This window comes from Coptis chinensis, chromosome 3 (assembly GCF_015680905.1).
Source record: "Coptis chinensis isolate HL-2020 chromosome 3, ASM1568090v1, whole genome shotgun sequence".
Classification (NCBI taxonomy): Eukaryota; Viridiplantae; Streptophyta; class Magnoliopsida; order Ranunculales; family Ranunculaceae; genus Coptis; species Coptis chinensis.
The window spans coordinates 78,558,772-78,702,950 of NC_141458.1; the positions used below are offsets into that span (position 1 = coordinate 78,558,772).

Here is a 144,179-nt window from a genome sequence, read left to right on the forward strand (position 1 = left end):
TGATGGGGAAAACGATACCAATCGATCCTCACTAAGGACTCTAAACTCCAATCGAAAAATCAAAGTTTTCACTACAACCAACAACCACAAACCTAAGCTATGGAATTAATTAACTATCTATATAACAAAGAAGGAAGTGTGGGGATCGTAGGGCCTCTATCCTCTCTAACAGTCTAACCCTATTTTCTGGGCTTATGACGTGGACGAATGTGGGGTTATCTGGTGGTATGTTGTTTTAATGATCTCAAACAGGCTCATAGGATCCCCTATTTTGTTTTCTTCTCCAAACAAACCCCCTATTTTGTTTTCTTCTCTAAACACCGCCGTCATCGCTCCTCGCCTTCGATCTGTGTCGTACGACATGGGCAAATACTAGTCACAAACAAGCAATAACAATCTAAAGTAACTTACCACAATGAGACACAAGATATATCGTGGTTCGGCTAATGATGCCTACTCCCACAAAAGCAAATCCTTTTATAAGTGTGGGAAGAAAGATTACAATCACTCTTATCAAGTCTCTCCAAACTTACTAGATCGCTTTTAACTAATATCTCCTTACAAACTCTGTCTCTTTGTAAGAGTTTTTTTCTCAATTTTGGTTAGTTGCTCTCAAAATTGCTTTTCTATATTGTATATCTTGTATGACTTATGGGTAAACAACCTTACCTTCATATATATATATATATATATATATATATATATATATATATATATATAAGATTATGAAGTTTCGGTGTGAAACAAAATTCTAAATCAACTCGGTTTGTCTGTTGAAAACTAGACTCCTAATTGTGCACCAACTCGGTTTGTTTGTTGAAAACCAGACTTCTAACTGTGCGCGGCATGGGGGCGTGTGCCCCTTGTATAAACTCAACCAGGTCGTACCAACGCATGGTGAGGGACCCCAACACTAATCAAGTACCCAAGCTTATTAGTCCATTTTAACGTGTTACTTTGCCAAAAAATTTTTTTTGTCTTTTTTTGTTTATATTCTTAAAGGTTATGTGAGGGGACTACAAAATATTATTTCTATGTGACTTTGTCACTGATTAGCTTCCTTACGACATATTTGTATGTTTCATTTTCAATAGAAAACTATGCTTGCTGCAAAACAGATGAAGGAGCAACAATGATAGGACTAGTAGATTGGAGAAGTTTCTCAAACTCAGGAAGGGGGCTGCGTGTTGCTTGTTGAATGCCTTTAGGTATTAAGGTATGAATTCCTTTAATTCTTTAGTTACTTTATTTTTGTTTTATAATCTGTGGATGTGTCTACCATGGGATTGCTTTATGATATATTCTTTGTCTAGTGGTATACATGCTTGTGTGTTTCAAAATAAATGTGTGACTAGATATGTTGGATCCTACATCTTGAGTTCTTAACCTTGAATTTTGATCATCTCATAGTTATTAACAACTTAAGTTTTCAAGTTATATGTACTGCCCTTCCAACATATATCTACTACTGTTGGTTTTCATTCCTAAGGTGAGTAATCGTCTTAACTCTACTTTTATATTATTTGAACATGTCTAAGATCAGATTGATTGTGTGGTGTGGTTGTTGAATTTAAATTGATTGCAAAGTGTTAAGGATGAACTGGAAATTTTATGTTTCTGCCTCCTACTTTGATATTACATATAAAATTTAATGTTTGATATTTTTAATTGAATCCAACTTTGAATGGAATTTCAAGGAGTCCTTTATTCAACTCTGAAAGCCCCAACTCATTTGGATGTGTGGGGATAAAGTTATGGTTTCGACAACTTAGGTCGTCAGAGTTTTCTAACTGCAGAAAACAGTTTCAGTGCACTGGATTGGGGTAATTGTTTCATATGGTTAAGTGTTGATTTAGGCTTTCATTAAAACATGAAAATGTAGGTTTTAGGAGTCTTCTTTCCATAAAAATTGGCCTCGTAGCATTCCAAGGCCGGTAGAGAAAGATATGACGTCTAGAACTTTGGATGACAGAAAACAGTGTGTTAGAAAGCAGCTTATGCACACTGTGTTCGAACACAGTTTTTACATATTTAGAATGAGGTTGAGAATTTTTTGTAAAACATAAGAAAGTAAGTTCTATGTGTTAGCTTTTCAACGCAAAAAGGCTCGTTGCTTTTGGATACCTGTGGAAAGAGTTGTGCAAGTTGGAAAATAGTAGGAGTTCCATATCAACACATAGAATTCAGAACTAAAATTTGGTATGTTTTGGTTGATGATTGTCATGGTAAAAAGTAAAGACTAGTAGGCTTTGGTCATATGGGTTGGAGTTCCACAAGCTTTATTTTTAAAGTACTACGACTGAAACATTAATATTGTGTGCATTACTGGTACTGGAGCCATTGCATATACTTGCAAATTGCTACGTGCATTAGTTAATTACTTCATGCATCATTCTAATTGGCATGGCCTTCTATACATTTTTGTTGTTGTTGTTGTTGTTGTTGTTGTTGTTGTTGTTATACTTCATCTCTTCTTTATTGTAAGCAACTATTGTCCGTTTATTGTCTAGGCAACCAATAGTTTCATTGCGTCCATCTCTACAAAATCGTGAGTTGCGAAGGATTGGTGGTACAGTTTTACCTTCGGAGGATTGCTTGGTGATCACGAGGGGATACTTCAATTTGTTGAGTTGTTCGGTGTTAGAGGAGAGACCTTTGATACCTTGAAGTGGCTTATATAGTTTTGTGGCTTAAAGTCCTTACTGATCATGTAGTTCGAATTTCTTTTTTGAGCTCTTTTAAAGACTTGTTTGTAAGTATGAAATGTAAATTTTTTTCTTTGGCTTACCTACTTTGTTCCATTTAATTTGTATATGCACACTTCATATTAGTTAAATGATTATCAGGTACAACATACACGTACAATGAATAACAACGAGAACTACAATTATTGGCGACCCTGCATTTCCATAGCACCCTAACTACAACATACAAGCACAATAAATATATAAGAGGTTTAAACAATCTGTTTCGGCCACCACAAATATGGTCCAATAAGATCCCAATTCAATACAAACTCACACTCATAGCCCACGCTCAGAACCAGCTTACTTACCTACCTACAATAAAGCCTATGCTCAAAGCTCAAAAAGCCTATGCTCAGAGCCCATGCTCAAACTCTACTTACAACAATGTGTCTTCACTTGGACAAGGAAGTCATTTGACCAATTCAAACAACTTCCACAACTTTGTCCACCTTCAAGTTTGTTCGCAAAACTTCCATCAACTTCATATCGTGTAATGGTTCTCTAGCAAGTTCTCGAACTTCATCCCATGATTGGAATATTGGAGAACGAGGAAGTAACTATCACCAATCCTACATATAAAATCTAACCTTCCTCAATCTCCAGAACTACGCAATGGGGACTTGATCCCAATCAATATCTTTGAGTACATAGGCAACTACAAAACCGAAGTCTAGTCTTAACTCTCCCCAACAAACATCTCATTCGCAATCTCATCCGAACAAGATCACTTCCGACCCAACTAATGTGTTTTGGCAAATATTGTCGAAACACAATCAAAAGCCTATATTTTTTGCAAACATAGCATGCTCATTTATGAATTCTTTCATTGGTAGAATGCATCAATCGAATCTCCATAATTTGAATAAATGTTAACTTCAGTTTTCTAGAGAGGATGCAACCATAACACCCTCAACTCAAAAGTTCAACTCATCTACAACGCAGGAGATTGGAATTTGGTGAAGTCAGGAGAATGGCTATAATTTTTAAATCTTAAATATTTTAAAAGCACAAAAAATGAAAAAATGAAATATTTGTTGTGGAAAATTTTGATAATCAAACAACAACAAATTGTTGTAAATCACGGTAAATGATATTTGCCACAGTATCATCAAACAGTTGCAAATTTAAATTTTCCACAAATTATTTGCAATTGTCACTTGGCAAATTTTCCATTGGCAAATGGTGACAAAATTTGCATTCACCACAGCTCCTATCAAACCTAAAGCCTAAAAAATTGTAATTGCAAAATTTGCAATTGATGAAAGCATTATGCATTGTAAGAAAAATGCCAAAACTTAGTTTGCTACATCTTAAGATTCTAAAAAAAGCTAGATATATAGCTAGCTAGTCCGTTTTAATTAAAAGTTTGGTCTATCCATAGGGCCGTCCCTGGGCCTATGCTACCTAAGTCCTTGCATAGGGTCCCCAAATGTTTGCTAAATCTAAAGGCCTCGTTTGCCACTTAAACCCATTACTGTGTCAACTTAAAAGTTGATTTAGCCCACCAAAAAAAAAGTCCACTTGCACAAAAGTCCGATTCAATGTAAAGGAAAACAAAACCCAATTATCCTTCTGCGTATTATCTTCCCTCTTTTTTGGCTTTGTTTTTCGCCTTTCTAAATTCATAAAGGGTTTTTTCATCCGATATTTGATATTTGATATTTCCATTTTTTTTATATAATCCAAATCAATCCTTTCTTTTTTAAGTTCCCATGTGCTTTAGTTTGGGATTATTTAATATGAACAAGGCATGGTTCGTTACTTCGTTGGTGCTTTCACTGCTTTTTTTAACTAGTAGGAGGGATTATTTAATTTCTCCTGTTGTTTTTTCAATTGGATATTAAATTATTTGAATAGGTTATCTTTTATCATTCATCAAGTTTCAAGTAGACAAGCGCCAAGCCACTTTAACTAAAAAAGATGTATCAGACTATCAGGTTGTTGTTTTTCTTAGAATTTTTCGAAAGGCGGGGACTAGAGCGTATCCATCTGGTAATGAAAAAAGGAAAAAGAAACAAAGAATGGAAGCATTGGCTCAATCTCAAGCAGGAGCTATAAAAAAATTCTTTACGACTACGAAACAAGCAGATAGTTCAAATGCAAATCCTGTTAACGATATACATGAGAATGACAATATCAATGGAGAAGAGTAAATGATGAACAAATGCTTGAGGAACATCAAAGGTTGGTACATAAAGAACAAATTAATGAAAGGCATGAAGAGTTGATAAATGAGGAACGAATTAATGAAAGGTTTGAAGAATTGGTAAATAAGGAACCGGTTAATGAAGAATTGGATAATGTGGAATCTGAAAATGTGGTGATTGAAGAACATGCACAAGCCAATAATGATTATGAAGGACTGGTGAATTATTATGATCTAGGAAATTGGAATAAGATTGACCAAAATTTAAAAGACTTACTTGTACAAAAGGGTCCAGTAAGAGATCATAGTCGTAATTTTCCTAGAAAATCTGAAAAGAGGCGATTTTCTTCCTCTTATTACACTCGACATTTAGAGAATGGGGAGAAGCAAGATAGAAGTTGGCTCGTCTATTCACATGCTTTAGACAAGGTATATTGCTTTTGCTGTAAATTGTTCAAGCAAAATGGAAAGTCTACTCTATTAATTGATGAAGGATATGACAATTGGAGAAATCTTACAACAAGGCTTAAACAACATGAGCACAAAAGACGACTTAAATATTAGATTGAATTGGTGGATCGACTAGACAAGAATGAAACTATTGATAAACATCTTCAGGATCAGATTTCAAAAGAAAGAGAACATTGGAGGGAATTTTTACAGAGGGTACTTGTTGTTGTGAAAACTCTTGCTAAGAATAATTTGTCATTTCGCGGGAAACATGAGAAGATTTATGAAGAGAACAATGGATTTTTTTTTAGTATAATTGAAATGATGGGTAAATTTGATCCGATTATCCAGAAACACTTCCAACATATCCAAAAGCATGAAATTAATCATCATTATCTTGGTCACAAGATTCAAAATTAAATGAATTGATAGAAATGTTGGCAGGTGAGGTTAAAGGTGCGATAGTGAAGAAAATCCAAGATGCAAAGTATTTCTCAGTCATCCTTGATTATACACCTGATACAAGTCATGAAGAACAAATGTCTCTTATTGTATGGTGTGTGAATGTTTCAACAAGTCCAATGAGGGTGGAAGAATATTTTTTAGAATTTTGGAAAGTGGATGACACATCGGGTTTGAGACTTTTTAATAAACTGAAAGATATGCTAGATATTATTGAACTCGACATTGGTAATATTAGAGGCCAAGGTTATGATAATGGATCCAATATGAAAGGGAAACACAAATGTGTACAAAATAGATTGCTCAAAGTTGCTCCTAGAGCATTCTATACTCCATGTGGTTGTCACACACTTAATCTTGCTCTATGTGATATGGCGAACTCTTGTCCAAAAGTTGTATCTTTTTTCGGAGTGGTGCAATGTATATATTCGGCGTTTTCTTCATCTACAAAGTGGTGGAAAGTTGTTAAAGATAAAGTTCAAGGTAGTCTTACTCTTAAGACATTGGCACCAACACGTATGGAAAGCCGTTTGGACAGTGTTGCAACGATAAAAGAGCAGGCTCCACAGATTCGAGATGCTTTACTTCACTTGGTTGATACTAGTGATGATCCAAAGACAAAGAGTGATGCTGAGTCTTTAGCAACACACGAGCTGGAATTTTTTTGAATTCTTGGTTGGCATGATTATTTAGTATAATGTATTGTTATAGGTTAACTCTGTTAGCAAACTCTTGCAAAAGGAAGACATGCACATGGATGTAGCTATAAAGAATTTGGAAGGGATCATTTCATATTTTGAGAGGTATAAAGTAACTGGATTTGATGAGGCTATGGTGGAGGCTAAGGAGATCGCGACTACCATGCATATTGAACCTGTTTTTCGTGAAAAACGTATCATTCGTAGAAAGAGATAGTTTGATGAAAATGCTACTGAAGAACTGCCACAATCTGCTGAAGAGTTGTTCAGAGTCCACTACTTTATATATATAGTTGACCAAGCTCTTTCTTCATTAAGGAGTCGATTTGAAGAATTTCAAAAATTTGAAGGAACTTTTGGGTTTTTGTATGATTTGGAGAAGTACGTTGAAGTCTGCAAATAATACTAGTTTAAAAGCTTCTTGTGAGAACCTTGAAAAGTATTTGAAGCACGACACAATATTTGATATTGATGGGAGGGAGTTATTTTCTGAACTACATATATTGAGAGAAGATTTGCTAGAAAGCATAAAGAAGGCGGTTGATGTGTTAGATCATTTGAAGTTAACAGCTAGTTGTTTTCCAAATGCATGGATTTCTTACAGAATATTAGTAACCATATCAGTTACAGTTGCATCTGGAGAAAGAAGTTTTTCAAAGTTGAAATTGATAAAATCTTACCTTCGGTCAAGTATGTCACAAGAAAGATTGAATGGGTTAGCTATGTTGTCCATTGAGAAGGAATTGGTGGAGAAAATTGACTATGCAAGCGTAATTAGTGATTTCGCAAGTAAAAATGCTTCAAGATCTATTTTTGATCAATAGTAGTTTATTAGTGTACCTTTCTTTTTAAGTTTTATTGTGTTAAGAGTACTCTGTGATGCTTGGTCCATGTCCTCCATATCCCTTTGGACAGTCAGAAGTGATTTGGTAAGAAAAAAATATTTTGCGAGTTTTGTTGTTATTTTTTTTTTATTAATATATAGGCCCCATTTTCGGGAGCTTCCATAGGGCCCCTTGAAACCCAAGGTCGGCCCTGTCTATCCATATGTTATTTATTTCATAACAATTCAAAAATGACAGCCACCATTGTCTTTTTAGTTATGTTGTTATGTTGTGGAGTGATATAATATGTCGCCAGTGGTTTGCGTTTGGACCTACAACTCACATGTAACACACGTTAATACGAATAAGAATGACTTGACGGTTGTTAAGTAACGGCAAGAAAAAATACACTATTAGAGCATCTCTAGGTGGTAGTATCACCTGTCAAAATCTTCAAATTTGAAGAAATAATTTGGAATTTTCCGGAATTCCAACTCTAGATGGTAGTAAATTCGGTCGTATAACCTGTTCGTTCGTATTCTTGTTCGCAAATTTGGCAATTTGGACACGGATGCGGATGCAGAGCGACATTGGTAATGTCGCGTGCCATTGCAAATGTCGCCCAATTTTTTTTTTGACTTTGACCATCACCCCGCGCCAGTGCTATTGTGGCACGCCACTACTAATGTCGTGCGCCATTGCCAATGTCGCATGCTCCAATGGGAAAAAAATGGCTGGAATTCTACATCCATATATCTACACTCATCTCCTTCTCCATTTTACATAAACTCATCTCAAACATTCTTATAAAAAAACTCAACCATTTCACATCAATCCTTAACAAACAGCACATACACATTGCCAAAAAATGGATCATGAAGTGTATGAGATTTTTCCCCTTCAATCTTCATATTCATCGTCGTCTTCTTCTTCATCTTCTTCAGTGAAAGACTCGGCAGATAGTCTTGATGAAGAATTTTTTAATGCCATTCCCCTTATGAAGCACCATTTGGCTATACTTGCACAAGCACAAGTACATGCTCCGAAGGCACCGCATGGTGGTTCAAAGAAGGGTCGAAAAGTGAAACATAGAAACTATGCTTTGACTTTGGAAATCTTGAAGGCCAACTACTTCGTCGATCGTCCTATTTTTCCGAAAGAGGATTTCAAACGGCGCTTTCGTATGAAAAAATATTTATTCATTCACATCTTCAATGATATTAAGACTCATTTTAAGTACTTTCAGCCTAAATTTAACAATGTTGGTAAACCTGGAATAGATCCTCTGATCAAGGTGGCTGCAGCTTTGCGTATTCTTGGTTATGGTACGGTGGCTGATCAAATTGACGATCAATTATACATTTATGAGCAAAGTGGAAACCAGGCGTTGAGGCATTTCTGTGATGCAATTATCAAATTGTACGGCTCAATCTACTTGCGAAGGCCAAATATTGCAGATATAGAATGCTTGCTTTCACATTCTGCCATATGTGGATGGCCGGGTATGTTGGGAAGCATTGATTATATGCATTAGGAATGACATAATTGTCAAACTGGATGGCAAGGTGCTTATAGTGGTCGTTATGAAAAACCATCTGTTATTCTCGAAGCTGTTGCAACCGAAGACCTGTGGATATGACATTCTTTCTTTGGGATGCCAGGGTCACACAATGACATCAACGTGTTGGACAACTCGCCGGTATTTGAGCACGTGATCAATGGTACTTCTCCACCTGTTTATTTTGATGTAAATCAACATAGCTATAATATGAGTTATTATTTAGCCGATGATATCTATCCTGACTATGCGGCATTTATACAAACAATTTCAAACCCTAATGCTCTAAAGACGAAGTGGTTCGCAACAATGCAAGAAGTTGAAAGGAAAGATATTGAAAGAGCTTTTGGGGTTTTGCAATCTAAATTTGAGATTTTGGCAAAATCTTGCAAATTATGGCATGTGGAGACAATGAGTACTGTTATGAGATCGAGCATGTATTATATTGCACAATATGATAATTGGAGCTAAGCATAAAAATTATGAAATGAGGAGGTACATTCCTGATCCAGAAGGGCAACCATATATCCCACCTACTCGAGAACACTATATTGAGGGGACTCTACGTGTTCAATCAAAGACTATGCATGATAGACTTAAAAATGACCTTTTCGAGCATCTATGGAGCATTAGGGGTGACCGATGTTGATTGTTGTAATTTAATTTAATTTAGTAGATGTATATTTATTCTTAATCATTAATAAACAATGTTAATCAATTTCTATTTTATTATATATATATTTTAATTTAAACTAACATATATTTATATAAAATAAAAGTTTATTCATATTAAAAAAAACATATTACGTTACATAGTCATAGAAAATAAAATGATTAACCACTCTTAACCTTTTCCATTATAGCACCCAACCACTCACATTTTCCACACACTAAACACTTCAATAGATGAAGATCTTTTCCTTCAAGGTTCGCAAAATTTTTCAGCTCTCTAACACCATCACAACCATTTAGGCGTGGTATCTGTGCATAGGGGCAATACCTATACCAATTATCATCCTTGCCACAACACGTGCATATCAATAAACTATCTCCATATATTTATATTCCATACCAGGACATATATCATACATGCATTTCAAAAATCTTACTTTTTCAGCATCTTCATTACAACTTCTATGTATGATCATATAACCTTGGCAATGTGGTGCTTTAGGACACCTTGCATTCAGATATTTGCATGATAACGCTAGGTGTTTTCTTGAGGTGCAAATTTGGCACCTCTCTTGATCGAGTGTATCAAAATAACATGGTTGTTGAGTTGATTCGCCAATATCGGTATGTTGGCTAGTTTTCTGCAATGATGAAGAAGAAGCCATGTAAAATGAAATGGTTGTAGAGATAGTTTTGGAGTATTGGGTGAGAATGAAGCAATTTGTGAAATTCCCGACTTTCTACTCGATAGCACGCGACATTAGTAATGGCGCGTGTGGTGGGCTCTACAATCAATTTTGTGGTCGATATTTGCGACCACTTAGAGTTGATCAAAATTTGCGTCTGGATTCTCCAAATTTCTTCTTCAAATTTGAAGAGTATACTACCACCACCTAGAGATGCTATTAGTGCGGTTTTATAACCAACCCAAGATTAGTGCAAGTTGCTGTACATTCACACCACCATCTTTGTTAACATCCTAAAGTTACACAGTCATATAAGAGTCTATCTAGATTCTGTGTCTTTGTGCTGGTGCAAAGAATACAATGGTTTCATCAGGAAAACAATCCTCGTTGTCTTCTCAGGAAAAAGTCTCGGCTAGTTACAAGTCTGCTCAGTCTTTGTCCGTGGAAAAAGAGGTCTCACATAATATTGGTATATCCACTACATCGTGCGTCCAGCAAAATGAAAATGACTCAAGTTGTATTGGCGGCATGCTGAAGGAGGGCAGAAGCAGTGAGTTGTGTCTATCATCTGAGGAAGAACAGGTGCTTAAGCTAATTGAAGAGAAGTACATATCAGTACAGCGAACACAATTCAACTGCCAATCCCTTTTGATAGTTATCAAGAAAATCTTTTGCTACTGCGTGAATTCGGTACGTACGTTGTCACAATACCTGTGTATACTATATTCATTAACATGTCAAATTACATATCAATCACGATTATTTAGATGTTGGAACTTGGAAGTTTTGTTTCATATGTGGATAGGTATTAGTTAAAAAATGGTTATTGGAGGGAAAAAACTAATACTTTACTTTTGAATGTAGATTTTCGAATAAATATTTGTTTGAAATGATACCACTTACTTGATTGTAACCTTCATTTTAAGTATTCTGTGACCGAACTGGTTTATCATTAGTTTTCTCTGCCATTCAAGGAACGCTGATCTTAGGGCATTGGATAGACGGGACCTAAGATCCAATAAATCAAACCTGCTTTGATTATAGGAAATAAGATAGAAACGATTATTACAAATATTCTGATATGCCTGATGGTATCTAGATCGATTGAGTCTCATATATAGAATGTTTTTCCGAAAATTTGAAGAAACTCTTGTGTTGTATCACTATCAGCACAAAAACTCCTGAAACTACAAGGCTTCGCCCATTCAATAGTATTTGAAATAATGTTCTACTGCTGTTCTAGTGCTCTACCTTCGGTAGATTACTGCTCCGTCCATGTATTTGTCCGAGGTTGCATATGCTTTAATTCTTAGTAATTTTGGTATGGAACAACGTACCCAGCAACTAGCAAGAATAACCAGCGCCCTGTTTGATCTTGTTAAAAACTATTCAAGCAGGAGAATGTTCAAGTTTGCAGGCATACCTACTACTCTACTCGAGTGTCAGATTCATACTAATGCAGTGGAGTATATATATATATATATATATATATATATATATATTAGCTTAAAGGAAATCCACTTTCCACAATCATCTGGTTCAAAATCTTTTGTTCTTGGTGTTTTGAGAATATGTACAATATGATGCATATATGCACATTCTTCATGCCTTAGGGTAAAGTTCATATTAGATATGAATGGATTGGAGATGTATATCGAAAGTTGCAAACTAATCTCTCTCTTCATAAACTGTCATGTATTTTAATTTCATCGCTCAGTCCCTAGAGGTGTTGAATGAAAAAGCTTCGCAAGAATTAGACAACGATTGCTCTACCAAGCAGCCACTTGATTTGCAAGAGGACATTTGTGATGTCATCCGTCGTCTCATTAGGCTGGTAAGTACAAATCTACTAATTTATAGTAGTCATTTATTGTGCTTAGGGTATTCGAACTCTGTTGTGAATAGGATAATGCGGAAACAACGTTACCCACAACAAATAGATCAATCCTACACAAGGATCGATCCTTCTGAGTAGACAAGACTTCAACACCCTCCAAGTACTATCCCAACGCTTCTCATTAACAATTTAACAAGCATATAAAGTAAAGCTAATAATGCAAAAGAGAACCAACAACAAGACAAGGATATACCGTGGTTCGACAATTTGCCTACGTTCACACTGGCGAGTTCCAAACTTTACTAGATGTCCAGAGTAACATATTATAAGAGCTCTCAATTCAGTCACAAAGAATGAACACTCAACTCACTAATAAGTCAAATTCGTGCTGAAATATGGTGGAGCGCGACTCGCGCCCATGTGAAGGCAAAAGGGAGCGCAGGTGCCCTGAAGAGCCTGGAAGTCAACCAAGGCATGGCGACCAGCCCATGTCAAGCAAAAAGGGAAGTTTTGTGCTCTATATGAAAAAGCAAAATCATCCTTTTTCTCTACATTCTCCACCTCGGTGAGGTTTTAACACATAAAACCGAGCCGAACACATCCAACAAGGAAAACTCGCAGTCAACTACCCCGAAGGGCCATGCCCACAAAGGGCCACCCACAAAGAGTGTCTTGCTCACAAAGAGCCACCCACAAAGACTGTCATGCTCACGAAGAGCCACCCACAAAGAGTGTCTTGCTCACGAAGAGCCACCCATAGAGAGTCATGCCCACGAAGAGCACGTCATGCCCACAAAAAGCTATTTTCATAGAGAGTCATGCTCACAAAGAGCAATCACGCCCACAAAGGGCCATGCCTACAAAAGGCATCAATCAACAATGCATGAGCCTCCACCATTTGTGGAGTACCTCCAACCAATGTTGGAACTCAACTCCATAGAGAACTTTCTACAACCCAAAGCCCTTTTGCCCTTAGGCAATGAAACAAATTCCCAAGTACAAAAATTGTCACGAGCCTCCACCATTTTTTGCATATCCACTGACTAATCTCTGTAATGAGCATCTTTAACAGCTTCCTTGAAGCTATTTGGCTCATCATCTTCAATATTCAGTGCTTAGGCAACCGAGTCCGGTTGACCATAATGTTTCACTGGCTTATCATGCCCATACTTCATAACTTGTTTCACATTTCTCTTTGGCTTTGATCTAGCCAAAGCTTGCTGCTCAGGTTGTTGAGACTCTACTTCTTGTTGAATAGTTCTTTCACTAAGAACCTCACTCTCTTTAGCATCCTCAGACACTTCTATCTCAATTACTTGAGATTCTATAGAATCACCACTATTTTCAGTCTTCTCCGGCCTGCTAAAATGTAGCACTGAAGCCTCATCAAAGGTAACCTCATTGCTAACCAGGAACTTGTGGTTCTCTAGACACCACAATCCGTATCTCTTTTCTCCTTTTACATAGCCCAAGAATATTGTTTTCTTAGCTTTAGAATCAAGCTTACTATCCTTCATGTGGTAGTAAGTACTAGATCCAAACACGCGCAAAGTACCATAATAAGCTGGTTTCCCTGTCCACACCTCATAAGGTGTCTTGCAGTCTATCGCCGGAACTGGTGATCTATTATACAAGTAGAACGCCATGGCCACTGCATTTGCCCAGAACTCTTTGCCAAGATTGGCATTGGAAAGCAAACACCTAGCTTTCTCAAGCAACGTCGCGATTCATTTCTCTCGCTAACCCATTCTATCAAGGGCGCGCCCCATCATCGTCCGATTGTCCGCAACTCCCCTCATTGCGTACAAAACTCTTGGAAAGGCCTGTAGGTATACTCAGTACCATTGTCAGACTGTAGAGTCTTCACCTTCCTATCTGTGCGATTCTCAACCTTTGCCTTCCACTTCTTAAATGTCTCGAAAACTTCATTCTTGGACTTCAAGATATATACCCACACATAGTGTGTATAATCATCGATGAAAGAGACATAATACCGGTTACCTCCCTTAGAAGTCACTCTAGAAGGTCCCCAAACATCCGTATGCACATAATCCAGGATGCCTCTCGTCTTATGCTTGCGTACCGAACTTGACTCTGCACTGCTTGCCATAAACACAATGCTCGCAGAATTCCATACTTGGCTTCTCTAAGTCTTTTAGTAGCCCTCGCTTGCACAACTCAGATAATCCATTTTGGCTCATATGCCCAAGGCGCATATGCCACAATTTTGTGCACTCAGAATCATCACTACATGTACCCACTGCTACATCGCCTATTACTGTACTACCCAACAAAGTATACAAGTTTCCATGTCTTTGACCCTTCATAATGACTAAAGAGCCACTAAGGATCTTTAGGACTCCACCATTTCCCACAAACTTGTGATCTTTGGAATCCAAGGTACCAAGAGAAATGAGGTTCTTCTTTAACTCGGGAACATGCCTCACATCGGTTAAAGTCCTTACCACACCGTCATGCATCTTGACTCGAACAGTTCCAATCCCAAACGTCTTACAAGCAACGTCATTGCCCATCAAAACGGAACCTCCACTCAAGTTCTCATAGGTAGCAAACTACTTCCTATTTGGACATATGTGGTAGGAACACCCGGAATCAAGAATCCATGTATCGGTCATGTGGTCGTCTTGTGTAGACACCGAAAGACTTACATCATCCCCATCGAAGCCAGAAGCAAGACTTGCTTCACTAACTTCCTCATTCTCAAACTTACCACTCATCTTGTTACTCTTTTTCGGCCTAGATAAATCACATAGATAATGCCCCTTTTCCTTGCAATTGTAGCACCGTACATGTTTTAAAGGTTTCTTCGAACTATCCTTCCACTTGCTTGTGGAAGTCATCTCATTCGACATCACCCTCGCCATCTTTTCTTTTGCTTATTTATCAAACTTCTCTACTTTAAATCTAGTATTTGACATCTTGGGAGCCTATTTTTCAAGTCACACACAATAACCCAAAAAAAAAAAATCTCACTCAGAAATTTTATCGAACACCTTGTCTACACAAATTTCGAGCAATATAGTTCTTTACCAAAACTCAAAATCCTAGGTCGTAAACTTCGCTCTGATACCAATTGTTGTGAATAGGACAATGTGGGAACAACGTTACCCACAACAAATAGATCAATCCTATACAAGGATCGATCATTCTGAGTAGACAAGACTTCAACACCCTCCAAGTACTATCCCAACGCTTCTCATTAACAATTTAACAAGCATATAAAGTAAAGATAATAATGCAAAAGAGAACCAACCACAAGACAAGGATATATCGTGGTTCGGCAATTTGCCTACGTCCACACTGGCGAGTTCCAAGCTTTACTAGATGTCCAGAGTAACATATTACAAGAGCTCTCAATTCAGTCACAAAGAATGAATACTCAACTCACTAATAATTTCTCTCTTACAATCTCTCTCTCTCTCTTTCTTTTTGGTTATGTTAGGTTTCTACAGAAAAAACCTATATTTATACTATTTCAGATAACTTCCGAAATAAGTCAAATTAAATCTTGAAATATAGTGGAGTAGCGACCGCCCATGTGAAGGCAAAGGGAGCCTTGAGGTGCTTGTTGAAGAGCCTGGAAGTCAACCAAAGCATGAGCGCGACCCGCGCCCATGTCAAGGCAAAAGGGAGCGCAGGGTGCGCCCTATATGGAAAAAAGCTAAAATCACCCTTTTTCTCTACAAACTCAGACCTGGAAACTAATTTGGGACCGAAGCCAAGACATGGAAGATTTAACTATTACAATGTTACTCCATTTATCATAAACAACGCGAAACAAAATTTCAAAGAGCGCAGAGGTGACAGTCATCATGGGTTATCTCAACAACAGTCTTTCGATGTACTGGACGATGACAGATCGAATGGGCAAACTTTTGCTTAACCCTGGGGTAACTAGTGATAAACCCAAGTCCTTACTCATTAAGTGATTTTGGCCGAACAAGGGAAATGCAATACATGAAAGTAACTAAGCAAATGGGCATATCTCAATCCTTTAGTCCCTCTCAGAACCAGAATTTTGTATCTTACAAACCAATCTAATTAAGGTTGTATCTAACTGGACAAATGGGCAGATAAGGTGCACAAATGCTCGTGACATGGAAGAGCATGAAATTTCCTTTGATGTGTTCGATGCGGTATTGAATTACACATGGGATGCCAAACTAGTATTGATTATGGCGGCATTTGCCAAGAGCTATGGCGAATTTTACCTCACCATGGTACAGAGGGCACATGAAAATTCACTCTCACAGTTGTTGTGCACAGTGAAGCGGCGTTCTCTGCCACAAACAAAGGAGGCTCTATGCTCATGTTTAAAGCCACTTTCCACTTTAGTCGAGAAGTTGCTCGAAGTAGCTATCTCAGTCATACAGTTTAAAAAGAATATGGACGAAAGCAAAGTCAAAGATGCAGAGCAAAAGGATACGAAGGCGCTTCATATGGTCAGTTATCGAATCATCAAAACTGTGGTCTTTTGACATGTTCGTCATCCATGCATAGAAATGGATACTAAGTAAGCTCCTCCTTCCTTTTTCTTGATTCTTCACCCCCCTCCTTGTGAACTAAGGCGTGGTAATCTAGATTGTAATACACATTTGCAATATGACCTTCATTAGTAAGAAATTATCTTACCGAGCAAAATAAAAGTCATAGCTAATTTCCCAGCATAGTATTACAGAGTAAACACAAGATGTTACTATTTCAAACTATGCACTGTGATTATATGACATGTTCTAAGAAACCAATTGATAATTACAGGTATACTATTTCAGACACTCAGATCAAACAACAAGAGTGTTTTTTGAAGGAATTGCTTGATTCTCATAAGTATATAACTGAGTGCATGGGAAACATCTGTGAGAAAATATTGAACTGCGAATATCATTGGTTTTTCTTGGGACACTACAATGAAGCTATGATGATTTTATCACGGAAAATCACATTATAGTTGCTAGCTAGATTTAAGCCTGTCATTCATACATTTGTTGGAAATTTTGATGCAGCCACTAAAGCGGTCAAGACTTTCTTCGAAGCTGAATATCAAGATATCCACGAGTTAGTTATCAAATTATTTTCAGAAGAAAAGGCACTTAATGGAGGAAAGGTTTGATACATGTACTCTCTTTAGATTATTTTATATATGCTCAAAGCTTTTCTGACTTCAAAACGCTTGTAAGCATTATGCCTAGACTCACGTGGTTAAATCATCACTCAGTAATTAACGCTATAGCAACTAGCAAGCACACGTGTTGGAATCTCTTGTGTATTTCTAAATACGAGTGTGTGTGTGTGCAAAGTGGAGGAGATAAACAAATAGTGTTCTCTCCACTTTAGTGCATGATAGATAGTCCCACATTGGTTATCCACCACATCGGGTCGGGTTCAGGCTTGGGCTTGGGCTTACTGTTGTGGGTAGTGGTTTGACCAATTGCCTAAAATTGTTTTGCTTTTTTCGAAAGCGACAAGAAGTTTTGGTGTTCTATTAGGAGTTGGTCTTTCTTCCTTATTTGTTTAGGAGACCGACCTAACCTCTATAAATAGGACTGTGAGTCCATAGAGGGGATAGACTTTAACAGATCGAAAACTCATTTCAGAGAAACATAAACTATAACCTATCCTATTCTTCTTCTTTTCTTCTTGTAGCCGCCAGAGAGAGAGTTATATTGCTGTTCTAGAGGGTAGTTTGTTCTAGTGCAAAGTCAGGCTGCTGTTAACCATTGAATCCTGTGAGGAAGACGCCACTGTTGCCTTTCTACACCATTGGAAGGGTGAAATCTTTCCTTAGGATGACTAGCTAATTCGCCTTGGTTATTACCTGTTAATTTCGTCATACGTCCTTGTTCATTGTTCCTTCGTTTCTCTTTTTATTTGCGTGTTGATACAACTATTCTAACAATCTTAAGAAAAGAATTTTGTAGTAGAACAAAGGAGAGTGCTTTAATACGGCAATCTAAAGATAAGTCTTTTACTTTGAGTTATTGTTTGTGTTATTGGATTATGACTTTAGAAATTTTCTAATAATTTTGTTTTTGTTAGGGAAACCAATTAAAAATTGAATATTTATTGATCTTTTATGGTTTATCAAACCCTATATGGTTGTAGACCTTTCTCCTACGTTTGTGGGAGTAAAATATGAGATTTCTATCAAGAAAAATGTCAAAGTTAGTCTTTTTGACAGTTGCGTCACTCGTTACGGAAACTGCGATAATTTTCAGCTCAGAGCTTGGTTTTGCAATCTGCTTCTTGTGTTGGATAGCTGATTCAAAGAGCTTTCTAGTGGTATAAGGCTTGATACCCAATTCGTCCTGAGTTGGTTAAGAATTACAGTTCTTTTGAACTATTTTTCTAGAAGGAGGAAAATATGGTGATCCGGTTTTTCAATCGGTTAGGTATCGTATTCTTTCACTCTTTGCAATTCTTCTGGTTGGATTATATGGTGATATTCTTGCCTTGAGTTGCATGCTAGTTTTATTAGGAGGAAAATCCTTAAGTTTAAATTTCTTTAATAACCTAGTCAACAAATTATACATGTTTATCACTAAAATATTAATTGGTTTGACTAGAAGTAGTTTGATATTATTATTTTTTTGTACATATGTAGATGTATGTAGATGGTCTAAGAGAGACCTTAAGATATTTAATATCAATCACACTCAAATCTTGGATAGTAATTATAATGTATTCAATGCATAATTGCTTACCTCTATTGAGTGTACATGTTGTTAGACAATGGTTATAATTGTACTATTGTGAAAATACATGTTAGATGAAGTAACTTGTAGCTTATATCCAATATAGCATATATTAAAGTTGTATATATAGCATGCTAGTTTTGGATATTAATCATCGTGGATTTACTTTGAACTTGATGATAGTTTATTGGTAAATTTTTTTAGCTGAACATATTAATGGGTTGAGCCATTAGATGTTGTGGTAGTACTTGAGGTATTGTTAATAGGGTATCCTATCTTGCTTGAGCTCATGTAAAAAGAGGAGGTGAATTCCTCAGTTGTTTTGCATATTCAGTGGCTAGATTTGCTTAAATATCGTATACTTTTTGTTGTGAGGGGTACAGTTAAAGTTTACTTTTCCTGAACCTATGATATGATATTAACCATGTTTGGCATGAATGCATTATTTAACATAGGCATGAAGTTTAACCATGTCATATATTATTAAGTAATGAGCATCGTTGTCTACGAAAGGAAACAATATGGGAAATAATCAATATCCTCCTAAACCTAATTTAGCCAAGGAGATGTAAGGTTATGGATTGTCTTCTTAGACAATATCCTCTAGTGACTATTTTAGACAAGGAGATGTAACACTTGTGGATTGTCTTATTAGGCATTATCCTCCTATGACTATGAATAAATAGCCAAGGTGATGTACAAGTGTGTGGATTGTCTCTCTATGTAAGTTGGAATGTTGAATGATGAAAAGAAGAATGATAATGATATTATCTTGGGTAAAACCTTTTTCATCTAATTCTTCTATTCTTTAAAATTCATTTGAATCACTTGTGGATTTCCTTTCATATAAATAGCATGAACATAATATGACTATATTTAATATGATCCATAATCATAGACTTGAGTAAAGTATATTCTTGTCATAAGAGTGCATGCATATTATTGTTGTTGTTTCTTTTAGTGTTTGTAGCTGTATAATGTGTTTTGCATGTAAGTTTGATTAGGTTGAGTAACCATTGAACTGTGGGGGGTGGTGACCCATATGCATGACACTGTTTTACCATAGTTCTTCTCACAAGATAATTAGAAAGACACTGAACTACAAAGTATGAAAAGGTCTTGGGTCTATCCAAAAATGTTTCAAAATGTGGGGGGTGTCTTGCCAATGCTATTGTGAATGAATCTAAAAGAAATATTTTTGAGACCTAGAACTATCTAGTAGATGTTCATTGGTGAAACTCATAATAGTGATATTTGTTTTAGTTGTCATGCGTGATAACAATCTTGTAGATACCACACTATTATTGAATGTCTTATATGCTAATTTTATTTGAGGATGTGCTTTCTATGAAATTGGCATAGAGTGGTTGGATGTTCATAATGAACTACATAAGAGGATCCTATAATTTATGAAGAAGAAATTTAGAAGACTATCAGTGAGTATATCCACCATTCACGATGATAATGTTTATATGTTTCTTGAGGAAGATTCATTAACCTATAAGGAAATTGTCTGTCTATGAGAAGTGTCCTTTTTGAAGGATACAACTCTTATAAACTGGACTCTTGATTTATTGGGGGATTTATAGGTTGAATTGGATCTTCAAGAGAAAACTAAAACATGATAGTTGTATTGCAAAATACAAGGCTAATAATAATAGCCAAGGGGTTTCACTCAGAGACAAGATTTATACTACTTTAGAACCTTGCTCATGTAACTAGAATTTCTTCTTCAGAATTCTAAAGACTCTAGTTGAGTAGTTGTGAAAAACTACAATACCAAGTAGTACCAGGTGATGAGCTTAAGGTATACAATTTAGTTAAATCTTTGTATGAGTTGATTCAAGCGCCTATAAATGGCATGAGCAATTCAACAACATATTGGTGACGTATGGATGTCAAAGTACCGTTGTTAATAAAGATGTGTCCTTTCTTTAGAGTAAAGCAAGACATATGTGTTAATCTCTCTTTGTTTAGATGATTTAATATCATGAGTGCTAGCATTGAGAATGTGTATGAGATAGAGAAATTCCTATTTGAAACACATAATAGACCATCATTGAAAATGATAGTTCATTATGTTGTTAAACTCATTTCTGTAACTGCTATATTCAGTTGTCCAAATGTTGACGTTTGAATATGGTTGATGCCTACAGCGTACCTTAAACCAGACCGGCCGGATGGTCTAGGGGAATTTCGGGCACTACAGAATTGAATGACTGGAGAATATAGGAATTATAACTCATATTGGTCTTATTATATTATTTTAGCACGTAGTAGAAATATTTTTCATTGAAAAGTATGGGTATTATGATAGTAAGCATGCGTTAACACTTTTTGTGGCAAATATCCATCTTATGAAAAATAATCTACTTGTGTTTTCTCATACCAAATATGTTAATATCATTGGTAGCCTATTGTACTTGATGAATTATATATGTGAGACATGACATTGCCTACATTAATGGCATACTGAGTTGATAACCCATTGTTCTTATAAGAAACATTGGATGATATTGTCAGTTTATCCAAGTACTATAGCGGAGCTATTGATTATGGACTTATATTTAGTAGATTTCCATCATTGTTGGAAGGGTAATGTGTTATAAACTGGATCCAGTAATGTTTATGTGTTTACCCTTGGTGGAAATTAAGTGTCTTGGATATTATCCAAGCTAATCATCTTATAAAAGGCATGTGATAATGTTGAGTGGGTTAGCAACCTCTTAGCAAATCTTCCCATTGGCTCTAAACAACCTCATGATGTGTCTATGCTTTGCAACTGTCTCATTGCAATAGCTAAGACATAAATAAATATGTGCAATGGGAAATGTATATACATAAGTTTGAGATATAACTTAATCAAGCAGCTGCTAGAGATTATGTTAGGTCGGACTTAGTTTGGCCACATGTCTAACCGTACCACTTATTTGGAGGCAAGTGGTTATACGTCGAGGGGGATGGGACTTATGCCCATATATAGGGCGACACTGACGGCAACCCTACCTATGTGATTGGCGATCCCATGAAGTAGGTTCAAAAGGAAAAACAGGTCACTTCGTTGTCCTACAGTATTATCGTCATATTTATTTATGAGACGTCCCACCCTATGACGAGATGGTACTATAGTATACTTTGTATAACTAGAATTGCAATGAGTAAGGATGAGTTATTTTACTCTTATTGGAATCCATAATCCATTTTATAATGAGATAGTGTATTTTAACTGCAATGTACACTTGATGGATATCCACCTACGTGAATGTAGAACTGGGTCGGTTCTTATGAGTATACGGGCAAGTACTCTAGAGCATTCATGGAACACGTGCAAAAGAAAAGGGCCAAAAAGCTAACAACACCATGAGAACAAACATATAATGAAAGAGCAATGTGGGTGCATGTGATCTATTTTACTATAAGGGAATGTTGGTTCAAAGATTTTTTAATCCACCACTTTCACGTATTATAAGACATGTTACCCTATGACTGGTTCAAGCCCGTAAAGCACCAGTATCTTATGCATTATTTTTTCGATTCTCTCTGGCATTTAGTTAACCCTTTTCTTTTGTAATATCCTATTCCAAAATAGTGGGGAAGTATTAGTATTTTGAAATAGTGGGGAATTGTTGGAATCTCTTGTGTATTTCTAAATACTAGTGTGTGTGTGCAAAGTAGAGGAGATGAACAAATAGTGTTCTCTCCACTTTAGTGCATAATAGATAGTCCCACATTGGTTATCCACCACATCGGGTCGGGTTCAGGCTTGGGCTTGGGCTTTTGGTTGTGGGTAGTGGTTTGACCAATTGCCTAAACTTGTTTTGCTTTTTTCTTGAGCAGCAAGTTTTGGTGTTCTATTAGGAGTTGGTCTTTCTTCCTTATCTGTTTAGGAGACCGACCTAACCTCTATAAACAGGACTGTGAGTCCATAGAGGGGATAGACTTTAACAGATCAAAAACTCATCTCAGAGAAACATAAACTATAACCTATCCTATTCTTCTTCTCTTCTTCCTGTAGCCGCCAGAGAGAGTTATATTGCTGTTCTAGAGGGTAGTCTGTTCTAGTGCAAAGTCAGGCTGCTGTTAACCATTGAACCCTATGAGGAAGATGCCCTTTTTGTTGCCTTTCTCGCACCATTGGAAGGGGTGAAATCTTTCCTTAAGACTGACCTAATCCGCGCCTTTGTTATTTATTACTATTAATTCGTCCTTCGTCCTTGTCTCATCATTCCTTACGTTTCTACTTTAGTTGCTGTGTTGATACAACTATTCTAACAACATGGACCTAATGTTCCACAACCTTGGTGCTTCAGGTAAGTTTAGAGGAGCTAAAAGGAAAATCAGTTGCTTTCCTTTGCACTGAATGGAACACCAGTACAGAGAAACTACAATATCTCATGGAAACCTATGCAGAAATTCATCAACAGAAAGAATTTAAAATCGTTTGGATTCTAATGGTGGACTCTTCTTTTCAATGGACTGACGTAGAGGAACAATCATTTAGTAAGGTGGCTAGCTCAATGCCTTGGAATTGGTGTCATCCTTCAATAGTGAAAAAGGCATTTTCTAACTACATTGTAGAAGAGTGGCACTACAAGAAAGAGTCGACTATGGTGATGCTAAATAAACAAGGAAAGGTAATCTCGACTGATGCACTTCCAATGGTAGACAAATGGGGTGCTTCAGCTTTCCCTTTCTCAAAAGACATGGAAATGACCATCAGTAAGAGCTGGACGATGGAGAGTATGGTCAAGAACGTGACGACTTTTCAATCAAATTGGGCATGTACACAAGTTTCACCTTTTCCATTGATAATAAATTAATCATATACACTTTTCACAGTGTGAATATAACTTTATTTAATTTAATTTTGTTTTTGTTTTAAATAATCAATGTGAGTACACATTTTATGTATGGTAATTGTTATGCAGCAAAGCGAAATTGTGTGCCTGTATGGAGGGGATGATCTTGATAAGGTAAAGTGTTTCTTTAAAGCGGTAGGATCCATTAACGGTACAAACGGAAGCCAAATCAATGCCATTTACGTTGGAACAAATGGTGGAGATGAAAACTTGGAAAACTTGCAACGCATTGTGTCTACTGTGGAAGAAATGAAAGGTACATGTTTGAGTGGGACTACAATGTCCTCATTTTGGAACCGCTTAGATATTGTATCCAAGTCCAGGACAGAACTATGTGAAGAGCCAATTGTAGATACTGCGACAGAGGACTTAGAAACTTTATTGGCCTATAACACAGAGGCACTGTGGACTATAATGATTTACAAAGGATCCACAGATTTCATCAAGATAAGTGGCTCACAGTTAACTCGTGGTTTCAGTGGTTCAAATGAAACCAATGTTCTGCTAGAAACAACAAACGAGTTATTGAAAGCATACATTCAAGATTCAAAGGGAAAGAAAATCAGTTCTCATTTCGAATCGATAGTTCTGCCACTTATCGACGGAGCAGAGTTGACGAAGATGACCTGCCCTATTTGTGTGCATACCATGAAAAGATCTATATCAACAGAGTCCAAACAACTAATTTATACATGCGGAAGGAGATGAGAATCATAGCAAATTTAAAGCATGGCTTTAGATCGTGGCAAACCCGGCCTTTCCAGTGTGACCCAGCTGAGCAGGTAGTATTTATTGTTAGTTTGGGATGTTCTGTTTGTGGTTTATGTGTTGTTGTACTACATAATTTGCTATTCTCTACCTTTGTTTTTCAATAAGGTCCGAATGAATAAAACTTGGTGTTGATTATAAACAGTACTCCTTGCCTATAGATGTACTGTTTGCCTCAACATGTAAAATTCTACAGGTGAAGTTTATTAGAATATGAGGGCGTGCGCCCCTTGTTTGCTCTTGGTTTGAGGGCGTGCGCCCCCTCCCTATACGTAGTTGACATAGGTAAAGTCTCACGTTTCTATAAGTGTGGACTATAAGTCAAACTCATCCGTATCTAGTAGTTTCTATTCTCATGTTTTAGATTACTTCACACCTCAATCTTTATCAATTAACCAATCTCTGTTCTTCTTCTTGGTATCTCTCCATCTCTCAATGTGACAGCTCTCATAGCATCACTACTAATATGGAATTTAACATGGTATCGGAGCATTAGGTTCAAATCAAAGTTTAGTGGTATGCTAGGAGATGAATCTCTCAAAATCAATTCTTTTTCAATTTAAAATATTCAATTCAATTTTCAATATTTCTCACAAGAAGAAGTTCTTATGTTTCGAATTATAGGTTGTGTTCATATGTATGAAAAAGTTCGTTTCTACTGATGTTCGTTGATCTAATCTTCTCTTTCTCTGTTGGAGATTTTCTTTTCCGGCGAGCAGATCTGGTGATATTTTCATTGATTCTATTCTTATATTCTAGGGTTACTATTCACGGTAATGTTCACCTTTACTGTTGACAGTATTATTCATCGTATTGTCTACATTACTATTCACAAGTACTATTCATTGTAATGTTCACCGGTACTGTTCATCGCACTGTTCACTGGTACTGTTCACAAAATTCAACCGGCTAGTTTTTATCCGAGGGCGTGCACCCCTTCCCAAAGGCAAATCAGAGGGCACGCACCCCCACACTTCAGGCATTCAGGTCCAGTTTTCCGTATTCTTCAATAGTTTCTCCTCGTCTCAACTAATATGATATTGTTGAATTCCTGATTATTGGTTGGTTGATAAGTTCTTTCATTTGTCAAGGTTTGACTCCCTTTAATGTCATATGGTTATGAGTTCTATAGTGTTTCACCTAGGGGTGGAACTTGGGTTGGGTTAGCCCAAACCCGATGGACTAAAACTCGACTTTTGTTGGTCCTGGGCTAACATGTCAAGTCCGTGGTCTGGGTTTGGTTTTGTAAAATAAAAACCTAACTCGATTTTGGAATATCAAATAACAGAAAAACCCGAGCCCGTGTGCATATATGTACGTATATCTTTCAATCTTTCTATTCTTATAAAAAATAAGGTTGAGAATATCTATTTTAGAGAGAATAATATAATCAACAAGGTTAGCTTCCCTTCCATACAATCAAATATTTTTTTATTTCATTAGAAGATTTCAATTTTGGTGTTTTTTGCCTTCTAATTACAAAAAAAAACCCGAAAAGTCTGACCAACCCAACATAATCCGACCCAATCCAAATTGGTCATGCTAGGGCTTGGGCTGAAAATTTAAGGATCGGATAGGACTTGGTCCCGGGCTCGGGTTGAAGCATTTGAAACTCGGGTTGGGCTAGGGTTATGCCTCAACCCGCCCGAGTTCCACCCTTAGTTTCACCGGCTTTATGTTTTAGCCTTCTTATTGAGGAGCTTATTATATGTTCCTGTCGTTAATGGTTCAGCTTTTCAAGTTTTGATTCCTTTTATGCTGCAGTTGTGCCCAGTACTCAGGTGTTTCATTTATTCTTACTATATCTTGTTGAGCTCTTTGGCTGAAAAGCACGAGATTTCTATTAATCTCTCATGTTGCAGTCACATCATCACTGCACTACGTCTTCATCAAACAGGTGTTATGTTTTTAGTTTGTGCTTGTGGTACAACTTCAGTATTCAGGTTAGGCCATTGCCTATACCGACAGTGCTTCAACTAAAGACAATTCTCTACGAACGGGGGAGTTGTATTCTTATATTTTCTTTCTGCAATTCAAGCTGTAATTTGCATAGTTTGCGGCATTACAACTTGAGGGGGAGTATTAAAATATGAGGGAGTGCACCCCTTGTTTGCTATTGGTTTGAGGGCGTGCGCCCCCTATACGTAGTTGACATATATAAAGTCCCACGTTTTTATAAGTGTGGACTATAAGTCAAACTCATCAGTATATAGTAGTTTATATTTTCATGTTTTGGGTTACTTCACACCCAAGGTAGGTTAGTATAAATATGTAACTCTGGGTAGAGAACAAGAACTCTCTAACCCTAATCAATCTTTAACCAACTCAATCTCTATCAATTAATCAATCTTTGTCTTTCTTCTTGGTATCTCTCCATCTCTCAATGTCACAATTCTCCTAGCATCACTTATAACATGGAATTTAACAAAGTTGCCTATTTTGAAGGCCATGGTATCCGCAATGGTGGCTAAATCTGATTAAAAAAAGGGTATTCACACGAAAGATATTCTTGGATTGTTTTTTGCATGAAAAGTAAGGAATTTTATTAGAAAGATCGAAAAAGAATGTTACGGAGTTTGCGCATTGAGGTGAGCATTTTAACTATTTGAAACATTTAATTTGCACAAACCTATAGTAAGTTTAGATAGGAGCTTCAACTCTAGTAACAAAATCGGGTCTAGAATCACTCTGACTACTCCTTTGTTGAATGTTGAAGCTTTCTTCGTAGTTGAGTCAGCTCCAAAGTTGGCTTCCCTCCAAGTATGAGTGATCCGCCAATTTTGAATTGTGTCCTTGATCCTGCACCACCTTGCTTTCATTTCCCATGTAACTTTATCTGCATTGAAAATAGGATACCATACACCTAACAATAAAAATAGTGGAAAATATAGTTCAATTGTCTGCTGCAACACTATTCAATTCCCTGAACCTCATGCGCAAATCTCACAGGAAATTTTACAGTGAAAATTTAGGGGATGTGGTTAATTGCAATTAGCTAGCATATGGTGTTTGCTATTAAGGTACACTTTGCTTGTGAGTGTTAGGGATCTATCCCAACCAACACAACGAATTTAGAATCTAGAAAACTCAGAAGAAAAACAAAGAAGAGGAACACATAGATATACATGGTTAGGCAATTGCCTTAATCCACAAGCGCACCAAAATTCACTATTATCAAGAAGTAGTTACAAATACTAATATATCTCTCTCAATCAATCTCACACAAAACACTCAGAAAATAGCTCACCTAATTTGTAATCTATGCTCTCAAGTTTCTCTCTAATGTGTGATGATAAAACTCTAAGGATGGGGTCCTATTTATAGACTCCCATCGAATACAAGTCCTAAAGCAAAAGGGAAACTAAAATTGATTGAGATAAGTATCATGTGTAGTAGTTGGTTATGATAACTAACTCCACTTATAGAGTCCTAGTACATAACAAACTCCATGAACTAATGGTTATCAAAACCAAAACCGAATTGGATAAGGCTTCATGTGCTGGCAGTTGCAATCAGACTCTAATAACATAACAATCTCCCACTTGGAGACTGATAAACAAAGTAACTGTACTCCTTGTATAACTGGTGCATCATGGTGTGCTTCAACAACGATCCTCAAGCTAGAAGATCAACCGGAGCTGAACAGAGCTTCAGTTTCTCAATAGTCACTGGTTTAGTCAACATATCAGCTGGGTTCTGACTTCCTTGAATCTTCTCAAGTACTATTACTTCATCTTTTAGAAGCGACCTGATGAAATGGTAGAGTATATCAATATGCTTAGTCCTCGAATGGAATGCTGAATTCTTCGCTAGATGTATTGCACTTTGACTGTCACAATGCAACACATTTTCTTCTTGTATCAAACCTAACTCTTCCAGCAAGCCTTGGAGCCATATCATCTCTTTGCTAGCCTCAGTGACTGCAACATACTCTGCTTCTGTAGTAGACAAAGCAACTATCTTCTATAATTGTGAAACCCAACTAACAACTGTTGCACCCATAGTAAATACAAAACCAGTGGTGCTCCTCCTGCGATCAGTATCTCCTGCAAAGTCTGCATCAACATAACCTTGCAGTCTTATATCACCTCTGTGATAACACAAACAGACATTAGTAGTGCCTTTCAAGTAGTGCAGTATCCACTTAATTGCCTCCCAGTGTTGCTTTCTAGGATCACTAAGAAATCTGCTCACAACTCCCACTGCTTAAGCAATGTCTCGTCTCGTGCAAACCGTTGCATACATTAGACTTCCAATGGTTGAGGCATATGGTACCTTAGCCATGAAATTTATGTCTTTCTGGGTCTTGGGAGATTGTTCCTTAGATAACCGAAAGTGACTACCCAAGGGTGTGCTAACAGGTTTAGCATCACTCATGTTGAACTTTCGAATGACACGTTCAACATAATCAACCTGAGACAATGTCAAAGTTCCCTTCTCCTTATCTCTACTGATTCTCATCTCAAGAATCTGCTTAGCTGCACCCAGATCCTTCATAGCATATTCACTTGCCAACTGTTTCTTCAGATTTTTAATCTCATTCATATCTGACCCATCTATCAATATATCATCAACATATAGCAACAAAATAAGATAACTAGAATCAAACCTCTTGTAGTAACAACAATGATCAGTATTGCACTTGAAGAAACTGTTCTTTTGTATGAAACCATCAAACTTCTTGTACCACTATCTTGGTGCATGTTTCAAACCGTATAAGCTCTTTTTCAGCTTACACACCATTTCCTCCTTACCATTCATGATGAAACCCTCCGGTTGGTGCATATAAATTTCTTCATCTAGGTCACCATGAAGAAATGCAGTCTTAACATCTAACTGCTCTAGATGTAAACCTTCAGCTACCACAATACCCAGAGTCATTCTGATAGTAGTAAGCTTTGATTACCAATCTAGCCTTGTACCTTTTAGAGCCATCATGCTCCTTCTTTACTCGGTATACCCATTTGTTATGCAAGGCCTTCTTTCCAATGGGTAATTTAGACAACTCCCATGTCTCATTTGTGATGATGGAGTCCATCTCATCTTTCATAGCAAGCTCCCACTTGCTCGCATCCTCCACCTTCATTGCTTCATCATAGCACTGAGGTTCACCACCATCAGTAAGGAGCAAGTAAGTCACATAAGTGGATGTGGGATACTTTTGACTCGGCACATGTTGCCTAGAAGTCTTCCTAAGATCATTGGTCGAAGCTGGAGTCTGTGATGTAGCAACCTCATCACCACTTTTTGTGTTTGATTGTGGAACATCAGTAACATGTTGTTGCACTATGCCATAACTAACTTCAGTGTCTTCCAAGTCAACAAAGTTAGTCCCACTAACATGTGTGTCATTTCTGTCCTTGTACATTATATTCTCATTGAATACCACATCTCTACTTTGTATGATTTTTCGATTATGGTAATCCCAAAATCGATAACCAAACTCATCACCACCATATCCAATGAATACATACTTCAGTGATTTAGGGTCAAGTTTACCCCTAGACTGATCACTGATATGCACATATGACACACATCCAAACACTCGCAAATAAGAGAGACTTACTTGCTTGTCGCCCTAGACCTCCTCAGGTAACCTGTGATCTAATGGAACTGATGGCCCACGGTTAATCAAGTAAGCTGCTGTACTAACTGCTTCGGCCCAAAACAGTTTTGGTAACCCTGCCTGTATACGCATGCACCATGCACCATGCACGCTCTGTCAATGACCTGTTCATTCTCTCAGCCACCCCATTCTGTTGAGGTGTCCCTGGCAGTGTCTTCTCCATCCGAATACCATTTTCAGCACAGTACTCCTTGAAACCAGTATCATTGTATTATCCACCATTATTAGATCTCAAACACTTCAATTTCAACCCTGTCTCATTTTCAACTATAGCTCTCTACTTCTTGAATACATCAAAAACCTCATATTTCTGCTTCAAGAAATAAACCCATACCTTTCTAGTAGAGTCATCAATGAAAGTCACAAAGTATTACTTACCACCAAGAGAGGAGACAGATGAAGGACCCCAGACATCTGTGTGAACCAACTCAAGCTTCTGCTGTTTTGGAGTTCTTCCCACTTTCTGAAAGCTAACACGCTTGTGCTTCCCGTGTATGCAGTTCTCACATAAGTCTATCCCAATAGACTTCAAACCTGGTAGCTTTCCTTGTGAATGAAGGACTTGCATTCCTTTTTCACTCATATGGCCAAGTCTGCGATGTCATGTGTTTGGATCTTCTTTGTTATCAGCAACATCAACATAACCACAACCACTGGTGGTTAAATAGAGAGTACCATCTTTCTTTCCATGTGCAATAAGCGATGCACCTTTTGCTACTTTCCAACTTTCACCTATAAAATGGGTAGTGTAACCTTCACTTGGTAGCTGCCCTACTGAGATTAGGTTTCTCCTCAAATCCGGAACATGCCTTACATCTTTTAGCTTCCATACAGACCCATCAATCTTGATCTGTACATTGTCTTTACCAGCAATGTTACAAGGCTTGTTATCACCCAGATAGACTGTACCAAGATTACCTGGAACATAGCTTTCTATCATATCCTTATTTGAGGTCGCATGGAATGAAACACCCGAGTCCAGCACCTAGGAGTCGTCTCTGCTATCCATAGAACAAATTAATGCATCATCTAACACCTCAGCCACATTGGCTTCTTGGCATTTTTTCTTTCCATGTTTCTTACCTTTCTTCTTCTTGGGCAACCGACAATCATAAGAGTAATGTCCTTTCTTGCCACAATTATAGCAATCTATCTCGGATATATCAACTTGAGATTTTCCTTTGGATTTAGATCTGTTCTTATCATAATCCCTGTATGAACTCCTACCCCTACTTTCAAAACTCAATGTAGACTCAGAAGTTGAAGCAACATCCGATTTACTTAGAATCTCCTCGGACAGTATCATACTAACTACATCATCGAACTTTAACTTAGTTTTACCTGCAGAGCCACTGATGGCAGCAACTGTAGCTTTTCGGCTTGCTGGCATCTGACCAAGAATGGCCAAAGCTCTAACTTAATCACTAAAAGATATTTCAACAGACTCTAACTGATCCCTGGTCTCGTTGAACTTATTGAGATGTTCCTTAAACGAATCTCCTTCAGACATCCTTAAAGTAAAGAGCTTTATAATAAGATGTACCTTATTAGCAGCAGAGGGTTGTTCATACATAGCAGAGAGAGCATTCATGAGATCCATAGTGGTCTTCTCAGTCTTGATATTGAATGCTACTGACTTACCCAGAGATAACTGAATTGTACCAAGTGCCTTTCTGTCAAGCAGGTTCCAAAACATCCACAACCATTGCTTCAAGTTTGGATCCCATCAATGGAAGATATAGATCTTTCTGATATAGATGATCTTTAATTTGCATCTTCCAAAATCCAAAATTTGTTTCGTCAAGCTTTTCAATCTTCAGCTTTCCTTCGTCATTCGCCATTGCTCACACAGGAACAATCAATACCCAAGATCCACAGTAAAACCTTACGCTCTGGTACCAGTTGTTAGGGATCTAATCCAACCAACACGACGAATTTAGAATCCACAAGTGCACCATAATTCACTATTATCAAGAAGTAGTTACAAACACTAATATATCTCTCTCAATCAATCTCACACAAAACACTCACAAAATAGCTCACCTAATTTGTAATATATGCTATCAAGTTTCTCTCTAATGTGTGATGATAAAACTCTAAGGATGGGGTCCTATTTATAGACTCCCATCGAATACAAGTCCTAAAACAAAAGGGAAACTAAAACTGATTGAGATAAGTATCATGTGTAGTAGTTGGTTATGATAACTAACTCCACTTATAGAGTCCCAGTACATAACCAACTCCATCTTTATATATATATATAATAACAGTCCCTTTTCCTGTGCTATGAGGGTGTCCACGTTGGCAAATTTTAAGTACCCTTTTTACTCACGAGAAATCAGGAGAGGAAAAAAGAATTATACGTTCAGTCCCCCTACAAACAAGGTTCTAAACCCCACGAGTCCCCCAAAACCTTCTTTCTCCGCCTCTGAATTCACATCCTTCTTAACTCTAGGTGTTTTGCCAATTTCAATCATTCTGATAGGCAGTTTACAAGTACTATCATTCATCATTTTCTTTTGAGGTTTCGAGTTGCTTCTATCACACTAAGCACAATTGGTTTTGCCAATACAACTATTAGTGTTTCTACAATTGGTTTTCCTGAATAACATACTGATCACAGGTTTCTTTTGTTAAAAAAAGCCTTCATTTTTTTTTCAAGGGAAACTGATGGAAAATCTAGCATTAATGGCATTACTAAGGAATGCAAATGGCGAGAAGCGATCAAAGACGGGTACAATTGTAATAATATAGTCAGTGTTTTCTATTGATAAATGTTTCTAATGTTAATTAACGGTGGTATTACAACTTCATGAATTGAGTTGTTTGATTATAGAAGAACTGCAAATCAAGGATTCTACTTGCTGGGATTGGACAACACTTCACCAACTTTTGCTTCAGCCATACAGAACTTAGTTACAGCTTTAACTTTCGTCATGGCTGTTGCACTTAGGTGAGTTGCACTTAGGTGAGTGACACTCTAAATTGTTGTTCACTCCTTTTATTATAAAGAACGTCATAATAATACTCTAAATTGTTGTTGTTAAAGAAACTTATGCTCCAGATTGGGCTTTGTTAAACACTTCATAATTTCTATTGAAATCATATTTTAATGTACCGTATGGGAAAATGAAACACGTTGTATAAGAGATAGACTTGGATTTTTATTTTTATTTTATCTTTTAATTCAAATTATTTGTTGCAATTTCTAACTTCAAGTATTTCTAAACCATGTTACTTTATATACTTTTGATTGTAGTTGTTTTGCTTATGCAAGGCACGTACCTACATGCCCCTTTGACCATAATGAAGTGGAATGCACGTTGTTGGAATTTTGATTTGTGAACCCGTGATGCACAAGAAGCAAAAAATGCAAAAGGTATATTTTTGTATGCACAATAATTTATCTTTGGTTTCACTCACTAATAGTAGCTTCCACAAGGCTTATGGTAAAGCAATTTGGCAATAGTGCGATTAAGTTCTTTTTTGTGCAACCTTCAAGCAAGCGTTAAATGAGTTGGGATTCCAATTAGAGGGGTTTTGGATCACTCCTTTTATACTACTTCTTTGTCTAAGTTGTAGTTTTACCTTGAATTCCTTGGTACGAGTCAAAACGGATGCCTATATAGGTCATGGATAAATGTTAAGAGTTTATTTTTATTTTGTTTGTGTACATCATTCTTTTTTTGGAATTCTTTTAGTGTTAGCATAATGGTATATGCTCAGGTGTATATGAGCATCATCTTTTCAACTATGAATAGTGTATAGTTTCATTTATGTTCAACTAAGATACAATAAACATGCATCATATAAGGTAACTTCAATTTGAATAATGAAGATTATTTACACTTTCTTATAAAAATATATATATTTATTACAATCACTCGACTATGGGGTTATCGTTGTTTATGAAATATAGTTATTGTGCACTTTTTTTTTTTTTTTTTTTTTTTTTTTTTTTTTTTTTTTTTTTATATATATATATATATATATATATATAGAACTATGGTTATTACTCAGTTATGGTGTTCGAAAACTCGACCTAAGTATAATTTACAATCGCTCGACTATATATTTTTTTTGTTTAAGGGTTTGACTCTTAACTATAAGGTCATCACTGAAATTGCATGTGAGCCACCTCTAGATGATCTATTGCCAGCAACGTCGCTTGATGTGGCTTCAGATACATCTGCAAGGCAAGTTCTTTGGTTAGTTGCGCTACTCACTAACATTTCAGTATGTTGGGCAACTTAATTATGATTTTTTTTTTTGTTGTTTCTTGATAAACCTACAACTGAAACATGTTTGTTACCGTAGGACGGGTGCAAACTGAAATGACTTGCAATGCGTTGTTGGGATTAATGAGTTCTAAGATGGGTTTAATTTTGGATGGGGATATCGGGGTTTGAGTTTCAAGAAATCTTAGATTATTATGGCTCTGGCAACTTCATTGATAGATACATTAATTATTTTTATTGCCATGGATTTCTTCCTGTTCATCTTTTGATGATTTTTATTTCTTAAAAACTTACTTAAGGATTTGATTAAGTATTCCCATAGAATCAGGTGGTAGTACATCAATAATCTATTATGATATGATATACTCTACTCCTGTTAATATTCTGGTGGAATCATAATCGTGAACAACATACTTGAAAAATTTGTGATGCGGGCGATTGATCATCAGGTAGTGATAGCAGGTCTTGATTTGCCAATGGGCCATGTTTTTCTCATTACAACAATGAACTCATGCTACTAATGCTGCATAATTTGATCCACAATCACCAACTCTTTTCAATGCTTGATTCATAGAGAACCACATTAAAATATTTACATATATACCAGAATTCTGTCACTTCCTTGACGCATTTCTTTATCTTTGGAAACAAGAGTTTGTGACACATTGGCAATGAGAGAACGAGCTACACGTCTCGGTGTCGCTTACACAAAAAAAAAAAAAAAAATCTCATGACTTAATTCAAATGGTGTTCGAATTTGCTTTCCAGGTGTTTATATTGCATAAGTCTAAATTTGTATGGATCTCTTTCAAATCTCTATTACAGGGGCAGGAGTCTAATTGTGAGAGTTGCTTCATCGAAACACCACTCAATAAGGTACACATCTCATTTGTTGTTTAGTGTTTTGATTGTACGATAATTAATACGTGAAATTTGAACTATATGCTATGTCATGGTGTGCTCTTAATTGAATTACTTAACATCTCATATCAGCTTATTAAACTAAAATGCATTGCTAATGTTGAGCTAATTCAAAATCATGTCAAAAACTTTTTAAAACATAAGAATATGCTTAACCTTTTAACACTTATTAGCTAATGTTTGGCTTAAGAATATGTTCTATGTAAAGTGTATGATAGGTTTAATATTATTTCTTATAAATACTATGGAGTTATTTATGGAGCAGTTTCCAATCTGAAGAGACTCCAAATTAAATCACGAGTTCGTTATAAGGGCTTATTGCTAATGGCGGAGCTATGGCAAATGCCATCTTTCATAAAAATAACTACCTATACCTTTTAGGACCGGAAAAAGCTAAGAAACTAGAGTGACCATTATGGTGTATGATAACGTGGTTCATAATTTTTTTCCCAAAGTAATGGTAATAAGATAGTACATAATTAATTAAATGGATTCAAATAGACTATCTGCAGTATGGAAGAATTTCTAAGCTGTTCTTGGTGATCGAAGGTATCTTTCTCTTTGAATGAGATCTCAATTCCAACTACGGTTTCAAAAACTTGAATGGTAAAAAAGTCTTTATTACACTAAAAGCCTTGGGCGCTTTAAGATGTTTATGAAACAATTTCATTTGTTTTTGTTGATTTACTCCATACTGTGAGCGCAAGGCTTTATTTTGTTAGAGCGTTTATAGAGCTCTAAAGCTAATTACGAAAAAGTAGGAGTGAAAAAAGAATTTTTTGTTTTACTTTAAAAAAAAACTATAAAATCACAGATAAAACAGGAAACATACTAAAAAATAGGAAATAAACAAGGGCGTAAGTAGAATCAGAGTCCCAAAGCTAACCTCCCTCATTCTACTTTTGTTAGTTTCACCGAATATATAGATGGTTTCCTAATAATATGCTTCTATAAAATAGGAGACTAACTAACAGGAAGTAAAAAAACCTTTACATTGAACAAAACACTAAAAAACTCAATAAACCCCTACGTACTAACCTGTGGTTTCCTCTCCAAAATTAAAGTTAAATCCCAAAAACCAATACCAATTCGGTCACAACACTCAGAAAAACCCCTTTCTTCCCCATCTAAAACTCTTTCTTCTCCCCTTACTTATCGGATTCAACTCCGGTAAAGAACCCAAATAAATTATCTCTAAAGATTTTCATTTTTTTACAATGCTGAGAAAAATTGAGTTTTTTTTTTAAAAATATATACTGATGAAGAAGAAATCACCTCATGGTTTTGCAACGAAGAAGATAATCTTTAATTTTTAATGGCCTCTACTCCAAACTCACAGATTCATAGCAAAGCAAGGAGATGTCGGTCACCAAATTTGCACCGATGATCTGCGAATGCCATTAAGATGTTAGGTGGCTCTCAAGGTAATAATGTTAAGTTGAAAACTTGGGTACAATGTTAAATGTTAAGTTGTACTTTGTTGTTTTTTTTCCTGCTCTTCTTCCAAATATGTTAAGTGGTGTATTACTCTTACAATGAATTGCTACATCTAAACCCACAAGGAATTTAACAACATATTTGTTGTAAAATATGTGTGAATATTGAGTTTATGAAACAATCAAGTAATCAACTATATTGGTATATCCTCAAATTTTGACCAAGGGATAATTGTTCATTTCTTCATCGTGCTCTTAGCTAGATTCACCTTTACTATTTGTATAGTTGGTAAGGTGTAGAATTTGTAGTTCTCAAGATATGACGAACCTTACAAAGAGATAATTAACATAACACCCAATTAATTTCAAGACAATTAAGCAATTAGTAGAGACAACTAGCTTCAAGCGAAAGTCTTCGGAGCAGATAATAATTACTTGAACGTTTTGAAGCTGTGCAAATTGGTTATTTTGAGTGAGCCATATCTACGTGTATAGAATATTTTTTATTTGATTTAGTGTCTTGGGCATGACGATATGTACAAATTAAACCTAGGTACCTATTTTTCTGGCAAAACACGCCTTATAAATTTGTGTGCCTTAACTCCTTATAGATCTTACAGTTAATTAACTAATGCATACACAGTCTATAATACGAAACCCTTAAGGAAAAAACTATTATAAGTACTTGCATAAATGACGAGAACTCTTATATGTAATTTGAGCATTGATAGCAACATTGTATTTTGTTATGTTTTCCATTATGAAGGAATCTTTTATGATTCAAATAAAAATTATTTCATGTCACTAAGTTGGTTTGATGGTATCTACATTATAATTTTGATATTGGTTGTTTTGTTTGAATGATTACTCTTGATGTTGATGTGTGTGTGTGTGCACGAGTTAATAACCAAACTTCAGTTGGAACATGCTTCACCCACTCTCTTTCCTTACAGTATTCATAAATATTTTTTTTACTTCCATGTCTTATGTGCATAAATGTTCTCCCTGTTCTTTGGATATTCCAACAGATAACATTCCCCGTCAATCATATTTATGGATGAAATTGATAGGCATTGGATATGCAAATGGAATCTGGGACTGACAATGGTGACAATGAAGTGCTTGAGCTTCTTAATCAGCAAGATGGATTTGAAGTAGCAAACAAAGGAAAGGTTTTCCTTGCTCTTTTAAGTTTCATACACCCTTAGCTTGGTCCATTAGACAAGAAGGTAGCATTTTAGCACCTTATTATTTGTAACACATTATTGTATTGTTCTATCTTAGGTCTTAATGTCTACAAATTTAATTGATATATTAGATAAGCACTCCTTTCCTCTGGACGAATTGATAGGAAGATTGAGTTTCCCAACCCTAATGAAGAGGTACCTTTTCTTTTGTACCATTCATCTGAACATCTTATATGGCGCCTTATTATGATGGAACAGTTTACTAAATTTTATTATTATATCAAATTTTTTAGGAAACCGTAAAGATATATATAATAGCTTGTCCTTTATTGAGCTCTTTGGGGGTGTCAACGTCATAATGGGATTACGATAATTGAGGAGAATAACACGCCTCTTTAGATAATGAAACTATCATACAAGGGGGAATTACAAGAAATAAGAAAAGGCAATACAATACCCATTAACCCTACGTATTCCTACTTTTCTCTTCTTCCCCTACCAAGACAGACTTCTCTCCTCATAAAAAGTTCCTTCCGCCATGTTTGAGTGTTTAATTTTCTTATGGATTTTGATTAATTTTTAATTTCATGGGTGTTGATTGACTAAAGTGGTATCAAATCCGGATCAAGTTAATCTTTGAAGCATCCTTCTATTTTGATTCAGTGACAACGCTATCCCAAGTTGTGTCAACTCATAGGATCTTTGATTCTTCCTCCATGCTTGAATACATGGACCAGATCAGCTCATCTTTAATAGATTAAAGTATCGATGATCTGCTTCAAACCATTGTTTCCTACTTCCTTGATAAAATATGTGCTCATTAAGAAAGAAAGAAGTAGATCTTTTCCTGTTATATGATATAAAAATTTCTTACAAAACTTCAATATATCGTGTTTCTCTCTTATTCTTTCCATTAGCAATGCTATGCATCTATCACTATCAAATTTATGGATTGGGGATTCTAAATTTGGAAACATGAATTGTTGAATGAGCCGAGGTCCTCTTAGCTCATTCTTCGTAACTACTAACACTTTGATTGATTTAGCAATTTAGCATTTTGATTTCCTATTTCTAATGAAAAAAATCCTTTTTTATTTGGCAATTCTGGTTTTCAGGTCACCTTCCATTTCATGCTCAGTAGAATAACAACCTTTTTGAATGCCTTTCACGTGAAATTAAGAAGGATTTGTATAGATTTGCAAAAATTCATCTCGGTGAAATGATGTCATAGATTCCTTTCCCATGGTTATAGGCTTTAATGAAATCATTTTTTAATAAAGGTGAATCTCTGAGCTTTATTCATTTCCACCAATGTTTACAGCCAAGGCTCAATATACATGTCAAGAGGAAAGATTCGCCAGGTGTGAAATCTGCTAAGATGAAGGTCTACTTTTCCACATTGACTGTTTTTCCAATCTACGACAGATTATTATATTAGGAACAAATGGGAGCTCTTTGTTTCATTTATTGTAAGTGTGGTAGATGATCAAATTCACACTGGCTGTGCAGGTCGTGGTATTAATAGGTGGTGATTATGGGCCATATCGACAATTCTCTAACTGTTTGAAGGTATGCCTTTATGTCATTCATTTAATTTTTATTTTTTTAGGTCTTTGTACGGGTTTTCTTTATATGAAAATCGCCATTTTAGTTTGTATAGGTTTTCTTTATATGAAAGTACACTTTTGAATTCATGCTTTTATTATATTCGGGTGTATTTGGGGCTTTCTAGCTTCCCATCTTAACATTGCTCGGTGTTTGAGAAAAAATATCTCGGCATCACTGTTTATTTTGATGGATTTGAGAAAATAGTTTGTTTGATATATAACAGGTCTAATATTCTTCTCTAATACTATCGATGTTTATCATTTGAAATTTGGTTATACTGCTACGTTGTTTAATTTACAGCTGTTTGGTTTATTGCTTACTAAACTGAGAAACAACCTCCTGAAACTGAAAAAACCTTCCTCACACTAAAAAAACAATTCGTCGCATAAAAAAACCTTTCTTCCCTTTCCAAAACCTTTCATATAACTATTTAGAATAAATTTTTATCTTAGACAGCGATAGATGTTTCCCACTCAGAATGGAAAGTTAGCTAAACACGCCTAAAAAACCCACGACTATTCCCAAAAAAAAGAAAAAAAAAACCTCATGACTAAAATTAAAAACAACCCTAGAGATTCTCTCGCTAAAATTTTGTCTCTTCTCTCTAATCTTTTCAATCTTTATATATGCTGTTTCTGTAATAGCTATATTTCCCAGACTGAAATTGGACGATTTCATAAAGGGACTTAGTGTTCCATTCTTGCAATCTGCTACAGATCGAGTGTTCCCATCCTGCTGCGGGCTACTGTATCGTCTTCTTCACTCTCCTTTTGGGTGCAGGCTTGATGCTCGAATTAACAGGTTGGTGAGGTTTACTTTCTCTTTACTATATTTCAAGTGTTGGTTGATGTATTAATTACTTTGAGAAATTTTTGTTTGCTCATGTACGTATATCAAACAAACTGATTTACTGATTTAATTTTGGATATTCAACAAAGATCCGTGCATGGTTGAATTTGCATGATCGTTTCTTATAGGCTTTTTGTTTGTTAAGTTTGATTTGTTAAGAATAAATGGTTAGTTTAATTTCATTCACTGTGTGAAGTTTTCTATCAACATAGAAGCAGTAATGAATATCACGAGTACCTGAATTTGAACGGGATTTCTGAAACACCATATGTAAGCATGGATACCAAGTACAGAATATCTGGACGATCTGGAGTCGGGACTTGGTATCCATGCTTATGTATGGAAGTTTATAAATTTCAGATGTAAATTAACCGAAACCAGTATCCATTATGAATGTCCAAAGGATAGTCGTAAAAGAAATGAGTTTGTAACGACTGCTCGCATGGGGCAATAAGTACAATATATACCTTTGCTTAATAGGTCGCTTAACAGCATAAAACTTAAATCTATTGGCTAGCAGGAACTCCAAACAGACTTTTTTCTTTGACTTTCCATCCTTAATGGTCAGGCCATGCTGTTTTTACACTGTTCATGAGTTTCACAAAATACAAATGCATCAATAGTCAAAGTAAAGTTATTACTCGCCCTAAGATCTCACAATGTGTTGGTTGATACTTGATAGTTTTACCAGCCATTACGACTCTGCTTGGTCAAACCTCACAATACGCCTGTAGACTTTCCATCGTCCGAAAAGGTGGGGGCCTCAACAAACTTACGTGGGCAATTTAAAAAATAGGTGGAAATAGCCAAATGGCTTGAAAATCTACATATGTATCACTAGAGAAGCCAAAACCGATAGAATCCGTGACCGAGAGAAAGCAAGATTGTGTTAGTCATTAAGAAACCTTTCCAAAGGCATAAATATGATACATAAGGAGAACGTAGGATAATGTATACTGGTAAGTTGGTAGCTCAATGCCAGCTAACGGTTACTTTTCTGATAATGCTGAAGGGAAATGGTATGAAGACTGTTATGGCAGGAAGCATTGTATGCTGAAACTTCTCTTGCAAACAGGTTTTGACATTTGTATGCAATGTCGAGGAGAAAGTTTGAACTTTATGAATGGTGAAGGCAACATTGTATCATGGAATCTTCATATTCTAGCATTAATTAATAATTAGGAGGTCAATAGTGTGGTGCAGATGTTGGAGCTGCTACAAAATTTTCAATGAGAATACAGTGATGACCAATGGACGTGGGCATGGGAAATGAACAATGCGTTTTCAGGTAACTCGCTGTATGAAAAAATTGGAGAGTATGGTATTGCAATAGGAGCAACATGACCAATCAACTTTTTTTACAAGGTTGTGTGGAAGAAAGCAATCCCCTCAAAAATTCGTTCTTTCATGTTGTGCGCTTTTTTAATCGAATCTTGATAGTCGACATTGTACAAAGGCAAGGGATGAGTATTCCAAACAGATGTGTGGTGTGTGGAATGTAAAGAAAACAGTTATGCATCTTTTTATGCATTGCAATGTGGACAGGTTTAAAATGACTTAACAACAAGGATGGCTCCGTTTAACTCTACATAAACCACTTTCATGACAGGTCAGTGTTTCCCTCTTAACCTAAAAAAAAGAAGGAAAAGTTGGTATCTAACTTTCACTGGGAATTGGAACTTTTGTTGTGTTTGTCTCATATTATTTGTCTTTGTTAATGTTTGCATTTGCTTGCACTGCTGTAGAAATCATCTCCTCTAAGGGATCTCCGTTCAAGGAATCAAATGAAAAAGTAGCAGTATAATGCCCAACACGTGGTAACCCACTACACTTTTTTTTCCTGATCAGAGTCTTCCTAATTGTTTGAGAAATCCAATCCAATAGTCGTTTTTGAACTTATAGGATTATATATTTCGTGTTACGAGTGTGATTGATTATTAAATGGTGTAACATATGCTATTTTTGTTTTTGTCCAATGTTTCTCTCTTTGTTGATAATTTCACACCTAAAAAATATGTTGGCAATATGAGAATTTGAGTTATTATTTTGGTTTTTTGTAGCAAATGGATTGCTTCAATTATTTTTCCAAGCTAAGATTGAGAACATGTGGATTCTTTTCTAAAATATTAATTTTTATTTTTATATTAGTAGCATGTAAAAGACACCCATTGTTTTCAAATATGCATTGATACATGTCTTTATTTTGCTTATATAGTTGGTTCTGCTTCAACAAAAAAATTTCAACTACGTAGGTAAGATGAGTGAACTTCAGTAGAAATTAAGGTACACTCTAACCTCAAAGCTAAATTAAACAAGTGGATATTGAATGCCTTTGAGCAGTAGTTAGAGTCAAAGTTAAGAAGTTAAGTTTTATTTCTTTGGTCATTCAACGTCAACGTGAACCCTGTTACTATAAAAGTTCAGTTAGAGTTGGTAGCTGGATACAGAGTAAATTTCGTACATATGGTTCACCATGTATCATCGGTCTTGATTTCTCCTTTTTTTAATTTGTCCCAGATTGTCTTATGTATGACCCATAGATATTATTTTCAGTCAACACACCGAAACTTTCATATGAATATTATTGTGATCTACCATGTTCAAGTTTTAGGACTTTAACCTTTAGGTTTTAGGATGCAGAATCATTCATATATAAAAGGGCTACCAATGCATAAATTTTCTTTTGCTCTGTTTGTAGTTCCACAGTCAATGATCTTAGGGCAAGTACAATGAAATAATTATCAAAAACAATTATCTAAATATCGGTTTTGGGTTTATTTGATAAGCTAATGACATGCTTGAAGTAGCTTGATTGGCATATTGAAATCAGCAAGTAGCCACATTGATATCATTCTACTTTCATATATGTTCCTATAATTGTTTATGTTTGATAATGCAGTTTAGCTTTATTTTTTTTTTTTATGTTAGAGATCAGAATTGCTTTCTTTAGCAATGTGGAAGCAGCAAAGCACCAATTGGAGAAGGAGCATGTATGTTTAGCATAAATCAAAGAAAGATATGTGAAGTGAGGTATTTATCTTCATTTCTCTAAACTTATTTCTAATTGTGTTTTCTGCTATTATTTGTTTGGTTTATCATGGATGGGTGGTTTTAACTTTTGAATGTGGTTCGAATATGAGACATGACTATTTGATTTGGAGTAGGGTATTTTGTGGTAGTTAATTTGGAAAGTTTGATAATAAGTGACTTATATAGTTGAAATTTGGTTACATCTCAAGCAATGTTTGTTTAGCAAATGGTTGCCTTTTCTAAAAAAAAAAAATTATTTCACGGGTGTTGTAATCTGTGGGATATAAATCTCGACATGAGTGTTATGGTTTAATTTATAAAGTTGGTTTGTTCGTTGCTGGTTGTGTGGATTGGATTTCTTACAATCTTTGTTTGATAAACACCCCATGATAATAGTTTGTTTGGGTGAGAATTTGAGAGTTAAACCGCTATGTTGTCTTGGGTTGTTGAAGTACTAACAACAAAGTTTTAACATGGCTTTGAAGGCATGAAAGTGGTTACATATTTTTAGACTTTAATGCCAATTGAGCTGATTTGTTCAACTCTACTTAATACACCCCTAATCTCTGGCATGGGTATTTTCTATTTATTGCCAGTGAGTGACGTAGTGTTGGATTTTTCCATTGTTTTGCTATGACTTTTACATTGAATAGAAAACTTTTGTCTTTATATCAAAGACCATTAATACTGAGTAGTTGAGAATGCTCATAGGCACCCACGTCAGCCCCCCTTTTTTCTCTGAGACTGACACATCAGATTTTACATAAAAAAAGGAATTCTACGCCATTTTTCAATTGTTCGTAGCCCAAAATAGATAAAAACCTCTTTCTATATTCTTTTTTCAACTCTACAAAACACTCCCAAAACTCTCCAAAAAAAATTTCATCTCTTCAAACCCTCTCTTTTATTCTTCTCTTCTTCCAAAATTAAAAATTCATCTCTTCAAACCTTCTCTTTTATTCTTCTCTTCTTAGCTCATAGGAGATGACATTCTAGGTCATTGACTCATCATCTTATTAAGTCCCTGATGTAAGTCGAAGATTGAAGAGAAGTAATTGAGGCAGGAAAGTTTGTGTGCTTACTCAACGAAAAGTTTGGTCTTCAGAAATGCTAGAACAAAGCATGGACCAAAATATCGACGATATATCTGATATATCGCCGATATATATCAGTATTTTGGTACACCGATATCGATATTTCCGACATATATCCACCGAATATAGTACCATTTTTTTCCGATATATATCGGAATTTCCGATATAAAAGTTTATATTGCCGATATAATCGATATATCCGATATTTACGATATATATCGTTTGACTTTTTGACCATTTTTTAATATAAATCCGATATTTTCAATATATTTCCGATATATTTCCAATATTTCTGATATTATATTTCCGATATATCCGATATTTTTGATATTTTAAATAGTTTGGACTGATCACCAAAAAAATGGATATATCCGATATATATCGGTTTTTGGGTACACCGATATATTCATCGATATCGATATTTTGAACCTTGGAACAAAGTCCAAAAGGTGAATCTGAGTACCCTTTCATCTTTAGCTAGAAAGAAACTTAAGGTTCAAAATTACTGGAATGGTTTGAATGTATAATGAAAGGAATACATTTTTAAAAGTGTCGATTCAGGTAAGAGATTATAATTTAAATAAAATAGTTATTATTGATCATGAAAGTGCAAGAGCTGTCGAGTCTTGAAGTCGAAGATCGAAGAGAAGTAATTGAGGCAGGAAAGTTTGTGTGCTTACTCAATGAAAAGTTTCCTTTCATCTATAGCTAGAAAGAAACTTAATGTTTAAAATTACTGGAATGGTTTGAATGTTAATGAAAGGAATACATTTTTAAAAGTGTCGATTCAGGATTTAAAGATTCATTTCAGTCCATTAGAACATAAACTGGCTGGAGAGGTTATGTCAGAAGAAGCGTTGTTGTTCGCTAAAGATAAAAATAACCCGGAATGGTCATTGTGGAAGTGTTGTCAATGTGGTGAGAAATTTTCTGATCCTGAATCGCATCTGCAACATGTTTTGACATCTCACTTGCATGAACTTCCAATAGAACATATATAGTTACTGGGTTTCAGCCATAGTGGACAAAACATGGGAACCATTAGATACTTCTGCTGCAGTGCAGGCACTTTAGAAGCATGTGGGGTGGCTCTTGGAAGTACGTACTCGAGGATATTTTGAGGTTAAGAAAAAGAATCATACAACTAATATTGATTTTCATACCAATAGAATACTAGAGTTTTCAACCAATTGGTCTGAAGCACAGTCGTCAAGAAGAATTTCCTTTGATATGAAGACAATGGCAAGGAGTCTCTGTCCTGCTTTGCCAACAACAAATGATTCTTATCGTTTAACGTGCCTGAAGAACATTCAGAGGTTGCTTCTCGGCTTATTAGTAAACGAATATCTCACGGCTTCAAACATGAATATATGGATGGTAGCATAGGAAAAAATAGATATGAAGGAGATAATCAACTTGGGGTTGGTGCAATGAAGATGAAGAAAGTGAAGACAAGGAGGAAACTTAGAGAGCCAAGGTTTTGTTTCAAGACTCTTAAGTGATGTCGATGTCTTGGATGATGAATATAAGTGGAGAAAGTATGGCTAGAAAGTGGTAAAAAACACCCAGCATCCAAGGTACCCGGCCCCTTCCCTCTTTATTTATCCTTTAATCATGTTACTTCGTCTTCCTTGATATATGTTTAATTTTCTTCCTCAATGGTTTCATACATGGAAATCTAGAAACAAAGTGTAGTATTGTTGTTATTGACTCACACCTCTCTCTGTCCTTTTCTTTGTGTTTCTTTCCCTTTGGAAGATTGCTAGAGTAAGTGCGGCCTATACCTGTTCTGCATATTGCTTACATACAAGCGGGATTCTCTTCAAGTAAAGAGTTTTGTTTACAGTCGATAGGGTTTCCAAATATAACTATCTCCTTTAGTAATCTCGATCGATCTATACCTATGAATTGGCTATAGAATTGGTTTATTAAGGTTATTGTGCTAATGCTTTAGATTTGGCGTGGTGCAATTTTTACTTCTTTGTTTTCGGATTTGAATAGCCATATCATTTACTAATAATGAAGAATTTTTCTTAAATCCCTCATAAGATTTAATTTTGAAACTCTATTAGCTAGATTGGAAATGAACACTTCGGTCGTGTTGACAAGGAGAAAGGCTTTTACTAATAACTGAAAAATCATAGATAACTTCAGTTTTCCTTTAATTAATCACACAGTATGCAGAATTACAAGATGATAGAAATATGGGTAGTCAAGGGTTAACGAGTATTACCCACCCAGCCCACACCACCCCCCACTAGATGGGCAATTAGGGTCTCCCCCCAAATACACACAAAAAAACACGGTCAACCCAATGATGTAGCTAAGATATTAGGCTATTATTCATACTAAATCGTAGGTTCACCCTTTTTTTTGGTGCTTCATTTAAATATCGACAACTCTCTTAATTGAGCTACACTTTTAATTGGTCCACAAGGTCATGTAAGTATCTTCATTGACATTTGTATGGGGTACGGTTCTGCATGCTAGCTCGAACCAGGTAGCTGCAGTAGTGATTTGAAAAAAAAATCACACACTGCACATGACAATTAAATTGTTCTTCATATTTTCATCTGCAAGCTTTTGCCCTAGACCAATTATTTTCAATGTTTTCCCATTTGCATTTAATTCAAGATGCTTCATTGATTTCATCTTTTTTTTAAGGATGTGATTTTGATGAAGAAACAATTTGAATAGTTCAAAGTGTTAAGAGCTTCTTGCTTGCAAACCAATTCTAACACCGGGATGGGTAAGTTATGGTTCTATTTACTCAAGCATGACTTTTCAATATAATTCTAATGAGTTAATTGGAGGTAAAATTTATGTTGAAATCATTCATACAACGAAGCTTTAGAAACTAAATAGAGAACTTTTTATTAATACACACGTATTTTATGTAGGTGTTCTACATGCATTTAACTGTTTGGTATCTTGATATGATCTGACATGCCTAGGCTTGGTGTTAAATAGTTTTTTTTTTCTTCAAATCCTTTATTAGAAACTGAAGATTGCGTGAAGCATGACTTTTCAATATAATTCTAATGAGTTAATTGGAGGTAAAATTTATGTTGAAATCATTCGTACAAAAGAAGCTTTAGAAACTAAATAGAGACCTTTTTATTAATACACACGAATTTTATGTAGGTGTTCTACATGCATTTAACTGTTTGGTATCTTGATATGATCTGACATGCCTAGGCTTGGTGTTAAATAGTTTTTTTTTCTTCAAATCCTTCATCAGAAACTGAAGATTGCGTGCTTTGATACAGTTTAATATCAACAATAATTGCACCATTAGTGGAAGCATCAAGCATGGACACTCTATTCAAAGTTTCTATTTTGAATTATTTCTCGACAATCTCAACTTCTAGGCCGGCTCTTAACTGAGGTTAGCTTCAATCATATATATATAATTTTTTTTGGTTTCATTATGAGTTTTCTTGAATATTTGTTGTGTGTCGATTGATTAGCTTTAGAGGGAGGTCGCATAAATATGCTCAAAATCATCGGGAGTGCTAGATGGTGTTACAAACTTTTGATTTCAAAGCCATAACAAGATTTAAATTGTCTTTTTCTTTAAAAAGAAAGTGTTCAACATTGAATAATTGAAAAACACATGATATATTTTCGTCCACAAACATGATATGAATATGCAAATTTTGCTATTGATAATGTAAAATGGGTGTGCAAATTTGGCAATTGGCAATTTGGCTTTTAGGATAAGCAAATTCATTTAGATTAATCGAAGGGAATGATTTTTGTTTATTATGTGTTTGAGGCTGAAGGTTGATCTTATCTTGAACAATTACTTTCTTTGCATTAATTACTCTCTGCTTCTAAACTTCTCAATGGCTCCTAATATGGCGTGGGTGCTTATTATTTGTTTTTGATGAGGTATGGATGTGGGGGTCTTGCTGGCATATATATAGGCTTGATTTGGAGGGATTAGTTTTAGGTGATCTCCATTTTTGTCACCTCATAATTTTATTGGTTTTGTCAATAGAGCATTTTGGGAGAGACCCAATAAAAACGGAAGATTTAAATTGCTTAAAATTAGAAGCACTTCCCTGCAGTTAAATTTGCTTAAACTAGACTTTGAATATATATAAGCTTAAATATGCATTTGTCAATTCTAATTTACGAGAGAATTACCAATAACATTAGTGAAATGGCTAATGATTTGCGAGGGACATCTTCAGATTACTTACAAAAGGATATAAGCATAGTTCTCTCTCTCTTACTTGGTTGCTAATGATGTTATATGTTTATCAACTGAAAATTGGTTTTAATATCAGATTTTGCCATTACGGCCTGGGGCTTACAGCTTAGATACTTTTGCTAGATTAGCCAGTCATATTGCACTAGGATTTAGTGGATTAACATCGGGAGCAAGTTTGAAGGGGTTTCTGAGTCCTCTGGAAGATCTAGCATTGGGTAGCCTGGGCATTCCAGAATTGCTCAACGAAAGGCCCAACTCCTTTAGGAAAGTTGATAGTGTGTTAGGAGAGGAGTCGAGCATTCTTTTTGTTGATGGGCTTCCAAGCGACTCTACCATAAGAGAATTAGCACGTCATAAATTTGGAGTGTTTAAAACCAATAAGGTTTGCAAGAAAGTCAAGGAGCTATATATTCTTCGATTCTTAAAAGGTACGTTCCATGGATTCTCTACTATTTCAAATTGACTACTTTTAGCTATTATTTTTAGTATTTTTAACTACTTAGTAGGTGCTATCAAATTGTTTTTCTATTTCTAAAATTCAAATGAGAATCATTTAAATGTAAAATTTAATTGTGATAACTATAAAATCTTCCACCGTCTTCGATTAATCAGTGTAAACGAGAGAAGTTATTTCTTATAATTATTCTTTCGAATGGCGATCAATTTGACTAACAATTAACAACGCAATAGCATTAGCGACAATATGTGAGTGAGAATTGGAAGTCCAAGCAGATTATGTAAAATCTATACTTTAAGTATACAACATAGTTCCGAGGAGAAATATTTATTTGATTCCATCAATTTCTTGGTTAGAAACCGCTGCAATTAAATAGTTTCAACACTGTAATCTATAATCTAATTTGTGTTCTTAGGTATTATTGCATCTCGATTGGGAAGAAGATTTTATAGATTTGTGATACCATTTTGTTATATGTTTCCGAGGACTCTTTTAACTGTTGGCTTTGAGGGAGTTAAAATATGGATGTCATACTCATGCAATGTAAGTTTTCCATGCATAGTCCTTCAATAATATTGCTTGATTCAATGAAATATGATTTAGTTGTAACATATATATATATTGACCTATTCTTGATACTAATTTACATTTTCTCATAGTGTGATGATTAAGTTGTGGGAAAAATATTACTGAGAAGGAGAATTCCAATCTCATTGCTATTCCCACCAAAGAAGAGATCAAGGAGATTCGATTCTTCCTCTGCAAAAAATATTTGATTTGTCACCGCTGTCTTTTATGCGATTGCTAAAGGTAATGATAAAGGGGAAGAACTTATGAGAAGACCAATTTTGCATGCTCTGGAAACCATGGTGTTAGGTATCTATATGTGTGGTATAGATCGATCAATTAACAGGTGTTGGAATCGACAAGGCATGTCATAAACTCATAATAATTTATTCAATTCAGAATAATGGCTAAACATAGTAATCCTTTGAAATCTCCATTACTGTTAGGACATTTTTCTTAGTCTTTATTTCTCATTGTACCTCCTCACAGGTTAATAAGCTAGCTTGACCCTTGCTTCTAGAGATCGAGTTATCTATTTTTATTTTGCGGCTAGCACATCAATAGCTTTCATTTCGGGCATTTTGGTGTGTTATCCTGGAACTTATATACTACCTTTAGATCAACTTAGGTACGTATTGCTTAGGTGGAAGATACATCGAGGTTATGATAATTCATTTATAACTTATGTGGATTATATACATGATTATATTGTTCGATTTGATATGTCATTTTCGCTGATCTCAGACTACATTCTAAACAAAACGTGGGTACAATATGCTATAAATTAAGTTACAAACTACTTAAATATGCATATGTCATTGTGGCTGCTACATGTTGTAATGTCGTATTAATCATATATATTTTTCATTTCTTCAACAGATGTTGTTGGGATACTGCTTCCAGTGTTAGAAATGGAACAATAAGCCATTTCCAAGAAAATGGATATTTTTCTTCAAGATGAAAGGTATGAAATTTGTAATTTTCTGCTTTGCTTCTTTCAATAATTGTTATAAACAATGCAACTTATTAGTTAGATTTGTTTATATTTAAGTTCATATACTTTGTAGAACATCAACTTAGATTCTCTCAATTGTAAGTGCAACTGCGCCCTGATATTTCTCTGTTAGACATCCGCTTAAATCCGACCAAGAAATATGTAGCAACTGATTTGCTAATGTAAATTTCTTGGCGATAACATTAAAAAGCTAAGACCCAAATCAGGGATTGCCTGAATTCCCATGTTTCAAACCCTGATATTTTTCCATTAAACATCCGCTTAAATCAGAACATGAACAAGAAATATGGGTTTTTTTAAAATTTTTGCTGATGTGGCTCAATATGAGCATCGTGCCCTATCACATATTTATATAATATGATTAGTAAATAAACGGAATAGGGTTGTTTTTCTGTCCCACAGATTTGGTTTTCTAGCTTGGTTGTTTATATATGTCTTTTATTTTGTGTAAACATTCATGTTGACCTTGAACATATGATGGCTCTGAACACCAGATGAAGAATTGAAACTGATCAAACGAATGCAACCAAGTTCCACCAAAGTCAGGCTACTGGAGGGCACTATGACAAAGTAAACTTGAATTAACTTCATTTTGATTCGTCTCTAGATAACATTAAAAAGCTAAGACCCAAATCAGGGCTTGCCTGAATTCCCATGTTTCAAACCCTGATATTTTTCCATTAAACATCTGCTTAAATCAGAACATGAACAAGAAACATGGGCTTTTTTAAATTTTTTGCTGATGTGGCTCAATATGAGCATCGTGCACTATCACATATTAATATAATATGATTAGTAAATAAACTGAATAGGGTTGTTTTTCTGTCCTACAGATTTGGTTTTCTAGCTTGGTTGTTTATATATGTCTTTTATTTTGTGTAAACATTCATGTTGACCTTGAACATATGATGGCTCTGAATCACCAGATGAAGAATTGAAACTGATCAAACGAATGCAACCAAGTTCCACCAAAGTCAGGCTACTAGAGGGCACTATAACAAAGTAAACTTGAATTAACTTCATTTTGATTCGTCTCTAAACTATGAGTTCAAGATTTTCAATTGGAAGGTGTTGGTTTTTGCAGTTTAAAGAAGAGAATGAACTCTGGAGACAGATGAATATTATATTGCAGAACTCACTGATCTCGACGAGGCAACTAGGTTAGAGGTTGAAGAAATTCAGAACGGGGACATATTTGCGGTTGGAGGTTCACGATGTTCCTTATGAGATGGTTGAATTTTTTGATCCTTCCCAAGTCTATTTTGGCTGGAGGTATTGGTCTTGGGGAAAAAAAACGTTGGGTACATGCAGGTTAGTATACTTTTGTGATTAAGTTGTTGATTTGTATTAAGAATGTATATTTCAATTTTCTTATCAATGGTGGACTAAATTTTGTGTGAGTATTAGTGTACTCAGATAAGAAAGAAACATTATTATACTCAGATAAGAAAGAGGCATTATTGTGTTTGTGAAGTAGTTTTTATAAAAAGAAAGATAGAAATCGATGATGTTTCTAAAGGTTCGGTCATGTCAATGGTAGAGTCTAAAATATGTGCCACTTTCCATAGCCTTGCAATTTGATGGTTAAGTTTTTCATTGAAAGTGTTACTCACTCAATGACCTTAAACAATTTTTGATTGGGAGGCTCATTCTCTTACGTACAATTCTCATCATTTGCATTATCATTGTTGTTGTCATTTGCATTATCAGGTTAAAAGGTTAGTTTTACTAATCATGGAAAACTAAAAAATGTAAAAATAAACAATAGAACAAAAAAGCATAAGAAATTATCAAAGAACACCAGAAATATCTCAGTACCACCCGTCTAATGAATGTATGATACATTATGATTTCTCATTTCATTTTCTTATTTATTACATGTAAGACTTCACTATCACACTTTAACATCTGGTGGAATTTACTGCATTTTTCCAGACATTGTTGGTGGTTATGGTGGAAGCAGTGGAGAGTTTGGTGCCACTGCTGGAGGTGGCAGTGATAACTTATTTTGTTGTGGTAACTTTTTTAGTGGTGGTGCAAGTAGCAAGAAAGAAACTAAATCTAAAAGAAAAAACCCTCTCTTCAAAAAACACTATCTTCAAACCCAGCCTCTCTCTTTGTACCAATTTCAATAGGTATGAAAAGAAATTAATGGAATAAATTTATGAAATTTCTGTTCTTCAAGAAAAAACTTCCAAAACCTTCTATACACGTCTCGAAATATTCCCTTCGTGAGATAAAGCCCCTTCTCCAAACCAAAATTAAAAAGTCGTGTGTGATTTAAACATCCTTCTTCTCATCCTCTCTTCCCTACTGCCTGTTCTTCGCCGATCGCAATCCCTCAAGGTCACTCCACCCACCACTAACAGTATACCATTCATGTGACAACCTGATACAGTTGAAATCTGGCATTTTAGCGATGCCGCGTTTACCTCCTGAGGACCGGGAGTATTAATACGATTTTCTTATTGCATCATCCTCTATGAGATTATGGAGTTCTTGACTTAGAGGAGGACTGAATGAAGAGTCAGTTGATTAGGCATGGTACGGAGAAGTAGTGAGTAGCTATCTTTTTTTTCTATAAGATCGTGAGCTTTGTAGATCTTTATGCTAAACCTCTATAGATATTTTTATTCACTTGGTTGGGTTTCTAGAACTGGTGGTAGTATTAGCACTAAAGTTCATGATTAGAATATACTCACTAAATTAAAGTTATTTGTTGCTAGGGATATTTGATTGCTTCGCTTATAAACTTGGGGCTTCCTAGGACAAGGGATTTTCAGGGAGTCAACCCGAACAGTTTTGATGGGCATGGAAATTACAACATTGGTATGCGAGAGCAAGGTGTCTTCCCAGAGATTCGTTATGATGCCCTTGGTAAACCAAGGGGGATGGATGTTTGCATAACCACCACAGCGAAAACTGATAAAGAAGGTCAAAAGCTACTTGCACTCATGGGGATGCCATTCAACACGAGATGACTATTAGGTTGTAGTTGATGGAAAGGTAATTTCCCATGAGTAGTAACTAACAAATCTTTATTTTCCTTATTAGTCTTTAACTCTTTATGTAGATTAGCATTGTTTTGATTGTTTTTTTAGATATTCATTGGAGTTACACAATATGCTATCGATTCTCCGTAAAACCAAAATGCTATACACAATATGCTATCGATTCATATTAGTAAGGGATTCACACCATGCAACTATTAGAAACTACGAATATACAATTATTCACCTAAGACTACTTCTTACCATAAATAAATTAAACAATAAAAGAGGGTATATTTATGACCCTAACAAGATTCTTATTAGGTAGATGCGAGATAAGAGTCTTGGATCATTAAGCCTAGATTTTCTCTATATACAAGTCTTATGACGAGTGCTTATTGAGGATTATTTCAGTTATAGAAAGTTCAAGTGTTGGAATCTGATCGAGTTTGTTTTGGAATCTGCTTGAATAGGTACTCTTTGTCTTTGTCATTGAGCATGATATCACTTCAATACTGTTAAAATATTTCATTTAGAAATTTGAATTCTTTGTATTCTACCTTTTCCATGTTGTTGTATATATAATTTTTTTTTCCAAAATATGATCCGAATTTGGAAATGAGGATATGGATGCATAAAAAATAAGCCTTCATGAGTATCCAACTTCTACATATTAATTTTGCACTGTCTCTTCAAACCTATTTCGATGTATTATTTATGCTATGTCTCAGTCGATCTAGAAATCTTCAAATCCATCAATACACTTTTATTTCTAGCTTAGGTTGGATCCAAGATCACACGAATTGAGGCTGTGCTGTTGAAGTTTCTCACGTTGAGAAAACACAGCCCTAGCGCTCATTGGTGAGATGGGTTCCATGCTTCTTGGTGACATTCTTCCTGGAGAGTGCAGACCACCAAGTGCTATCACAAAGGTAGCACAATAGATTGATAATGTACATTACAAAGGAAAACAAAATTTTAGTGAAGGAAACTTTTGAAGATTTTTTTTTTTTTTGGTAACTGTTTCGATTCGTGATATTTTATGGATAGATGAGGATATTTTGTACTATGATTCTAACAACTAACACCGAATGACCGAATACGTGCTTTGTAAAAGCTTGGGATACTAATGAATCAATACATAATGTTGAAAACTACTTGAATCTGAATATGGGCGATGTGATTATAAATTATGTAAATTGTTTTTACTTCGAGCACCCTGAAATCGACTCCCTATTTGGACTCACTAGATACAAAACATTGACTTGCGTTGAGATACAAGTGATTGTGTATCTCAATACGAATTAATAGTTGTCAATTAGGAGTTTTTTTCTTTTTTTTCTTCGTAGTAAGCATATCATAGCCTTCAGGATTGTGTTTTAACATTTCCGCTATCATTAAATTGTGGTTTAGAGCGGCAGTAATTGACCATGTTGCTCATTTAGGTACAATCCCGGCAATGGCTTTTATGCTATAGGGCTGGATCCAACAGTCATGTTATGTTATAAAGTGGCTATCTTTTTTATTAATCAAAATGAAGTTAAATTATAGCCACTGTTCATTTGATGGTCGAATTGTTTGTGATATAGGAATACTGGAGAAGATGATGTAGCCTTCAAAGTGTTGTTCTGTGGGATTTGTCATTCCGATCTTCACAGCATTAAGAACGAATGGGGCATGTCTCGATACCCTATGCTCCTTGGGTAAGTTATTTTCCTTTCTTTCATGCTTTTCTCATTCTCAGCTCTCACTCTTATTAAGAACATATATGGCACAATATATTTTTAACGTTGTGACTGTTAAACAAACACTATATGATATGACATCAACTAAATATGATTTTTACTGGTCAAAGTAATTAAGTATTGAAAATAGTAAGATGATGTTTGAATCCTTTATGGTCTATTGTGCAGGCATGAGATTGTAGGCATTGTGGCAGAGGTGGGGAACAAGGTAACCAAATTCAAAGTTGGAGACAAGGTTGGTGTAGGATGCTTGGTTGGGGCTTGCCATTCCTGTGATAACTGCAATAAAAGTCTTGAAAATTACTGTCCCAAGATGATTTTCACCTATGGTGGGTTATACTATGATGAAACCATGACATATGGTGGATATTCTGATTCCATGGTTGCCAATAAGCACTATGTGGTGCGGATTCCAGACAACCTGCCACTTGATGCAAGTGCTCCTCTATTATGTGTTGGAATTACAGTATACAGCCCACTGAAATATTACGGACTTAGTGAACCTGGGATGCATGTGGGTGTTGTCGGACTAGGTGGTCTCGGGCATGTGGCTGTGAAGTTTGCAAAGGCTTTTGGTGTTAAGGTTATTGTAATCAACACCTCCCCTGCTAAGAAGAAGGAAGCAACTAAGCATCTTGGTGCAGACTCATTTTTGGTCAGTCGAGATCAGGAGCAAATGCAGCTAGGTTACATGGACACGCCATATTTTAAAAAAAATCTGTGTCAGATACGTATCCACGTGTCTGTGTCCCTATCCGTGTCGGACGCACATGGACACATATTGTATTTAATTTACCTCAAATTTTTGATTTACCATCTAATTTAATAAATTTATAATTATTAAAAAATTAATTAATTATTCCTATCCGTGTCCCCGTGTCGATCTTCAACTGCTCCCCATATCCGTGTCGGACACCGACACGCGTGCCCATGTCAATGTAACCTAGAAATGCAGGTAACGAAGTATGATCACATAGAATTTCTGTATTACTGCATCTCAATATGTATTAAAGGACAACTAACCTATGTGCATTGAGAAGATAATGTGAATGCATCTCCCTCACTGCCTCTATTGTCGCTTAAACTCCGATTTCACATGTGTTGTTTTTGAAAATAATGCTTTCTGCGCCATTAGGACTAGCCTGTTTGAATGAATTTACAAATTCTGGAAGCAAATAAAAACTTTCTATTGTTTAATCTACAACCAACCACCAAAAAATAATTTACAACAAGTAGATGTTAATAGGCTAAATAAGTTTGGAATGTCTGTACATACTACTTGCTGTAAAAGCTTTTTTGTTTTTTTTAAACAAATGGTGTATTTTCTAGGCAAATTTGTGGTTTCAAATGCAAAACCCAATCTAAATAAGTTAGGGTCATTGAATCGTTTTTGTCTTTTCTTCAGTGCAAGTAATTTTTACTCTGTGTACGTACATATGTTCAAGAGTACAACCAAATTGAGGGAAACAAACATTTTTATATTTCAAACCATCTTGAAGGCATCTCAAGCACTTACTGATTCAATGGTGTTTTTTCAAACTATGTGTTGCCTGTTCTTATATGTGAATATGCATTATGCAAGTTAACAACATACATGTAACCTCTCTCTCTCTTTTTCCTGTCAAAAAGTTAATAAAATTGCTGGAAGATGTTCTTTTCTGCATTGTTAATTTATTTACACGAACAATTCTCCCTGTAATCAATTTTGCTATACAATCTTATATATTTGATTGAATTGCAAACCTTTAGTTCCGTATCTTTTTTTTTTTACCGTTATATTGTTTCCCTGAAGCTTCATTATAGTAATCACATGCATTGTTAAACTTCATTTTCTAAAGTAGAATCAAAAGTTTAGAGTTATGGCTCTGTTATGAGGACAACCTTTTCTTAAATATTAAAATACATGGGAGAAAATACAGAAAGAACTAGAAAAGCTTAATTTAGATTAGAACAATTTTTTTAATGGCTTAGGAGGCTTGGGTAGATGCTTACCAAAAACACCCAAGGCTTTGAGGTGACCCTGTATTCCAAATCATACCACTTGCTAAAAGAGTCATAAAAATTGTAAACATCAAGAGGCAAATACCTTTTTGCTTCTTTTCCTAAGGATTGTGATTTGCATTATAACATAGCAACTCAATTTGTATATAATGATATTGCTGTTAAGCTTCTAATCTATGCACATTACATTTTTCTTTTTGCCATAATTTTCATCCTCTTAATCCTTCAGAAGTCCAATGATCGTAAGTATGCTTCATACCTTGAGATTGATGCCGCAAGGTTTTGCCAGTGAAACGCCTCACCTCACACCTTAGCATTTAGATTATTGGGATAGAATATATAGTTGAAGGGAAGCCACTGGGAAATAGAGTTAAATAAATTGTTTCTTCTTCCAGTGCAATGATGAGAGAGAATACTGCCCTGTTACTTTTGCTCCTTAGCCAGTTTCTTTAGATGACATTGAGGTTTATGAAGGGTCTCAACGTCGGTCGACAGGACCCAATAACTCCAGTAATGGAATAAATGACAGAAAGGTGCCAACACAATTCTTCAGAGATGAAATTTCCAAAAAGTACGGACAAGTTTCAAAGTGTGAGTCTTCTAGGGTGATAGCCTCTTCTGGAGTTAAAGATGTTGGTGAGCCTGGAGAATTAGATGTGGATCAATATAAGGTTGACACCTTGAAGGAGCTAAGCCCTCTGTCTTTAGTTTGTCATATCTATTCTTAACACAGTCTTGATCTAACTTCAAATTTGCATTTCGTAGTGCAGGTAGTCAACATTTACTCTGATGGTGTGCCTCCTCTGCGTCGGTATTTAGCAAAGAAAGAACTACAGCCCAGAAATTCACAGTCAGTTCAGAAAAATCACGTCCATCATCAACCAATTGCTTGAGAAGGCGAGAGGATCCACACAATATTTTCTCTTTGCGAAGGTAAACTCAACTCACTACCAATCAATATCACAAATGCATACAATTGCTATTCCTTCAGCTAGGCAGCCTTAGTTGTCATCTAGAAGCCACAGTTATTAACCCAAATATCTCTTTATTTCTTTTTCAATCCAATTTTTATTTTTATTCCGTTGGCATTACTGCAGGATGACCTTGCACAAAAGTTATTTCTACTTCATTGCCTGAGTTAACCTGTTTCTTTATTCAATTGGCCCCTTTAATCTCACATCATTTTCTAATCTGATAGCAGAAGCATATTAGTCTGTGCTTTTGGTGTATTCCAATCTCTTTTCTTGAAGAATGCAGTGATCCTTGGGTAGTTAATAACTGATATATCTATTGGACTTTTTGAATGAGGATATGTTTTTATGTCATTTTCAGGTTTTCACCTGCTACGGTGCCACAGTTGAATTGGTTGGGATAACTGAAATTGACTACACTGCTGATGAGGTATATATATGTTGGTGGCACTCATTCAACACTTTTCAACTTAAATTTACCTTAAATGTTTTTTTTTCTTCAAGGATGAGTTGATTTATTTTGAAATATATGATTTTAGACACCAATGATCAGCTATGTAAATGCCCATGCTGTTCTGGAGGGAAGAAGGAATCGTGCCAAAGCATCCCCAATTCGTGATTCTGATGCTTCTCAGGTATTAATTACCTATTACTGATGTTGGGGATGTGCTCTCTGCTCTGTGGATTCCGTGTAATGAATATGGCTCTAAGTTTGTTGAACCCCTCCAAGTTGTATGTGGAGCTGCCCATACTATAATTGTTGCTCACAGTGGGTATGGGCTTTGGGCATCGAGAACAGGAATGAGTGGTGCTCTTGGAAGTGGTAATACAGCTGACAGTTATGCTCCCTGCAGTGTGATGTGGACACCACTGGGTGAGGACTTCCAGGATGCTTTGGAGTTTATTGGTGAAGAAGCAAGAATACATGATAAGGAACCAGGACGGTTGGCAGAGATAGATAAAAAATTATCTTTGGCCATGGACGAGATTCAGCATCTTCGATCCAAGTTGACTTTAACTGACCGTTATGTTAGCATACTACATGGCTCTATATTTGGTGGACTATCAAAATTCTTTAAGCATTTGTTTTACTTATGAAAATTCATTTAGCATTACCATAAGAAGGTAGGGAGTCTGCCTGATTTTTCTATTAATTCTCTCGAGGATAATGCAGGGTTGGTGGTGCAAGACTAAGAAAATTCTCCAGTAGGAGTATTGGATTCTTTAGCAGCCTCACAACCCCGACTATCGGCATGGGAAGGAGCATGTATAGGGGACGTAGTGCACCCTTGACATGCAAGGTCACAAGTTCATTGGTGGCAGTCATGGCTCATATGTTGTCACACAGGGCAACTCATGTATGGGTGATTGAGGCTGAGGGTGAGGAAAGTTTGGTTGGGGTCATGGGTTATGATGACATTCTGGCTACTGTTACCAGGCATCCTGCTACACTTATCCCTGCAACTCCTTGATGTGAGCGGCTTGAAACTGAAGATTACATTTTGTGGATTTGGTTGTCAAGCAATGATTTAGCCATGTATGAGGTGAATTCTGTTGGCATGTTTTGGTGGAATTCTTATTATGAGCGATTAGCTGAATAGTTTTGTTCTTTTTGTGTTTCTTCCCTTTACTCTTCCCAATTTTACAACTGGGACTGTGGGTCTGTGACGACTCTTACTGCTACACTTGCATATTAAAAAATGTGCACCATATCTTCAGATTTTGCTATGTATTTCACACGTATTTTCTTTTCCATTTGAATGCGATATAAGGCTGAATTGTTACAACGAATAATATGTTATTAATCATTTTCTACATCTGAGTATGCGACAACGGAAGCATGCCCATTACAAATGCAATTGGCTATCAAGCAATTTGCATATTGCTTTGCATTTTATGATGTTTATTCTACGACAGGATATATAAAGTTCGACAAGGCCGCTTCCATAACTGGGTTCAAAACTCCTCTACTATCATTTAAGAATTTGGATGATTCAAGTTATTTCATAGACTTAGAAGGCATACGTATCAGTGGCTCGAGAATTCCTATTCCATAATGGACTTTTAGTCTGAAAGGTGATTATAATGAAATAGGAGGGGATTCAGGTGCAGAATTTACTCATCTTAACAGGACCGGCTTAAATATATTGATCGATGAGATGGTCAAAAAAGTAGATTATGTCAGAGTAGATCATCCACATAAATCGTTCCAACTATGCTATAGGATTGCTTATTTGCCCTCTCAATCGGTAACGTTTCATTTCAAAGATGCAGATAACCCAAAGATACAGTTAATAGTTGTATGTAACGAAACTAGGAATTTGATTTTGTTTCCCACTCTTTATTCAAATAAGTAGATAACCCAATAAATTAGTACAAATGTTAAGATTAAATTGGAAATGATCTTATGAAGATAACCTTTTTTACTATACAAAACACACAAATTAAATAACGTTATCTTACTTGCATAGAAATTCAACTCAAATGTCCAAGGATAAATTAAAGAAGTCTTATACAATTAAAACTATAAAGCTAACTCAGTTCTTACACAATTACAAATCTTATACAATTAAAAGTCTAAAGGTAACACTAACAGTCTTAGAACTCTATCCAAACAAAATCTCTCAACAAAAGCTGTAAGCAAACTGTTTTTTATGTCGCTCAAGATCCTCTTCAGTGTCACATATCTTAAGATAAACAAACTGCTGAAGTAGTAAACTCCCCAACACCCGTAGGACCTCCAAGAGTTGTAACACCCCAAGCACAGCTGACAATAGAAATAATTCCCCCAAACAGCTGCAACTTGATCATTGCACTGATTATATCCTAAGGCTTCCAGTATAATATTTATACTAACACCATAAACCCCATCAGCAAGAAGGGCACTGGAAGCCAACCCAAACGTGAAACAAATCAGTGTCAAAATTGGCAAAGCAACACAACAAGCAATCACTCTCGGCGTCACAAGGTAATCCACTGGGTCAGTACCAAGAAGTCTCAATGTATCAGTCTACTCCGAAACCTGCATTGTTCCCAACTCCGCTGCAAATGCACTCCCTATACGCCCCTAAGGTTGATGATATAGTCAAGTAAGTGCTGTCCAAGAAGACAATTTCTAAATCATTATCAGCTACAGTGAATAAGAGCAGCAGCTATAAGAGGAGTTAAAGCTTTAGGCAAAGAGAGGAAGAGTTGTTCAGGTTTACCTTATGGATGACGAAAAAATATATACCTCCAAAATTGCTCGGTACAATAGATGATGTATTCTTGCACTAAAAAGGAATAATGGTACGAAGTGTTAATTTTTATTTTACACACTTGATAAATATTCTAACAAAATAATATATTGAAGGGTCTAACCTTATGTGAATATATTGAAGGGTCTAACCTTATGTGAATATATTGAAGGTTCTAACCTTATGCGTCATAGAAGAATTATGATGTCTGCAAATACAAAGAGCATCCATAGAGAAAAAGTGCTAAAAGAGAATAGAAGAAAACATCCACAGCTAATGGAATGTCAAAGTCACATTGGCTTGTAACTTGCGAAATAAAAAAATACCATTTTATACTCTCATTTGATTTTAAGATATTGTATAGATGTAAGTAACTAATATCTATATTTTTCTTTATGCCTTTATTACAGAAGAATTGATACACACGCAGGAATTAAATGAGCAACAGAGCAATCATTTAACCAATAGTACTAGTATGAACTTACTGATTTTATAATGACACAACAATGCTAATATCCTTTCCACAAGAAATGGCTAAAGTTGAACCTTTTTTTGGTATAATTTTCAAACAGTTAATGTTAAATCTACAAAGGAACAGACTGCTAAAATAACTCGCCTTAATCGAAGTCGTTTATTGGCTTTAAAGAAACGCAATCATTTGTTAGCATCCAAGGAACACAACTTGCATTCAAATAAAGGTAAAATTGTATTCTATATTTGGTTGAGGATTAATTAAAGTTTTTGAAATTTGATATTTTTTATTACACAGACCAAACAGGTACTTTGAATCTTACAAATGCTATGCGTTGTATAATGACTTCAATATCTCAAATCACAAATATCAGTGAAAGGAATAAACGTTTGCAAAAGCAAAAAAAAATTCATTGTGATCTAAGCAAGTATACTAACAGTGATGGTATGTGTTTTCTTCTTCAATTTTGATATTTTATTCAGAATGTTTGCCCAATTCACTAATAGTTTTTATATTTTAGGAGTTCATGACTTTGGACCACCAACTGAAGAGTGTATGTACTGTGGAGCAATTCTTTGGGAAGAAGAAAGAAACAGCAAAGGAAAATCATCTGTTCCAACATTCTCTATATGTTGTGGAGAAGGAAAAGTTCAACTTCCACTATTTGAGGCTGCCCCTGAGTTTCTTAATAAACTCTTAGACTTGAAAGGAGGAATAAGATATACTAAATTTAGAAGATATATACGGACATACAACTCCATGTTTCAATTTACTTATGCAGGAGGGAAGATAGATAAGACTATCAATGATGGAGGAGGTCCTTGCATTTTCAGAATAAGTGGGCAAAATCATCATAAAATTGTGTCTCTTCTTCCATTTGAAAATAAGCCTCCTCAATTTGCCCAGTTATATGTATACGATACTCAAATTGAATTGAAGAATAGGATGCAAATATTCAATGAATATAATGAACTTCCTGATCCTGCAATTGTTGATGGATTGATCAAAATGTTTGATCAACACAATAAAGTTGTACAGTCTTTTAGAATGGCTAGAGACAGATTTAAAGAAGATGAAATGATTGATGTCCACCTAAGACTTATTAATTCTCGGCAGAGTGATGGAAGACAATACAATCTGCCAACTGGCAATGAAGTTGCAGCTTTAATTGAAGGGGATGGATTTAATGTTAATGATTTTAGGGACATAATTGTTGAAACTAGAGGAGGTTTGGAGAGAATAAATGAATTGCATCCTAAATTCATGGCTTTACAATATCCTTTAATGTTTCCCCGTGGTGAAGATGGCTATAGACCTGGGATTCCTTATAGAAAATTTCCTAATAATGAGGAAAATGAAAGAGTTTTTAATATAGATGATCATAAAAGAGATACGGTTAATATGAGACAATATTGGGCTTTTAGACTACAAAGAAGGACACTAGAAAGTCGATTACTCTGGATAGGTGGATGTTTACGTCAAACAATCATTGTTGATGGTTATACATGTATAGAAGATCAAAGAATGCATTGGTATCGAACACACCAAGAAGAAATTAGGGCTGATTTATATAGCAATGTGATGGATGCAGTGGTCGTAGGTATATAAGTAATATTATTTAATTTTTAAATTTTATTTCCATTAGCTTATGAATTGTTTTAATCTATCAATAACCCATTTTAAAATAAACACAGGTGATACTACATCAGCATCAATTGGTAAATGTTTGATCTTTCCATCAATATTTACAGGAGGCCCCAGATACATGATACAGACCTACCAAGATGCTATTGCCATATGTAGATGGGCAGGACCACCTGATCTTTTTATTACTGTGACTTGCAATCCAAATTGGAATAAAATTCTTAGTTATCTACAAAAAGACCCTGGACTATTGCCTAATGATGTTCTTGATGTTGTGTGTCGAGTATTCAAAATGAAGTTGGAGTGCATCATGAAAAGATTGCATTATGGAAATCATTTCGGCAGAGTCATTGCAGGTTATAATCACATACTTTTTTTTTATAGAATAGATAATGTCCAGTAAAACTATAAATTGATGTAGAGCAAAAACCTGCAAAATGTGAAATAATAGTTAATAATTTATTCATAAATGTGGAATTCATGTTTGCTATTAACTGTAAAATGTAAATTTATGTGTTTAAACATCCTATATTTAAACAAGGGTGAACACTTACAGATTTTCTTCTATATATGGTCCAATAGATCTGCACTCAAACTTTTCTCTATTTAGAAGTAGTTGAGATATGTGTTTTTGATGGAAAACACTGCATTGTGGCTAAGATAATATATAGTCAAAGTTGAAGAAGAAAAACAGGGGCCGTGATGTTAGAAACCAGAGAGACGTAATGAAGAGGAGATGGGAGGAAAAAAGGAGGTGTTTTGTGGAATTTTAGAAAAAGTCAAAGCAGTTTTCTCTCCCACCCCCAATATTAACAGAAAACTACCCAGTTTTGTGTTATGTCCAGGTGTCATTTACTTTGTTAATGTACTTTAGTACCCTTTTAAATTCAATTTGTTAAGATTGATGCTTACGGTTTGTCTCATTTTCTGAGTGATCCATCTATTTCACTTCTTAATAGGAAGATATATTTCTTACTTATTGATAAGATCATATACCTTTATAATTATTTAAAGTCTGCTACTAAATAAATTTTTCTTTTTTGTGTGCAATATTGTACGTTATTGAATTTCAAAAATGAGGACTGCCACATGCTCACATTTTATTGTTTTTACATCCAGAAGATAAAGCTAAAAGTGCTTCGGATATAGACAAGATGATATTAGCTGAATTTCCAGACAAAGCCAGTGAACCTCTACTGTATGATATTGTAGTCCAAACAATGATTCATGGTCCGTGTGGTGAGAAGAAAAAGGGTTCTCCATGTATGGACACTAAGAAGAACAAATGTACAAGGAAATTTCCAAAGGATTTTTGCAGTGAAACGACATTTGATGAGAAAGGTTTTGCAGTTTATTGAAGGCGAGATAATAAAAGAACTGCAATGGTGGGCCATCAAAATCAGGTTAAAATTGACAATCGGTGGTTGTTCCTTACAACCCTGAACTTACCAAAGAATTTTAGTGTCACATCAATGTTGAACATTGTAACCGTTCACGGATGATTAAATACTTATTCAAGTACATTTCAAAAGGGCAAGATCGAGCTACAAGTATTGTTGAAGAAAATAATGTCTATGACAAAGATAACTAGAAGCGGGTCGTACATCAAGTTGATGAGTTGCATTACAAGATGAGGAGGCCGGATTGGGTATGTACTGCGTAAAAACAACAGAGTGGAAGAATAATCAACAGTTCTGTAACATGAGAATATGAGTGACACAGCCAGTAGTATGATGGACCAACTACCTACATACAATCAAACAATCGAGGCATTTGTGGGGTTCCATGGTACATTCTCAACAAGGAAACAGGTAAAATTCAAAAAGGATAAATGGATAACCATATGCCAATTGGAAATTTTGGGGCAGAAGAGAGGACACCACACGTTCTGGAACTAAGTGAGTGCGTAGTAACAACTCGAAATGCTTGGAGAAGGTACATAGCTTGCGGGATTCAACAAGTGAGGCACGACAAAGAAAGGCATTGTCCACATGCAAAAGATGTAAGATATCAGGATTTATGTAGAGACATTTATGTCATTTGTCAACGATGGGTAGAATTAGAAATCAGAAATTGAACAAAAAAGAGAGAACATACGCAAGATCCAGTAGCTTATGTATTGAAATGACAGAGAGAGTGGTACCTGAACGGAAATTGATGGAGAGTGCATGATGATGGAGCGATTGTTCTTCAATTGTGGATTTGGGGATGAAACTGGAGGCTGACTCTTGCAACTCATTTTCCAACTCCCCCAATCTCCTTACTTAAATTAAAGTCTCCGATCTTGGGGTGTGGGAGTGTGCTCTGTAACTTAATTTGAATAGAAGTTGCCGATACAAATACCCGCTTAAAATATATATTATAAAATTTGTTGGGCCTAGGCCCAATATTACACGTAGACTAAAACAAATGTGAGACCTTTCCATTCTTACTAAAAATGAGAGAGTTTACTGAGTATGCTCTCAGAGTGAGACTCTGATTGTGAGATGGGGAGAGGATTAAAAGAGGGTATAATCCAGATAATCTGTGAAATGATGGAGCAGAGAGTTCCTCCAAACGTGATAACATATAACACATTGATGCATGCTCTTTACAAATAAGGGAGGGTTGTGGAAGCACATGGAATACTATTTGTGATGATTCGGAGTGGTGAGGTTCCTGATGCGGATTCGTACAACATATTGATGAATGGCTATTGCTTGGCTGAACGAGTGGATGATCCACTGAAGCTCTTTGATTCAATGGTTTCTAAGCGGATTAAGGAGCAAGAGATAACACTGGTGTTCTCTCTCCCTTCCACTTCTCCAAAAGGTATATTTTTATTTATTTATCTCTTTGCTTTTTGAATTTATGTTCTCTTTTTTGTTTGTTATTGATAACTTCATCTTCACTAGAAAAAAAAAATTACAAAGGAAAACAAAATTTTAGTGAAGGAAACTTTTGAAGATTTTTTTTTTGGTAATCTGTTCGTTCGTGATATTTGCGGATATATGACGATATTTTGTACTATGATTCTAACAACTAACACCGAATGACCGAATACGTGCTTTGTAAAAGCTTGGGATACTAATGAATCGATACATAATGTTGAAACCTACTTGAATCTAAATATGGGCGATGTGATTATAAATTATGTAAATTGTTTTTACTCGAGCACCCTGAAATTGACTCTCTATTTGGACTCACTAGATACAAAACATTGACTTGCGTTGAGATACAAGTGATTGTGTATCTCAGTACGAATTAATAGTCGTCAATTAGGAGTTTTTTTTCTTCGTAGTAAGCATATCATAGCCTTCAGGATTGTGGTTTAACATTTCCGCTATCATTAAATTGTGGTTTAGAGCGGCAGTAATTGACCATGTTGCTCATTTAGGTACAATCCCGGCAATGGCTTTTATGCTATAGGGCTGGATCCAACAGTCATGTTATGTGATAAAGTGACTATCCTTTTTATTAATCAAAATGAAGTTAAATTATAACCACTATTCATTTGATGGTCGAATTGTTTGTTATATAGGAATACTGGAGAAGATGATGTAGCCTTCAAAGTGTTGTTCTGTGGGATTTGTCATTCCGATCTTCACAGCATTAAGAACGAATGGGGCATGTCTTGGTACCCTATGCTCCTTGGGTAAGTTATTTTCCTTTCTTTCATGCTTTTCTCATTCTCAGCTCTCACTCTTATTAAGAACATATATGGCATAATATATTTTTAACGTTGTGTCTGTTAAACAAACACTATATGATATAACATCAACTAAATATGATTTTTACTGGTCAAAGTAATTAAGTATTGAAAATAGTAAGATGGTGTTTGAATCCTTTATGGTCTATTGTGCAGGCATGAGATTGTAGGCATTGTGATGGAGGTGGGGAACAAGGTAACCAAATTCAAAGTTGGAGACAAGGTTGGTGTAGGATGCTTGGTTGGGGCTTGCCATTCCTGTGATAACTGCAATAAAAGTCTTGAAAATTACTGTCCCAAGATGATTTTCACCTATGGTGGGTTATACTATGATGAAACCATGACATATGGTGGATATTCTGATTCCATGGTTGCCAATGAGCACTATGTGGTGCGGATTCCAGACAACCTGCCACTTGATGCAAGTGCTCCTCTATTAAAAGGTTTTGTGATGCACCAAACTCTCACTTGTTTGATTTATTTCACTTATTCTAATCATTTGAGAAACAAAGTCAGAGAAATTTGAGAAATCTGTTTACTTTATATTGGGTTAATGGCTTATATGGCATGGACATTAGAGATGTACTTAGAGAAGAATATTTCACTTGAAGCATGAAGATGAAGAAACTTTAAGAGTAACTGAAGAACAGAGAAAGCCACATATCCGTTGAAATTTCACTTGAAGCAGGATCTATTGATTAAATAAAATTGCCGAGAAGAGTTGCTCCTGAAACAGTGTGACGATTTGAAGCAGGATAGTGAGAATTTTGGAAAATGTCGGTAGTGTTGGACGAGAAAAGAGTGGAGATGACAGAAGTTTAAAAACAAGTGAGCTTTGGGAAGGAAAATCTAGAGAAAAGAAATTGAAACACACCCTAGAGGAAAGATTGAAGACGAGAAGATGGCGACACAGGATTATGTTCAAAAGGAGGTGGAGCCGTGGAGGAAATCAGACTGAAAAAGAATCTGTTGAGACCATGCTGGAGCACTAAAGATTTGCAGCATCTGAAAAAGCACTGTGAGCTTGAAGACATGCTCTGTGCTCTCTCTATTAGTTCGTTGGTTATAAGGGGTTCTATCTAGGGTTGTATCTTTTGCTGAAGTCAGAGATTTGGTACTTTAATTAAAGTGTTACAACTGAGTAAGAGAGGGGCATTTGAGGAGCAGAAGGGTAAGGATTCAAATCGTACAACTTAAATGCGGAAATTAAGTTGATGGAAGGGAATTGTAAAATATGAAGCTACAAAGGCTTGGCATGCGGACTGATATTGTTGCAGAAAAAAAAGCATCGTGGATGTTTGCTACTTGACACGCAGACAGATCTTGACAAGAACATCAGACACAGAGGGCATAATTCGAAATGGTTATTGAGAAGTACAAGAGCTGTAGGAACTGTGGAGAGATTATCAGTGACTGTTATTCTGTTTTATATGATCTCAATTCTCTACTAGAAATGGAGGAATTTGGGTCCCTTTCTCTGCCATGGATGTACCGTTTATATAACATTAATTTTATCTAAAACTAACGAAAAAGAAATGTTCAACCCAACAAAGACGAACTCGATCCATCAACACTTTCTCTCGAGATTATGAGATAATAGTTAAAATATCTTGCTATTTGAAATTGGGGACGCACTCGGGGCTCTTCTTCTAATGATTCTCAAAGGTAAGAAATTAGAAATGATATCCTTGGTTCTTTATCATGTCGAGAATGCTCTCAGTGAAACACGTCAGTAGCATGCCTTTGAACTTGATGATATGCACAATGGGCATTTGGATTATACCACCTATGCAAAGGATCAGGAACAGGCATGTGATCCATATGTGCTCCAACAAAGTTAGCAGCCCCTTTTGAGGAGTTGAGGTAGAATTACACTCATTGGTTGATTGAGGGGAGTGAAATTCCTCCCAGGTCTAACCTGGTTTTTATTTAGGACTTGAGCTGGTGGGTTACCAGGTTGACCATCGACTTTGCGGAATAGCAGGGGAGACATAGTTTGAAAGAAAAGAAGAGGGACAGATATAAGGGTGACTTATAAGCTTCAGGTGAAGTTGCACAAGGTCAATCCCATGATTGGCCTATGGGCTTGACACCTGAACAGTGTAGTTGGCTCAGTATGTTTGTGCAGTTCTCCATTGGTATTATCTTTATCCAACATTTCACTGCATTTGAAAAATAATTTGCAACCAAAGTGAATCTTAATGTGTACGAAATGGTTAGAAAGGTTTTCATGGGCAAATCCTCATATTTAAGGATTATTGCCGATTGATTTTCCAGAGTCCTTTTTTTTCTATTTACTTTTAATTTTTTAATTTTTTTTATGAGAACCTGTTTTGCAAAAGCGTGATGTGGATACTCATATTACAAAATTGCATATGTTCTAATTGTATGTTACTTCTATTGCAGGAACTTCCATGCCTTGGAGAACGAAATATAGCATATATAACCGAGCACATCTTCTGTTCGAAAGGGCTTAGAAAAGTGAATGGACTCCTTAAGAGTTAGAAACTATCAAAAAGTTTGTTCTTTGCTTCTGAATTTTAACTATTAGATGTTACTTTTACAAATAATTCTTAATTAGGTTTCTAGAGTAGAGTTACTAGGTAGAGTTACTAGGAAAAGGGTTTCTGGAGTCTGGAACCTATATCACTTGGTATCATGACCTAGTATCTTCATCCAGTTTTATAATAAGGTGTGCCTAGACAAAGTCAGGCCAAAATTGTGTCTATTACCTTTGCAAGACTTTAGTTGTCTCTGTATATAACTAAAATTTTAGGATGTCGATCCTGTTATCCCGAGGTCAGGCCAGACTGGAGCTGAAATTATTACTTTCCTCATAGACACTATAGCATATTAACTTTGGGAACTGCTTTTAAGTCATTTTAAGCTCCTAATCTTATGTTATTTGTCCTGAACCCCTATCTAGCTCACAAAATAGAACAGATGCATGTTAACATAGTCTGGGCAAGTCTATAACATGTCTAGCATTAAAAATTAATTTAGTTTGAATTTCACCCTTACGCTAGCAAAGCTTCAGTAGGAATCTGGCTCGAGGTGAAGAGTTTAGATGACAAAGGAATCAACTGCTCCTCTGCAAATTGAAATAGAACTTGCAAGGCTACTGATAACTCTAGCTTCAATAGGTAAATATCTCTTTCTATAGCAATATAATCCAATATATATATTCTAAGCCATTTTTGTTACTAGATACAACTTCAAATTGACAACGAAGTCATTAGAGCTCTGACTCCAAACCTCCAAGAGATTCTGAGTGATACGCAACCCACACTGCTTCAGTTCCTGGAGTAAATTTTGTAAGAGGTCCTAGCTATTATAGACTTGCTGCTGGTGAAGTAAAAGGTTGACTTCCAAGTGCAAGGATAGCCGTGTGCTGCCCTTAAGCCTTTTTGTGCCATCTACTCATCATTTTTGTAGAGAGCTTATAAGTGGGGGCATTTATCATTTTTAGTATTAGCTTCTTCTTTAGACATGATCTTATTGCTAAATATGGAGTTAATCTCTGATGTAAAAAAATAAATATTGTAACTTATAACTCACGACAATGGGATAAATAAGTGACTTTTACACTTAAGTTCCATACAGGCTCAATTTTACTACTTCTATTTTAGCAATTTCTATCCTTGAAGAACTTTTCTCATCTGCAAGGCCTAGGCGTAGTTCTTGGACAGGAGCCACTAAAGAAATGGTATGAGCAAAAAGATTGGCGATTCATACTTTCCACATATAACTTATTTATTACTTTAGTCTGTGATAGCATCCTCAAACAACACAGAAAGACTTAATAACTGGAGCTATTACAAAATAATATAAACAAATAGTGCTTATCAGCATCTCATTTGGATTTACTACAAACAAGAAACTGAAAATAGCTATATATAAAGACATAACTAGTAACCATGGATACAGACTCTGACAGGTCTAATAGAATTTAAATGCATAATTTACTCAGACATATTACACTTCAAAATGAAAAAAACAACCATCCTAACACCTAAAAACTAACACCAACTTTCTAAAACTAACAAAACATTAGTTGGTCTTTCTTAAAAATATCCACATCTAGCCTTTCAGCCTTTGACTTTCCTATAATGCAGGTTAACTACCAAACCTGTCAAATCAAACATAAAATATTCAATTCAGCCAAAACAAAAATTAGGAGAAAAACAAAAAAAAACGGCAAGTAGGTGATATAAAGGGAACAACCTCTTCATCATATTCATCCAAATCAATATACTTCGTAAAAACTTCAACCAAATATTCCATACAGTTCAAGAAACTTAATCCTACAAAGTTTTCCCTATAATACGCGCATAAATTGTCCACTTCATTATTTACCCAGAACATCTTTATATCATACGAACGAACACTGACACTTCACAAAACAGAAAAAAAATAACAAAAATAATAATAATAAAAAAACATCAAATTAATAACATTATAAGTAATTAAATTCCAACTTAACGTTTCAGTATGTAAGTGCAAGTTTACACATGAACTAAAAGTTCGTAATGGGTTTCCTAAAATCGTTTCAGTATGTAAGTGCAAGTTTCACTTCAAGAAGCAATAAGATAGGGAATACATGTATACTATTTATCTATTACTTCCAATTAATACAATTTTTTTTGTTCCAATTCATTGATTCTTCTTCCATCACAACTTAACGTTTCAGTATGTAAGTGCAAGTTTACACATGAACTAAAAATTCTTAATGGCTTTCATAAAATACATACATATTTAAAAATTTATTCAAGCATATATTGGACTATCAAGGTAGCAGGCCCGACCATAGGTCGGGCTTAATGGCTAGTATATATAATAGCATTCCCTTTTCCTGGTCTCTGAGGGTGTCCACGTCCTAATCTCTGAGGGTGTCCACGTCAGCAAATTTTAAGTACCCAAGGATTTTTACTCACGAGAAATAATGATGACGAAAAAGGAATATTACGAAAGTACTTCTCTGAAAATCAGGAGAGAAAAAAGGAAGATTATGAGGAAAAAAACTGCCAATAAAAAAGAAAAACAAGCTGTGAAAAAAAAAACTAAATAGGAAGTAAGAATCCCACTAAACCTTCGTTTTAAAACACTCCGTCTCCATTCTCAATTAGATTGTATTTCTTCGAATACCAAATCTTTTATTAGAAGACAAAAGCGCGTGAAACTATAGTTGAGTCCTATTCAAGGGTTTATGCACCAGTGTGGTTTGTACCAATTAGAGTTGGGTTTAAGGGAAATCTAATAGTGATGAATAATACAAGTCAGTTTTTCTCACATAAGAACCTCTGTGATTCTTATCCATTGCTTGGATTCTCTTCCCATAACTTTCTCTCTCTTCTTTGGACGAACATAGGCAAGTTAGCCGAATATTTGTTGTTATTTTTTATTTTTATTTTTCATTTTTTCCTAATGAAATCCATCTTCAGATAATGGGTTGGTTTATTTCCCTGTTCATCTTTGATTTTTTGAAGTGGAAAGCTTCGCCACATTGAACGTTTACAGTATTTTTCAACACGAAATTGCAGTAGTATTATGGAAAGCTGTCATTTTGTTTAAAGTCGTGGTGCTTCAGTGGTCATGTGCTTTCTTTGTCACAATACTTGATCTTGATGTACTTAATCTTTTGAGTTTTGAAATAGGTATCTCCATGTGGTTCTTTATATGGCAAAGAGGGCTTGGAGTCATGCCATGGAGAAAAAATAGTTGCCAGATGGGCCAAATGCACGCCAAGGCACCTTATTGGTAGACTGAGGAAGGCAGTCAAGTGGGCTACTCTTTTTTCTGATTTATGTGGCACCATGGGGGATTCTGGAACATCACTAGAAGTTGAGGTCTGTTGGTTCTTCATTTGGTTTTTAGCTTTCACTTTTTGTTTTAATCCCTTTTAGTTCATTTGATCTTTATTTGGTTTTCTATGATTCTATTTAATAACAATTGTAAAAAAAATTTGAGGGGTGTTCTCGAGTTTTGTTAGATTCTTTTACGGTGGGATTGTTAAGCCACTACAATCTATTGGACAATTTCTTAGATCGTCAAAAAGATCGAGTGGTGGGTCTATAAATTCGACTACTGCTTCCATGTCGGATGATGAGATTGGATCGTCATCAAGTGGTGTGACTCATCATTCACCCACACAACTGTTGAAGAATTTTAAAGAGATTTGTAGTCTTCGAATTGAGCTGCCCAGTAGGGAATTGGGGATAGGGGATGCTGTTTTATTGAAATGGTGATCGGATTTTGGTTCATCGCTTGATAACCGTTTCACTTTAGGCGCGTCATCAGTTATTCCTAAGGAGAATAATGTTACTGGGGCTGTTGGTAATAGTTCATATGATAATTGGAGTATTCCTAAATTATTTTATACAAATGGCGGTTTGAAATTGCGAGTGGTTTGGACTATTAGCTCTTTGATTGCTGCTTCGGCTAGGCATTATTTGTTACAGCCTATAATTGCTGAGCGTCAGATGCTTAACAATTTGGTTTTAACTGATGCGGATGGGCAAGGGAAGCTTTTTATGAATAAAGATCAGCTTTTGAAGAGGAGTTCAGCGAGTGGGTACAGGCAATGAAGCATGGTGGGGTATGAATGCCAACCTAGAAACAGTTACTGGGATTTTGTTTATTCATCTGCTCTAGAGCCTATAATAGATCCAGGGCCCGTGGCATCCCCTCCTGAGAGCCTATCCCTGTCCCAATTTTATATCCTGCCAAATGCATAGCTACCAACAGCAGCTAGAAATGCAGCAGTCAAAGTGGCAGTATCTTGCCCAGTTCCAGATCCCAAAGATTGAAAGTCAGATACAGATCCTCCAATGTTTTTGTAGAACGCAGATTGTTTGTATGTGTTAAATAGTAAGGGCAGGTTGTAATATGTACTTCACCAATATAGTAAAAGGCAATGTAGTATTAGTGCATCACATGTTCTTTAGCCCAGAGAATTGGCTAAGATTTTCCAAGCAAGTCAAAATGCTTTCTTGGTAACGTATTGATTTCGTGCTTTCTATTAGTGTAATGCTTCATTAACAAAACAGGGGAAGTATTTTTGTCATTTTTTGACAAATTTGGACCGAGTTCGAGAGAGAGTATCTTTGGAATGAAATTAGAAACAAAGTATCAATAGGTTGGCAGCACAAAGGACGCCTAGACAATGCAAATAACTCAACTTGAGCTTAAGTAATGAATAATTGTGGGATATATACATAGTCCTTTTCAGTACTTTTAGCATATAATGATCTAGGTTACCCATTTATTTTGTTCCAAAAGGGGAGTAGAGTTGCAGCCTTAGCTTGACTAAATCCTTTGAAAGAGCAGCTGTTGATAAGGCGCGTTCTGTTAATATATTGCCTGCAAAGGGAGATCGGTCATGTTTGAACCTAGAACAATTTCTTTTTGTGTGTACTTGAAGGGCTCTGGGCCTTAGCCTGAAGACTCTTAAACCATTTTGAAAGTCATATATTAGTATTGTCTCTGCGAACCACAACTCCAATTAATAGAGGTGATTTTTTTTAATCGAAGTGTGGACTTCTCAAGGCTAGAGTGACAATTTTAGCCCTGTGAACTTGATGTAAGTGTCTTAAAACAAATAATCTATCTTTTAGTTTTAGGCGATTTTAGAAGTGTGGAAAGGTACAACAGCTTCATCCACAAAATAAAGCATATTCCAATTGAATAGTTAACTTCTATATGGAACGAGTATGCGAACAAGTGGTTATGTACAATTTCAAACCAAGCTAGTAATATGCTTCCTTGCGAAAAGTTAAACTAACATGCATATAACTAATATAAGTAATGAAGATGTTATTGATCTTAGCAGGAGTAGGTTACATTTAAATTCTCTCTCTCAAGTTTTCGAACTATATTTGGTGATCATGTTGTATCTTCAACATCTATGAAATTGATGTTGACATAGATGTATTATTTCATTTTCTAATAGATCTTCAAGCTCTTCCAGAATAGGCAGAGTTTCTTTATTACCCTTGGTCAGGACGATTTTCACACTTTTATGAATTATCTAAATATCTCATAAAATTTTCTTCATTTATGATTCTCTATGATTCAGGTATAAAGTTGATACATATGCATTTCTCTCTGTATTGGTCCTTCAGCCTTTCCCAGAAATGGCAGCTATTCCCACTATTGTTGATGGATGCTACTGAGGGTATGGCACTTATGTCCCTTCTTTCACCAATCTACAAAAAAAAAGTTATCTATACTTTTCATGGATGGAACCAATTTCAGTAATTGTAGGTTTCAAACTCCAGTACATGTGAGCTTTTGAAATCAATTTCAGGTTGAAGGTTTCAAACTCCAGTACATGTGAGCTTTTAGAGCTATGTCCCTTTAACATAAGCATCTTAGTTAATTTTGTTGATGAGATTTTGATTTTGATTTTTAATTTTGTTATAATGAGGATGATTGTATTGGAATTGGTATTGGTAGAACTATCAATAATTAGTTTTAATAGTGTGGTGGTTTTGGGGATGCCACGGCATCTCTGGTAGGGTTGTTTTCAATACAAGTTTGTCTGGGTAAATGAGATTAGGGGTTGTTTTCGGTACAAGTTCGCCGGGTTCGAGTAATTCGGCATGGAGATGCCACTGTAATTGGTCTTATTATTTAAGCATGTTCATACTCATTTGCACATAGTTGCGAGCTGTAACATAGAGTCCTTCCCTTCTGCTTAGCTCCAAAGGGGATCCAGCTCTCCGTAAAGATTCATTCTTCAAACATTCACAATGTCTGAATTTCACTATTCAAACATAGCATAGTTGGTATTGTAGTTTATTTATCAATACTTGAGAAGTTAATTGGTTTTGAAAAGTTCTTGAATAATCTTTTGGTAGTTTGATTTATTTAATGTAATATAGGTTACTCTTTAAATCTATCATGAATTCCCATATATGATGGTGATCATGGTTCATTGTAATTCTGGGTGTGCATTTCACCCTCTCTCTTACCAGCCGTCATTTCATATCTAGGATCATTGAAGTAAGGTTTCTCAGGTATAATAAAAGCAATTAGTACTGAAAAATACTCACCTAAGTGCAAATGACCAATGACGAAAAAGTTAAGGTCAGAATCGAAGTCTGTATGTATTTGAAGCAAAAGTTGGTGAAGAAGTTTCTAGAAAATTTAGATTTTATTGCCAGTTAGGCTTACTTATTTGGAGTTGCTTAAGGGCCACTGGCATGTGTAGTTTGTTTTGGCTTCTTCAAGTCTGTTGCATCAATTTTGTGTCGTTTTGATGTTATGTAAGTAGGAAGCAGTATAATAAAGACTCAGGTGTAGCACAAACAATCTTAAAAGAGTTTGGGACAGCGTAAATAATGGCTTAGCTTTTACAAGACAGTCTTGATTTGGCTGTAATTGAAATTAAAGGTTTGTTTGTGAAGTAGAGATGTAGACATTGAAGGTACTAGCAATGTCATATACGGCGAGTGGATGCCTAGAACTATTGTTACGTTGAGAACTTTAGGCATGTCAAGTGGAGTTCTAGAACTATTGTTACGCCACGGTTTATGATTTGCTTCTATTTTCTATCCACAAATAGTGGTGAGACTTCAAATACCTTTAATAGAAAACCTAATGACGTCCCACGTTTATTAACTTATTAAGGTACTTGGTACGTGCATATATTCAGACAATAGTAAGTGATCAATTGAATTTGGTATAACCGAAGTTTTGAATTTGAGCTCGAGTTTGAAATTCTATTGCTTTATCAACCAGATAATCTTAGTTCAAGTATCTCAGTCACTACATTTATGTAATTATGTTGGTTCGTTTCTCTTTTTTTCATTAGAAATATAATCTTGGATCATAAGCAAGGGCTGAAGCTTTATCTAACATTGCAGGTGGATGACTATAGCTGAAATGGGTTAGTAATATGGACAAGATTAAACATAATGGAGTTACTCTGACAATGACTATTCAAGCAGTTAGTTAATTGGTTATGGGTAGCAAGAACAGCATCAGTAAGCAAAGAATGCACACCATTCCAGTAAGTGAGTTTTTTTGTTGTACTATATTGTATGTTATTCAAGGATTTTGTAGGATGAATCTGTTTGTTATTAAATATATATAGAATAAGGAGGAATTATCTTAAACAGATCCAGACTTGAAATAGCAATGTCTTACCTTATTGAATTTAAGTTTCTTATGTTATGTTTTTTCTTGCAAGTTTATTTATTTCACTGTATTAATGACATATCATAATAATATTGGCGTAGTAGTTATTGAAGTGATTATTATGATATAGGCGATTTTTTTTTCCTATGGATATTTATTAAAATTTCATATATCGGCAAATTTTAAGTACTCTTTTTACTCACGAGAAATCAGGAGGAGAAAGAGAGGGATTACTAAAAAAGGGAGAAAAAAACTGGGATAGATGTCTCCCACTTAGAACGGAAACCCGCCTAAAAAACCCACGACTGTTCCTAAAAAGAAAAACCTACAACTAAAATTAAAAACAACCCTTAAGTACCAATCTTCTTCCCTTAAGGAACTGACCCCATGCTTGGCTGCATGCCATGTATGTCTAAAAGAAACTTATTAAGATTTCCCTTTTATCTTTTGGATCCTGTAGGCATGGTATTTGCTAATGCTAATGCAATAAAGCAAAATAGCATGAAATTGGGTGCTGGAGAAGATTTGTATGCGATGTTCGCTAGGATTCTCACTATGAGGCCATGGAATAGGGTTATCGACCCAGCTGCTGATCATTTAGTTATAAAAGGCAATGACAGTGACCGTTCAAAACTCCAGGTTATTTGCTACTGCTACCATTCTTTATCAATAAGTTTTTGGCTTTGAACTATTTAAATTACTATATCAAGCATGTACACTGGAATGAGAGTTTTGAGTTTACTTAATTAAGTCTAGCAACATGCACATTAACTATCAAATATCTCAATTAAATAAATTACCATACGAAACAGCATTTTCTACATGATCTTTGTGACTTTTGTATGTGTTCTCATATACAAACTTTGCTCCAGCGAACTTTACAATATTGATCGATCTACAAGCTTTGAAGTTGGAAGGCCTGAATTGATAAGAGCAACGGTATTGTTGATTCCTTTACCTTCACTAGTGTATCGGGCTCATATTGCTAATTTGCTATGCAACCAATCAGGGCCACTATAGATTTGTTTGGCTCGGAATTCTTATTGGGCTTTCTCAGTGTAAGAAGAAATTAGCAAGTGTTTAAGGACAGTTTTCATTGCCAATGGGCGGGAAGAAAATGTGATAAAAAAAAATGAACCCTCTTTTAATAACTTCCCACAATCTCACTCTCGCCTCTTAACTAGGGAGTCGCACCAACAATCTTCAACTTGCCGAAGAAGTATATCTCTCTTTCTCTCTACTGTATGGAAATTTGTAGAAATGAGATTTAGGTTGGTGACTGTAATTCGCAACAATTTATGATGAAGAAAACCCATTTTTTTAATAATTGATGTTCATTGTTTTGATTGTCTTTGTCTCAGTTTGAATGAGATTTATGCACGAAAAGAAAATGAGTTTCTGTTAAACATTTTGTCAAAAAATGAGTAGGTGTCAAGAAGACTTGGATAGATAGATTCCAGTTCTTAGGACCCTTAGTTTCTAAGGTAAGAAATTTCGATGCAGAAACGCTTTGATATCTTCAGAGCCATCACCCATAAGAACGCTTTGATATCTTCAAAAAGAATAAGAAATTTTTAGCATTGCAAAAATGTTGAAGTTGCAATGGAGATGTGGTTTGTATAGTTAGTGAATGACTGTATTTGTACTTTTAGTTTGTAGAGCCTAAAAGTCATAACTTTAATCTAGACCAATGCTTTTAACTGAGGGTAGGACCAAATTAAAGAACGTTTACGATGTTGTGCATACCCCACTAATGATCTTGCACTATTAATGTCCCTCTGCTGAAGCCTTAGAAGTCCCCAGGTCTTAGGACCTTTTTCCACCGTTATCTAGAAAGGGTGGTTCAAGGGTTGAGGGGTTGTTTAGGATAATGTTCCAATATTTTTAAAAAATAGATCACATTGTTGTTATGATTAGCAAGTTTAGTTTAATGTTTTATCAAACTTTGTTATCCTTTGCTTCATTGTGTTGCTCCCTTTCACAGATGTATGCTTCTCAGTATTTCCCTCAAATCTCGGAGCTTCTAAGGAGACTCCCATGTGTAATTCTATTAATGCTAAAGACCAATGATTGCTTACGAGTTGTCACTAACTGTCTGGTAATACTGTAAATTTCTTCTTTGCTTAACCAATTTCATAGAAGTTTGTTAATTTGTTATTTATGCTTTAGTTTGAGTTTATGTGAGCTGTCTCATTGAATCTTCTTTGGTTATGAACGTAGGATCAGAGGTCCTGCAGAGGCTTCTGTTGATGCAATATGCCAGTATTTTGATACTAGGTTTAATCTTCGTAGTAAATTGCATGATTGCTCTTGACTGAATGACTTGCTCACTTTTTTAGGATAGATGATTTCTTTATCTTTTTTTTTTGTGTATCTGCATCCACTTGCTTGCGTGGTTACACTTCTGTTTCTGTGTGTACATGTTAGTAGAATTGCTTAACCTGTTTCTCACATCTGTAAAATGTTTAAATTCTGAATAAACTTGGTTTTATATTATCACAGAGCCACAGACACATAATGCGGTAATGCGTGCTAGCTTGCGTGATTATGAGTTATATCATCACATCCAGGCACAATCAGTTTTACATAAGTTACATTCTTTCATCGCAATCAGCCACAAAGAAGTTTACGCTCAAGTCGTTTGAATTCAACAAATATTTATTGTTTGAAGTTTTAATACTTTCAGCATTCGTCATCTTTATACAATCCCTTTTCCTCATCTATGAGGGTGTCCACCATTGTCAGAATCGTAAGAATAATCGTGTTGATTGTTCGTGTCTCTGCTCTGTTGTCGTTCCTCACCACTCTAATGACTCAGTTTCCCCCTCTACGGGTGATTGTTCTACGCTTCAAGTTGGCCCTTTGCTACTGCCTCCGAAGCAGCTGAGCCTTTCCAAGGTACAATATTTTAATTTTTTTTACTCTTTTGGTTTGCATTGTTCTTTTGATTTGTGTAGTCTATTGATAATTGTGTCTATAGATTATATTGTTTTATTGGACACTAAACAATATCCCTATTGATGTCTGATGATATATAGTCAACACCCCTAATCAGCAACTATGATGCACGAGAATTTGTTTATTGATAAATACTGTTGGAGGTTGAATTTTACAACTTTATGCTTAGAAAGGTCTTGGGAAGGTATTAGTAATGGTCACACTAATAATTGTTTTGAGGATGATGAGCAGATTAAGTGTCTAGATTAAGTTTTGCACACCACACACATGACACCAAATGTAATTGGTATCTAAGAACTCAATGGAGTATTCCGACTTGCCATAGTTGTCCGCCTTTGTATTAGCTACTCAAGCATTTTGCACTAATCAGTTCATTTATTTGTGGACTTTCAGTGATTTGTTAGGAGGTTGAAGTCATTGGCAAGTCATATTCCATGTTCTCTCTTTCGAGAGAGAAAAAAGATGCAAATGTCTTACAAGGTATGCTTTGGTGAATTTAAATATCTTTTATTTTATTTTTCTTTGTATCTAGATTGAATTTTATAAGTATATGTGTTGACTGATTCATATGAGTTTGCATATGGAACTGATGCTATTGTTGTATCATTAATTGTTTATGTATAATTAGGATTTCCAAAAGCTGTCAAAAAGAAAAATATAAGTGATTATTGTACCTAAATGCTAGACCTGTATACAAGCGTGTTCCTAGATGTCGCAAGCTACTAATGTTTACTGTCTTTTTTGTTATTGTTAATATCCGAGGTCACACATAGTTGTCAATAGATCCTATGCTATTTTTCAATTAATGCTTTCAGTGAACTTATTCTGTCTACACATTGGGTTATTGTGCATTTCTCTTTCTATGAAAAGCATGATTGGAGATTATTATTAATTCCATTAAAATGTATGATCTGAGGCTATCCAAGTCAGCAGGGGGATTATGAAAAAAGAGGAGAGAAAAATGGAATTTTACGTAAACCTCAAAAAGTTAAACACTTAAACCCAAAAGAAAAAACAATTCGTCGCATAAAAAAAACATTTCTTCCCCGTCAAGATTTATGTAAGAAGACAGTACATATCGTCATAAAACAAAAAGAAATCCTAGAAAATTTTGTTAGTCCCAAAATGTCAATGACTAATGTAGTAAACAGTACTACGTTTTGGCGCTGTCGTTTTCTTCTTTTGAGTAGTTGCTTTGTTGTTGCCATTAATGTTGTAGGCAACTTTGGACCAGAAAATTTTAAAACCATGTGAATAGCCTTTGCTTTTATGCAATTGGTTTATATTCTCATTTATTTTTGTTAGCCAACTAAATAGCGACCTTTTTCTTTGTACCCGCGTAGTCTTTTTTTTGTGTGGTCTATATGTGTTTGACTGTTGATATCTTAATTAGATCTGACATGCTTAGTGGTATATAAGATTTTAATTGATGATTACAATCGATGTGAATCGATTATTAAATGGCTCATGAAGTGTTTCTTATATGTCACAGGGGAGATTACAAAAAAAGTGGAGAAAAAAAAGGAAGTTAAACTCGACTCCACAAAACCCGACTTTCTTCTTCACGTAGAAAACCCAAACAAACACTATTCTATAACCCACCGTACCTCTTCCCAAAACCCATCATCTTTCCTCCTCTCTCATCCCACGAAGATTAATCTACTGGAAATTAACTTCATAATGGTGGGCATAATCACGAGGTAAAAGCAAGTTTTTTTTATTTTTTTTCTTCCTACTTAGGTTTTTGGTTGTGGGTTTTCTTTTCTTTGCCAGAGGTTCTTTTTTGTAGTTTTGCACATTTGTTAATGTAATATGTAGTTTTTTCTCAAGTCAATTTTAGATACAAGTAGTGGGTTCGATATAGTTCTAAGATTGATATCCGCATTTACAATCACATAACCTGTTAGGAAACTCATCCGCATATATCAAGAAGTCAACTTGACCAATGAAGACTTCAGGGGTTTTAGTGTGGCAGAGGTATCTCCAAATTTTGTGTGAATCACAGATGAAGAATTTCATTCATTTACATTTTAAATAAGCATATTTATTTCCAAGAATTTAGTCATTTTTAACTTTTAAGTAGTAGTAATTTATAGTTTTTGTGAAGTTATTTGCACTATGCCTAAATTTTGCTCATGTAATACTTATTTGTAAGTGAATGTTGTATTCATAATTGGTCCAGAGACTAAAACTAATAGAAAAAGGATGATACCACACTCTAGAAGTTGCCAATAGTTTTGATTGGAGGGAGACATTGGTATTAGAAGGTACGAACGGCAGGAGATTAACATAATTTAAAAAGTGTTAATACACGTACTAGACCAATGCAATGTGAAGCACGGGTTGACAAAACAAATTAGCCTATTGAAATTCGGGTTGGGCCCAAGTAAATATTTTCAACATGCTTATCCATCTCATCACAAAGAATTTTTAATTTAGCCCATTGTGTTTTTTTGTGGCAACATCATTAAATGACTCAGAATCACTCTATTTACTATTTCCATTTTATTATCCTTTTATTATTGAGTGTTGTATATAAATTTTGTGAGTGAATTACAAATGTATTTAGGTTGTGACTACCTACATTATTATTTATGCACATAATTATTATTTTTTTCCGTAACGTAACATTTTTAGAATATTAATTGCAGATGGCTTACTTAGATTACCACCGTGTGTATTCTTAAAAGCTCTCATTTCTCCACCATTTGGGATGCTGCTCTTTGGGTCACTTTCATTGGAACCATTATGTTCAAGTAACCCTCCTTTCTAAAGTGCATGACCCTTTGCCTCTTCATAGTCGTATTTGTTGGTTAACTTAGTTTCCTGTTCTTGATAGGTTACCCTACAAATGTGAATTTGGTAACGGAATGAAATACCCTGGAAATTGTTGGTTAACTTGATACATGTCACACCAGTTGAGAATAATATCCATATGAGGGTAACCTTTGTAAGCATCACAAATTTTACAGGTTAGATAATCCCTATCAATTGATTGCTCTTACTTTGTTTATATGGTTACTTGGTTTCCTTCTCAGTGTGGATTTCACTTCATTCTCTTTTGCACCTATTTATATATGTATTTAGCTAACTTGTGGGGTATTAGGAATGTTTGAATATTGCAAGACCTATGTGGGTCATACATTTTCTTTATGATGTCAATAACTGAGACCGTGCATATCTAACAGTTGCAAGGACCCTTAGGTCCCAACTGAACATTCAAATGCGTGGACACTTAAACAGGGTCCATAAATTATAAAAAACTCTCCTTTGGTAAGATACCATACTCTTAATATTAATGTATGTCTATTGAATATTTTAAAGTCTTAGCTTTAGAATCATTCACCTCAATGCTACAACATTGAGCAAATTTTTCTCTACAAATTACTATGAAAGTTAGTTAAACATGTGATATTTATATGCTTTCATTTTATAAGTAATAGCATCACTGAGTACTCTCTTTTATGCATTTGATATCAATGGATGTCTTTATATATATATATATATTATAGCTCTACTCTCTTCAATTGAGGAAGCATTTCTAGAGTGTCCACGTGTCATTACTAATTACGAAAAAATAGGAAAATCAAAGAAAAGATGCCCAAAACACTTGCCTCACTTTTCAGAGTATCTACATACTATCAAAACTACCAAGGCTCTTTGTTCAATATGCCACCTTCGATCATTCTGAAGAGAACCATTGATAACCAAGCAGTTTTCCTTGAAATGACGGCCAAAGGATGAGAAATTGATTATATCGAATGCGATCCGCTTGGTTTCTCTCTTCCCCCGTATTGGGGGTTCTCTGGCTCCTCCAATGGTTACTTAGCTTCTTTGTCATTCTTTAAGGAAGCACTACGTTTGTAACCCCACCCTTAATCAATGGATATTCCCTCCCCCCCCCCCCCCCCCAAATTCTAGGATTCAATTATAGTTTTTCTACGTCATGCACCACACTATAAGGTGGTATGCTTCTCTTTTGATATAAATTCAAGCAATCGAGGAGTGATGGATTGTATGATCTTTTCATCAGAAACAAGGAAATGGTGAATACATCAAGCAAGACTCTTGAATTCTTTATTAATGAGAAATGGGTTTTATTTCGGTAGAATGGATAAAATGTGAGATCGATGAGATTAACAAGTGGTCATCTTCTCACCATGATGGAGGCTCCATCACAGGTGCGTCTTCTTCTTCTGTCAAGACCTATTTTATTTTATTTTATTTTGTGTATTTTGTCAAGACTCAGTCCTTTTTTTCCTGAACTCTCAAGGAACAGAACAATCTCTCTTTCGTTCTATTTAATCGAATCAATAAAATAACACTAGAAAATGAGAAATTCATTCAAAAGATGCAGTTAACACATACCTTAATTGAACGCTTTAATTTTTTACTTTGGATTTGTTACTTCAAAGAATCTATAACTAATGTATGTTCATTTGATTGTTTTCCTTAATTATCTGAACCATGTATTTAATGAGTACAAATACCTCTCATTGGATATGACTATAAACTTATATAGGGATTCAAAGGAAGTTGTGACTTGGATGCTGCCATCAACCCTCATCGCTCTTCTCTTCAATTCTGATGGCTATATGAGATACTCCATTTTTTTTTACTGCCCAAATTCGAGTGCTTTTCTATTTATATTCTAACTTCTATCCCTTTTTTTTTTATGTGAATTTCTGATTGTTTCATTATGGAATAACAATGTATATAGTGCCTTTGAAAAATGAGTAGAAGCGCTTCTTAAGGGTCTTCTATTTTATCTTCAAGTAAGCTATTTGGCACCAAACTAATTACAAAGCGAATTGAAGGCAAGTAATTCCTCTCATTAGTAACTCGCCTTTTTAAACACTAGCTACCGAATTCTCTAGACAATTGAAGCTTGAAAGTGGTCTTAATTTCTTTCTTTTGCAATCTCTGGAAATCAAGTATATGTCTAACTTATAAACTATAAACAGTTCTTATAACCAAGTCATTTGGGTATATGCATGGTTTTTAATTTGCTGACCTTGACATGAAAACTAAGAAATTCGAACCATGTTTAGAATCATGACTTCCTTACTACATTAGCTCATGTAATCAAAAGTTTACTTTGAATTTTGGTATCTCTTAGTTTTGAAATGGCATATGCATCCCCATTTTTTCGTGTTAGATTCTTGGAATTGTTTTCATATATCCTTTGACTAAGTTTTGTACTTCAATTGTTGCTTTTGTGTGTATTGCAATTTCCATATCTATTCGAGTGGTGAGTTTGCAGAATAATGTGTTGTATATATTGAGATTAAGAGGATATGTTACAGGTATATCTCCTGATTCATGAATACTTTCTGAAAGCATACACATGTTAGTAAACTTCTACTTAGTATCATTTTCAAGCTTCTACCTAGTAATTAATTGCTACTATGTATGTAGTGAAATAATGTATGTTTATTGCCTACTACCTATTCTTTGAAAATTCATGGTCTTATATGGCTGTTTTGGGAAGAAAACATCTTCCAACAAAGATCACAGATGTTTATATATAATGTGTCACACTACCCATATAATGTTAAAAACAATATTAAATTGCTCTCACCGTACCCCCTAAAAGTCATTGGATACAATTTAGATTATACTTTCTTCAAGAAAAGAGATCTATTCATCACAATGGTTACAATCTTAGTTTCTTTTATATTCTTTTAGAGTTATACAAAGCTTGACAATGTTAATGGAACTATACCAGTAGCCACGACCAATATACTAGATCAAGTGGAACATTCCATCCAGACGCGTTTTTATAAATTGAAATATTATATTTTATGTGAATGTTGGCTAAAACATCGGGGTTCATGCACACTTGATATGAACACGTCATACAAGTAAATTATATGAACTTTATTTACAGTAAATTTACAAATTTGAGATGTCATTATCAAACTTTCTAATTTGGTCTTAGATATATGAATTGTTTGAATATGATCTTTTATGCAGTTGTATGGCTTCAATCTCACGGTGATTAGCGAGTATGAACGGGTACCTCTATCTTTTTGGGATTTCTGCACAAGCCACAATCATTGATTTAAAATTCTCCAATTAATAGGTATTTCTCTTCTTCTTCTTCTTCCAATTTTTTCTAAATGTGTATATTTGGTTAGAATCACATACTTTGAATAAAGATGGTCAATGTTAAATTAATCCCACTGGCCCTATCTTGAAGAATTACTAAATATCAAATTATACGCTCAATACTTCGAATGTGTACTCCCTATCAGGTTAACAAATATCTTTTTGATTAAGTACTATGCAAAGTTAGTAACTTTGACTTACTACAAAATCGCTTACAGGTTTATCTTCACTCAGATAGTTTGAGAAGAGTTATAGTTCTTGATAGTTTAAAATATTTTTGGATTAAAATATCATTTTAGACATTTTAAGTTTTGGAGCGACAATATACATATTTTTTAGTGTGTTGTCCAGATTTCACAATTTGTTCAATGAACTATTGACATGCACTATCGACACGCTTGAAAATTTTGATTGGCACATTCAAATCAATATAGACATATCAATATGCTTTTCAGTGTGGTTACCACATCAATAAGCTACTCAACACTGGGTTTGAAAAGTAGCATGTTTAGAAGAAATTAAATAACATACCTAGGCTTTACTTTATTAGTACTTTTTGTTTGTAGAAAAGGTTTTTTGTTAGACTTGATCTATCTTATGGTTCTATGTATCCCGAAAGGATCTTTAGCTCAGTAGAAGAGCGCTTGAGTGTGCTACTACCACTACAAAACTAATGACCTTCGCCAACGGACTAAAACAGTCGGGAAAGATAATACCCAACGGCCTAAAGCAGTCGGAGAGCCGTCGGAAAATGGCCAGTCGGGTTAGCCTACTGACTGTTTTGGACCGTCGAAATAGGCCGTTGGCTAAAATATGCTACGCCGACGGATATGTGACGGCTATTAACTGTCGGAATTTACCCACTGTCTAAGACCGTCGGAAACATATCCACTGCTCTGAACCGTCGGAAAGTTACCTATGCCGACGGTCTATGTTGGACGCCAAAACTGTTTTTGACCACATGGCGATTGGTTTGTAGCCGTCGGTAAAGAATGTTCCTGCGGATTTAATCCGTCGGAAGAGTTAATTTTTTTTTAAAAAAAATTTTTATTTTTCTTCTACTCACATCAAAATAAAAACCCTGTACAACATAACAAAAACTCTTTAACCCCCAAGATTGCATTGTGAACACCTTGACTAGATAAACATGTAGAAATGAATCAAGAAAATAAAGCTTACAAATTCGTTTAGTACACCGTGGAAACAGGTAAAAACGAGGAGCAAAATTGTTTTAAAGCTTACAAATACTAACACCATATATTGTCTACTAAACCTTTCACTACACAAGCTCAACCAGTCCCCACTATTGTTCTTACTCTTGTTGAAGCGCCGGGAGTAGCTTAAGATGAAGTTGCTGATTTCAGGTATGCAATGAGATCGACACGTTCATGAGCCTTCTTAAGTCCATAAAAACCCATATTTGTTCAAGGAATGTACTACAAAGCAGAAGAGATATAAATCTTTGTTAAGAAGAGATATTTGTATGAGATCAAAACATCATATTATGTTCAAGCAAAGACAATTTAATATTTCACCATAGGCAACAACATTACACTATAGTTGTGAAAAACGATTTATTGTAATGTTTTCAAGAAATTGATAGAAAATAGTAGTCATAACTTAAGATGTAATCTAGAGGTGAGTCAAGTATTACTGGCATAAGAAATTTAGGCGATTGAGATGCTAATGACGTCCTAAATTCAACTTGGATGAAAGTGAGCTGCAGCAAGTAACATAGACTTGCTAGATTTGTGGACAAACAATCACCTTTTTCTGTACAGAAAACTACCTAAAAGGATAAGGCCACTCAAATCGCCACTATCCAATCCATCTCATTCAAGTGGGACCAATTTGCTAAACATACTCCGCAGGGACTATAAGGGTGGTTTGTATATGGAAGTTATAGGCGAGAACCCAGGCACATATAAGTTTTGGATATCATGGTGCGAAGAAACTTACTTTGCACTCGGCTTGTTAAGCATGTAGGTGCCACCATAAACAACACTTAGAGCGAGCAAATGCCCGAAATGCCATATAATAATAGTTAAATAAATTGATTTGCTTACCTTAACTTACCTTGGACACATGGTGTAAATGAGAGCCCCAAACAAATGGTTGACATCCCGGAGGGTCTCTTCCAACCCATGGCAGCAAGCGGGCACCGAAAGCAGCAACACCCCACCGGAGAAGCACCGCCAGGTCCATGGCGATAGCTTGGCGGGCACCCAAGCAACAACACCCAAAGACTAGCAAACTCCAAAGAGTGGCGGGCACTAGCGAAGCAAGAATAACCCAGCTAATAAGGAGTTATAGATAACAGCTAATCTATCAAAACTAGAATCTTAGTAAGGTACATCTAGATAACTTGCTTGTTATAAGGAGTTATAGCGACACCGTAAGAAAGAAGTTAATATTGTCTTAATAGATTTGAATGTTTTTAACTTGCATACCCCCTAGTTTTCGGAACAACAAAAGGAAAACCACAAGATGAGAAGCTTTCCTTACAACGAGGACAAGGAAATGTTTCCTAGAAACAACATCTATAACAATCATGTATTTCTAACGATGAACTCAATAGTTAGCCAAAATGGCAGCTAGCTTAGTTGGTAAAGTAACCGGGCCTAACATCATCGAGACCACGTAAAGACCTAGAGATACTCACCAAAGCAAAATTACACGGTTAAATATCAAATCGAAATAAACGAAGAATTAAGAATCTTGAATGCTATATAACAGAGCCTCAAAATAGCAGCGCCAACATTTTAAGTTAACTATAAATATTCTGGTGGTGGTAGTTAGCTATATCTGATCGCGAAACTCTTACTGGGAATCGCGCGCAACTATCCAAGGCTAAGTGTCCTAAAAACGCTTCCTTGAATGAACGAATCGACTTTTTTCTCAAGAAAAAGGCCGATAAAGCTCGAAGTCTTCGCGGAAACGCGAAGCAGTCGAAAATAGCAGTAGACAACGCAAAGTTGTCTATTGTTGCGCGCGATTCCCAATAGCAGCAGACAATAGCAGTCGAAAATAGCAGCAGAAGTTCTTAGGGTTGGACAAGAAAGTCCTTCCAGAAGCGTTGAGCGATGCCATGAAAGCTGACATCGCTAGACAGAGAGTTGCTGCCTTCGCCAAGGCAGAACGCTACTCAAAGCAACACGTCGAACGTAAAGCTTTAGAGATCCAAGGGTCTAATTTCAAGATCCCTGAATGGATGATCGTGAGAGACGATACGTCTACTCTAGATCCTACGCATGCAGTAAGCAAAATCAGCTTCCCGCAGCAATATCTTACAAGTTGTACTTGCTGTATAAACTTTATTAGATGCCTCGAAACTGCTCTTTGTTCTTTTGTTTTCTTTCTACGTAGTCATACTAATACAATTGAGGTCCCGAATCACATCCATGCTGAGTTGAAAACTTGCCAACATACCAGTTAAGTCGAGAAATGACTCAAAGATCAACCACTGGCCCTCCTCTAGGGGTTTGAACTATAAACCAACAACAAAATTCAACATATTAGCCAAAAAAATGACATAAGGACGCCACCCCCATCAAACAGATCCCACACACTTCCTCTTCTCATTCTTTTATAGATATTTTTTGCTAGGATGAGAGTCAAGTGATTATTATTATCTAACAGCAGTGAGCATTAACAGCTAAAATAATACCTTAGGTATCATATCGACATTGTATTCCTTGCTGGAGCCCAGCTGCTCTGGAGGCTTTAAAACTCATCATCTTTAACTGCTCTGGACTCCATGAATCTAAATTTGTTGACCTGAGAGAAACAAAAGGGAACAGGATAAGGCACTGAGCACAAACGAAGGGGCATGCAGTTTGAAAACAATTTTGAAATCTGAATCATCTCCAACTGCTAAAATCAAAAGGATACTCTCTATGCTTTGCTGTGAACTGTTGAGCCGGGCTAACTTTTCCACCAAAATCTGGGGATTGAAAGTACCGTTCATTTTTCCTAGTCTGATACTCTGAATAAATGAGATAAAACCTAGAAAGGAAAAATTAATTAGTATAACTCGCTAAAATATAGAACACTAACCAAAAAAAACCGGTCTCTGCGATTCATTATTCAATATTACTCGAGCTTCAATAAAGTGAATCTACATATTATACAAGTCAATATACATGTTCATGCTCAAGCACCATAATGCACCTAAATAAAGAATAAGGTTTACCTCAAAATTCTTGTCTACTCGAATCAGTATGCTTCACAAGGATCCCTACAAATGAAAAGCTGAAATAATGTAAAACCAACTTCCAAAACAAGCCATATCTCATTGCAAGGATTAGTAATTACAATATTAACCGGAAAATACGCAAAGACCGGGACGGTTGAAAAGGGAAATTTTGTTTTTGAACAAAACAAACAGAAGAAATGGGGTTGAACTCTATATCACCTCCATATAGATACACCCGGACTTTGAACGAGACAAAGGACCAAGTATCTAAGATATACATTACCTTTGTTTATATTCCACATCCACCACATTACATTCGTCACCATATGATCGATTTAATTTTTATTATATGCACATTGACTTAAGAAGTAATTACATGCTCGGTTTGACTTAAGAAGCTTTCCTTCAACTTCCCTTTGAAAAATCATAGGCTCCTAATCCCTACCGAGCAAGAACTTTGAAGTACATAGTTTCTTATTCCTATCTAATTTCCATTTACACATTTATCACCCTTTTTAATTCTAAACACTCAAGTCTCTACATTATCTCTACAAACACATGGATTCTGAACTGACGTATACAGAAAAGTGATTGAATATATACACTAAAAATAAAAAAACAACTCATTCATTCACTAAATATCAACTAAAGATTCATTATATCTCAGCATATATACAAATTTCAATAAAAAAGAAGGAAACTTTACTTTACCATAAACAAAGAGGAAAACGATAGCTAGACTCGGGGTTATAAACAATATCTTGATGATAAATTAACCATTAGTATATAGATAACACGGGAGAATAAGGCTATCTGGCTGAACTAGAAATCAGCTGGTAAGTTTCAAGCGAGGGGACGGAGGAAGAAAAAATATAGTAGTAAATAAAATAAGAGCTTCTCATCGGATCACTGTAGAGACCATCGAAGAAACAAAGCTTAAGAGAGTCAGTACTGCCCTATCACACCCATTGAATTCTGCCCCACTTTTTTGAGGAGCACTTTCAAGGTTAGCCAAAGATTAACATATGAAGTCGATATAAATTTTTTGCAAGTTGGCAGGGGAAAGAAGCATATATAACCCACAGTTACAATATACCCAAGTAACTAAACACAATAAATATGAAATCCTAAGTATAGCATTGCAGAAGCCAACCATCTATAAGCTACTGTTCACATTATTCACAACGCAACTTTTCGTCTTTCCTCAGCTACTGGTACAATTATTACACGATGCATTTCTCCTTTTCAATAGCTAAAACAGGTTATGCTTCGAGTCAAGAAGTAGATATGATACAACTAAGAAAAGCAGTACCTTGTCAATGCAACGAGTGGGAAGAAACATAACATCACCTGGTTTATGATTGTTCTATGGCTCAGAAGTTCTGGGGCATTGCCACTATGATTAGCATCATTCACACCATCTCCTACAACTTCTTCACTAGCTATTTCACGTTCGTGTTCTATAAAACCAAAAAACATAAGCAAAGTAAGCAAAAACCAAATAAATAATTAATAACTTAAAATCTCATTAACTAACAGAGACAAGTACACTGCCCTTTTCCCTCCTCCTTTATCCGGGCTTGGGACCGGCAATGCAAACTTGACAATAGTTTGCACTGGCGGAGTTAAAAAGAGGGGGTTAGTAAAATATAGCTTATAACAAATTATAATAATGCAACGTCCATTAAAAACATTACAATACATAAAACACCAAAAGTTCATGGTTTATATATTTTACTTACTACTTTGGACTACAAAATCCAACCAAAGACTTAAGTGCATAGACTTATGCAGTATGAACTTTAATGTAAACACGTTCTTATTTACACAAAATATCAAAAACCTATTTATTTGGATGGGAATCCAAATGTATCAGAACTTCACCAATATATTAGAACATCAACAGTTCTTTGGGCCAAATAACACTTCCTTGAGCAATCTCGCCAAGCTTTGATTTCCACGCATCATGAGAAAGTGGAAGTGCAGCAGTTCCGTCATAAATAACATTGACATAAACCTTAAAGTTCCCCTCCTCTAATCTCCTATCACCAAACTCAATAGTAGGATCAACATCTTGCACAATACCCCTAGCCACAACTCGAAGTGGCCAACCACCACGCAAGTCACATTCTTTACCAATGAATTCATTCAAAACCTGAAATTAAAAAGAGTTGTCAATCTTTGCAACATCAAAGTGGTGATCATACCATTTATCGTATAACTTAGATTATTACCGGTGTAGATGGGGTATAACGTGCATGACTAGAACATGGCGATGAAACATCAGGCATAGAGGTTCGTCCTTGGCTCATAAAGGCTTTCAAAACAGCTGTGTTCTCTAGAATTGAAGCCTGAAGCACATCTACCTTTTTCTCAAGACTTGTATTTTTCTCCATCAAAGCAATATTTTGCTGCATCACGGGTTTCATCTTCTTTAGCGTTGTTTTGCACCCCTTCCCCGGGCCTCGAAAGCGACCTCTACTATCCGCCCAAGAACCTACGATAAATGGATAAAAGTCTTAGTAGCTGCAACATATATCAAAAACACCAATTAATTATTCAAGGATCAAAGCTTCAAACCTGTGTGAGTGCATCATCCACTGATGTCTCTACTGACTCCGGGTGCAAAGTAGTATAATTATCAAGTTTTTCCTATTAATATGACATAGTCAAATATATAGGCCACATTATATTTTTAAAAGTCCAACAAGAGTACATAAGATATGATGAGAAATTTCCAAAGATACTAACCACCAATTCGGATCTTGTGCTACCCGCTCTTCCTTTTATGGATAAACTTGTATGACTCCACCCTTCCAATCGATGATTCAGGGACGCCTTTTGCCATAGCCATCTCCTCTCGAGCAACAGCTGCAGATTTCCTTCCCAAACATGAAGAATTTTTTTGATTCTTACGATTGGCTGAGTTCCTTAGACTAGAAGCCTGCATGACTTAGAAGGTTAGTAGAGGTGAACTCTATATATCAAAATAAATAAATATACTTGCCGGTTGTCAGCAAGTATTTATTGTAATCACTCTGGTATTTGTCATGATGGCAAGAAGTCTAACTGACATGCAACCTTTGAATGAGCAAAGAAGTCCAGCCCAAGATAAAACTTGCCGTGGGGCTGAGATCCAATACTCGCCTACGTCGGCTAAATGAATGAGTGAATGAGTGGCACTGCTGAGTGTTCTGCTATTGCATATATATTACCAGAGTGATCCAAAGAGAGAGAAATAGAGAGAGAAATAAGTTAACAAAGAAAATAACTAAACCTTGAACTTTTCTGAATGGCAATTATCTACAAAGCGTCGCCAATCTTGCAAAGGAATTCCATCTTGGGGATTTTCCTTCACGATGGAAGGAGGTTGATCTTTTACGTACTTGTTATACAATTCATGTTTGTACTCCTTCCACGCAAGCCTGAATTTGTTTCGCGTGTCCAATCTATGTCAATCGAACTCAAGTGCTCAAATGCAAACATTTTCCCTAAAGCCCAACAACCTTGGCTACGATGCATTTGTCATTTTTGTCCAAATGAACTTCTTTCCAGTTCTCAAAGCGAATTGGGATGTCACGACGAGCAATGTGACCCAATTTGGTTATGAAGAAATCAACATCTTTTTTGGGCTTACTTGGTTGACCCAAACTGTTAAACGTAAGAACTTTCTTTTGGTAATCATCGGGAATTTCCTCCGAGATACCAATTGAAGGGCCTCTTGTCTCTGTAGACCGAGTGGATGGACCAGAAACGTGTGTGTCATCTGCATATATACATTATCATAAGAACTACAAAAAAAAAAAAAAAAAAAAAAGTAAAAGTTGTGCTCTTACCCATGTTCTCATCAAGGTCGTTGCTTAGTGAATGTGAGTGGCTATGTGTTAGATGATCCTCCATGGTCCAAAGAGCTTTACAAACCAACAAAATCAGGCAGTACTCATTTTAAGCATAACACACAAAATACCATGCACCATACATATACACTTATGCACAAAATGCAGCAGCACCCACCCACTCACCAGCACACAAACATACATGTTGAAAGAAAAAGACTAGCGCTAGCACATAGACATGTGTTTGAGAAAGAAAAATAAACATGCAGACAATAATGTGGACCAAGTTCAGTACCATAATAAATCACAAACACAAATACCATCCAAAAAAGCAACAAAAGTGAGCAAGTAAATTAAAGATACTATTAATCCAATACATATATAGAGTCGCTATCCTCTGGTCTTCCTTCTTTTTCTGGAACTCTCAACAACTCTGGTCATCCTTCTTTTTCTAGAACTCTCAACAACTTCAACCATGTCTTCTGGGGCATTGAATATCAATTCATCCACCAAGGGAAGCTCGAGGTTGCTAGGCCCTAGATCTGAATCACTTAGCACTCTCTCATCCAAGACAAAGGTGATCTTGATCAAAATACAGTTTCTTTGGAACCTCCAACACTACATGCCATTCAAGATTCTTTGGATCTTGTGAATAGAAAAACTTGTGCAGCTTTTTCTGCAAGAATAAATGGTTCATCGATATACGGTTTGAACTGAGTAGATTAGACAAATTAACGACCTCAAGTTTGCTTCTTCATCTATTTTCACACCAAGTTGTGTGCACTTAGCCCAATCACATTTGAACAATACAGTCTTGTACCCTTCCACGATAGTTTAGTTGAACAATGTTTGTTAGGACACCATAGTAATCTGCATCTCCATCAATTGGATTCTTGTCCTTAGCACTTGAAGCGAAAGGTGGTCATGCGGCTTGTGCTAACCCCGCTTATTTTGGTTCCTTTTAGTTTTACGGTAATCCTTGGTGATAAAAAGAAACCCATTGACACGCGGTATTTATGGTATTCCGTAGCAAACCGTGTAGGTCCCCTAACCAAATCCTTAAAATGAACATCGTTCGATTCAAGAATTCGGGTTCTTTTGTCAACCAAGTGATGAAATCATCGAGGATGGTACTCTATCTTTGCCCCTCCTCCTCCTTGCACTTGTTCTCTTTGTCCTCAATGAAGCTACTATATTTCCTACACAGATTTCTTATAAAAGTTAGTCACATAACATGCACATTATTTCGTTAAGTTTAGTATCCAACAATGTCAATATGACACATCATATACTTACATGTGTGCGCTCAACGCATAACTCAGATGGCTTTTAGTACCCATTGGCGTGCTTGTTCATACTCCACACCTTCCAATCTATCGTCGCGCTTGGGCCAAGTGGTCCACCCTCATTGGTAGCGGGGTTGTCCTCCACACTATCTGAAAAATCACGGTAAAAGTTGCGGTTCATTATCACCATCTTATCAAGTTTATCTAACAGACCCCCTCCTCCTTTATATCCGGCACAATACATAAGTGTCTCCTCCCTCAAGTAATGCTCCGCAATACAACCTTCGGGACGCGCTTTGTTTGTAACAGAATCCTTGAAGATTTTCATGTATCTTTCCAAAGCGGGAAAAAATGAAAAAGAATTAAACTATAGTAGAAGCAATGGAAGCGAGGTTGAAACAAAGGAAACAAAAACAGAAACAAGTTGTGTACCTTTCGAAACAATACATCCACCTACAAAAAACAGGCCCGCATTGACGAGCCTCGTAAGCTAAGTGAATAGGTAGATGCATCATAGAAACGAATAGTGAGGGTGGGCAGATTCTCTCAAGAGCACACAGGGCCTTGATCATACCCCTTTCCAGTACATTCAGTGTTTCGATCTCCACTTTTTTGGAACATAAAGCACCAAAGAAAGTACAAATAGTTGTAATAATAGATCGAGCTTCTTTTTCGTTCCCATCTCTATCGCATCTTTGGATCAACACCGGGAGCAAATGTTGCATCAAAATATGATAGTCATGTGACTTCATTTGTTTCAAATCCACACAATCACCCTTGACAATATTTGACCAATTACCACTAAAGCCAACAGGCACACTTAGATTTTGTAAGGTCTGGATGAACAACTTCCTCTCTTCTTTTCGAAGCCAAAAAATACCTTGGGGCATAACTCGTTTCCCGTTAACTTGAGTCACCCAATATTTTTTTTTAATTTTCATACGCTTTAAATCATTGCGTGCTTTGGCATTATCTTTAGTTTTCTTCGTATTCAACATCATAGCAAGAAGGATTTCACACACATTTTTTTCAATATGCATGACATCAAGGATGTGACGAACGACAATGTGTTTCCAATACTTGAGCCTAAAAAAGATAGACCGCTTGGAAAAACATGAAACTGCTTCATTGCCTTCTTGTTCATCACCTTCGCCATCTTTCCTTTTCTTGCCTTTTCCAAATTTGATTTTCAAATTCTTGGTCATTCTCTTAACTTCAACACCAGTCAACCTAATTGGTTGCTCGTCTAGTTCCTTTGTCTTATCATACGTGCTCTCCCTTGTATCATGTCTAGCCTTCGATGTCAATGGAAGCCAACGTCTAGTTCTCATATACACATGCTTCTTTCCATGCTTAAGCCATAAAGAAGCAGTTTTCGGACCACAAGCAGGGCAAGCAAATCTTCCCTTAGTTTTACAACCGGATATATTTCCATAAGCTGGTAAATCGTGGATTGTCCACAACAAAATAGCACGCATTTTGAACACTTCACCTTTGAATGCATCTTTAACCATCGCCCCATCACGCCACAAGTCTTGCAGCTCTTTAACTAAGGGCTGCAAATACACATCAATATCATTACCCGGTTGTTTTGGACCCTCAATGAGTGTTGTAAGCATGGTGAATTGTGACTTCATACATAGCCAAGGGGGAAGGTTATATGTCACACACATTACAGGCCATGAACTGTATTGTGTTCCTAAAGTACCAAAAGGATTAAAACCATCAGTGGCTAGTCCCAGACGAACATTGCGTGGCTCAGCAGAGAAATCTTGATACTTCGAATCCACTTGCTTCCACACTGCCGAGTCAACGGGATGCCTCATTGTACCAGGCTTTGATGCCCCAGTAGAATGCCACTGCATCTCCTTCGCCACCCAACCCACACTATACAATCTCTTCAACCTATCAGTAAGAGGAAAGTATCGCAAAACCTTTGCAGGCACCCTACTGGTCCGCGTCCTCAATTGCTCAATGGTTGCAGTTTTGTATCTAGAAACTCCACATGTAGGACAAGAAACCTCAAATTCATTATCTCCCCAATACAAGATGCAATCATTTCTACATGCGTCAATCTTCGGCATTTCAACTTCAAGTCTTTAATCATCTTATCTGCTTTGTAGGCATTCTCGGGTATCTTATTACCACTAGGCATCGCCATCCGGAGTAGTTGAAGCAAATCAGTAAAAGCCTTATCGCTCAACCCATTTGTGATCTTCAAATTAAGCAATTTCACGACAAATCTAAGAACAGAGAAGTCAGTACATCCAGGATACAATTCAGTCATGGCTTCACACAAATTATCATTAAACTCAACACCTTCAACGAGTTCTTCTCCCTCGGTACGACCTCCTGGATCCTCACCCAAAACAGCATCCAAGTTATCAAGACTAAGTTCTTCCGCAAGAATGGTGAATGCTGCATTCATGTCCACCACAGGCACATTTGCTTGAAAACTTGATCCACTTTCATTGAGTTGTTCTGGCCTTTCCTTCTCACCGTGCAAAAACCAGAATTTATACGTCTTGTCAAATCCATGGCTAAAACAATGTATTATAACATCATCGTGACTCATTGCCGGGCCTTGGTTTCGACACTTTCTACAAGGACATGGTATAACATTCTTGTTGTGATGGTGTTCCACGGCAAAGGAACTAAAATCCTCAACACCTTTTATAAAACGTGGATCTCGAAAATTGTCCAAGTTAATCCAACTCTTGTCTATCAAACTCATTGACTCCATAACTTAAGAAACTTCTAAAAGAAATAGAAAAGAGAGGAATTCAGAACAAAAAAAATAAAATAAGAACATATATATATATTCATGCATCTTATAATCACTCACACCCAAACATAGCATCCAAACTCAAGATTTCATTTTTTTTCGCCTAATTTCATTAATAGTTCAGGTTAGTGAGTTAAGCTCATCAGATTAGAAACAAGGAATCAATACTAAAATTCACCATTCACATACACTGTTAGATAAAAGATGTATCACTATCCTCCAACCCAATACACCCCAAAACCCAAATTTTAATCAACACCCAACTTGCAAAGATTTATCTTTAAGACAATTCATCTAATATCATGCAAATAGTTGGCGTAAATCAACAAGACCACACTTCAAAACAGACTCATTGTCTACACATTAAAAAAATCAACTTAATTTATATACAACCTAATGTTTAGAATGAGAAACCCACACAAATCAGAGGAAAAAAAAAAAAATAAACACGCACCTTGATTGAAGGCATTGAAAAGATAGAGAAGGCGTTGGATTTCTTGAAAAAGAGCAAAAAATTGGGGGTGAGAGATTTTTAAGACAAAAGTGTGTAAGGGAGTGAGAGAGAATACCTTTTGTTGCCGGCTGTTGTTTGATGTAGTTGTGTGAGACTATGTTTCCTTCTATTTTCGGACTATGTTTCCTTCTATTATTTTGGGTGGGAAGGCTGAAACGTTTTTTCGCTCTGTTAAATCCTTATGTTTTTTGATATTTCATTCCAACCCGGTTCGCCAACTCTAAGAACAGTCGGTACAAATAAAATATCCGTCGAAAATGTCCAACTGTTATTAACCGTCGGTTATATCGACGGCTTAAAACAGTGGGATATCCGTCGGGTAAGAAAAAAAACTAACGATATGTTTAATAACTAATCCGACGGTCATATTTTAGAGGCCAACGAGCTAAAACCGTTGGAAACATCCAACAGATTATAGCCGTCGGTGTATCTCTCCTGGGTCCGTCGGCTAAACTCAATTTTTTTGTAGTGTACATCTTAAGTGATTGATAGAATGTCTTGCTGAGTTTGTTTTAAATACATTATTTTGAAACTCTGTTTTGCTTTCAATTATCTACAGCCAAGTCCTTTGATGTGGTAAAACCAGAAAAAACCATTCAATCGTCGCTCTCACAATTCTCAGGTTGGTTTCATCAATTCTTATATATACATTTGTGGCTCTTATTTCTTTATCTTTCCTTTAGTGTTTCAATATTATATAATAATTATTTTATTTTCTTTGGTTTCACTTTGTTTGAGTAATACAGTAAATTGGATGCATGTTCAGTAGTAAAAGGGGTTCGTAAGGACTAAGGACTTTTGATTAGTATCAGAGTCTTCTCTAGGACGAAAGATGAGGAAATCATCAGTAGCTTGGTGAGTATGAAAAGTTCTTAGGTTTTGGTTTGTTTCATTGCTCTTACTGTTTTCACTTTTTTTTTTAAAGTTCACGAAAGATAATTAAAGACACATCGAATAGAGCAAACTGAGAGTCGTTCTCCTCAGTCGATCCCATTCTCCAGTATGACTAATATCCCGTGATCTTTTTATTTTGTAATGTATGTTATATTAGAGTACTTATATCTCTTATAGGAAATCATTATATAGAAGAAGTTGGTTTTTTCTTTTTGGTAGGTTGCTATGGACATGAAAGTACTCAAGGATGTGTAGGAGTTGAAACAGGATGTCGAAAAGTTGAACATAACTAAGGATGTGGATGATGGGAGAGTAGGTGAGGCTAAGGGGGAATCTAAGCTGGCCGGGGATATTGCGGAGTTAAAGATTAAGCTAAGAAAAGTGGAGGCGAAGCTAAATAAGGTATGTGAGTCATCTATAGTTACATTTCATTTCCAAGTAAACTTATTAATGGGTGGCTTGAATTGGTTGGAGAGGTACAATATGAAATTCTGCTTCAAAGAACAAAGTAGATTTATTCCAGCTTATGCTGCTGGACCTGTGTCCTTCTCATCCTCAACATTTGCAGTTACAATGGGGATAGATTGTTATCAGTATACACAGCATATGAGACACCATCTCAGCCAATATGTGCATTATATTAAGTATATCACTTATATGAATCATGACGCTATCTTAAAAGCCTTTTTTTGTTCTGATTGATTGTTGAAAGTGGTTACTCTAAGGTATTTTCTATCTGCGAATTATTTCTGATAAGCCTACCTTTCCCTACGCAAACCGCCTCCATATTTTATCTCTATATATGTTGCGTTGCACATTGTTGTAGAGTATTGGTCTCTGTTGTTGAATGTTGCAATAACATAACTCACTCAATAGTTTTGTATGTGAAAGTCATTGAGAAATGTGGATGACATTTGCAGGGTGAAAGATAGTTACGAGGCTAAGAGAAGACAAGCACATAGCTGCTACAGAAAGGCAGAAGTTCATACCAGAACCAGTAAGTTGACTTCTAGATATCGTAGAATATTGTATTCCTAAAAATGAGTTATACGTACGATTGCTTTTCCATGTTGATTGATGGTCTTATGCTTTGTTATCGAAGGAAGAAAAAATTCATATTAAACTGAATAGTCATAAATGTTTCATATCAAATTATTGCCCTGTTTTATCTATACGACTTTTTTCTTTTTATGTGAGTAGAACTGGAATACTTTGTGATTACATATTGCCTTTTCCATTGCAGGCAATATTGGAAATATAGATTGGTCGAAAAGAAATTCAAGTGGATTTCCTCTTTCTGTTTGTTTGTGTGATGGCCCTCATTAGTCTGGAACTTGGATACCAATTATTATTAGGCTCTTCGAAAGAACGTTGCTAGAGACAACTCAAGAATTTGGAAGTTCAACTTGCCTTATGAGTGGAGAGTTTTCCTATGGCAATGCATGGCTGGAGTTGTGTCTACAACAGACTGCTTTGCTTCTCATAGCTATCGTCGATAATGCTTGCTACCAAGAAATTCAAAAGGTACATTCATCATTTCAGCCATTATTTATGGATATTAACGAGATTTGTAGTCAATCAAGAGAGTTAACATTACAATGGTGGTATAGAGAGGTAGACGGGTGTGCCGATAAGTTGGCAGATCAATGACAGAATTTATCCGACTTCTTTTGCTTTTTCCCTGAATACCCTGATTAAATTCCCCCATTTCTACCATGAGAATTGTCCTCCCCATTTGAAACAGGCGGCAATACATTCAATGGCTTCAATTTGGTGGGTAATCTCACCAGCATTTTTCGCTTCATGTATTTAGTATGATGTAATTGATTAAGTACTAACTATTTTATTCTAATCTCCTTCTTAAGCATCTTCTATTGGTCTGCCTTTAATTTGCTGATGATGCCATTTGGTTTTTTCTTTTTTTCAAACACATGTTTTGTCTGTCCCTTCTTTTCTTTTATGTGAAATATGGTATGGGTTTTTTAGCCCCTAAGCCAGTCTTACCAAAAAAAAGGAAAAGAATGGACTATTCTCTATCATGGATGTTTAAATGTTTATAAGAAGACTATAAGATAGAGTATGAATGTATGATGAAAATTCTAATTTTGTTTTCATGAAAGTTTACATTTTGTTTATGGGAGCTCTCACTAAAGAGCACATATTCACCTCTAGCACACCACTAGACCATTCTGGAACAAGTTCTTGAGAACAAGTACAATTATTGCAAATTAGTTAATTAATTTTTCATGTTACTTGGGGATTTCTCTACTTTTTTGTATCCCGATTTAATCACCTGTGATCATAGTACAAAATATCAAGATATGAGTATTTATCGATATTCAATTTATGGATATGTATCATGGATATATCCTCTTCTTTGGGGGATATTTGACATTGTTTCACATGCAAATATCGTGTATATATCCAAAATATCGACAAATATCATGGATATTGTAGATATTTCTTGATATATCATGATACATTATTTATATTTATTTGGAATATAATGGTAAATATTAAATAAAATTGTTATATACACAAAATATCGCTAAATATCTCTAAATATCCCCAAATATCGCAAATATCATCAAAATATCATCGATATTTGCAGTCGTATATATCTCTGAACATATCATGATATTTATATATCTTTCTCTGAAATCTAGATAGATATCCCCAAATATTGCGATATATCGGGATATTTTGTACTATGCCTGTGATTATATTTTGTATACTTTTCAGATTCCTTGGTTCATAGCAACAAAAGAAGTTTCAATGGATTTGCAGCCAAACTCACTGCTAGAGAGAGGAAAAAGCTTGACAATTAGTATAGTACTTAACTTCGATTTTAATAAGTAAAGCATAGCATCTTACATACTATATTATTCAAGTGATATCTTTGACACATTTGCATCTTTAGGCATTGGAGAGATTGTATTCGTCTTTCTGAGTAGAACAATAAGTCTTCACACGACAAGATCATCAGATTTCATGGGGTTCGAGTATAGAATGTGGAAAGAGTGGCTACGAGAGCAACGTCATAGTGGGCGTCATGGACACTGGAATCTGGCCAGAAGTAGAGAGCTTTAACGATGAAGGCTTTGGTCCTCCACTGAAAAATGGAAGGGCAGTTGCGACTGAGGCAAAAATATTACATGCAACAAGTATAATCCCATTCTTAACTGACGTAGAAGTCTATCAAGTATAAGTAACTTTGGTCCTAATGTTATTTCATTCACGTTCTGTTAAGTATGAAGCTAATATAGCAAAACATTTTCAATGTTGTGCACCTTAATTTGGTGTAGAAACTACCATATCTTTTATTTAAGAAGGTTTCTAGCATTGAATGAGATCTTATATCTAATAATTAAATAGTTGAGGTTTTTCACGTTGATTTATTGTAAATATTATGTGTTTTGATTTTCAACTCTATAAAGGTTGAGATTGACCCAATAATTGATAGCGAAAAAAAACAGAGATTGGCCCAATAACTTGACAAATATATTGCTTTAATCATTCTTTTAGTCAAGATTTTGTGTACAAATGGCTTTTAAGAGCTATCCCTAGTCATCAAACCACGGTGAAAAGAATGACAGATATCTCTGAAATCGCTGTAGCCATGTATATTACAGACAAAAAAAAACTTGCATTGCCACTTGCCAGTATGATACAATCTGTGACATTTTGTTGAGATATGATATGGTGTTGAGTAAATATATGGATCGAGCAGCTGAAAGCCTGAAACGCAAGGTATATGGCATATACTATATATAATATTTTGAATTATACACTATACAAGAGTTGATCATGAATACATGCATTTTAGTATTACTGCATATTGGGTTCACCACAAAATCTGAACTTAGAGTGAAGACAGGGCCGAACTACTAAGCCAAGCCAATTTTTTCATCAGCTGATAATGTAGTTGCACATGAATCCTATGCCTTCGATGCATATTATCACCAAAAAGGAATGTAGTATTAGTAATTTAAATTAGAAACTGGAGTATCTTTGTTGATCCCATACAGTGAATTATGTATAATTTTTTTTGTGCCATGTTTGCAAAGACACTACAAAATGATCATTAGAAGTTGGTATTACACACTATCTTTGATAATTAACAGGAAATCAGAAACTAGATACAACTACATTGATGAATTAACTTCAAAGAATAATTAACGAAAAAAATGATACCTCATAGAATAATTAAAGGGAAATAAAAAACTGAATGGATGCAATTTCACTTAATTGACCTCAAAGAATAATTAACGGAAAATTTTAAATTGGATGCAACTGCATTGAAACAACCTTAAAGGATAATTACAGGGAAATAGAAAACTGGATGCACCTGCATTGAACTAACCTTAAAGAATAATTAACGTGAAATAAAAAACTGGATGCAACTGCATTGAACTAACTACAAAAAAAAATTAACAGAAAATCAGAAATTTGACGCAAATGCATTGAACTAACCACAAAAATAAAATTAACAGAAAATCGGGAATGGGATGCAAATGCATTGAACTAACCCCAAATATTAATGGACAAGAAATTGGAAATGGGACGCATTTGCATTGAGCTAACCTCAGAGAATAATTAACATAATTAAAATCAGAAACTCTTTGAAAAGTCACATGTTTCGAAATAATACACCATTTCGGCATAAAGCACTGTTTTAAACCAATGCCTATTTCGAAAGGTCACACCTTTTCGGCATGATGCAATGTTTCGAACCAGTGCATATTTCGAAAGGTCACACCTTTTCGGCATAATGCACTGTTTCGAACCAGTGTACCCTTTCGAAAAAGTTTTTCTCACTTTACGTACTGTTTCAAGAGAAACTCATTTCATCTCAATGTAGGATAACTTGGGAGACAAATTACTTATTCATATCTCAATAGATTTGTGCAAATTCATTTTTCTAACAATGGGTACCCGAACCGAACCGGAACCGATTATTATGATTTTGATATATATAGTTTAGTATTATATTACACTAAATAAAGGCTCACCCAAACATTATAATGTATAGTTTTGTTTGTTAGATGTATAAAAGTCTACTAAATATAATGTGTGTTATTAAATGCATGTTTTATAATATTACGTTAAACATGTGCTTTATAAATGTTAATAATAATGTCGTCTACATATATGTATACTATGAATTAACTAATACATCGGATATATTAACTGATAAACGTGTACATGCTTGATATATTACATGAATAAGATAATGATCGAATATGTGCAATGCTAACTAGCTCTACATGTATAGTACATTAAAATTTAGTGTGCTATATATTTATATATGACGCGAGTACATATAGTATAATGTACACGTGTCCAATTTAAAATACACGTACGTGTAAGTACAATTTATGAGATGTAGATAAAGTTTTTAGATAACTTTCAAAGACTATTTAATTTAATTTAGGACCATTACTTTTTATGAGATGACAAAAATATCGAGTTGTCACACCAAAAACCAACTTTTATATCGATTACATAATTAAAAATAATAATACTAATGTATAATTCGAGAAACAACCGAAACCGACTTAATTAATGTGTATGGGTCATGGTTTTCTAAATACAAGAAAAAAATATGAAAGAACTGAACCCGGTAGGAAGTTAGGAACCTTTAAAAATATAACCGAAACCAGTAAGAACCGAATTAGAACCAACCCACGAACACCCCTAATTGAACTAACCTTAGAAAATTATCAACGGAAATCAGAAACTGAATGGAACTGCATTGAATTAGACTTAAAAAATAATTAACGTGAAATAAAAAACTGGATTGAATTGCATTGAACTAACCACAAAGAATAATTAACAGGAAATCAGAAGGTGGATGCAAATGTATTGAACTAACCTCAAAGAATAATTAATAGGAAATCGGAAACTGGACGCAAATGCATTGAACTAATTAACCCCAAAAAATAATGGACGTGAAATCTAAAATGGGACGCATTTGCATTGAACTAACCTCAAAGAATAATTAATGGAAAATTAGAAACTGGATGCAACTGTATCGAACTAACATCGCTCAAAGAGTAATTAAAGGGAAATCGGAAACTAGATGCAAACACATTGAACTAACCTCATAGAATAGTTAACGGGAAATCAGAAGCTGAATCTAACTGCATTGAACTAATCTCAAAGAATAATTAACAGAAAATCGAAGACTGGATGCAACTGCATCCAACAAACCTCAAATAATCATTAATGGGAGATCAAAAACTAGATGCAAATGCATTGAGCTAACCTCAAAGAATAGTTAATGAGATATTGGACACAACTGCTTGGAACTAACCTCAAAGAATAATTAACGGGAAATTGAAAACTAGATGCAGTTAACCTCAAATAATAATTAATGAAAAATCATAAACTAGATGCAAATGCATTGAACTAACTTTAAATAATAGTTAACTATAAATCAGATATTGGACATAATTGCTTGGATCTAACCTCAAAGAATAATTAACGAGAAATCAGAAACTAGATGCAACTACATTGAACTAACCTCAAAGAATAATTAACGGGAAATCAAAAAGTGAATGAAAATGTGTTGAACTAATCTCAAAGAATAATTGACGGTAAATCGGAAACTGGATGCAAATACAATGAACTAATCTCAAAAAATAATTAACAGAAAATTGAAAACTGGATGCAACTATATCGAACTAACCACAAAAAATAATTAACATGAAATTGGAAATTGGGTGCAAATACATCGAACTAACCTCATAGAATAATTAACGGGAAATCGAAAACTAGATACAAATGTATTGAACTAACCTCAAAGAATAATTAACAAGAGATTAGAAACTGTATAAAATTTCATTGACCTAACCTCAACAAATAATTAATGGAAAATCGAAAACTGGATGTAACTGCATTAAACTAACCTCAAAGAATAATTAACAAAAAATTGGAAATTGGATACAACAACATTGAACTAACCATAAAAAAAATTAACGGGAAATCGGAAAGTGGATGCAAATACATTGAACTAACCTCAAAGAATAATTAACGAGGAATCAGAAACAGGATGCAAATAGATCAAACTAATCTCATAAAATAATTAACGGGAAATTGAAAATTGGATGCAAATGCAATGAACTAACCTTAAAAAACAATTAACGGGAAATCAGAAACTGGATGCGATTTCATTAACCTAACCTCAAAGAATAATTAACTGAAAATCAGAAACTGGATGCAACTACATTAAACTAAGTACAAAGGATAATTAACGGGAAATTGGAAGCTGGATGCAACTGCATTGAACTAACCATAAAAAATATAATAATTAACGGAAAATCAAAAAATGGATGCAAATGCAATGAACTGAGCTCAAAGAATAATTAACGGGAAATTGGAAACTGGGTGCAATTTCATTAAACTAACCTAGCTCAAAGAATAATTAATAGAAAATTGGAAACTGGATGCAATTGCATTGAATAACCTCAAAAAATAATTAACGAAAAATCAAAAGTCAGATGCAACTGCATTAAACTAACCACAAAGATTAATTAACGGAAAATCGGAAACTGAATGCAAATACATTCAACTAATCTCGAAACATAGTTATATGTAGTGGGAATGTCTCAACATGTATGATTTTGCTTTTAAAATGGTGTATCATAACTCTTTTCATATGATTGAGATTGTTTTGCTATTCAAGTAGCTTCACTGTGATTAGGGCAGGGATCGGGTCGGGTTTGGGTCGGATATGGCTATATCCGAATCCGAATCCAAATAATTTAACAGTATCCGAATCCGAACCCGAACCCGATTATATTTGAAATTTAATATCCGAATCTGACCCGAACCTGACTAACCCAATCGGATAACACTAAACATTCAAAAAAAGCCCAAAAATTATATCCGAATCCGAACCCGACATACCAGAATCCAAATCCGACCTGAATACATAAACGGATATGAAAATCGACCTGAACCCAATATATTCGGTAATTGGGTCGGGTTGGATTCGGGTCTATCCGACCCGATTCCCTACCCTAACTGTGATTTTCTTTTCATTGGGCATTATCACAAATCTTCAATCAAACTTTTATTATTAAATAACAAAAGGATGTCGAAAGGTTGTATCGAGGGTGTATGTGTTATTTCTTTTTATAGAAAGTGATTAATATAATATTCATATATTAATATAACTGCTAATATGTTTAAAAATAATTTAATATAATGGCACCTGTTCGTATGACGGGTTCGAAAAATAGTGAACTAATGGTTATCAAAACCAAAACCAATTTGGATAAGGCTTCATGTGCTGGCTGTTGCAATCAGACTCTAATAACAAAACAGTGAGGCATCCAACCATTTGAGAGCAAACTAAATGCCATAACTGCGTCGACTGCGCATATTGCAAACCAAGGGAGTCAATCATAATTAAGTTTCTGGTTGAACATGAATTAGATAGCTATGCATGTGGGTCTGCCTTCAAAGAAGTATGTTGCATTATCATTCATAGAGATGGCATGATGAGTGACTGGTAGTCTGGTACGGTTGATCAGCTGAGAAGTTTGCCTCCCTCCAAGTTGGTGTGATTCTGTAGATTGTAAGTCTTCGTCTACATATTCTCCATCTGTTAAGCACCAACGACCATTATCAGTTCCAAAAGCCGAGACTGCAGCTTCGGAATCTGACACTATATCCATGGTATGTACTACCCCCTTTCTACTGCAGCTTCCATACTCTCAACTTCTCAAGCATGGCCATACATTTAGCAAGGAAATTTGTACAGTTACCTATCTTTCTCCGTAGAACCAACACAAATGTTCCACTACTATTTCTATAAACAGCTCCAAGATGACTTGCAAGTCCCGGGTTACCTTTAGATGCACAGTCACAATTGGTGTTAATATATAGTGTCAGTTTCAGGTGGAGAATAACGCGCTGAATAAAGTAGATCTCTTTCACCCATTCTCTATTGGCATTCTACAGGGATTGGTCATAGCAAACAAGAGGTTTGGGTTTAAGTTTGATTGTTTTTTGAAATGTGGCGCTTAAGTTGCATCTCAGAATGAGTACACATTGGGATGCTGTCATCTCATAAGGAAAAGAGATGCATGTGTTGTTCAGGTCTTTTCTGGTGTATTAAGCACAATTTTAACAGCAGCTACGCTCTAATGGACACAGTAAGCTGCGGCCCATGTTGAATTTGAACTAAACCATAGGATAAGTTTGGAGATTTTCTCGCACTAATTTGGACAGTTGGTTACAAAATATTAGGATTAAGCTAGATCGACAGCCCGCCAGTAGGAATTTTTGGTTGGTGAGTGGAAACCAAGCTACAACTTCGTCATTACAGATTGGATCTGTTTCTTAACGAGTAAATTAAAGAACTAAGTTTGGAACGGAGTGGAATGACTGGAATCTATATGTACTAGATATGGAGGAATAATTTGGACTAAAAAACAGGTGAGCTTGTAGTGGGAACGAGGAACCAACGCGATTCGATGTTTACATAAAATATTAGTCACATAAATTAACAAATGGATAAAGCCAACTTAACAGTAGGTGAGGAAACGGATTACTAACGGCAGAAAATAATTGTTCACTCTGAATAACTGTGGCCTTTGGCCTATAAAATCAAGGCCATACATAATTAGCGTAGTTATGCACATTAACCTTGTATCACGGGACATGAGCTCTTCTTAGTTTAATCAAATCTTAGTGCTTTTCTTCTAAAACAAAGCTGCAAAATGGTATCAGGCACTATTACTACTGCCAACAACACCTCCTTGTCCTCCAAGGAGAGGGTCTCAAGTAGTCACAAGTCTGTCGCCTCCTCCTCGTCCACCCAGGAAGAGGATTCAGGCACTGACTTTTGTATCTACCCCTTGTCCACCAAGGAAGAGGGCAAGAGGCCACTGTCAAACAACTCGAGGAGAAGCACGCCTCAAGTACTTGTACAGATTTTGATTTGGAAGCGCTTATGGTTGTTACTACAAACATTTTCCAGCAATCAAGTTTTGAGTCGGTACGTTAACTTACCACAAAACGATCTGTTCTCAAAATAAAAAGAATCCCGGTTTACTTGTTATTTTTTGATTTCTTAAATTAAACCAGGTCTGACTTACTATGAACTTTACAATATTTGCCAACTCTAAACTCTTATAACCGACTCTTAAACAGACCTGGCCACTATTAGTTCTTATCGAGATACATGAACGTATAGAGAGTCACTTAGTTTTCGGAATAAGTTTTGTGTAACTAAGGCTCTTTGCAATCTGGAGAAGAAATTGTTGGAAGTATCTAACTTGATGATAGAGTTTAAGAAAGACATAAACCAACGCAAGATCACAAACTTGGAGCAGAAAATTAAAAAGGTGTTTCATACTGTCACTTACCAGATCATCAAAGTCGTGGTTACCTGCTCAACATACATGGAGTCCATAAAAATGGACAATGAGTTAGTCAAATTTTATTTATCGTTTTTTTTTCTTCCTTTTCCTTATCCATCTTCTTTTTTTTCTTCCTGTATGCAATGCAACGTACTCATCACTATATCCTATACTCCATAACTTACTAGCCTCGATTTATGCAGGTGTACAACTTCAGAAACAGAAATCAAACAACAAGAATGTTTTGTCCAAGAACTTACTGAGACTCATAAGAACGTAACAATGTTTATGAGTACAGTAGGTAAGATAACTCTTAAGGGAAAGTCAAACTATTTTACTGTATTGCTGGCCAGCTTGTTGCATTTACATCAGTGTCTTTTTAAAGTAATTAATTAATCTCTGCTAGTTGTATGAGTGTATGGCTATGACTAGAATCTCAATTTGAAAATTTGATAAATCCCTTAGATGCTTCTTTGTTCGACCAAAAAATGCAGCTTCTACGGAAGTCCAGAATATCTCCCAGATTGAATGCCATAGTATCCAACAATTTCTGAAAACAGTATTTACCCAAGAAAAGTCACTCAACGGAGGACAGGTTCGACATTTGGCAGTACCTGAAAAGGAATATAGATTATGTCTACTCCTTCGCTTTTTTTATTATAAAGTTCAATATTGATCTAGTTTTAATCACTTCACTATCATATACTATCAATTGATATAAAAAATATACGGTGTCAACTATTCATGTCTGATTTTGGTGATTCAGAAGAGCATAGAGGAGATCAAATGCAAATCAGTTGGTTTCTTTGTCTCCGAGCTAAATGTCAACATAGAAAAGTATACTGCCCTCAATGAAACTAACGAAAAAATTCTTAAAGAATTTTTTTTTGAAATTTTGTGGATCCCGATGGTGGAATCATTTGAAAAGTGGACTGACACACAGGAAAAGTCCTTTTGCACAGTAGCCAATGCTATGCCGTGGTCTTGGTGTCACCCATCGATGGTGAGCAAGTCCTTCAATAGCCATATTGTGGAAGAGTGGCACTATCGAAAGGAGTCTACGTTGGTAGTTCTAGATGAGAATGCAAAGGTAGTAACAACCAATGCTCTTCAAATGGTGGAGACATGGGGCGCTTCAGCTTTCCCTTTCTCAAGGGAGATGGAGGTTAGCATCAGTAAGAGCTAGACAGTAGAGCGTATGATAGAGGACTTTCAGATTCTTGAACAAGATTGGGTATGTTTACCCAACTCTCGTTATATCACTAGTAAGTAGTTTAAGCATTCAGTGGTACTTTTAACATTCAGCATTCAGCACTAAAATTTCTTGTGAATGCTGAATTCTAATATTTGAAACAAGAAAGTCCCTTCTTGCCCTTTCTTAAGAATCCAATCTTAAGAACCCATCTACTTTTCTACCTTGACTTTTATGGCTTCAAAATAAGTTCTTCAAAATTTGATGTTGGCGTCACGGGTTTTTTCATTTTTTTGGGTGAATGATATCCACTTTGTTAAAAATAGAATTACATATATATATTCTGAAAATAAACAAAATATGAAAATAAACCGTTAAAATATATTTGTGAAAACATATTTTAAATAAATTTATTTATCATTTATTTTTTTCGATAATCCATCTCTTCTCCTCAAATATAATATATATTTTGTTTAACAAGAAATCAAGTTAGTGTTTAAAATAGATAGCATGAGTAAAATTGTCCGAATGATTTATATTCACCCTTCAGAGCCAGGTTATTCTAACAGAAAACAAACATGTTTTTTAGAATTCAGCAATCAACATTTAGCATTCAGAGAATGAGCCATTCAGCATTCATAGGCTCAGAAAAACAAACGACCCCTTAGTCAGCTTAAATACTCATTTCACATACCACATTTTTTTCTACAGAAAAGTGAGATTGTCTGCATGTATGGAGGAGACAATCCCGACATGATAAAGTCTTCCACGAAAGATGTAGAAAGTGACAACCTCAAAGAGAACAACTAGATGAAAACCGTTTACGTTGGAACAAATGGGCGAAAAGAGAACATGAAAAAAATTGTACAAACCCTCAAAGAAAAGAAGGAAACATGTTTGAAAGAGACCAAAATCTCTTCATTTTGGAGTCACTTATCTGTCGTACTGAAGTCAAGGATAATGAACGGAAGTGCACCAGAAGAAGACGACATTACGAAACAAGTGATGACACTATTGTGTTATAGCAAAGAAGAAATCTGGACCGCAATGTCATACAAAGGTTCCACAGAGTGTATCAAGTCGACTGGGGCACAATTAGTCCAAGGCTTCAATGGCTTCATCAAGACAAATTCTGACTTCAAGTCAAAGGATGATATGTGGAAGTCATTAGTTCAAAATCTCAAAGGAGAAAAGCAGACAACGCAGTCTCAGAGCATGGGTTCTGCAGGTAGGTGCACCAACAAATTAGTTATCACACCTTATCGAGTGCTGATAGATGCATTCGAGCATAACATTTATATACGAATGCAGCTTCTGTCCGTGCATTGTTCCGAGTTGAATACCAAGATGTTCACCAGCTACTTATCAAATTATTCTCCAAAGAAGAGGCACTGAATGGGGGACAGGTTTGATATAAACACCGAATAATTTTGCACATTTATTTTCTTGAACTTTAACACAACGTGCACGCCTTTAATTTCTGTCATTCAGATTGGATTAACAAAGCTCAAAAGCAAATCAGTTGCATTTCTGATGACAGAATTAAAGTTAATAAAACAGAGCTTACTTCTGTCACACAAACTTATAATGAAATCGTTAGACAAAAGAAAGACTTCATTATCATCTGGATCCGTATGGTAGAGTCATCAGTGATAGTAAGACCAAGCCTAGTGTCTCACCTTCAAATCATGGCACGCTGGCTGCTGAGATTTTCCCTCCATAGTCTTGTAGTTATCCTGGTATGATAGGATGTATTTCATATATCATATCTCATATCTCTATGGTGTAGGGAACTGTTGAGTTTATGATAAAGATGGATCTCATAGTCCTATTGTAGAGGAAACTGTTGTAATCCTTATTATAAATAGAGGACACGACCACCTTAAGGTCTAGTGTGTTTTCCAGTCCATTAAACTTTCTCAATAAACAATCTTTCATGGTATCGGAGCCTTAGTCCAGCGACAAGAATTTTTTTTTTCTCTCTTTAACATCAATCACAATCACAATGGACGCAGGAAACACCTCTTCAACTGGTGTCGTCATACCCAACCATTCCGGGTTTATGTCAATCAAATTGGACAGGACCAACTATTCTCTTTGGCTTGCTTAGATTGTTCCTGTTTTGAAGAGCAAGACTCTAATGGGTTTTGTAGATGGTACAAAACCATCTCCATCTGAATTCAAACGGGGTGCTACAGGCGCAGTGACAACTGAAGTCGATCCCGAGTGTGCTGCTTGGAATCAACGGGATCAAATGATCTTGAGTTGGATCAACAGCTCTCTCACTCCATATCAGTGTTATCAACGGTGGCTCGCTGTACATCCTCACGTGACACGTGGTTGTCACTAGAAAAGAGGTATGCTTCTCACTCACAAAATCGCATTCTCCAACTGAGGAATGATTTGTTTACAACAAAAGAGGAAGGCCTTTCAATTTCTAATTTTGTGGACAAAATTAATCAGCTTGCTGATAATCTTGCCTTAGCTGGCAAACCTATTGAAGATGATGATCTTGTTACTATTATTATGAACAATGTTGGTTCCATGTATGAAGCTACAATAAGTTATGCTCAAGCCCGTGACACTCCTATATCCTATGATGATCTTGTGGCATTGCTTCTTAGTGCCGAAATGAGACTTAAGGCACATAACACACCTTCACTTGAAACCAATCCAACTGCAATGTATGCTCCTAAATCTCATCAGAACAATACTCGTGGTCGTGGTTTGCCAAATATCCGAGGATCTCACATGAGAGGTAGAGGTCGTGGTCGTGGATTTTATTCAGGACCATCAAACTATGTACCTCAAGCTAACAATTCTGATCATCTTGTTTGTCAAATATGCAATCGACCAAGACACTCTGCTATAAATTGCTATGAGCGCATGAACAAAGCCTATGAAGGTCGGGTTCCCACTCAGAAGCTCACTGTTATGGCAGCTACTGCATCATTCAACAACAATCCAACCATTTGGATTACTGATACTGGTGCATCAAATCATATCACTTCCGATCTAGCTAATTTGGCAATTCATGATGACTATCACGACAAGGATCAAGTTGATGTGGGTAACGGTGCAGGTTTGGCTATAAAACATATTGGTTCAACTAATATATCACATGCTATGTCATCCTATAAAATGAACAATATTTTACATTGCCCTTTTGTTGCTGCTAACCTCCTTTCAGTACATCAATTTACTCGTGACAATAATTGCTTCTTTGTTTTCTTCCCTGATTGTTTCTATGTGAAGGACCTAAAGACGGGGAGGACGCTTTTCCGCGGACAAAATGAAAATGGTCTCTACCCTTTTCACATTCATAATCAGATTTCGAGCAAGTCAGGTCATCCTTTTGCGTTTGTTGGTGTCCGTGTTGGTGCTCAAGTTTGGCATTCTCGTCTAGGCCATCTTGCATCAAACACCTTATCTAGACTTATGTCAAATAAATGTCTTCCTTCGAAAGGATCAACTTCAATCTCTTTTTGTCATTCATGTCCATTAGGCAAAAGTACCAAATTGACGTTTAGTTTGTTGAATTCAATAACAAAACTTCCTTTAGAGTTGGTGCATTCAGATGTTTGGTGTTCTCCCACTATGTCTTTTAAAGGGTCGAAGTATTACGTTTTATTTGTCAATGATTTTTCTAGATACTCATGGATTTTTCCTATGCAATTTAAACATGAAGTCTTTGATATTTTTGTCCGATTTAAGTTGCATGTTGAAAATTTATTCTCGACCAAAATCAAAGCTTTTCAATCAGACGGGGGAGGCGAATACACTAAACGTGTTTTTCAAAACTTCTTATCAAATCATGGAATTAGTTTTCGTTCCTCTTGTCCTGACCATCCTGAACAAAATGGATTGGCCGAAAGGAAACGTCGACATATAGTTGAAACAGGTCTCACTCTCTTGCCACATGCTCATCTGCCAAGCACATATTGGGTTGATGCTTTCAATACTGCATTATACTTAATTAACCGGCTTCCTACTCGTGTTTTGAATAATATCACTCCCTACGAAAAACTATTTCAGAAAACTGCTGTCTTCGAGTCTTTGGATGTGCCTGTTTTCCTTATTTGAGGCCATACAACTCTAATAAGTTACAATTTCGCTCCAAACAATGCGTTTTTCTGGGTTATTCCCTTAACCATCAAGGGTATCGTTGTCTCAATCCAACTACAAATCGTGTGTATTTATCACGTCATGTTGTGTTTGACGAAATTTGTTTTCCTTTTAAAGAGATCATTAACATGAAATCTATGGCGGCAATCTCCCCAGACTCGTTTGTACCAATGATACAAATGGTTTCATTGCCTACCAATCATATGCTGACTTCCAACTCCCGTATAGAACCTAATGTCTCTTCAATATCTACTCCACAAAATTCTACCTCATCTTCTTTCACTAGCACTGTCGGCCACATGCTAAATGAAATAACTCCACCCTCCAGTAGCACCTCTGACCAATTGCCCATGGAGTCCGTCCCTTCACCCTCCACTACTATTTCACCTTCTACTACTAATCAAACCACTATATCCCAAGACCATGTCCCACAACATAACCCAGAATCTTTACCTCATTCAATGGTTACTAGGAGACAAAATGGAATTTCCAAACCCAAATTCAAGCCAAATCGCAAATATGCCATGCAGGTGATGTATGATTCTAATGTTGAACCAACTTGTTTTAGCCAGGCAGTTAAACATGCAAAGTGGAGACATGTTATGGGAGCTGAATTCAATGCATTGCAACAAAATGGAACTTGGTCCCTAGTACCTGCTAGTTCGGATATGAACATTTTGCCAAATATGTGGTTGTTTAAGATAAAAAGGAGGTCAAATGGTGATATTTAACACTACAAGGCTCGGCTAGTAGCAAATGGCTTTCATCAACAAGAAGGCTTTGATTATATAGAGACCTTTAGTCCAGTTGTAAAACACTCGACAATTCGCATTGTCATTGCTCTATCCATTCATTTCAAATGGCCCATCCGGCAATTGGATGTTCAGAATGCATTTCTTCATGGAGAATTATCTGAGGATGTTTACATGCGTCAACTGCCTGGTTTTACTGATCCAAATTATCCTCATTATGTGTGCAAGCTTCATAAGTCACTCTATGGCTTGAAACAAGCCCCTCGCGCCTGGTTTAAGAAATTTTCAGACTATTTAGAAGAACTTGGTTTTCAAGATTCTAAAGCGGATTATTCTTTGTTCACTTTTCATAAAGGTGATTTGATCATGTTTCTTCTCATCTAGGTTGATGATATTTTGATCACTGGAAATAGTCAGTCTCATATTTCCCGGCTTATTCCAAGCTTAGGTTGACTATTTTCAATGAAGGACTTGGGTTCTCTTAATTTCTTTCTTGGAATTGAGGCTGTACAAGATGTTAATGGCTTATATTTGACTCAATCCAAGTATATTATGGACTTGCTTCACCATACAAAGTTTTAGGATGTGAAGCCAATTTCTTCTCCTTGTCAAATTGGCAAGAAATTAAGTCTGTATGATGGTGAATCTCTTTCTGATCCGAGTGAGTATTGAAGTGTGGTAGGAGCTCTTCAATATCTGACAATCACTCATCCGAACATTTCTTTTGCAGTCAACCAAGTATGTCAATTCATGCACCAACCCACCACCACTCATTGGACTGCAATCAAACACATTTTGAGGTATCTGAAACATACTCATGATCAAGGTCTATTATATCGATCCTGCTCACTTTGCCTAGAAGCATATTCGGATGCTGATTATGTAGGGAATCCAGATGATCGTCATTCTACAGGAGGTTATTGCATTTACCTTGGGTATAATCCCATATCATGGAGTGCTAAGAAGCAACATACCATTTCTCGCTCCAACATTGAAGCTAAATATCGTCAATTAGTATACACTGCGGCTGAAATTTCATGGCTTCGGTCCATATTCAAGGATTTGGGTGTTTGTCTTTCAACGCCCATTATTTGGTGTGACAATATCAGCTCGATTTCGTTAGCATCGAACCCAGTGTTTCACGCTCGTACCAAACATTTGGAAGTGGACTATCACTATGTTCGTGAGAAAGTGGTTCGCAAAGAGCTTGATGTTCGTTATCTTTGCACTGAAGATCAGGTCGCAAATGTGTTTACCAAAGGCTTATCCTCTGCTCGTTTCAAGAAACTGGCAAACAAGCTTATGGTGCGATCTTGCCCCATTAGCTTGTGGGGGTGTGATAGTAAGACCAAGCCTAGTGTCTCACCTTCAAATCATGGCACGCTGGCTGCTGAGATTCTCCCTCCATAATCTTCTAGTTATCCTGGTATGATAAGATGTATTTCATATCTTATATCTCTATGGTGTAGGGAACTGTTGAGTTTATGATCAAGATGGATCTCATAGTCCTATTGTGGAGGAAATTGTTGTAATCCTTATTATAAATAGAGGACACGACCACCTTGGTCTAGTGTGTTTTCTAGTCCATTAAACTATCTCAATAAACAATCTTTCAATCAGCGCATTGGACCGAGGTGGAGGAACAAGAGTTACGTAAGGTGGCTAGTTCGATGAAATGGTATTGGTGTCAACCTTCGATGCTTAGTAGAGATTTCTCTGCCTACATTAGGGAAGAGTGGTACTTTGAGAAAAAGTCTATGATGACTGTCCTAGATAAGCAAGGAAAGATAATTTGCACAGATGTTCTTCAAATGGTGGAGACTTGGGGTGCTTTAGCTTTCCCTTTCTCAAGCAAAGTTGTGGCCGACATTAGTAGAAGCTGGATGGTGGATTATATGGTTAGGGAGTGGGGAATTATTCAAGAGGAAGAGTTGGTAAGTAGCCAACTATCACTTTTTCTACTAGTAACAATAAGAATAGTTAGGGATGAAGGAATAGTTATCAATATGATGATCATCTCTAGTCAAGCACAGAACAAGAAAATAATAATAGATCATATCAAAGTGAGCTGAGAATGCATTTACTGATACAGTTTTTGTGTTATGCATTAGTATGGGCCTTACTTCCTATATGGTGGCGATCACATGGACATGATTAAGTCTTTCCTCCAAGTTGTATCAAGGTTTAAAATTGGTAGCTGTAAAGGAGCGTTTTAATTATCCCTTACAAATGTGATAGGGGAGAAGAATGGGTTTAGAAATGGGAAAAACCGAGTTTGTTGTTGAGCGAACTGTCTACGTATCTATCTCTCGATTCTGGGAGGAGAGAAGAATCAGGTCTGGCGTAGTTCATATAGGGGGTATTTATAGCTGGTGAAAGTGGAGATCTATCCAACACGTGTACTGACAAATACAAATGTATATTTTAGATTGAGATGGAGTATTGGAATAGTGTTGGTAGGAATTTTGTAATGATGGAGAGTGGTTACAGTGGTTCCTAATTTGCGAAAATAGAATATGTAAGTAAAGGTTTGGCAATGATTGCTTCTAGAAGATATGTTGAGTCATGAGATAAAATGCTCTATGTGAAGATGTGCGAGTCGATCCGTTCTGGAGCGATCTCGTAGCTCGTGGGTGTGAGTTGATGATGTAGGTCACTCTGAAGACAGTTTGGGTAACGAAGTCAGAGGTCGGTGTGGTATTTTCGCTATGCTTGGACCGTGCTTGATATTCCTGAATGAGGATATCACTCCCTCATGCAGCCTCCTCTCAGTAGGGCGTGCTGTTCATTGAAGCAACCTACTGAGAGAAAACGGTGACGCGTGTTGAGCATGAGTGAAGAAGTGAACTGGCATGAAAGGAAATACCCACCTTGCTATGGAATTCAGTTCGTGTTGTATAACGAACTCATGTGGGGTGATAGTTTGCGTGTGACTACCACGTGAGAGAATCTGGGCAGTTGGTGAGGAAATGTGTTGCTACTTTTTACAGAATTTTGAAAAGACAGGTCTTTGGTAGACATGTGCGGGCTAGGGCTTAGGTTGTAATCATGATGCATTGGGAACTGGAGGGGCGGTTGTATAAAACAACTTTTGGAGATCCGAAAAGTCATTTTTCGTTTCGTTTCCAGAACTGCAGAGACTAGAACTCTTCATGTTAGTGCTTCTGCCATTGTTGCTGCTCATTTTTCTTGTGTTCTTGTTTGTTTAGTTTAGTTGTTAGGTCATCTTTAGCTTGTCTTGTCTAGGATCTGTAATCACTAAGAAAAAAGGGGAATGTCTGATTCGAATGATACTTTATTTGAAGAGATTCGAGAAGTATCGTTGAGTTGTGGGGAAATGGAGGAGGAGAGGGAGGAATCAATAGAGTTTGAGGGTGAGGATGTGGAGGAGGAAGTACGATCTGAATATGTTGCTACTATAGCTAGTACTTCATGTCATGATGAGGGGTCGTCTTCTAGTGGGTTGCTCCCTAGGGCTGTAAATAAATGTGCAACGAAAGCTTCCACTGATCTAAGGGAAGTTTACGGTTTCCAGGGGGGTGACTTGGAGATACACGAACTGGACAAGAACATAAAGGTGTTCAATGAGAGGTACACACCACCGAACTATGAGGTAATAGTCTGTGAGGGGCAGCTGAGGGATGGTATGAGGATACCGTTCTCGAAGTTGACTTGTGACTTTTTGACATTCTGGTGGAAAGCGCCTTGCCAGTTTGTGGGTAATACCTGCGGCTACTTTGGGTGTTTGATCTGCTGAATGCGAGTGGTGAATACCGCATAGAGGTCACTGACATTATTAAGCATTACTCGGTAAAGCGATCTAGTTCTTTTAACTTTAGCTTGCAAACAGTGACTGGAAAATCTAGCGTGTTGGATGGTGTGATCAATGAGGCTTGGGAGAGGAGGTCGTTATTGTTAGTGGGGAACTTTTGTGCCCGAGGATGTAGTTTGCAAACTAGGGTTTGCAATTTTTCGGGTGGGTAGGAGTGAATTATTCTGTTGTTTCGATGTTTGAATTGTTGATATGTTAACTAACATGGTTCTGTGCTATTTTTGCAGAGCTCGTTATAAAGAAGTGAACTAATCGGGAGGTGATAGAGAAGTTTGCGAAGTTAACTCGAGCTCAGAAATGGGAGAAACTTCCTGAGGTCGCGCACTTCTTTGTAGAGCGAGGAGGTCACCTTCAAGCCTCGCGAGTGTAGCAGCTCGCTGAAGAGGAAAACTGATACGACTGAGCAGGAAGCTGCTAAGGTTGTCAAGGCTGCGAGGCATGTTCTTGGGGATAGCTCCGGTGCTGGGGGCGCGTCTGGTGGTGAACGAGTTAGTGGTAAAGCCACTCGTAGCACCAGGTCGAGGCCTGCACCCGACTTGAGTCTCATAGATCTGGAGACCTTTAGGGTTAGTCAAAGTCCACCACCAGTGTCTTGAGAGCCCAGCTTGTCGGCTAAGTTAAAGGTCCCAAGTAAGGTCAGTGGGAAGTCTGTTATGTCTGATCACGATTTGGAGCGCCAGGTGGTATACGTGAATGCCCATAGGGTGCAGTGAACTGTTAAGCGAACTGATGTCAGCTTCAAGTCTAGTAAGATTGCGTCTTGCCTGATTGATTACGTGTCTCTGGATGGCAGCCGTAAGGAACTGGACTCCAAAGGCCTTGCTGACAATCTTAGGCAAATGGATGTGGCTCACTGCCTGGTAAGTGATGCTCTTTAGATCTTGTTCATTACTTCTGTATCTGCATCACAAATATCGACTGTTGTTGTACTTTTATGTGTGTAGCTTGTGAGTGGATATTAGAAGTTGAAGGAGATTGCTCAGATCGCTGAGTCAGATAGGGGGTTTGTGTCAAAGTTGAAGGAGGAGTTGACGAATGTCTAGGAAGCGTATGCGTTTGATCGTCAGGAGCTTGAGGAAATAAGGAAAGCGCATGAGGATGCTTGTTTGGCAAAGATGCTAATGAACAATGATCTGGTCGGAGCGAAGTTGGAGCTCGATACGGTGAGGGCGGAGCTCGACGCTGCGAGGGAGGAGATCAATGTTGTGAGGGCGAAGCGTGACAGGGTGACTGGTTACGTGCAACATTGTATGGATGTTGCTCAACAAGCTACTAAGGCATACAGGGATCTGGATGCGGATTTGGCTGAGTTGGAGGTAGAGTACAAAGCTTTCAAAGAGGAGCATGAACGCAGGGCTCCCAGTACACTAGCAATACACGTATTGGGAGATGCATGTGATGCTCCTATTTCCTCTGCACCTGCTCCAGAGGTCGTTGAGTCGCAAGTTAAAGAAGTCGCTCCTGTTTTACCTGTGGAAGTAAATGTTGCGGGTGCCTCTACTGTTACTGGTGACGAACCCATCACTGAGGAGGACCTGGCTCTCTTGTCTACTGAAAATTTATCTATTCTGTCTTAAAGTGAAGGGTTGTAAGTGTTTTTCCTTGTCTTGATCTTGTAAGTTGTGATACAATAGAGCTGGTTTCCTGGGGTAACCTGGGCAGTTCGCCATTTCTTTTATGGTTGTGAAAATACTGAATGAACTGACTTCCCAGATTGTTCTGGGGAGCTCTGGAATTGTTGAATGGTGACTAATCGAGTTGGATTTCCTGAGTAGACTCAGTAGCTCAGTTAGTAGACGAACTGGGACCTAAGGTTGGTCAAGCAATTCATCCTTTTGTTTTTATGAAATGTTGTTGTTGCTTCTTTCGTTTTGTTTAAGCTCTTTGATGGTTTGAATGTGCGATTCTTGATATTGTTGTAATTGTCTAGCTGTGTATGCGACCCGTAGTAAGAGTGGGTGAGGCTAAGTAATTTGTGAGCCTGATTGAGCGTTCTGCTGCTTAATTCTAGCGTTGTAGGGCTCGAATTGTGAATGGTCAGGTGTGCGTCTTGCTCTTATGAATCGTTCTCCCTTATAGATCGCTCTGGTGAGAGGAGACTGTAGTTCGTGCATGGCACGTGTAGGATTATGAATAGTTTGGGATACCAAATGATGGTTGCCAGGTGGCCTGACGTTTGGCGTCTCGATGTAATTATTATGTGCCTTGGGAAGGTACGTTACTTGACCATAAATAGAATTGTTACTAGAAGTTCAAGGGTATTTGCCCTCCTTCTTCTTCAAGTTGTTCTGCCCCAAAGTTCTTGTGCAAGTTTCTTTATTCGCTACAGGTAAGTGTCTTTCATTGTTTTCCTTATGTTTTGAATGAGAAAGCTTTGTTTCTGTGATCATTCACTAAACGTTGTGTTGTTTGTAGAAATACTATGGCCAAGAGACGTGAAAGTGCTGCTGGCGATGAGGGGGCGAGGGAAACCTCTCCCCTTGTGATGGAAGATATATAATTTGAGCCTCGTCGTCAATGCGATCGTGGCAAACGGAAGGTGGTTGCTCCTGAATCAAAGAGTAGAAAACGACCTAAATTTTCAAGTCGTTCTGTTGGAGGTATTATATTCAGGTCCCCTAGTCGTAGGGATGGGGCCGACTTGGCTGGTGAGGAAAGTAGCGACCTGGGTCGGGGCCAACGTGCTGCTGGTGACAGCTTTGTGCAGCGTACTAGAGATCTGGGGAGCGAGTTCTTTTACACTGGGAAGACATGAAAGAAACGTATGGTAAAATGTTATGACTGTAGCTTCCACTCGGCACCTATATCGACCTGTATTTTGGAAGGGATTGTGTTGGATGGTGATAAGGCATAGCTTGAAGATGAAACCCTGGAGACGACTCTGAAAACCATGGATATGGCATGTTGTTTGGTGAATTCTTTATTTATTTTGGTTTCTTGTTGCCTTGTTATCGAATGTAACATTGATGTTCTATTTGTAATTCCTTGCTGGATATGATAAGTTAAAGAATACCGTTCAATGTACTGATACTGGCGAAAGCGATGTGAGAAAGGCCAAGGAAGAGCTGGCAAGGATGCGAGCTGCGTGGGAAGTTGATAAGAAGAAATTGCAAGCTATGACAAAAAAGTACCGGGACGTTGCTGATAAGAGGTCGGTGTTAGTTAGATCAATGATGGACTTGCCAGAAAAGCTGGTTGGTGTGATTGAATCACGCTAAGCATTTGCGAGGCGTTAGACAATAAAGCGCAAAGGTGCATCTGAATGGGCATCGCGGCGAATATGCGATCTTTGGAAGAGAAGTACTTGCAGCTGAAAGAGGCGTGTGATCGTGGGGCTCTTGGTATGAGTATGCGTGTCGTACCAAGAGATGTGAGGAACATTCCCTCAACCAGTGATGCTCCCGCTGTGCTTGCTGATGATAAACATATTGTTCCTAGTTCTTGACTATTGCTGGACTTGTAAGTTGTAAAATATTTCTAATGTTTTGCCTGTTCCTTTCCTTGTAAGAGATTAAAACTATAGAACTGGTTTCCCAGGCTTGTTTGGGCAGTTCACTTTATTTGAAGGTTACATTGCTACAGAATGAACTGGTTTCCACATAAGTGGCAGTTCGATATTTCCAAAAGTTGTAAGAAGACTGATCTGGATTTCTGGGTAGTCCCAGCAGACCGGTGGATTTGTGAACTGGTTTCCTGAGTTTGTTCAAGCAGTTCAATTTATGGATGCATGTCATTTGCTTATGCTTAAATGCTTGTACCTATTGTTTTTTCCACAATAAATAAGGCATGTGATGGCTAAGGAGCCTGAAAATTAGCTTAAGGAAGCGTTTTGCTCATAGATAGCGTTCTAACTTAGTTTATCCTAGAATTGAAGGTCGTCAACTAGTAAAAATTGTATAGGCTATGGAGCCTGGTAGCTCGAGTGAGCGTGATAGCTTAAGAAAGCATGTTGCTCACGGAGAGCGTGTTAGCTTAAAAAGTGTGGTGCTCGCTGAGAGCGTGTTAGCTTAAGAAAGCGTGGTGCTCGCTGAGAGCGTGTTAACTTAAGAAAACGTGGTGCTCGCTGAGAGCGTGTTGGTGGCTCTTTCAGTGCGGGTTCCATGTCTGTTGATGAACTTGAACAGAGTGGGTTGCCATAATACGCATTAGTAAATTATACCAAACTTTGCATCAAATAGAAACATAGAGTGCAAAACATTATATTTTTATTGATAAAATTTCTTTAACAAATAAGTGTTCCAAGGGGGTGGTAATGGTTTCCCCTCTTGTATCTTGATCCAGTACGCACCATTGTGGACGACCCATTCCACTATGTAAGGACCTTCCCATGTTGGTGCCAGTTTAGAGTCATCTTGAGTCTTTTTTCAGATTTAGGTCACCAGGTTGAAAGGATCGAGGATTGACTCACTTATTGTATGACTTCTTTAGAGTCTGATGGTAAGATGCCACTCTGATGGCTGCTAGGTCACGACGTTCTTCTAGTAAGTCGACCTCTCGAGCTAGGACAGAGTCATTTTGTCCAGATTCGACAAGATTTGACCGAGTCGTGGTGACTGTCAGTTCAGTAGGAATAACGGCTTCCGTGCCATGCCATAATGAAAATGGTGACTTGTATGTGCTAGACCGAGCTGTAGTTCGGTGAGCCCATAGAATGTCTCTAGTTGATTTGGCCATTAGCTCTTGTTCTTTTCAATCTTTTTCTTCAAGTTTTTCAAGATTGCTTTATTGCTGGCTTCTGCTTGGCCATTGCTTTGGGCATACTGGGGAGTGGAAAATGCATGAACGATCTTCCACTTGGCCAAAAACTCCTTGATTGTTTTTCCCTTGAACTGGGAACCATTGTCCATCACTAGTGTGTGTGGCAAGCCAAATCTGGTGATGATGTGTGGCCAGATGAAGTTTTTTACGTGTGACTCCTTGACGTGAGTTAAGGGGATTGCTTCGACCTACTTAGTGAAGTAATCAGTTGCGGCCAAGACGAACCGAAAACCAGTGCTTTTTTGTGGGATGAATGGTCCCATGATGTCCAAGCCCCACATGTGAAATGGCTAAAGGCTGGCAATGTTGATTAACTTGCAAGCTGGATGAATGATATTGTGGCCAAAAGTATGGCATTTAATGCATTTGAGCACATACCTTTTGGCATCGACCTGCATTCGTGGCCAAAAGTATCCCTGGGAGATCGCTTTGTGAGCCAAGGAGTGACCTCTAGCATGGTTCCCGCATTCACCCTCATGAATTTCTACAAAAATCAACTGACCTTGTTCTGGGCTTATGCACCTTAAGTGAGGTCCGCCAGCAGACTTTCTGAATAGTTTGTTGTTGATTAGGTAGTAACGACGTGCCTGATATTGAACTTGTCTGGCTTTGGTACGTTCTTCTGGGATTGTACCATGTTGGATGTACTCTATTATGGGCTGCATCCATGTTTGACTCATCTGACTGTCAGAGAGTGGGCACAGGTCACTAATCTCCAGTATATGTTCAGTTTGGTAAGTAGGTTGGTCAATTACTTCGATGAGTAACTGTCTAGGGGCGCAACTCGGTGTTTGGGTAGCTAGATAAGCTAAACTGTCCGCGTGACGGTTCTCGTCACGCAAGAAGTGATGTATGGTGGCTTTCTTAAAAGAAGGAAGTAACTGATAAACAGCTTGAAGGTATTTAGAAATGTTACCTTCATGGATAGTGTACTCTTTAACAATATGGCGAACAACTAGCTGCGAGTCACTAAAGACTTGAAGTTCCTATACACCGAGCTGTAGTGCCATTCTGATCCCCATGATTAGTTCCTCGTTCTCCGCCTCATTGTTAGAGGTCACGAAGTTGATGCGAACTGATTTCTCAACCATATTTCCATCTGGAGATACTAAGACGACTCCGATTCCACTTCCTCCGGGGTTGTTAGAACCATCCACAAAGAGTGACCAGATGGACTTGTCTTGTTTTTTTCATGGAAGAGATATCTGTTTCTAGTTTCCAATTTAGGTCGTCGACAGGAAAATCTGCTAGAAAGTCTGCACCGATCTGTCCTTTCTGAGAAGTGCATGGGATGAACTCGATGTGATGTTCCCCGAGCTCTTTTGCCCACACTGCGTTGTCTTATTTTCTTTAAGAATGATTTTATTCAGTGGGAGGTCGGTGAGTACTTTGATTGGGTGTGCTTGAAAATACAGCCTGAACTTCCTTGCAGAGTATAGCAATGCGAGTACTACTCTTTCAATGTAAGAGTAGTTCTTTTCAGCTGGTGTTAATATCTTACTTGTAATGTAGATCGGCTTCTCTAAGTTGTTATCCTCCTTGAAGATAACCGAACTGATGGCAAAGTCTGATACCGCAAGGTAGAGCCCTAACGTTTCCCCGTCTGTTGGTTTTGCTAGGACGGGCAGTGTTGTTAAGTATTCTTTGAGAGCAGAGAATGCCTGGTGGCACTGGTCGTTCCATGAGAGCTGTTATCCTTTTTTGAGTAGCTGCAGGAAAGGTCAGTACTTGTCTGACTCCCTTGATATGAATCGGTTGAGTGCTGCAACCATTCCTAATAGTTTATGTATTTGTTTCTTTGTCTTTGGATCGAGCATTTCCAAGAACGCTTGGATCTGGTTTGGGTTGGCCTCGATCCCTCGTTGTGATACATGATATCAAAGAAACTTTCCGGAGGACGCTCCAAAAAGGCATTTTTTGAGATTCAGTTTCATCTGAGTTCAGCGCAATCTAGCGAATGCCTGCTCAAGGTGGCTGAGGTACGTGGTCAACCACTTTCTTGCTCTTGACCACCATGTCGTCTATGTAGACTTCCATGGTGTCACCTAACATGTCCTAGAACATGTCAGTGACAAGCCGTTGATAGGTCGCTCCAGCGTTCTTGAGGCCGAACGGGAGGACGTTGCAGTAGTAGATTCCCTGTTCTATGATGAATGATGTTTTCTCTTGATCTTCTTTAGCGAATGGGATTTGGTTGTATCCACTGTATGCATCCATAAATGACAGGAGCTCGTGGCCACATGTCTGGTCCACAAGTCGGTCAATTCGAGGTAAAGGGAAGCTATCTTTAGGTGCTTCTTAGTTGACATTGGTGAAGTCAACGCAGAGGCGAACTGTGCCCTTCTTCTTTGGAACTACTACTATGTTGGCGATCCACTCTGGGTAATCGACCTTCCGAATAAAGCAGACTTGTTTGAGTTTGTAGATCTCATCATTGATTGCTTTTTGAAATCTCAGGGATAACATCCTAGGTCGCTGCCGAACTGGCCTAGCATTAGGGTTGATGTTTAACCTATGACATGCAACACTAGAATCTATACCAGGCATATCGATATACGACCAAGCGAAAACATCTTTATTCATCGATAAAAAGTTTACAAGCTGGGCCTTGAGTGTAGGATCAAGGTTAGCCCCTACATAGACGAACTTGGGATCGTCTTCTGTTCCTAGGTTCACTTGCTCCTTTTCTTCAGTTTGAACTGCTGCTTTAGAAGATGAAGCAACCTCTGAGGAACTGGTCTCTGGTGGTGCTTTGTTAATCTGAGGAATGGAGGTCTTGGCAACAGGAGTTGGAGTGACCTCTGTGGTTACGACAACAGGGGCTGATACGACCTCTGTGGTCATGACAACAGGGGCTGGTGCGACCAATGGAATATGTACTGGTGGACTAACAAGTGCTGGGGCGACCTCTGGGATCTGTACTGGTGGGCTAACAAGTGTTGGGGGGACCTCTGGGGTCCTGACTTGTGGGTTAACAGGAACTTGGGCAATCTCTGGGGTCCTGACTGACGAATGGACTTTTTTGATAAAGCCCCCAGCGTTCTGCTTTGGTGCTTTGGATCTGACCTCAGCGATTAAATCTTTGGCTATCATGTAACTAGTGGGCTCGCTCCTAGTGCTGATAAATGGTTTAGTGGCTTTGTTCGCTTTGAAGATCTGATTGCAGTGATAAGCCTCGAGTTGATTGCTGCGAAGCTCCATCATACCCTTAGGGCCAGGAAAACGGAGCACCTAATGCAGTGTTGATGGTATAACTTGCATTTGGTGGATCCAATGTCCTCCTAGGATAGCATTATAGGACGATTGGATGTCTAGAACGCTAAAACACGTATTGAAGCTGACTTTACCCTCCCTAGATCCAACAGAGACTGGGAGTATGATGTCACCAGTTGGGTCGGCTCTGGAGCCATTGGACCCATAGAGAGGAGCTATTGGGTCTATGAAGACCGATTTGGGCAGATTCATCTCTTAGATGGTATGGTAGAATAAGATGTCACATGAATTCCCAGGATCTATCAGGACACGCTTGACTGTCCAGTCGCTGATTTTAACATGGACTACTAAGGCATCATTATGATGGAGGCAAACCTTGTTGAGGTCGGCCTCTGTGAAAGTTATATTACCTGAGCTGCGACCTGAACTGCGTGGGGCAGGTGCGGCCTATGAAGAGAACTGGTAGACTTCTTGGAGAGTTCCCACGAGTCTCCTTTTTTCTCTAGAGGATGCAACATAGTCATCCTAGAACGTGATCATGTATATCGTTCTGTCATTATCTCTGTCTGACGAGTGCTGATGGCTCTCATGGCGGGAACGGTCGCTGGGGCGTCCTCTGCTACAAGAGCGAGCTTGGACACTATGGTGATTATGGCGAGTTGGAGATCTACTACGTTCTCTGCGAGCCATGAGCTTACGGCGCAGGTCGCCATCAGCAATATTGATATAATGCTTGATATGTCCTGATTCAATAAGGTCTTGGAGGTAGTGCTTGAGCCCCTACCACTCATCGATCTTATGACATTTTGCTCGGTGGAAGGCATAATAAGGCTTGCCAGGGCAATCTTCTGGTTGTCGCACGTCAGGTCGATAATATGCAGCTCGCTTGATCTTGTCCAGTATGTAACTGGGAGATTGGGTGAGTACAGCAAACTTGCGGTTGTTGCTTGGTCTGTTCCCAGTCTTCTGTCCTTGCTATCTGGGTTGCTTTTTTGAAGCTGGGGGATCATTAGAGATTGCTGCCACTTCTTGTTCTTCTGTTAAGCCATGACGTTTTAGGCTTTCTTGTAACTTGATGTACTTGTCTACTCGGGCGCACATCTCAGATAAAGTTTCTAGTCTTTCTTTCATGAGCGACCGGACGGTATTTATCTTTGCATAATTTCGGCGTTGGAGAATGCCAATGTGGCAAACGACTCTTTGAGGCCGCTTTCCATGCCAAGTAGTTCGATTTTGAACCAACTTAAGAAGGCGCAGATTGTTTCATTTTTGCCAAGTGAGAGCTGGAATAGTGAATCTAGATCTGCTTTTTTACGCCTATTGTGGTCGTACTGGCTAGCAAATAGGTCGGTGAGATTCTCGAAGTTCTTTATCGAGTCTGGCTCGAGTGAAAAGAACCAATTGAGAGCGCCATCTTGTAGGCTGGCCGAAAACAGATGACAATGGAGATAATTGAACTCCTGAGCACTATAGAGTGCGAGGCTTTGGATGTAGCGAGCTACCTGTTTACCTGGACACGTGGTTCCTACATTGCAAAGTTTGGTTGGACTTCAGCAGTGAAAGGGGATGCGCGGTACGTCTTTAGCATCTTCTGAACGATCTGGGTGGCATCCTTCTTGACTGCGCTCTGGTATATTCTTTGTGAAAGCTCGTTGATCTGCTGGTTAACTTTGTTGATACCGTCCTTTGCTAACGCGCCAGGTGGAGTTTGTGCATCCACTTGTGCTTTCAAAGCAACATTCTCCTGCCTGAGCAGGGTGATGTGCTCGTTCATGGTACCTAGCTGACATGCTAAGCTTTGGATTTGAGTTTCGAGGCTTGTCATGCTTCGTGGGCTTGAGTATTTTTGTTTTTGTGAAGTGGTTTCTCAAGAAATCGAAACCACAGACAGCGCCAATATAAATAAGTGTTTTAGTTATCCCTTACAAATGTGATAGGGGAGAAGAATGAGTTTAGAAATGGGAAAGACTGAGTTCGTTGTTGAGCGAATTGCCTACGTATCTATCTCTCGATTCTGGGGGGAGAAAAGAATCAGGTTTGGCGTAGTTTATATAGGGGGTATTTATAACTGGTGAACGTGGAGATCTATCCAACACGTGTACTGACAAATACAAATGTATGGTTCAGATTGAGATGGAGCATTGGAATGGTGTTGGTAGGAATTCTGTAATGATGGGGAGTGGTTACAGTGGTTCGTAATTTGTGAAAATAGAATGTATAAGTAAGGCTTTGGTAATGATTGCTTCTAGAAGATAGTCTAAGTCATGAGATAGAACGCTCTTTGTGAAGATGTGCGAGTCGATCCGTTCTGGAGTGATCTCGTAGCTCGTGGGTGTGAGTTGATGATGTAGGTCGCTCTGAAGACAATTCAGATAACGGAGTCAGAAGTCGGTGTGGTATTTTCGCTATACTAGACACGTGTTTGATATTCTTGAATGAGGATATCACTCCCTCACATTAGCTTCATTTACGTGGGCTCAAATGGACGAAAGGTGAACTTGCAAAACATTGTATGTGCGGTCAAAAACGAGAAGAAATTATGTTTGGACGAGAGGAGAATGTCTTCCTTTTGGAGTTGCTTAGATATCATATTGAAATCCAGGACAGCAGGGTATGGCTACTCCTTTGGTGACGATGAATCCGTTACTGAGCAGGTAAAGACTCTAATTGGCTATGCCAAAGAGCGGTTCTGGTGTACAATAACGTATAATGGGTCCACCGAACTCATTAAGTTGACTTTAGTCACATTCTTCAATGGATTCAAGGGAAAAGCTCGTTATTTTTATCCAATCAGATCCGAAAGACCTGTGGACGGTAGTCAGAAGTTTTCTAAGTGGAGAGAACCTAAAAAGACATTCCGGGTACAGAATCATCTACTTTGGAAGCGTGGAAGAAGTGATTCTAGAAATACTATGTCCGACATGTGCATATCCTATGAGTATTAAGACTGTAGGCATGGGTTGCTCGAATAATTGCGGTAGGGCTCCTACTACGCCAACTACAGCAGGAATGGTAGTTAAGGAGGAGTTATTTGAATTTGAATGTGGAGGTCGTTTTACTGATTTGCGAACATACTATGACTGCGGACGGACATGATATATCTCCGTGTTGGGCGCTATTATTTGGGACTAGCCACTGTACACGTGGTACCCACGTGGGCTCTTCTATTGAGTTTTTTTAAAAAAAATTATAAACGTTAAATTACTATTTTATCTCTAAAAAAAAAAAAAATCTGAAAATTACCAAATTGCTCCTGACACGTACACCAAAACACTGTTACTCAACCCCCACATTTTTCTATATATTAAAGATCTGCTCTTTGGTTGTTGTTTGTTTGATGTGACTTTTAATAATAAAAAAAAAACAGAATGAATAATTCTATGGGTTCCGAGTGCCAATTTGTTGCACACTGATTATCGGTGTGCATGTTGACCATTGCCCACTTTGGTCCACGTGTCCTAGTGATCCACATCAATCCCTGACCCCAAAAAAAAAAAAAAAAAAACCTATAGTATCTTCTCCTTTAGTCCTCTTGCTCTATTTTTCTCAGTCATTGCTCCAAGCTATTTTCAAATATCAACTCAAAAAAATATTATGGTTTTAATTGAACCTCATGGACCATTTATATTTACAAATTGAGTTCAATTACCAAATCTAGATATTAACACTTCATAAAGCCAATAAATCACTTAACTCTTGTACCATAATTGTATCTATATAATATATAAGTCTCAAATAACAAAAATAGTTTATTTGTTTTGCTTACTTTTATTAAAAGCTACACACAGATAATCTCTCGATCTAGTCTAGTGCTCTATCTTCAATCTATTTTTTACCCATGAACCCAACAATATATACAAAGATCTAGTTGATGCACCCAATAAGCCAAACAAAGAGAGAATACTAGAATATGGAGTTCTTGGAAACTAGAGAAGAGATAGAGCTGAACAATCTTAAATTTAGAGATGATAACTGATTAAATACTAGAATATGGCATTCTCTTCTAAAACAGCATACCAAGATTTAAGAAGAAAACGGAGTAAGCCCAATTGGTGTACAATGGTTTGGGGAAAGTTAGTTCACCCAAAATACTCTTTCAATGGGTGGCAACTCTTCTCTGGAAGTCTACTGACTCAAGATAAACTTATTCATAAAAAGGTCCTCAATACTTCTTCATGTTGCTTCTGTGATTCAGCAAGGGAAAACTCGAAGCACCTCTTCTTTGATTGTCAATTCTCTACAAATGTTTGGTCACGAGTGAAGAATGCTATTGGTCTAAGAAGATATGTCAAAACTTCCAATGCGAAATGGTATGATGTAATCAACCTTTGCAGATAACACAACACTCAAGTTGAGATTTATAAGGTTTATGTATGTGCCACTATAGGGCATCTTTGGAAGGAACGAAATGGTAGAAGATTCAGGAACAGTATAAATTCATGGAGACATGTTGCTAATTCTATCCTTAAGGAAATGAAAATCTATTTGGGGATTAGGATCGACTCTATTCAAGACATTGTCACCATTAGATGTCTGTTGACTAGACTAGACATTTAAGTTTCATTCAAAACTAAAGAACCAATTTACTGCAAATGGAAGTTTCCTCCTTCAGGTTACATGAAACTGAATACCGATGGTTCTATGAAGTTGAATAATGTTGGATATGGTGGTATCGTCATTGATCAACATGGGAATGTTTTACTCACTTACACAGGAGGAGGTACCCAACGTTCAATAATATTCCAAGAGCTTAAGGCTATAGAAGTGGGACTTATCCTTTGCTAACAACATGACTTCCATAAGATCAAAGTTTGCTTTGACTCCCTTAAAGCAATACAAATACTCAAAGGTTCAGAAGATGCTCCATGGTACTGTTGTAATCTAGTTGCTGCGATCAGATATCAAATTTCAAGAATGCGGGATGTCATATTCTCTCATGTTTATAGAGAAGTTAACAGTAGTGCGGATTACCAAGCTAATATATCTATGTCTGTTGATGAGAAATATCTTTGTAATGGTCCTCCCTTAGATAGTAAACTCTCTGAACTAGTTTCGAATGATCTAAAGGGAACGCTTTATGTAAGATCTTAATACAGGTTAAGGGTCTGCCAAACCCTATTAACTCGTTTCAAAAAAAAAAAAACTGGTGAGAGAGAAGGTAGAGAAGACAACTGGTTTGATTTTTTCAAAGTATGAAGTGGATCACTGGGACACGTGGGCCTGTGGGCGAGGGTCATCATGCACACGGATAATCAGTGTGCAACAAATTCGCACTCGTTCCAAGTTGATGTAGTTGTTGTTGAAGCGCAACACCCCAGACAAGATGAACTCAAGCAAGAAAGTCAGTTGCATTTAAACGGGTTCATCTGCTCTGCTATAAACTAGATGAATTCAACCACTACGAATCACATTTATTTGAATTTTCCAAAACAGACTATAATGGTGTACATCTTCAATAAATAACCCTTTGAATACATTTTGTAAAATATAAATGCTAGATTATCATTCATCAATCAAGATGAGATAAAGGTGTGTAACTTGGTGAAATAACATGCCGGTTTTGTCTTCTCTCTTATTAGGGTTTCAATTATTAAAGGTTTCGCCTTACAGTCCTTTGTAATTAAGCCTTGCAATAAAAAATCATTCTCGAAATAAAAGAAAAACATCCTCCTGCTCAGGGCGGCTCTAAGGTTTGGATGGATGTAAATGTCTAAATTATCCTAAGAGACTATTAGGACATTACACCAAGTTAAGACTTAGCTTTTAAGTTAAGATGAAGAAAGGGAATGGTTTTGGTTGTTGTTAATGAGGATGAAGATGAGGATGAAGATGCCTTCGTATCCAGTCTGTGTATTGGAAGTCGTAGTGAAGTGTGAGTTATTAAGTCAGGTTAGGGTCAATAACCATATTGGAATCAAGTCACACGTAGTTCTTGGGGGTGGCTTTTATAGGCACTAGAAGTGTGCATCGGTTGCGACACGCGTACTGATGAGTACAGATGTGCAGTCGAGATGAAAAAGGGGCACATGGGTAGTAGCCATAGGTGTTCAGGTTTGTCTGGGCTGGCATAGGGTGTAATGATGGTGAGTACTCCGTAATGATGGTGAATGATTGTAATGGTTCATGTATTACGGCGGGAAGGGGCATAAGGATAATGGTAGTAATGATGACAATGGCAGATGATGATGTCACGAGGTGGAGCAGAATGACGAGTTGCCTATGCTGATATGTATGCGAGTTTTTGAGTATGGCGAGTGCTTGAAGTTGGCTTCTAGTGTAATGAGTATCTATATGTCTGAAGTCAAGCTATGCTGAAGGAGTCGTTGCATGTGGGCCTTGTGCACATTACTTATCTGGTGGGATGTCCCTTACATTGGCCCTAGGTAAGCCTCCTCAAAATGGGCCCTTTTTCTTAGGAAAAAAAAAAAAAAAAAAAAAAAAATTATCGTAACTTTGTTCTTTTGTTCAGAGAATGGCCCATAGGACAATATTGAATTTTTATTTTGGTTTTAGTTAGGGGCATATAATTATGGCTCAAGGACAGTTTTTGTTCAATGACATTTTTGCCCTCCACTTGATGATTTTGGGCAAAAACATGTCTCCACTTTGTTTGACCTCTTTCTCTTTTATTTCTTTATTCATCTCCTTCCACCAAATTTTAGGAATCAGATTTAATTACAAAGAATGGGCGATTCAGATTTTAGCAATGAATTTACATGAAAAGATGTATATGCATGTTTTAATACACATGCATAATATTGTTTGCCAGGGGCGGCCTTGAGTTTTGAGGGGCACTAGGGGAGTTCTTTAAGTGTGACCCCTACCTATAATGGATAAAAAAGTATATATGTAAGCCATATTTTTTTACTATTTGATCAAATATTAAGTCCAAACTCCTTACCTACTCTTACAAAATCAAATATGTGCTTCACATTAACCAATTAACACCAAATTCAATTACAAAAAACTGGTAGTCTTCTTATATTTCTAGTTGTGAAATCACTAATTAAGTTTTCATCAAACATTTCCACTAAAGACTTTTCAAAGATAATATAGCTAATCCATTTAATCTTTCTTGGGACATGGTCGATCAAAGGTAAGATTTGATCAACTTCGGCTTAGAAAAGCTTCTTTATGTAGATGCGACGGAAACTAATATAGTCAACGAAATTATGCAACCCATGCATTTGGAAAACAATTATCCTGTGACTTCAAATGATTTAGCATGTCGATTATTTTGTTTGTGTTATCTGGTAAAATGTCTCTCATAATTCTTAACTCCGAAAACAAATTTATCCCATCAATATAAGAAACACCATCATGTGTCACAAACTCTTCAGGATTGATGCAAGATCAAAGTCTTTAAACTATTTATATCTGCATTCTTTAACTTCTCCAAATCAAACCATAACCCAAATATTTTGTCATACACTTTTAATTGTTAAAACTTACTCTTGAATGAAGAAAGAGCTTGGTCTACTATGAATAAGAAGTAGTTAACTTGAAAAGATTCTTCAGTTGATTGTGTCACCACTTCACTACCATTCTCGTTGAATTGTTTTTTTTTTCCTGCGAATGATCCGTCTTTCATGAAAAACTGGTTGAAATGCCATCATAGTTGCAATATCCTTAGCTTCTGCCATGGCTTCTTCGAATCTAGTTTCTCTATACTTCTCAAAAATAGAAATAAATAAGTGTTTGAATTCATGTATGCATGGCCACATCAATCTGCATGTCTTCAGTTTGAAAGCCTTTGCTAATAGAGTTAACAACAAAAAATAAATAATGCCAAATTACCATGGCAAACAAAAACTTAAAACTCTCAATTTCATGTATCGCTAGTGACTCAACTTCACTTTTTGCTTTAGGATCATCCTTATTTTTTACCAAGTAAACCAAAACATCCCTTATTTTCGAAGCTTGATGTCTAATTGCACGAACACTGTCCACATGACTCTCCCAGCGTGTTGCTGACAATCACTTTAGCGAGAGACTTGACTTGGGCTTCACATCTTTCACATGATCTTTAAAGATTTTCCATCATTTTGTGTAATGCTTTGAAGAAAAATGTCTACCAAGGTGATCTTTGGGGAAATCAATATTAGTAATTCTTATAGGACCATTTTCGACAATGAAATCTCTATAATTTTGATCAATATTGTCCCAATTTGCTGGGTCAAAGTAGTGTACAGGTAAATGTTATGTATTCTCATTCGTATCTTGATCGAGATCGTCATTCACAAAGGTTCAGTATTGTCATTCACCAAAGGTTCAACATTATCATTCACTAAAGCTTCAATATCTTCATGCACCAAAGCTTCAACATCTTCACTGAATTCATGCTCTTCATTATCATCATCATTCCTTTGTTCGACGTCAACTAATGTTACATTTGAACTTTCTACATGTCCTTGGTTCCCAAAAAAAACTGTGTATATCTCCCATTTGAGATGTTTCTTCGTTTAATATTTGCTTCTTTTTCCTTTTTTGAGAGCCAGAAGGATTCTTTCTAGTCAGAGGCATGATGACAGTAAAAATTCATGAACAGTGATATGATTATGACTTATTAAAAAAGAAGTAAAATGTGGCTTTAGCTATAATAGTGCATATCTAGAATTTCGATAGTATGTGTAGATGTTTGTTATTTTAGGACTACGACCTGATGATTTGTTGGATAGGAAATGGTTGCACTCTTCTTGGGATCAGAGTTGCCTGCGTATCAAGTTTCTAGGGGTAAACTTGAATCAAGCCTTATGTAGTTCATCTCTCTCTATTTGTAGATGTGTTCTTGAACCGTTATGGATTGCAAATCCACCTTGTGTGCTATCTTGATGATTCGTCATTAATGTGCTGTTACAAAGTTAATGTTTCCTTGATTGTGGCATTGATTGAACTCCAAGATTGTGCTAGTTGATATCTTTCCATGAATGGTTGTAACTGCTGCTGGTGACGACTTGGGTGCTGGGTCGTTGGTACTATCTGATGTTGTGGGACGAGCTGAAGTAAGACATCCTGTCATGTGGGCACATGCTCTATAGTGTAGAACGAAGGGTACTTACACACCCCCTTTATTTTTTATTCGTTCATTGGAAGGAGAACGGTTTAAAAAGTAAAGTTTAGAAAGCACGTGTCTGACAGCTATTTTGTTTTGAATTTAGGGTTTGGGGAATGTGCGGGAACTATTGGGCTGGATTCGTGGGCTCGAAGTTACAGCGATTTGTGGGCGTATAATGATTTAGGTTTTGGGAACACGAAACATTTTGATTGTCTCGAGGTGTTTGGGCAATTGAGGGGTTTTTTTACTTGTAGAAGCTTTCTGTTTGTTCACTTTTCAACCAAAGGAAAAAAAGGAAAATATCTAGAGCGAAAGAAAAGGAAAGAAAACAAGGAAAAACTTCTCATCCCTTGCCATCAGGTTTGTGTTTTCAACTTAAAAGTTTGAGCTTTCCTTCTTTCTTTGATTGTGTAATGTCTATGACTAGTGATAGTGTAAGTGGTGAGGTTGAAGTTGGTAAATGGAGAGAGAGAATGGTAAGTGACGAAGAAGTTGAGGAGAGGGTTTGTAGTGGTGATGAGGCTTCGTCGTCTTCTTCGTTGGAGACGGTGGATGAGAGGAAGCCTAAGTTGGTGGATTGTTATGCCGTTTTGAGGAAGGAGTTTGGTTGGGTGAAATCCGATCTGTCTGGGTACGATCTGGCTGGGGAGAAGAATTTGTATACTAACGACTATGTTCCTTGGGGTGGAGGAGTAGTTGTTTGTTATGGGCAGATGAAGGCTGGGATGAGGCTGCCCTTTTCCCGTCTTACTATGGAAGTTTTGAACTTTTTGGGGAAAGCCCCCTGTCAACTCATGGGGAATAGTTGGAGGATTCTCCATGTGTTGGATTTGTTGAATGACAGGGGCAACCACATCTGCTTAAACGATGTGACAGAGCACTTTGTTGTGAGGAAGTGGGTGCTGTGAACTTTAGCTTTCATGTTTATAAGGGGAAGTCTCCTGTTATTATGGGGGTGAATAAGGAGAAATGGGGGTGTAAGCCGTTGTTGGCTGTAGGTAGATATTGCCCGCCTGGTTTGGTAATTGATAAATGTGTTGTACAACCTCGTGGTAGGTCGTTGGTTGTAGGTCGTAATGTATGTGTTTTAAATTATAATTTGGACGTTCTGATTTATTTGGTTTGTTTTTGCAGAGGTTACAATCCATTTTCGTACAAAGAACAGTGTTATTGGAAGGTTTGCTTGTTTGAGTTTGGAGGATAAGCAGGCTTTGTTAGGGGAGGTTGTGCATTACTTTATGAGGCGAGGAGAGAAGAAAATCAACCGTAAGAGGCTGGAGCAAAAGGCTAAGGCTTGCAAGGTAGTGGTTGAACTTTCTGATTCTAGCTCAGAATCTGCCATGGAGAGGGAGAGTCAAAAGAAAGCACCTATTTCTGGAGTGAAAAGGAGTGGAGGTGCTGGTGACAGCCGTTCTGGTGGAGCTAGGATGTCTGGTGGGGTCGCTAAACACCGTTCTGGCGTGGTGAGGGTGGCTGGAGGGGTGATGCCTTCCAGACATCCTGAGTTGGGTGACGCAAATCGTTTGCTATCCCAACGTTCTAAGTTGGGTGATGCAAATCGTTTGGCACCCCAACGTCGAAGTCAGGGGTGGGGCTCTGCGTCCAACCGCTTCTCCTCTGGTGCTGCAGATCGTTCTGCATCCAACTGCTTCTCCTCTGGAGATGCGGGTGTTAGAAATGCTGGTGGTGCTGCAGGTGGCAGTGCTGGTGGGGAGGGTGATACTCCCACTTCGTTTTGGAAGCCTAATCTGAAAAGGCGTTCCGAAGTGGTTGAGTCGGAGGGGGCTAAGAAGGCCCGAACTGAGTTTGAAAACCGACCTGGATCTGTTGAAGGTCATTCGTCTTCAGGTCGGGTTCCTCTGAAGAGGATAAACCTAATTGATTTGGCTGATGATGTTGGGTTGGCTTAGGCCCGTGGAAAGAAGAAAGTTGGTGAGGCTGAGCCTGCTGCCGAGCAGGGCAAGGGGTCAGAAAGCATGGACCCAAGTAAGAAAAGTGACAGTGTTGTCCTTGATAGAATGGTTACGTATAAGGACCCCTATAGTTTGTTGCTGAAGTTTATTGTGAATGGTGATTGTAGCTTCAAGTCCCTTTTGGTTGGTGGGGCGTTGTTGGAGAGTATTGTGCGTGCAGGCTTGCTGGGGATAGGCGCAAGCTGGATAATAAGGGCCTGGACGTGAACATGGTGGAGATGGAACGGTCGCTGTATTATGTGAGTATTCTTCCGTTCTGAGCTTGCTCCTTTTGGGTCTTGTTGATTTTGATCCACTATAATGTCTATATTTGTTATCTTGTTTGCTAGGTTATGGCAATGTATAGGAAGCTGAAGGATATTGCGTCTATCTTCGACCGTTATAAGAAGGAGCTGGATGTCAGCAAGCAAACTTGTAGCAGACTGGTGGCTGAACAACAAGTGGAGAGAACGGAGGTTGTAAGGCTGAGGGATCAAGTGCAACAGTTGGGTGGTAAAGTGCCTCTGTTGCAACACGCTCTGGATTCTGCAAAGCTGGAGGTTCAGCAATGGGTTGATTAGTGCAAGAGGCTGCGCTCCGTTGCTGAACGAGCTGAGACTGCATATAACGACTTGGTGGACACGGTGGAGAGTGGCGATGTGTACGTGCTGTTGGATGATTATGTTGAGGCATTGGATAAGTATAATCGCCTTAAGATGTCTATTGAAAGTGGGGCTGCAACAGTGTTTACTGCAGATGCTGGTGTAGATGCTAGTAGACCATCTGATCTGCCATCTGACCAACTCGTTGTGCCACCGGTTGCTCCAGCTGTTCCTTTTGTTGTTTCTGAAGTTGTTGTTGATTAGGTTACCAGTTCTGGTGTTGTAGAGGGTGGTGATTTGGACCCTTTGAATGTGGATAATCTTTCTTCTGTGAATTGATCTTAAACGTCTTGTGTTTGTTCTTGGGTTGGGAGGCCTTTGAAAAACAGCTATTTGTTCTTGATATTGATACAATATTATTTTTGATGGGGATACTGAGGTCGTTACCTGGGGGCCTCGGTATCTAACCGACTTTGTAATTAGAAATATTTAAATTACTTACTTGCTAAAGTCAGCTTGAAGTATGCATGTGATTGCTTTTGTTTTTACTGGTTTGATGTTTGACGACCTGTGCTGCGTAGTACTACTCCTAATGGACTGCTTGCCTTTGTTAGGTCGTCTTTTGTCACAGGTCGTAGAGCGTTTGAGTATGACATGATGCATTTGCGTAGTTGCCACCTATGCTTCGTCTTATCCTTAGGTGTACGCCCTAATTCGTTCCATTTGGGGGAACTTCTGATTGATATAATTAGCCTTTGAGTGGCCATTATATTTGAGTATGTCTTAAACCCTTTTGGGGGACCCTTGATTGAATTTGTCTGATAATTGGCCTTTGAGCGGCAATTATAGTTGAACCATACCTGTCACAGCCCGAATTTCTAAACAATTAAAAAATGAATATTTGAAATATAAATATCTCAAACATCACTTGGTTCAATTGTCTTAAAACCCAGGCTATGACGGGGTGGATACAATACATGTCAAAACCTAAAACCCACATCACAACATGATCAACTTAACAACAAAAATCTCCAAATTCCTCAACCATCACTTTATTAAAAACTTTCTTCCATCCCAATACAAACATAAACAAACTTTAAGAATAACAATTTCCAACAGCGTATTCTCATGTCATATAAAAATGTAACCTACGTTATTACATCCTTCCAAAAGATCAGACCTAATAAACTAAACTCCCGGATCGCTCGGGCATCTAATCCTAATCACACGCCAGCGGTTCCATCGCTTTCCACTGTGTTCCCAAGAACACACCCACGCTAAAAAACAAAGCAAACATGGGTCACAAAAATGGAATTTCTTTGGTATGAGTAGACTAACCACATAAAACCATTATCATACTTTAATTATTCAAACAATCACTTTATATTATCCCATAACTTAATCATTCACAGCTTGGAAGATAGGTAGTTAAAGTCATTTTAACCGCATAATTTCTTCCCAAGCAAGACTTCCATTATATAACTCATTATAATAACTCGTTTTAATATCTAAACCATTGAATTAAAACTTACCGATATCCATTTCCAGAGTATAAAGGGTAGGGACCCGTCCCACAAAAATATTATTAAGTCCTACCCTCCTGCAAAAGAAAGTTAGAACTTCTAACATTTGTCGATATCCTATAGGTATTCAAAAGTAAACCCAAGCACACTCGCACAATCAAATTAATTTCTCTTATTAATTAATCAATTAATTTTCTTATACACATATTTCACAACCTATGTACCTTAGGTCATTCCCGCCACATTCAAGGAATACCCAACCCTACATTCCCGTACACTCAAGGAACACAACTAACCCACAAGGCGAATACCTTAGTTCCTCTCTAGGGTAGTCCAAACAATCTGGTCATTCATGGCACATTCAATGAATACCCGGGTCATTCATGGCACATTCAATGAATACCCATATATAACGCTAACGGGCCATTTATGGCACATTCAATAAATGCCCACCTAACCTATGACATCAACAATAAAAAAAACTCAATTCCAAAACTTGAGGCGTGGAGAGTTCTAAAAGAGTGCGGTAAATTTATTTACGCATTATTGAACTTTATTTTATATATCATTTCAGAGAACGAATGAGTATCTTGATTCCTGTATTTTTGATTTACGCGTTATTAATTTCAGGGATGTCATAGTGTCATAACGTTGCATATCATAAAATACTGCAAAATCACATAGTAGTTAATACACATACACACGTATATATAGAGGTCTTAGCCTAAAGTCAAATATGCTAATAGCCCTAGACCTATCTTAATAACCCAAATCATAATCCGAGTTAAAAGGTCAAATTGGGTCAACTGGTCAAAGTCAACCCTGGTCAACAGTCAACTCTGGTCAAAGTCAACCCTGGTCAAAGTCAAAGTCAACCATCATGGTCGAAGTCAAACTATTGTTTCAATGTTCAACAGGTTCGGGGTCATAGCCATGGTTCATGGCTAAGGTCATTGTGCATGGCTCATGGGCTCATGACTAAGGTAATGGTTCGGACCCAATTGGCCAAGCCCAAACCTTAGAACCCGAAAGTCTAAAACCAACTTATTTATTCCACCTGACCCAATTGGATCTATATTAAGTCCTATGGACTGGCCCTAAGCAATATTAGAAACTGGCCCAAAACACAACTGAGTTCGGCCCGAAAATTAAACTGAAACCGGCCCAACAAAACAATCTAAGTTCTGGCCCAAAGACTTAAAAGAAAATGTACCAAACCAACTAAACAAGTTAGGCCCCAACCAAAACTAAAACATTTCGGCCCAACTAACCAACCCAAAGCCCAACAATCTAAACCGGCCCAAGCCCAAACCGACCACAGTTCTTCTTCTCCACCAATTCTCTTCCTCTAGCCACCCAAAACCGACCACCACAAAATTTCAATCGACCACCCAATTTAACCAAGCGGTTTTACTCCCCATAACAATCCCTACAACTTTAACAAACACACATTCCTCAAATCATTCAATCCTAACTTCATCAAATCTAGATCTAAAACCTTACCGCCGCCATTAATGGCTTCCACCACCTTTCAACAGCCCCCATCCACATTCCAACATACAAACATACCTCAACAACCCACAACATCAACCAAAAACAGTTCAAACATGAAAATAAATACAAATCTCAAAACCTTCAGTAACACAGTAATGGCAATAACGCCATTAACGATGTCTTCAAGCTTGTACAGCTCGTCCAATCACCGACACCCACTAATACAACCTCATAAAATAAGGGCAGTACGATCCATGGGGCACGCGCTCGCGCCTCCATTACCAAAGCTCCAGAGTTTGAATCGTCCAACAGTTCAATACAAAACAGAAAATACGTTTTCTTTATATTGGCTCGAGACGCCATTGACGCCTCCAAGCTTCGACAGCCCGACGTCAACAACTCGATACAAAGCCAAAACAACCAGGGTTCAAACAACCAAAAGACAGGACGATTAATAATAACCGAAAAATGAATCGAAAACATGAGCAGAAATCTTTAACAGTAAAGTTTATACGTGAAATAGAAAACTAATCTACTCACCTGTAGCGCTCTCCGATTATCAACCAGCTACCAGGAAAACCTTCCTTTCCTTCCTTCAGTAAAACTCCCATTTTTTCTAAAACCCTCGTTGTGTTTTTTTTCCCCAAAAACTCTACGTGAGAAAACTCCCCGAAAAACAAGGGACAACACTTATCCATTTAGTGGTACCGTTGGAAAGATTTTGGGACGACCTTCTTATTGTAAGAACGTTGGATTGTTAGTGGTACCGAGCTAGGGATATTGCGGTAGTTTCTCTACGTTCTTCTAGGAGATCAACTTCTTTTGCCAAGATGTTGCCATTGACTCCTGATTCAACAATGTCAGAACTTGTAGTTATGATTGTGAGTTCTGATGGTATCACTGCTTCCGTTCTGAAGCAAAGTGTGAAATAAGACTCATTTGTACTGGATCTAGCTGTTGTTCTGTATGCCCATAGAATGTTTTTAAGTTGCTCTGGCCATTGGTTTTTCTTGCTTTCCAGCTTTTTTTGGAGGTTTTCTTTGATGGCCTTGTTGGTGGCCTCTGCTTGGCCATTGCTTTATGCATATCTAGGTGTAGAAAATGCTTGAGTGATGCGCCATTTTTGTAAAAAAATCCTTGACTTGTGTGCCAGCAAATTGTGTTTCGTTGTCCAT

General features: G+C 36.8%; 6 protein-coding genes, 3 long non-coding RNA genes and 1 pseudogene across 62 annotated transcripts; 8 read left to right on the top strand and 2 right to left on the bottom strand.

Annotated features, from left to right (window-relative positions):
- The first annotated feature begins 4,911 nt into the window (after positions 1 to 4,911).
- On the top strand, positions 4,912 to 6,473 carry LOC147510970 (uncharacterized). The gene is made up of 3 exons (XM_086598311.1): positions 4,912 to 5,322; positions 5,512 to 5,671; positions 5,788 to 6,473. Exons 1-3 carry the CDS (start codon positions 4,912 to 4,914, stop codon positions 6,471 to 6,473), a joined length of 1,257 nt encoding a protein of 418 aa, XP_086454437.1.
- A 193-nt stretch (positions 6,474 to 6,666) lies between these two features.
- On the top strand, positions 6,667 to 7,327 carry LOC147510971 (uncharacterized; annotated as a pseudogene).
- An 868-nt stretch (positions 7,328 to 8,195) lies between these two features.
- Positions 8,196 to 9,356, top strand: LOC147510972 (uncharacterized). Its single transcript, XM_086598312.1, has 2 exons — positions 8,196 to 8,829; positions 8,989 to 9,356. Exons 1-2 carry the CDS (start codon positions 8,196 to 8,198, stop codon positions 9,354 to 9,356), a joined length of 1,002 nt encoding a protein of 333 aa, XP_086454438.1.
- Positions 9,357 to 16,182: 6,826 nt separating this feature from the next.
- LOC147510973 (protein SIEVE ELEMENT OCCLUSION B-like) lies at positions 16,183 to 24,360 on the top strand. Its single transcript, XM_086598313.1, has 3 exons — positions 16,183 to 16,543; positions 23,104 to 23,571; positions 23,722 to 24,360. Exons 1-3 carry the CDS (start codon positions 16,199 to 16,201, stop codon positions 24,358 to 24,360), a joined length of 1,452 nt encoding a protein of 483 aa, XP_086454439.1. The 5' UTR covers positions 16,183 to 16,198.
- Positions 23,728 to 56,261, top strand: LOC147510974 (putative mannitol dehydrogenase). 50 transcript variants are annotated; one of them, XM_086602832.1, is made up of 25 exons: positions 23,781 to 24,434; positions 32,709 to 32,780; positions 32,883 to 33,014; positions 33,324 to 33,425; positions 35,110 to 35,160; positions 36,545 to 36,629; positions 37,670 to 38,023; positions 39,150 to 39,212; positions 39,338 to 39,397; positions 40,153 to 40,237; positions 41,298 to 41,894; positions 42,031 to 42,102; positions 43,214 to 43,315; positions 47,074 to 47,158; positions 47,651 to 47,797; positions 48,705 to 49,056; positions 49,501 to 49,628; positions 49,745 to 50,280; positions 50,532 to 50,616; positions 51,594 to 51,669; positions 51,752 to 51,978; positions 53,394 to 53,673; positions 54,072 to 54,130; positions 55,247 to 55,360; positions 55,571 to 56,261. In XM_086602832.1, the coding sequence occupies exons 24-25, from the start codon at positions 55,335 to 55,337 to the stop codon at positions 56,226 to 56,228; spliced, it is 684 nt and encodes a 227-aa protein (XP_086458958.1). In that variant the 5' UTR covers positions 23,781 to 24,434; positions 32,709 to 32,780; positions 32,883 to 33,014; positions 33,324 to 33,425; positions 35,110 to 35,160; positions 36,545 to 36,629; positions 37,670 to 38,023; positions 39,150 to 39,212; positions 39,338 to 39,397; positions 40,153 to 40,237; positions 41,298 to 41,894; positions 42,031 to 42,102; positions 43,214 to 43,315; positions 47,074 to 47,158; positions 47,651 to 47,797; positions 48,705 to 49,056; positions 49,501 to 49,628; positions 49,745 to 50,280; positions 50,532 to 50,616; positions 51,594 to 51,669; positions 51,752 to 51,978; positions 53,394 to 53,673; positions 54,072 to 54,130; positions 55,247 to 55,334; the 3' UTR covers positions 56,229 to 56,261. The 50 variants fall into 50 exon arrangements, 43 of the variants coding, with proteins under 43 accessions (XP_086458958.1, XP_086458925.1, XP_086458931.1 ...); XM_086602799.1 differs by lacking the exon at positions 54,072 to 54,130 and adding an exon at positions 42,501 to 42,568 and having other exon boundaries at positions 23,785 to 24,434; XM_086602805.1 differs by lacking the exon at positions 54,072 to 54,130 and adding an exon at positions 42,501 to 42,537 and having other exon boundaries at positions 23,785 to 24,434.
- An 18,992-nt stretch (positions 56,262 to 75,253) lies between these two features.
- LOC147510975 (uncharacterized) lies at positions 75,254 to 80,040 on the top strand. The gene is made up of 5 exons (XR_015216904.1): positions 75,254 to 75,587; positions 77,281 to 77,426; positions 78,015 to 78,193; positions 78,427 to 78,493; positions 79,539 to 80,040. It is a non-coding gene; the product is annotated as an uncharacterized LOC147510975 (long non-coding RNA).
- Positions 80,041 to 80,314: 274 nt separating this feature from the next.
- LOC147510976 (uncharacterized) lies at positions 80,315 to 103,468 on the top strand. Of its 2 annotated transcripts, XR_015216908.1 has the most exons (15): positions 80,315 to 80,452; positions 80,906 to 80,992; positions 82,005 to 82,212; positions 83,164 to 83,268; positions 83,352 to 83,484; positions 84,546 to 84,693; positions 85,819 to 85,861; positions 86,489 to 86,597; positions 99,799 to 99,861; positions 99,986 to 100,094; positions 100,353 to 100,535; positions 101,054 to 101,130; positions 101,377 to 101,657; positions 102,876 to 102,960; positions 103,054 to 103,468. It is a non-coding gene; the product is annotated as an uncharacterized LOC147510976 (long non-coding RNA). The 2 variants fall into 2 exon arrangements; XR_015216907.1 differs by lacking the exon at positions 85,819 to 85,861.
- LOC147510977 (uncharacterized) lies at positions 87,793 to 88,776 on the bottom strand. 2 transcript variants are annotated; one of them, XR_015216905.1, is made up of 2 exons: positions 88,700 to 88,776; positions 87,793 to 88,059 (listed from the first exon to the last, which is right to left on the bottom strand). It is a non-coding gene; the product is annotated as an uncharacterized LOC147510977 (long non-coding RNA). The 2 variants fall into 2 exon arrangements; XR_015216906.1 differs by having other exon boundaries at positions 88,690 to 88,776.
- LOC147510978 (uncharacterized) lies at positions 91,742 to 93,266 on the bottom strand. Its single transcript, XM_086599355.1, has 3 exons — positions 93,053 to 93,266; positions 92,646 to 92,973; positions 91,742 to 92,278 (listed from the first exon to the last, which is right to left on the bottom strand). Exons 1-2 carry the CDS (start codon positions 93,245 to 93,247, stop codon positions 92,710 to 92,712), a joined length of 459 nt encoding a protein of 152 aa, XP_086455481.1. The 5' UTR covers positions 93,248 to 93,266; the 3' UTR covers positions 91,742 to 92,278; positions 92,646 to 92,709.
- Positions 103,469 to 109,762: 6,294 nt separating the features above from the next.
- LOC147510979 (uncharacterized) lies at positions 109,763 to 112,582 on the top strand. 3 transcript variants are annotated; one of them, XR_015219143.1, is made up of 5 exons: positions 109,763 to 110,142; positions 110,710 to 110,807; positions 111,001 to 111,101; positions 111,273 to 111,771; positions 112,410 to 112,582. XR_015219143.1 is itself a non-coding variant. In XM_086602833.1 (5 exons), exons 1-4 carry the CDS (start codon positions 109,865 to 109,867, stop codon positions 111,690 to 111,692), a joined length of 897 nt encoding a protein of 298 aa, XP_086458959.1. In that variant the 5' UTR covers positions 109,764 to 109,864; the 3' UTR covers positions 111,693 to 111,740; positions 112,410 to 112,582. The 3 variants fall into 3 exon arrangements, 2 of the variants coding, with proteins under 2 accessions (XP_086458959.1, XP_086458960.1); XM_086602833.1 differs by having other exon boundaries at positions 109,764 to 110,142; positions 111,273 to 111,740; XM_086602834.1 differs by having other exon boundaries at positions 109,765 to 110,142; positions 111,450 to 111,740.
- Positions 112,583 to 144,179: the final 31,597 nt, after the last annotated feature.

What these genes read in the sequence shown, in the direction of transcription:
- LOC147510970 (XM_086598311.1), top strand. Translation starts at nt 4,912, where the DNA reads ATGCTTGAGGAACATCAAAGGTTGGTACATAAAGAACAAATTAATGAA. An exon ending in ATTCACATGCTTTAGACAAG is followed by an intron (nt 5,323 to 5,511) that starts GTATATTGCTTT and finishes AAACATCTTCAG; the next exon opens with GATCAGATTTCAAAAGAAAG. An exon ending in TAGTATAATTGAAATGATGG is followed by an intron (nt 5,672 to 5,787) that starts GTAAATTTGATC and finishes AAATGTTGGCAG; the next exon opens with GTGAGGTTAAAGGTGCGATA.
- LOC147510972 (XM_086598312.1), top strand. Translation starts at nt 8,196, where the DNA reads ATGGATCATGAAGTGTATGAGATTTTTCCCCTTCAATCTTCATATTCA. An exon ending in TGCCATATGTGGATGGCCGG is followed by an intron (nt 8,830 to 8,988) that starts GTATGTTGGGAA and finishes TTGGGATGCCAG; the next exon opens with GGTCACACAATGACATCAAC.
- LOC147510973 (XM_086598313.1), top strand. Translation starts at nt 16,199, where the DNA reads ATGGAAGAGCATGAAATTTCCTTTGATGTGTTCGATGCGGTATTGAAT. An exon ending in ATACGAAGGCGCTTCATATG is followed by an intron (nt 16,544 to 23,103) that starts GTCAGTTATCGA and finishes TTGGTGCTTCAG; the next exon opens with GTAAGTTTAGAGGAGCTAAA. An exon ending in CGACTTTTCAATCAAATTGG is followed by an intron (nt 23,572 to 23,721) that starts GCATGTACACAA and finishes ATTGTTATGCAG; the next exon opens with CAAAGCGAAATTGTGTGCCT.
- LOC147510974 (XM_086602798.1), top strand. An exon ending in CGATACCCTATGCTCCTTGG is followed by an intron (nt 55,361 to 55,570) that starts GTAAGTTATTTT and finishes TCTATTGTGCAG; the next exon opens with GCATGAGATTGTAGGCATTG.
- LOC147510978 (XM_086599355.1), bottom strand. Translation starts at nt 93,247, where the DNA reads ATGAAACCCGTGATGCAGCAAAATATTGCTTTGATGGAGAAAAATACA. An exon ending in GTTATACCCCATCTACACCG is followed by an intron (nt 92,974 to 93,052) that starts GTAATAATCTAA and finishes TTTTAATTTCAG; the next exon opens with GTTTTGAATGAATTCATTGG.
- LOC147510979 (XM_086602833.1), top strand. Translation starts at nt 109,865, where the DNA reads ATGGTATCAGGCACTATTACTACTGCCAACAACACCTCCTTGTCCTCC. An exon ending in AGCAATCAAGTTTTGAGTCG is followed by an intron (nt 110,143 to 110,709) that starts GTACGTTAACTT and finishes CGATTTATGCAG; the next exon opens with GTGTACAACTTCAGAAACAG. An exon ending in AATGTTTATGAGTACAGTAG is followed by an intron (nt 110,808 to 111,000) that starts GTAAGATAACTC and finishes CAAAAAATGCAG; the next exon opens with CTTCTACGGAAGTCCAGAAT.